This window comes from Panthera onca, assembly GCF_046562875.1.
Source record: "Panthera onca isolate mPanOnc1 chromosome E1 unlocalized genomic scaffold, mPanOnc1 haplotype 2 h2.Chr16_ul_9, whole genome shotgun sequence".
Taxonomy (NCBI): Eukaryota; Metazoa; Chordata; class Mammalia; order Carnivora; family Felidae; genus Panthera; species Panthera onca.
This window is the reverse complement of record NW_027675823.1, coordinates 157,978-301,185: the sequence shown is the minus strand read 5'-3', so window position 1 is coordinate 301,185 and position 143,208 is coordinate 157,978. Positions and strand designations below refer to the sequence as shown.

The window sequence follows — 143,208 nt, the reverse complement described above, 5'->3', positions numbered from 1 at the left end:
GAATACTTTTTTTTGGTCTTATTTAATACTTTCCTCTTTCATTCCCAAATTAATGAATGCTTCTTAATTTGTTGGTCTTATCTAATACTTTCCTCCTTCAAACTCTTTTTTCTCTTTGTTTTGTTGCTATAGCTTTCTTTTGGTTTCTCTCCTACTGTTCGTTCTAGTTACTTCCTGTTACGTCCTTTATAAACTATTCTTTCTCCACCGTTACTTAAATGTTAGCATTTCAATGTCCTTGGCCCTCTTCTTGTTGCACTCTATAAACCATTCCTGAATTCTCTTGTAACTACAAACTGTATGTTGCTGACTCTCAAGTTTCTATTTCTAGGCTAGACCATTGTCTACTGCACATCTTCAACTCCGTGTCCACTCCATGCCCTCAAACACAATATTTCCTTTTTGTGTGATATATTGAATGTGGTTCAATGAATCCAATGTGCGATATATTGAATGTGATTCAATGAATTCAGTGAATTCAAATGAACTGATGATTTTATTTCCATGCAAATAACAACTCTTTGGGACAGATCAGATACATTTTTTTACTTCCATATTGCCAAATTTTAATTTGATCAGTTCTATATTTATCCCCCTGTGGCAGCTGGAGCACTGACAGTAGACGGAAACTTTCCTCATTCCAGTCTATCAAGGAAAATCTGCAGTTAAAAACTTTGATCAGCAGGCATTCAGAGAATGGTAGGTGGCAAATAAAGATCCTAGTGGATTATTCTAATTACATTTTGTTTTACCTTCATAACTTAAGAAGCTGTAAGAAAAGAGAGAGGACAACTTTCTGTGTGTGTGTTTTTTTAATATAATTTATTGTCAAGTTAGCTAACATTCAATGTATACAGTGTACTCTTGGCTTCAGGAGTAGAATCCATGATTCATTGCTTACATACAACAATATACAGTGCTCATCCCAATAAGTGCCCTCCTCAATGCCCATCACCCACTTTCCCCTGATCCCCACCCCCCCATAAATCCTTAGTTTGTTCTGTGTATTTAAGAGTCTCTTATGGTTTGCCTCCCTCTCTGTTTGAAACTATTTTTTCCCTTTCCCTTCCCCTATGATCTCTTGTTAAGTTTCTCAAATTCCACATGAGTGTACACATAGATCTCTCTTTCCTTGACTGACTTATTTCACTTAGCATAATACCCTCCAGTTCCATCCATGTTGTTGCAAATGGCCAGATTTCATTCGTTTTCATTGCCGAGTAGTATTCCACTGTATATATAAACTACATCTTCTTTATCCATTCATCAGTTGATGGACATTTGGGCTATTTCCATAATTTGGTTATTGTTGATAGTGCTGCTATAAACATTGTGGTACATTTGCCCCTATGAATCAGCACTCCTGTATCCTTTGGATAAATTCCTAGTAGTGCTATTGCTGGGTCGTAGGGTATTCTGCTTTTAATTTTTTGAGGAACCTCCACACTGTTTTCCAGAGAGGCTGCACCAGTTTTCATTCCCACCAACAAGTGCAAGAGAGTTCCCATTTCTCCACATCCTCACCCACATCTGTTGTTTCCTGAGTTGTTAATTTTAGCCACTCTGACCTGTGTGAGGTGGTATCTCAGTGTGGTTTTGATTTATATTTCCCTGATAATGAGTGATGTTGAGCATCTTTTCATGTGTCTGTTGGCCATCTGGATGTCTTCTTTGGAAAAGTGTCTGTTTGTGTCTTCTGCCTGTTTCTTCACAGGATTATTTGTTTTTCATGTGTTGAGTTTGGTAACATCTTTATAGATTTTGGATACTAGCCCTTTATCCAGTATGTCATTTGCAAATATCTTCTCCCATTCCATCAGTTGCCTTTCAGTTTTGTTGATTGTTTCCTTTGCTGTACAGAAGCTGTTTATTTTGATGAGGTCCCAATAGTTCATTTTTGCTTTTATTTCCCTCGCTTTTGGAACTCTCATCACTGTTATTTAACAGAGTGTTGGAAGTCCTAGCTTAAGCAATCAGACAACAAAATGAAATAAAAGGCACCCACATTGGCTAAGAAGAAGTCAAACTTTCACTTTTTGCAGATGACATGATACTCTACGTGGAAAACCCGAAAAACTCCACCAAAAAGCTGCTAGAACTGATACATGAATTCAGTAAAGTCACAGGATATAAAATCAATGTACAGAAATTGGTTGCATTTCTATACACCAATAATGAAACAATAGAAAGAGAAAACAAGAAATCAACCCCATTTACAATTGCACCAAGAACCATAAAATACCTAGTAATAAACCTAACCAAAGATGTAAAAGATCTATATGCTGAAAACTATAGAAAACTTGCGAAAGAACTTGAAGAAGACACAAAGAAGCGGAAAAACATTCCACGCTCATGGACTGGAAAAACAAATATTGTTAAAATGTCGATACTACCCAAAGCAATCTACACATTCAAGGCAATCCCAATCAAAATTGCACCAGCATTCTTCTCAGCGCTAGAGCAAACAATGTTTTAATTTGTAGGGAACCACACAAGACCCTGAATAGCCAAAGTAATGTTGAACAGGAAAACCAAAGCAGGAGGCATCACAATCCCAGACTTCAGGCTCTACTACAAAGCTGTAAACATCAAGACAGTATGGTACTGGCACAAAAACAGACACATAGACCAATGGAATAGAATACAGAACCTAGAATTCGGCCCCCAAGTGTATGGCCAACGAATCTTTGACGAAGCAGGAAAGAGTATCCAATAGAAAAAAGACAGTCTCTTTAGCAAATGGTGCTGGGAGAACTGGACAGTAACATGCGGAAGAATGAAACTGGACCACTCTCTCACACCATACACGAAAATAAACCCAAAGCGGGTGAAAGACCTAAATGTGAGCCAGGAAACCATCAAAACCATAGAGGAGAAAACAGGCAACAACCTGTTTAACCTCAGCCGCAGCAACTTCTTACTCGACATGGCTCTGAACTTTCTGTGGTTTTGACAGTTGTATTAACATCCTTCTTTAATGAACACTGTACGAAGTTTTCACAGACTCTAAGTATGAGTCTAGTTTGAAGTGTCTAGTGTCAATTGGCACAATGGATGCAGAGAAAAAAGAACTAGGATAATTGGATGCGCTAGATATATAAAAGTATTGACTAATGTTATTACAAATTATTTTTATGATATTCTCTTACTTATTTTCACCACTTTCTTTCCTGGTGTATTACTTTATATTGAAGACAGAAGAGGTAAACACAAAATTTAAATAAAAGAATGAAAAATTAAGATGAGGCAAAATTAGGTCTAAAGCAAGCAATAACTGGATTAATTTGCATCTTCTTTTTAAAACAAAATCATTTTATTATAAATCAACCCTCCCATCTCAGTTTAAACTGTTATTTTGGGTTTTATAACATATATCTGAAAGGAATTAGTTTTCACATATTAATTGGTTAAAAGAATGAGCATTTCTGAGAAGTCAGTTTTAATGTAAACCAATGACTATTTGTCTAACAATTTCTTACTTTTTAAACAATTGAAAACAAGAAACTTGAAGATTCATCTAGGGGGCAAACTTTAAAAATGACCACCTACCCAGTGGTAGTGTAGTTCCTATTAATTTTTTTATGTTTTTATTTTATTTCTGAGAGAGAGAGAGAGAGAGAGAGAGAGAGAGAGAGAGAGGGAGGGAGGGAGGAAGGGGCAGAGAGATAGGGAGACACAGAATTCAAAGCAGGCTCCAGGCTCTGAGCTGTCAGCACAGAGCCCGACACGGGGCTCGAACTCACAAATGGTGAGATCATGGTCTGAGCTGAAGTCTGATGCTGAGCCTCCCAGGCACCCCTCCTGTTAAATTTTTTTAAGCAATATGTACATATTGTATATTCAGAAATATGCAAGTACTTATATTTTTCCCGTTAGCTGGAAGAACCTGCAAAATAAATGAGATACTGTGATGTAGGTCAAAGTAAGAAGTGGAAACCCAAACAAAAACATATGTTTCTCATTTGATCTTTCTACCTACCTCACATTGTATTATGGCTGTAAATATTTAACCTGTTCTCCCCACAGAATACTTTTAATTTGCTTACAGTTTAAGTATTCATTTTTCATCAGTAACCAAATGCTCAAAATGTATCCTCTCCTCATAATTCTCATGGAAATTTCTCCAAAATAATATCACTTTTCTCAAACAGTTATAAAGCAAAATTGTCTCAATGATGCTAAACATGGCATGTTATTGAAATGTAAAAGGCTTCCACATCTAACTGAATGAATTAAGAAAAGCTTCAAGGAGGTTACATTTTTACTGACTTGGCGGCATATTTGAAGGTTGACAGAAAGACTCATACGGAAAATGTATATAAGTGAGTATGATGCGTTCTGGAAACTATAAGTAGTTTTTTAATTTTGGATTTAGTTTAAATTATTCTATTTGTGTCTAGTAAGTGTCTTGAAACCTTACAAAAATGTGTCAGAAAGTTTGTGGGCAAAGGTTAATCTTAACAGGTCCAGTAACGGGAACTAGATTTAAAAAGGCCTTGTGCATTTTGTGAAGGAATTTAGATTTATCTATTCTCATTTCAATCTCTTCCCTCCATCATGCCCTTCATCAAACACAATATATCCTAAGCTGAATTCATCTTTGCACTAAAGCCTCCTCCTATATTCCCCAGCTTATTAAAATGCATCACTTGGGTGCCTGGATGACTCGGTTAAGTGACCGACTCTTGATCTTGGCTCAGGTCATGATCTAGTGGTTCGTAAGTTTGAGCCCCACATCAGCTCTGCGCTGAGAGGATGGAGCCTGCTTGGGATTCTCTCTTTCCTTCTCTTTCTGCCCCTAGCCAGCTCACACTCTTTCTCTCAAAAATAAATCAATACACTTAAAAAAAAAAAAAAAAAAAAAGACATCACCATGAAATGTCTCCCAAACCAGAAGTCTGTTAATCATTCTCAATTCCTCTCTCTTTTCCTTCCCTAACTTAACCAAACAATGAAGAATTTCTGCCTCCTAGAACTCATATCTGTTCCCTTCTTCCCATCCCTGGAGCCAATGCCTTACATCAACACTCATTACTTTTAACCCGAATTCTTGCATGCCTTCTAAAATGTGTCCTTGCTTCCAATCTTGCCCCCCTCTGCTCTTTCTTAACACTGCTATCATAATGCCCATTACAAAGTGCAAAATTAGTCATGTCACTTTTCAAATTTGACTTCTTCAATGACTCCCTAGAGTCTTCAAGATAAAATTCAAACTCTGTTGCTCAGAGAACAACAAAGATAAAAACAAAGCCCTTCTGGATCTGCTCTTGACTATATGGCCACTTCATTTCTTTCTTTTCCCACTCCTTCCACCACTATGCACCATCAAGTTGATAGTCAAACATCAACCTGAACTGTAAAGCTTGTTAAACACACACACACACACACACGCACGCACGCACGCACGCACACATACACCTTGGCCATGATTCAGATATTCTGGGTTTTTAACAAATTCCTAGGTAGTTCTGATGTAAATCAGTCTGAGATCCAATGCTGTAAGTCCTACTGGACTACTTAGAGTTCCTTGGCTTCTCCATGAGCTTTGTTCTTCTGTACTTTGTACATACTGAACATTCCTTCCTAACTCCTTTCAGCCCCTTTCCCTGCACCTGCAATTCTTGGCTAGTTCCTACTCATATTTCAAAACTCAACTCCAACAGCATCTCCTCCAAACAGCCTCTCTGACTACCTTATCCAACCCTGTGTGGGTTAGGTACCTATTGTATACGTTCCCATAACACTCTGTTTACCTCTGTCGTGGTATTTAACAATTGGAATTCGCGTTGTTTGTCATCTTGACAGACTGTAAGCTCTTTTATCTTTATATACTTAGTGTCTAGCAAGCAACAGTGCTTAATAAACTTTCATTGAATGAATGAAATAGCTCACCTCTGAACTCTCATACAACTCACTATCATCACTTGTGGAGGAAAAAACTCAGTCCTCCTCCTGTGTTTCTTCTTTACTCTCACTCTACGGCCACGCTTACAGCACTCTGACACTAGATATGTGGGGGGTTTTCTCCCACCAAGCAATTCTCTGCAACGCCAACTGAGTGTCATACAATTTAACGCAATTCTGACACTATCTACCTGGAGATGGCATCAGGTCTCACAGGTTAAGGGTTCAGTCCCATGAGACTGCTCCCCCTCCACTGCAGATGCCAATCACAAGTAGTAGGTCCCCAGGTTACCTACAACTTCTGTCCAACTTGGCTACAAATTGGAGGTTCCCATGACTTTCTCTCCCTTGGACTCAATTATTTCCTAAAATAGTTCACAGAACTCAGGGAAATACTTAACATTCATCAGTTTATTAAAGGATATGATAAAATATACAAATGAACAGCCAGATGAAGAGATACATAGGGTCTGGGAGGTCTGGGAGCATCCCAAGCACGGCAGCTCTGTCCCTGTGGAGTTGGGTCAGTTATCTTTCTGGTATGTAGATGTGTTCACCAACGTGGAAACTCCCCAAACCCCATACTATTAGGATTTTATGGAGACCTCCTCACATAGGCATAATCAATGATTCACTCCATTTCCAGACCCTCTCCGTTTTCTGAAGAATGCGGGTGGGGGATAGAGCTGAAAATTCCAAAGTTCCAATCATGGCTTATCCTTATGGTGACAAGTCCCCACCTAGAAACCAGAAGCCTTCCCAGAATCACCTATTAGAACAAAAGATGCCCCTAGAGTTCTCATCACTTAGGGATTTGCCAGTGTTTTAGGAGCTCCGTGCCAGGAATGGGGTTGAAGGGCAAATATATATTTCTTATTATAAATCACAACACATCACATCACTATGTCCCTGGCTATTATTCAAGTACTGCCATATACCATTGTAAATTCACTAAACCTTTATCTCTTATATTGTTATATACCCTTTTGTTGTTTACAGCTTGCCTCACCAACTAGACTGAAAGCTTCCTATGAATATTTTATATTTACTCGATTATCTGACACATTACATGACCCCTTACATATCAAAGACACTCAGGATCAGGTCTGTCCCATAGTCATACAGGCCAGGCACTGCCTAACGCTGAAGGGTGCTGTTTACAAGCACCCATAAGTTGTGCTGTACAGCGGCTCCAGTCAATATGATTAATGAAACAATGCTTAAACCCATTTAATAATGGAATAAAGAAAATACTTTTAGGAACTGAATTTAAATGAATAAAAGAACCACATAATAATTGGCAAAATTTGAAAATTATACCTTGTTTTCTCTGAAACCTCTTAGGATTCAATCAGTCTCCTCCCACAAATGTCTCCTGCAGAGGGGAGAAAGTCCTCCCTCAGTCTCTTCCTGGCTCAGAGCAGTTTCCCTTCAGCACAGCTTTCACAGAGAATGACCTTGCCTTCCCTGAAGATGCTAAAAACATACACACAGATACACTCTGATGGAATCAACACAGGATACTTCATGGGTCATAAAAAATCTTATTAATCTTATTCAAAGATTTTTCTGTCAAGATAAATCTATGATCTCAGTAGACACGCTCTCTTAGAGTACTTTTTCCATTAGGATAATAAAGAAAAAAATTATTGGGGAGTGATGAATGGAGGATAGGGAAGGGGAATGGAAAATTTGCTATCACTTTATTTGGAAAGTCAACGTAGTTATATATACCATCAACATCAAGCGTTTTCACTAACATCTGGTGTTCTTCAGGCTTTACAGAAACATTGAGGTCATCAAAAGCATCTTTCAAGTCACCAATCTGAATTCTGTTGCAGTTCATCAAGTTGACAGTTTGGAGGGCAGTACATAAACCTGAAAACACAGGGGGATTCTATAGGTCATATATTTCAATTAATATTATCATTATGATTCCAAAATTAATAAGCCAAACATCCCTTTATTCCAAGCATATTTCCCTGAGATGTTCAGTTATTTTTGTCTCAAACTAAAAAAACTAAGATGACTCAGTTTTGTTTTTGTTTTTTAACTTAACTGCCTTACCAATGAGTTACACAAATCATCATACACTCAAGGTATCAGCTTCTCAAAAGTTAAAATAGGCCATTGCATCTTTTAGGGAAATGTTTCATTGTATATGCATGAGACAGAATTTGGGGCTTACTTCTGTCTATATGAAATAGCCCAAATTTCAGAGTATAAAAATATTAGTCCTGAATTTTCTTCTGCTTATTTTGCTACTGCTTTCAGTTTTTGCATATTCTTCATAACTTTCACTCTATTATTAGAAGTCCGCCAAGGAGTGTGGGAGTATTAAGGTGCCCCATTCCCAGCTCTTATCTAAAACCTCTAGGGATTTTCCCTTCTAAATGGGGTCCTTAGGATTAGAGCCAAGCCTCTGTCTGCCTTTTCAATGACTCCCACAAATCATGGTACACTCAAGGTCACTGTTTGGATTATAATCTCTAGTTTATCTAAGAGAATATTTAAAAGGAGGCAAAGTACTGGTACTCAAAAGAATTGCAGGAAAGAGTTGTACTATTTAGTAAGACATTATTAGATAAGACATTTTCCAACAAATCCTAATTCATGAGTGCCTTATTTCTCCAATAAATCCCAGCAGGGTTTTTTTGTAGACATTACAAACTGATTCTAAAATCCACATGGCAGTGTAAAAGTCCTAGAATAGTCAAAACAACTTTTTTTTTTACATTTTTTTAATGTTTATTTTTGAGAGAGAGAGAGCGCGAGAGAGCGAGCGAGCAAGCAGGGGAGGGGCAGGGAGAGAGGGAGACACAGAATCCGAAGCAGGCTCCAGGCTCTGAGCTGTCAGCACAGAGCCTGACATGGGGCTCAAACCCACGAACCATGAGATCATGACCTGAGCTGAAGTCGGACGTTCAACTGACTGAACCACCCAGGTGCCCCAGTCAAAACAACTTTTTAAAAGTAGAACAAAGTTAGAGGGCCAATACTACCTGAATGGTTTCAATGTTTATTGCAAAGCAACAGGAGTCAGACAATGTGGTTTGTGTAAAAACTGACAAAGATTAATAGAACAGAAGAGAGAATCCAGGAAATAAATATATATGTATATTTATATGATTTGTTACAAAACTACAAAGGAATTTCCGTATAGAAAGTATAGAGAAAATACAATCTTTTCAACAGTGGTGCTGGAACAAATGAAGGTCCATATGCAAAAACAAAACAAAACAAAAAGGAACTCTGATCCATACTTTATTCCACATATAAAGATTAACTCAAAATAGATCACAGAGCTAAAATACAAAACCAGAGGTGCCAGGGTGGCTCAGTAAGTTAAGCATCCGACTTCAGCTCAGGTCATGATCTCCCCGTGAGTTTGAGCCCGCCTCAGGCTCTGTGCTGATAGCTCAGAGCCTGGAGTCTTGCTTTGGATTCTGTCGCCCTCTCTCTCTGCCCCTCCCCCACTTGTGCTTTTTCTCTCTCTCTCTCTCTCTCTCTCTCTCTCTCTCTCTCAAAAATAAATAAAAATATTAAAAAAATATTTTTTAATGCAAAACCAAAACCCATAATACTTTTAGAAGAAAATATAATAAAACATTTGTAACCTTGGGTGAGGCAAAGATTTCATACATGTGACACCAAAAGCACAATATATAAAAGAAAAAAAAAACTAATTAACTGGACTTCATCAAAATTAAAACTAATGCTCTTGACACTTAAGAAAATGAAGACACTCAGAGAAAAATGTGCTCAGTAGAAGACTCGGAGAAAATATTTGCTAAGTATATATCTCATAAAGGACATGTATCCAGAATACAAACAGAAATACAAAAAAACCCATCCAACTTTATTTTTTTTTATTTTTTTTTAACGTTTATTTATTTTTGAGACAGAGAGAGACAGAGCATGAACAGGGAAGGGTCAGAGAGAGAGAGGGAGACACAGAATCCGAAACAGGCTCCAGGTTCTGAGCTGTCAGCACAGAGCCTGACGCAGGGCTTGAACTCACGAACCGTGAGATCATGACCTGAGCCGAGTCGGACGCTTAACCGACTGAGCCACCCAAGCGCCCCAAAACCCATCCAACTTTTTAATTTTTTTTTAACGTTTATTTATTTTTGAGACAGAGAGAGACAGAGCATGAACGGGGGAGGGGCAGAGAGAGAGGGAGACACAGAACTGGAAGCAGGCTCCAGGCTCCGAGCCATCAGCCCAGAGCCCAACGCAGGGCTCGAACTCACGGACCGTGAGATCATGACCTGAGCTGAAGTCAGACGCTTAATTGACTGAGCCACCCAGGCGCCCCCCCATCCAACATTAAAAAAGATCTGTACAGACACTTTATAAAGATACACAGATGACAAATAAGCACATGAGAAGATGCTCAACATCATTAATCAGTGAGGAAACACAAATTAAAACCACAATGAGATACTACTACACACTTATTAGAATGATTAAAATTAAAAAGACTGACTCCACCAAGCACTCCCAAGGATATGGAGGAATTGGACCTCTTCATACACTGCTGGTGGAAATGTAAAATGGTGTGGCCACTCTGGAAACCAGTTGGCAGTTTCTTAAAAAGTGAAACATACACCTACCATGTGAACCAGCCAATCTTTGGTAACTACTCAAGAGAAAGGAAAGCATATATTCATACGATGAATATTGTTGTACACAACTGTTCATAACAGCTTTATTTATAAGAGCCCCAAACTGGAAATAGCCTAACGAGCCGCACCAGGTAAGTAGACAAACTTCAGTGTATCAGCAAAATGGAGTGCTATGCCAGTAATAAATGACAATGAACTGCTGATACATCCTACGTGGATGAATCTCAAAATAATTATGCTGAATGAAAGCATCTAGCAAAAAAGAATATACCCATTTTATAAAAGTCTGGTAAATGCCAATGGATCTATACTGGCAAAAAGCAGATCAGTCGTTGCCTACGGATGAGGAAGAGGATGGGAAAAAGGCAGGAGAGATTACAAAGGAGCATGAGGCAGCTTTGCAGGTCAGGGATGTGTTCATTACCTTGATTGTGATGACAGATTTATAGGTGTGTGCATATGTCAAACTGTGTACTTTTAATTATAAAAATATACAGCTTTTGAATATCATTTATAGCTCACAATACTGTTTAATAATAACAAAAGGCAATGGGAAATATGACCCACCTTCAAATTCAGGAGCTGGCTTATTTGTGTTCAAAGCCTCCAAAATTTGTTTGAGACTTACTTCACTATTTTCTAAAAAGTAAAGTATAAGGATTATAAAATGGCAAGGTGTCAATATTAATAATCATCATTAAAATAACCATGACAGGGAATGGTGTGTGTGGGGGGGGGGGGGGGTGGGGGGGGGGAGGGGACAAATTTTGTTAATGTCTGAAAATTAGCCAGATAAAAACTAATCAATTTAAAATAATTTTACCACGAATCTATTCCCTTAAAACAAGAAAAAATTCTAACGGTATTATTTGTCTTAATTAAATATTGATGTATACATTTTACAAATGTGATGCCAGACAGAGGGTGACTCTTAAAAATATTTCCAAGAGTAAAAAAATATTAATTTTAATTTGTTCTCAGTATGCCTACATTCTCATTATGTTTCTAAGACCTAGTTTATCTAAAACATACATATATAAAACATATCCCAAGCACACAGTAAAACTAGGACTTCAACAGAGATTGTTCTTTTAAAAAGGACTCACCATCAATAGATGCTTGACCCAGAATTTCCTGGAACGTCTTGTTGCTTAATAGAATTCTAGCCTTCCGGAGTTGGGACCTCAGCTCATTTATAGGCATCTTATCATTTCTGATCTTATCAAGAGTTGTAATCTCTTTAAATAAATCTGTAAACATGTCAAGAATAGAGAAGTGATGAGGAAGTTGAGGCAAAGCCCTTTTTTAGACTTAACACCCTAACCTGCACAGAGTAGATGCATTACAAAAGGAATTCTGAGTTAGAGGGCTTTCAAAACATGTCAGTGGGCTCTGTTTTCAGAAGTCACTTAAACAATAAGCAAAATTTAACATACCCCTAGCCAGCTAAAAGTTGAGTTTCTGCAACATTTTGTAGAAGTTTGCTTTTATTTATTAACTATTTCTCCTCAAAGGTTTTTCTACTACATGCTCCAGTCTTTCATAGACTGTAAAGCATTTCAAGAACAGCTTGATAATAAATAGCTCTTAGAATGAAGTCAAATATCAAAAATAGAACCCAGCTAGTTGGCAAAAGGAAAACTGAAAAATATAAATCTGTTATACTCTGAAAAACAGTCACACCCTCTCCTAGGCATTAGAAAGCCTCTCTTTCTTGCTAGCCTACCTACTAGTATTACATGCAGTAAATCCTTTTTTTTTTTTTTTTTTTTGTACTTTTTTTTAACGTTTCACTATAGGTGAGAAAAAGAAGCATATGGAAATTATTGGAGGTGAGAGAAAATTGTATTAGATTCACCAGGGGAGAAAATGTGTACCTTATACTGGAGCATATACTGAGACAAACTATTTTGCTTTAAGAAAGCATATTCTAGGAATGTAATTCTAAATAATTCATTACAGTCAAAGCACAGATTAAATATGATAAGGAATAAGAAAGCAGATTATAACATCTTGATACAGCAAAGAAAACTTAAGGAATTAAAAATACAGGGGAAAACAAACTATATTTTAGAAAAAGAATACCATTGAATGATCTTAGAAATTTACTTTTAATTTTCATTCTTTTACTATACTTACTATTGAATGGTGTTGATGGTTTAGGTGAATTAATGAAAACATCAATTACATCTTTTAAGATCTTTTTACTTTCTGCAAAGTTAAGAAATAAAATGGAATTTAAATAGATTTTAAGCTCATTAAAGCAGGGATCTGGTATTGTTTCAATTTCATTCAGCTTTCAAACTTCTGTGACCATAATGCATGGTAAGAAATACACTTAGATTATGAGCATGTGCGTGTGCACACACACACACACACACGTACACACACACAAAAAGGGAATGCAAGGAAACACAATCTGGGAATTGCAAGGTACAGTTAGGATTCAGACCTCCCCATCCCCTGCCCCGAGGCAGGTCATAAGACACTCATGTGAGAGATGCCCTTGCTATACCCAGAGGGAGGGTGCATCCTTATCTCTGAAGACTGAGGGTTGGAGGGACACCAAGAGGAATCTGAACGAACAGACCTTACTAAGTTTCCCCTGGTTTACCACCCTCAGCTCATCTCATTTTGTCCTATCACAGTTTTCTACCACTTTCCACACTTCATCAAAGCTAACACCAAAACATTCAGCTTTAACAACTCCTTATGAATATTCCCCTTTCATGTAAAATTTATATTAACTTTGAATGCTTTTCTCTTGTTGATCTGTCTCTTGTTACAGAGCTCCAGCTGGGAACCTAGAAGGGCAGAAGGAAAAGATTGTTTTCCCACTCCTACAGAAGCCTGCTTCAGGGGTCATAGGCTGGTAGCCCACAGACTGAATATAGCTGAGAGTCAGTCATGTCCATTGTCCTAGGGAGTGGTGGGGTTTTCTTTCCATTTGAATTTAACTATCTTCATCTAGGACACATGCTCTCAAGTTACCTTACAGTCCACACCCCTTCCTTTTGTCTTACAGCCAACTCATTTTATTAATTTTGCATTACGTGCCTGGCTACCTCAGGCATTTGAGTTAGCGGACTCTGCAGAGCCTGATTCAAAAGTTACCCTTCTCTATTGAAGTCTATTGTAATTTATCTAAATGGCAAATATTGGAGCTATGGCACTATACCTTTTGAAGTGGCAGGATAATTTGACCCATCTTTCCTATTCGAAGCAGTTAGCTTGGCCTTAAATATTTCCTCACTCCTGAGATTTTTGTAGACTGAGAGTTTTGGTAGGGACTATGTTTGCAAAAATCTAGAATCATTGAAGAAAATATGCCAAATGCCTAAATAGAGAGGAAGAGTTTGTCTGGAGACAGAGACAGAAGGAAAGAGAGGGACAGGGAGGGGTTGAGAGACTAGAGGTTTGATGGGAAAGAGTGAGAATTACCCTGTGGGAGCTTCCCTTCACACAGATGCAGGATTACCACAGGCTCCAACAACAAAGCATCAGTAGAAACACAATGCAAGGAAGTTTTAAAAGCTCTTCCTCTGTCTCCCACATTATGGTGTGACTTTGGAATGGGAGAGGGTGCCAGTAATCAACCACCCTGCCCCCAGGGTCTGATTTAATTTAATTGAAAGAAAAAAATGATTTCAATTTCTGGTATTTAGTAGCCAGATATCTGGATCAGCCCTCCTACTAAAAACAACTAAAAATTCTAAATAAAATTATTGCTATAAAAAAAAAAATCTTGGGGCGCCTGGGTGGCTCAGTCGGTTAAGCGTCCGACTCCAGCTCAGGTCATGATCTCACAGTCCGTGAGTTCGAGCCCCGCGTCGGGCTCTGTGCCGACAGCTTGGAGTCTGGAGCCTGTTTCAGATTCTGTGTCTCCCTCTCTCTTTCTGACCCTCCCCGACTCATGCTCTGTCTCTCTCTGTCTCAAAAATAAATGTTAAAAAAAAAAATTTAAAAAAAATCTTGAATTCATCAATGTGTTGCCAAGAAAGTAAGAAATTCCCAGACCAAACAACTGATGAAAGGCTGTAATCCAGAAACACGGCGACTGTTTTTACCCAAAGAGTGTTTGCCAAAGACAAAACAAAACAAAATTGGATGAATTTTAGTTTGTAGTTTCAAAGGCTCAGACAAAGCCTAAGTTCCTCCCAAAGTGGAGGGGAACGTGGGGTGGTTATCCTCAATTTACAAAAATGTTTCTCTAGATTTCAAGACCCAGAAAAAAATATCAAGAATAAGAAAACGTTCCTCCTTTATAGATAATTTGACTTTTCTCTCTAGCTACCTTTAAGATTTTTCTTTCTCTTTGGTATGTCACAGTTTCATCATGATAACCCTATGTATGGATTTCCTTTCATCCTATGTGGGATTCACTGGAATTCTTGTATTGGTAGGTTTAGGTCTTTCTCATTCTGGAAAATTCTCAGCTATAGTTCTCCAAATATTTTCTCTGCAACCACTCTGTCTCTTCTCTCCTGTGTGGCTATATATCACATCTTTTCATTCTTTCTTTTTCTAGCTTTACTGAGATATAACTGACATGTAACATTATATTAGTTGTAACTAATATATAACGTAATCAGATACACATATATATTTCAAACTGATTGCCACAATAAGTAGACCTCTTCATTCTGCCTTCCTTTTAGCTTCTTCTTCTTCTTTTTTTTAATGTTTATTTATTTGGGGGAGAGAGAGAGAGTAGGAGATGTGCAGAGAGGGAGACAGAGGATCTGAAGAGGGCTCCATGTTTACAGCAGTGAGCCCAATGCAGGGCTCTAACTCACAAACCACAAGATCATGACCTGAGCAGAAATCTGATACTCAATCAACTGAGCCACCCCAGCGCCACTAACCTCTTTCCTATATTCCAACTCTGTCTTTCTATGCTGCATTCTGTATAATTTCTTCAAACTCCTTTGCACTTCATATTTCTCTCTTCACCTATGTTTAATCTGCTAATATTGTTGTCTGCTAATTAATTTTAATTATTATATTTTTAATTTCTTTAAGTCCTGTTTCTTTCTTTTCAAATTTTAGTTTCCCTTACATGTTTTCAAATTTATCTTTTTTTAGAAGAGTACAGAAAGAGTGAAATTAAAAGAATAGAAAATACATATATATCCAAAAATATACTGTATTGCATATTCGCAGGTTGCTCAGAGAGTAAATCTTAAAATTTCTCAACATAAGAAAAAAACCCCTTTTTAACTATGCATGGTGACGTGTTAACTAGATCTATCGTTGTGATCATTTCATTCTATATGTGAAATATATATACAAAATGTCACAAAATCAATGGTAGAGAAGAAAATGATACAGATGAAAACATAAATTGAGGAAACAATAAACACGATAGAGAGGATCAGAAAGCCAGGAATTAGTTAAGAGTTATTAAAATTGACAAACCGCTAGCATAAATGACCTAAAAAGAAAAAAGATGGGGCGCCTGGGTGGCTCAGTAGTCAAGCGTCTGACTTCGGCTCAGGTCATAATCTCGTGGTCCATGAGTTTGAGCCCCGTGTCAGGCTCTGTGCTGACACCTTAGAGCCTGGAGCCTGCTTCAGACTCTGTGTTCCCTCTCTCTGACCCTCCTCCACTCTCTCTCCCTCAAAAATAAATAAAAACATTTTTAAAAATCTTTAAAAAAGAAGTATCTGATTTTATTTATTTTTTAAAATGTTTGAAACATCTTTTTAAACATTTTTAATGGTTATTTATTTATGTTTGGAGGAAGAGAGAGAGGGAGAGAACAGGGGAAGGGCAGAGAGCAGAGAGAGAGAGAATCCCAGGCAGGCTCTGTCCGTCAGTGCAGAGCACTGTGAGATCGTGATCTCAAACCGTGAGATCATGACCTGAGCCAAAATCATGAGTTGGACGCTTAACTGACTGAGCTACCCAGGCACCCCAAGAAGTATCTGATTTTAAAACCTGGATAAAAACAGTACTTGTTTCTACTAGTCTTCTCCAAATAAAGAAGAGTATCCACACACTTTCCAAAAGGGTTACAACAATTCTCAGTAACCAGTTTATAAACATAGCAGTCCCATAACAATCTTCCTAAACCTATGGTATTAGTATTCTTAAAAAAAAAAAAAAAAAAAAAATGAGCCAGCATGAACACGTATAGTCTAAACAGGAAAACTGAGAGGTAACTCAAGAACTCACCATCTGTTTCAGAGTTCAGTAACACCTCAGGTTTTTCTTCATTTAAAGGTTTCTCCAGGCCCTCCAACGCAGATAAAAGGTCTGTAACTTCAACTTTCCTATCAAAGACACTATTAACAACGTTACATGCATCTTCTATTCCTAAACAGAGACATGACAAAATACAAAGATATCTAGTTGGTCAGTCTATCCAGAGAAGCACATAACAACTTGATTTGGGTGAGATGTATTCATTTTCTAGAATACCCAGTCTTGAGAGATTTTGCCTCTCTGAAATATTCTCCAAACTGAAAGCTCTACAACATTTATAGGTTTACAATGCTTATATCAGAAAACAAGACACACTGAAATAGTTTACCTTACTAGTTCAACACAGGAAGGTAAACAAAACAACAAAATACCAAAATTATCTCTAAGAAAATAGTGCCATGATGGGGAAACAAAAGGGGGCACTTGGGTGGCTCAGTCAGTTAAGTGTCTGACTTTGGCTCAGGTCTTGATCTCACGGTTTGTGAGCTCGAGCCCCACATCAGGCTCTGTGCTGTCAGCGCAGAGCCAGCTTCAGATCTTCTGGCACTCTCTCTCTCTGCCCCTTCCCTACTCATGCTCGCTCACTCTCTCTCTCTCAAAAATAAATAAACAAACATTTAAAAAAAGGCAGCCCTTTCTGTCTTTATCTAAACATTTGGAAAGAATGACAGTGTTGTTGATGACATGCCAATAATTTGTTGCTTTACTAACTCAAGTGTTATTCATTTATATCTTTTAATCTCCCTTGTATCCAAGTTACAACTGTCTTCTTTATTATGTCCTCCCTATTTTTTCCCCTTCATCATACTTCCTAAAGAGTTCTTTATTAGTCTTTTGAAAGAACCAACTTTTGGTTATATGGATAAGTGCGTGCGTGTGTGTGTGTGTGTGTGTGTGTGTGTGTGTGTGTTCTATTTCACTAACTTCAACTTTCCACTTTGTTAGCTCCTGACTAGCACTTTTCAGGGGGATTGTACTGTTCTTTTGTTGTTTATGCTGCTGGTTAGCTCTGTAAACTGAACGTTTAAGATAAATTGTTCTGGAGGCGCCTGGGTGTCTCAGTCGGTTAAGCGTCCCACTCTTCATTTTGGCCCAGGTCATGATCATGTCAGCTGCGCTGACAGCAAGGAGCCTGCTTGGGATTCTGTCCTTCTCTCTCTCTGCTCTTCCCCCCCGTCATATGCACTCTCTCTCCAAAAATAAATAAACTTAAAAAAAGATAAATTATTTTTGATATTTCTTGTTTTCTAATAAAAGCATTTAATGCTATAAAATATCCTGTAAGATTGTTTTGGTCACACTCTACACGATTTGATACATAGTGCTTTCACTGTCATCATTTCTAAAATCTTTCAGGTTTCTTTTATTCTTCCACCAAGGAATTACTTACAAGGCAATTTGTTTTTCATCTTAAAAGCAACACTTTTCCTTTCTTTCACAAATAATTTTAATGTCACAACATCATGGTCAGACTATGTGGTCTGAATGACTTCTGATTTTCAGAATTCACTGAAATTTTTATTTGTGGCTTAAATACATCATCTATTTTTGTGGATATTCCATAAGTATTTGAAAAGAATGTGTATGTTTTTAGCATACAGAGTACTCTAATCTGTTTCTGAAGTCAACTTTGTTAATATTGTCACTTCAATCTCAATCTCTTTCTCAATTTCTTTCAATCCGTCTATTTCAATCTTATCTATTTAGAATTCAGTGTTTACCTGGAAATAGATATAAATATGGTTGTGTTTTATGGGCATTAGTAGAAATCCAACTTATATAAAGCATTCTTTGTTATACACGTATTCCATTTTTTCCTTTCTTCATGGAACCGTATTATTACTGAGGTCTCTCTCTGGTGCAAATGTAAATCTAGTTTACTGTTATGACGTGTATGTATGGACCATATTTTATTCAACCATTTCCCAAATCATGGACTCATAGATTGTTTTCATTTCTTCCCTCCCATAATGTTGCAGGGAGCATCCCTGTACATGTCTCTACAAGAAACTTCTCTGGGCTATTTATCTGACAATAGAATTATTGGATCATAAGAAATATGCATACTGAATTTGACAAGTACTGCTAGATTGCAATCTGGAATGCTGTACCATTTTACCTACTCACTAGCAATTTGCGAGTATTGCCAACTCTCTTCATACACATATTTAGCTATGTGGGTTTCTCCTCCTGTATACTAAGTCTTATATCCTTACTTATTTTTCCAATTGATTTCTTTCTTTCTACTGTTGATTTGCAGAATTCCCTTATATTTGAGATATTAATTTTTTGTTAGTTATCTTGTAATTATCTTCTTCCAGTCTGTTACATGTTTTAGAGTCCTTCATTTACCAGAAATCCTTAATTTTGATGTGATCAAATCCTTTTTTACCCCATGGTTGTGCTTTTGGGGAGTAACATCTTTAAGAAGGCATCCATAACCACAAGGCACAATAGTTTTTCTTGCATTTTCTTCCAACAGCTTTATAGTTTAATCTTTGAGATCCATTTTAACATTCATTTGATTCTTTGAAGGTTATTTTTGTATATGGTATGACATAGGGATTCTACTTCATTTTCTCTGCATTGTAAGGCAATTTTCTCAAATCAGAAGCTAAATAATACATCTTTTCCCCCACTAACTGATGATGTCATTTCTATCACATTCCGAGTTCCCATTAATAGAAGTCTCTACTGGGTTCCATATTGTGATGCACTGGTCTATTTTCACAGGTCTATATTAAAACAGCATTATGCTATGTACTAACATGTGACAAAGCAAGATCTTTATCTTTTTTTTTCCCAAAAGGGTCTTAGCTATTCAGAGATCTATAATCTTCTATAATGAATATAGCATTAATTTGTCAAGGTTCCCACCAAACTTATCCTGAGATAGTGAGTGGAACTGCATTCCAAGTACAGATTATTTAGAGAGAATCCACTTATTTCAATACTTCTTTTAAAACCCCAGTTTTAGGACTACAGTTCTCAATCTCAATGTCTGTGGTCCAAGGCTGTTTTAGTGTCCCCATGATAGAACTGTGCTGAAATTTCAAAACAAACCGAAAAAAGTTAAGCATTTAGCCAGTGTTTTTCACAAGGAGATAGAGAGCAAATGTAAAAAAATATATATATGAAGAAATAAACAAGAAAGATAAGAATACAGAGGGGAAAAGTCATTAGATGTGATTTAAAAAAGCAAACCTGTTACTTTGATTATAAGATGGATAACCCCATCAGCATTAGTGAGGACAAAAGAAAGAATATAGCAATAAAACACATGACAAGGAAGAAAGAGAGACAACAGAAATTTTTTTAAATAATTCAAGAATATTACAGTATGGAAAATATGCATCTATGTGTGAAAACCTAGAGTTTACAACATGAACTGAGTTTAAATGAGAAAATGCATAAAAGGGGGGTTTGGTAGAGTATATATAAAGTCTATATACACACATACCTATACATACACCAACCCCCAAAAATGAAGTTTCTGTTCATATGCATTTTGAATTTCATACTTACTGTGGCACTCGATAAATTCATCACTGTTGTTCAATTCTCTGATGAAATCCTTAAAACTCACCACTTCATCTTTTTTTAAAAAAGAAAAAAAGAAAGAATTTAGGTATTATTGTAAAAAGGACCATTTGATGTTATAACACCAGAGCTATAAACACAAAAATAATGGAGAGGACTGGTAATCCTATTGTGACACATGTGATATGCAGAATAGACCTAAAATAAAGCTGTCAGAGATGCACTTTGAACATCAATTCCTCTGATAAAAACCCGTAAATTGATAGACAAGAAACAACTTTTAATTTCTCTTTTAAAAGATATATGGCAGTATATTTCCTTTGGCATTTAGAGTGAAACTTCTGAAATATGCAAAATTTGTTATTTTAAATTGAAATAATTACTCACCGTTAGGATTAGTGTTATCCAAAGTCTCCTTTATTTTATCATCTGTTAGATAGATTCCAATGGCATTTAAATTTTGCTGAAGTACAGGAATGTCTTTAAGTTCATTTTTGTAAATGTTGATGTTGTAAAATTGATTTTTATTTCCTGGGAAGAGATAATCACCTTCAGTTAGAAAGGAATTTTCATGTTTCTCCTTTATATTTTAATTTTTTTTAATGTTTATTTATTTTTGACAGAGAGAGAGAGAAAGACAGAGCATGAGCTGGAGAGGGGCAGAGACAGAGGGAGACACAGAATCTGAAGCAGGCTCCAGGCTCTGAGCTGTCAGCACAGAGCCTGACACGGGGCTCGAACTCACAGACCGCGAGATCATGACCTGAGTTGAAGTCAGACGCTCAACCGACTGAGCCACCCAGACACCCGTCTCCTTTATATTTAAAAAAAAGTGGGGAAAAAAATCTCCCAAGATATAAAATTATACTTAAGAGAAAAGGCAGTATTTGTATTTATTTATGTACCTACAATAATTTAAAATAGGTGACAATAGGTACACAGAAATGTATAAATATAAGTAAGGAAACTGGGGGAAAGAAACAGAAGAGCAGCAAAAATAAGACAAAAGAGAGCAACAGACAAAGTACATTTCATAAGGTCATATACATTAAATTTTGCAACAATATCAAATGTGCATGCATCTAACAAGAGCCTTCCAAATATAGCAAAAACTTGCAGAATTAAAGGGAGGAATGCATGAACCCATAATCAGAACTGCAGATTTGAAAATCTTGCACTTAGTAATTAATAGAACAACTAGAATAAACATCAGGAAGAATTAAGGGCGCCTGGGTGGCTCAGTCAGTTAAGTGTCTGACTTTGGCTTAGGTCACGATCTCACAGTTCATGAGTTAGAGTCCTGTGTTGGGCTCTGTGCTGACAGCTCAGAGCCTGGAGCCTGCTTTGGATTCTGTGTTTCCCTCTCTCTCTGCCCTTCCCCTGCTCGTTCTCTCTCTCTCTCTCTCTCTCTCTCTCTCTCTCTCTCTCTCAAAAATAAATATTAAAACAAAAAAAATTTTAATGTTTAAAAAAAATCAGAAATTAGAATATCCAACAAAACTAGCAAACAATCTAACCAAATGATATTTATAGAACACTACCCAACAACTACAGAATATACATTCTTTCAAGTGCACATGGAATATTCACCTAGGTAGACCACATGCTAGTCTTTGAACCAAATCTTAATGAATTTAAAAGAATTTAAATTGTACGAAATAAATTCTCTGACCAAGGTGTATTACATTAGAAATCAGTAACAAGATCCCTAGCACATGTCCAAATATTTGGAAATTAAATAATATAGTTCTTTAATTTTTTTAATGTTGATTTATTTTTGAGAGACAGAGAGAGGCAGAGCATGGGTGGGAGAGGGGCAGACAGAGAGGGAGACACAGAATCCGAAGCAGCTCCAGGCTCTGAGCTGTCAGCACAGAGCCCGACACGAGGCTCCGACCCAGGAACCATGAGATCATGACCTGAGCCGAAGTCGGACACTTAACCAACTGAGCCACCCAGGTGCCCCTAAATAGTACATTTCTAAATAACTCATGTTTCAAATGAGATATCACAAGGTAAATTAGAAAATATTTTAAATAAGTGATTATCAAATCACAACATATAAAATTTTGTGAGATGCTGTGAAAGTGCTCAGAGGGAAATTTGTAGTTTTAAATGCTGGAAAGGTATAAAATCAGTAGTACAAAAAGTAGTGGTATGAAATTCTTTTTTCTTAATGTTTATTTTTGAAAGAGAGAGAGAGCGCCCGCGAGCATGAGTAGGGGAGGGGCAGAGAGAGATGGAGACACAGAATCCAAGGCAGACTCCAGGCTGGCACGGGGCTTGAACTCACGAGCCGTGAGATCATGACCTGAGCCAAAGTCGGACGCCTAACCGACTAAGTCATGCAGGCACCCCTGAAACTCCTTTTTAAAAAATTCTTTTTTAGAATATAATATATTGTATAATATATTGTATAATACTCTACTGTACATAGAAACTAAAGTTTATTCAACCAACCTTCAATGTTTACACATTAAGTATTTTCATTCTTTTGCCATCTCAAATAATTCTGTAATGAATAATCTTATGTATCTATATTTTCACATTGTTGGAAGGTATCTTCAGGGAAAATTCCTAGAAGCAGGATTGCTGGGTCCAAAGGTAAAGGCATATGTAGTTTTGTTAGACATTGCCAAATTCCCTCCATTAGACTGGTAGCATGTTAAACGCCCACCAGCTATAGGTAAACGTCTTTTTCTCTACAACCTAACAGTTGTGAAGGTTTTCAATTTTTGCCAATCTAATGGGTGAGAAATTGTATGTCCATTTCAATTTGCATATTTCTTATTATGAGTAAAATCAAACATCTCTTAATATGTTCATAAGCCATTTAAGATCTTTTTTATGATTTATATATCCATGACTTTTGCCCATTTTTCTATTTTTCTTCTGTGATATACATTATAGTTTCTACCATATTGTTATTTGTTCTTTGACTTTACCTATGATATTGTATTAATAGATAAAATTGTTTTTTTAAAAAATTTTTTCCAAGATGGATGTCAGAGAGCTTACTGCCTATGTTTTTTCCTAGATTTTTTTTAAACGTTAAAAAAATTTTTTTAACATTTTTCATTTGTTTTTGTGAGACAGAGAGAGAGAGAGAGAGAGAGAGAGCGAGCATGAGCCGGGGAGGGGAGGAGAGAGAGGGAGACACAGAATCCGAAGCAGGCTCCAGGCTCCGAGCTGTCAGCACAGAGCCCGACGCCCACAGACCGCGAGATCATGACCTGAGCCAAGCCAGACACTTACCTGAGTCACCCAGGCGCTCCTCTTCCAGGAGTTTTATGGTTTCAGGTCTTACAAGAGCAAGTATTTAATCATAGTCTAAGATAGGAATCCAGTTTCATTCTTTTGCATGTGGTTGTCTAGTTTTCCCAACACCACTTATTGAAGAATCTGTCCTTTCCCCACTATATATTCTTGCCTCGTTTGTCATAAATGAATTGACCGTATATGCAAGGGTTTATTTCTGAGCTCTCTGTTCTGTTCCACTGATGTCTGTTTTTATGCCAATACCATAGAGTTTTGATTACTATACTTTTGTAATAAAGTTTGGAATCAGAAAGTATGATGGCTCCAGCTTTGTTCTTTCTCAAGATTGCTTTGGCTATCAGGGTTTTCTATGGCTCCATACAAATTTTAGGATTGTTTGTTCTAGGTGTGAAAAATGCCATTGGAATTTTGATAGGGATTGCATTGAGCCCGTATATCGCTTTGGGTAGTATGGACATTTTAACATTATTAATTCTTTGACTCCACAAGCATGGAATATCTTTCCATTCATTTGCATCATCTTCAATTTCTTTCTTCAATGTCTTATAGTTTTCAGTGTACAGGTCTTTCACCTCCTTGGTTAAATTTATTCTTAGGTATTTTATTCTTTTCAATGCAATTGTAATGGGATAGTTTTCTTAATTTCTTTCTGATAGTTTATTAGCAAATAGAAATGCAACTGGTTTTTCTATTTGATTTCATATGGTGCAACTTTACTGAATTTGTTTATTAGTTCTAACAGTTTTTTTTTAATAGGGCCTTTAGGGTTTTCTACATATAATATTGTGTTATCTGCAAATAGTAACAGTTTTATTTCTTTCTTTCCAATTTGGATGACTTTGTTTCCTTTTCTTGCCTAATTGTTCTCGGTAGGACTTCCAATACTATGAACACAAGTTGAGTAAAAGTAGTGAGAAAAATTACGGCATAGGGAATATAGTCAATAACACTGTAATAACATTTTATTGTGACAGATGATAACTACACTTATCATGGTGAGACGTGAGCAATACATAGAATTATTGAATCACTATGTTGTATGCCTGAAACTAATATAACATTTTATGTAAACTATATTTTAGTAAACAAAACAAAACAAAAAAACTGGCAAGAATAGGCATCCTTGTCTTGTTCCTGATCTTAGAAGAAAAGCTTTCAGTTTTTCCCCATTGAGCATATATGTGGCCTTTCGTATATGGCCTTCATTAAGCTGAGGTATGTTTCTTCTGTACACACTTTGTTGAGAGGTTTTTTTTAATCATAAATGGATGTTATCTATCATAAATTGATGTTTGGCAGTTTCTATCAATTTAAATATATATCCCAGCAATCCCATTTCTAGGTATTCAACTAGGAGAAATGAAAATATATGTCCACACAAATACCTGTACATAAATATTTATAGCAGCTTCACTCATAATCACCAAAACCCAGGAAACTTCAATAGTTTATCAATTGGTAAATATACAAACATTACATTCATGTAATGGAATAATACTCATCAATAAAAATAAACACACTGCATGCAAAAAGTTGATGAATGTAAAGTATAATATGCTATGTGAAAGAAGCCAGACTCAAATGAGCTTCATATGTTATGATTCCATTTACATGACAACCTAGAAAAGGCAAAACTTTAGAGTCAAAGAATAGATCAGGGGTCACCAGGAATGAGGGTTAGCGAAATGGATGGACTACAAAAGGACACAAAGAAACTTCTGTGGTGATACAGTCTATGTGCTGTTTAGTAATGGTTACATGACATTATTTTTAAGAATTCAAAAAACAATATACCTAAAAAAAGGTGAATTTTACTACACGCAAGTTATACTGCAATAAATATAAATTTGCTCCTCAAAAATATAGTCAAGAGAGTAGTTGAGAATACATAAAAACAGAAAAGATAGGTATAAAATCCACTTTGCTAGGTTGGTCAAAAGTTTTAAAGTTGTCTTCTTTTTATTTTTCAAATTTTTATTCAAATTCTAGTTAGTCAACATATAGTGTACTATTGGTTTCAGTAGAATTTAGTGATTCATCACTTACATATGACACCCAGTGTTCAACGTAACAAATGCCCTCAATACCCATCATCCTTTTAGCCCATCCCCCGCCCACCTCCTTCCACCAACCCTCAGTTTGTTCACTATAGTTAAGACTCTTCATATGGTTTGCTTCTCTCTTTCCCCCACCTTCCCCTATGTTCATTCGTTTTGTTTCTTAAATTCCACATGTGTGAAATCATAGGTATTTGTCTTTCTCTGCCTGACTTATCTCACTTAGCATAATCCAGTCTGGTTCCATCCACATTGTTGCAAATGGCAAGATTTCATTCTTTTGATGGCTGAGTAATATTCCATTACATATACATATACATGCACCATAACTTCTTTATTCATTCATCAATCCATGGACATTTGGGTTTTTCCCATAATTTGGCAATTGTTGACAATGCTGCTATAAACATCAGGGTGCATGTGGCCCTTCAAATTAGTATTTGTATACCTTTTGTGTAAATACCTAGTAGTGAAATTGCTGGGTCATAGGGTAGTTCTATTTTTAACTTTTTGAGGAAACTCCATTATTGTCTTCCACAGTGGCTGCACCAATTTGCATTCTAAAAATTATTTTCTCATTGTTTATAATATTCTAATAAATTCAGGTCAGATATACCTAGTGAATAATCTCAGAGAACAGTATATAATCTAATATTTTTCTAGCACTATCAAAGTAAAACCACCCATAACTTTGAGTTTGGGGTAAATTTAGCAGTCTTTGCCATATAATTCAAACACAAGTTATATAAACTAATACTGTATTGTTTTATCTTTAAAAAAATTTAATGTTTGTTTATTTTTGAGAAAGAGAGAGACAGGGAAACCGAGAGCGAGTGGGGGAGGAGCAGTGAGGGAGGGAGACACAGAATCCGAAGCAGGCTCCAGGCTCTGAGCTGTCAGCACAGACCCTGATGGGGGGCTCCAACTCACAGACCACAAGATCATGACCTGAGCCGAAGTCTGACGCTTAAACAACTGAGCCACCAAGGTGCCCCTATATTGTTTTATCTTTATATTGTTTCTTACTTACCTGTGCTTTATCTAATCCTGTGTGTTTTTTAAAAGATGTTTTAAAAAACATCTTTTTTTTAAAAACATCTTTGTTTGTTTGTTTGTTTACTATTTTAGGGAGAGAGAGAGCACAAGCTGGGGAGAAGGATGAAGGGAGAGAGGAAATCTTAAGCAGGCTTCATACTCAGCGTGAATGGATGCAGGTTGAGCCCATGACCCTGGAATCATGACCTGAGCCGAAGTCAAGAGTCAGTTGCTCAACCAACTGAGTGACACAGACGCCCCAATCCTGTGTTGTTTTAACATGAAAACCACTGCCTGTCCTTCCACACAGAGCCAGTAGATACATATTAAGTGGAACTCACCTGAGGCTTTAGGCATGTTCAATGTATCACAGAACTTAATAAAAAAATTCTTCAAAGGTAATCTTGCCATTTTCTGTAATGCAAAGTAAAATGTAGATGAAGGAATTACTGCTTCTGAATTAATCTGTCAGCAGTTAATAGTCAAGTTATAACAAAGGTGAAAAGCCCGGGGGTCAGCCTGTACTGTTCCTTCTTCCTTAACTTCTGCATACATATGATTATCAATTTCTATTCAATTATTTCCAAATACTGCTTGAATATATCACTATATTAGTTAATGCCTATGCTATTACAATAGCATTGCTAAAAATCTATCGCATCAGTCTCATTTCTCTCCATTTATTTTAAACAATGCAGCAAGAGAGGTCTTTCTCTTTAAAAAAAATCTGGTTACTCCTCTGAATAAAACCCTTCAGTAGCTCCTACTTGTCCAAAAACTACAAAAGCAAAACAAAACAAACACACGGTGGGCAGGCAAAGAGGCTATAGGCCAATATTCCTTACAAATGTGTTAACATCTAAGTGAAATTCTAGAAAATAGGGTTTAGCAGTATAAGCAGAAACTAAAGTTCTAGATACCTTTAGGACATGCATTTTCACTGAGGGTGATAGGCTTTCAGGAAGGAAAACAGGTTCTTGGAGGGGAAAAAATCTTAGCCATTACAATGGTTTGTGGCCACAGTACATAAGCAAATATTTATTTTTGGCATTAAACATTCATAGCGTGTGGGATGGTGAAAAAGACAAAAATGTCTAAAAAGTCTCCTTAGGGGAGTGATATTTTTTTTTAAAGGTTAAGAAACACCACTTTTAGGATAATGGTAACCACCTAAATTTACTCTGGAGAAATCTAAGAAAAAGGCTTAGAAATCCATAGGACCAAAGATGGCATCTTGATGTGGAACTCAGTGCATAGAATTTGGTGGTGAAGGAAAAGAAAGAAGCAGTTAAAGATGAAGTCCCTACTAAACAGTATCAAAATGTCAGAAGGCTCACTACCCCCACCTCCCACCCTCTGCCCCAAAGGTGCCATTAAAGTAAACGGACTTCATTTACTTCAGTAGAAACTGAAGACAGAGCTCCACACTGAATGTGCCACCCAACACCCTCAACTCTTTCAACAAATCAGGATAGAAATGGACAAAGGAAGATTTGAGATGGGAGCCAACAACTCAGAAAATAGACTGTGTAGAAAGACCAAGTCAGCTCCAAAATAAAGACTCAAGTAAAGTAAAGGTACACAAGGTAGAATGGATATGACAAACTATAGTAAGGGACATAAAGGATAGACATGAAAAGAACCAAAAGGAAAAAAAAAAAAAAAAAGGAGGGGGAGAGAGAAAAGGAAGAAAAAAAAAAAAAAACCCAATGCAAAAAAAAAAAAAAAAAAAAAAAAAAAGTAGAAAAGTTTACAGCAGAAGTGACAGAGCCCAGAAATAAACCCCACATATGCTCAACTAATATTTGACGAGGCAGCCAAGAACATTCAATGGAGAAAGGATGGTCTCTTCAACAAATGGTGTTGGGAAACTGAATAACCACTTGGGATACTCCCCAAAATTACCTCAAAATGAATTAAAGATTTAATTGTAAGATCTGATACTGTAAAGAAAACATAAGGAAACAGCTTTCAGACATTGGTCTTGGCAATGATTTTTTGGACATGACACCAAAAGCACAAACAACAAAAGCAGAAATCAACAAGTAGAACTAGATGCAATTTAAGATTTTTCTTTTTTTTAATGTTTATTTATTTGTGAGAGAGAAAGACACAGAGCATGAGCAGGGAGGGGCAGAGAGAGAGGGAGACACAGAAACTGAAGCAAGCTCCAAGCTGTCAGCACAGAGCCCGACATGGTGCTTGAACTCAAGAATCATGAGATCAAGACCTGATGTCGAAAGCTTAACTGGCTGTAGTCGGACGCTTAACCGACTGAGCCACCCAGGCACCCCAGAACTACATTCAACTTAAAAACTTTTGTACAGCAAAAGAAACAATCGGCAAAATGAAAAGGCAACCTACAGAATGAGAGAAAATATTTGCAAACCATATATCTGATAAAGGATTATTATCCAAAATATATAACAAAGAATTCACACAGCTCAATAACAAACAAGCAAATGAACTATTTTAAAAATGGGCAGAGCAATAGAATAGGCATTTTCCCAAAGAAGACATCCAAATGACCAACAGGTGCATGAAAAGGTGTTCAACATCACTAACCATCAGGGAAATGCAAATCATAACCACAATGAGATATTGCTCAAACCCGTTAGAATGGCTATCATCAAGAAGACCGGAGATAAGGATTTGTGATGATGTGGAGAATGGGAACCCTCATACACTGTTGGTGGCAATGTAGATTGGTGCAGCCACTATGGACAATAGTATAGAAATTCCCCTCAAAATTAAAAATAGAACTACGATATGAACCATCAATTCCCCTTACAAGTGTATATTCAAAGGAAACGAAAACAGGATCTTGAAGACATACTCCTGTGTCTATTTCAGCATTATTCACAATAGCTAAAATATGGAAACAATCTAAGTGCTCATCAACAGATGAATAAACAGAGGTAGTGTGAAAATAGACAACAGAATATTTTTCAGCCATGAGAAAGAGAGAAATCCTGTCATTTGCGACAAGATGGTAGGATCTTGAAGTCCTTATGCTTAGAGGAGATAAGCCAAAGACAAATGTTGTATATATCGCTAATATGTGGAATCTAAAAAAGCCGATCTCACAGAAAGAGAGCAGAATGGTGGTTACCAAGGACTTAGGGGGTGGGGTGATTGGGGAGATACTGTTAAAAAGTACAAATTTGCAGTTAAAATGAATAAATTCTGGAAATCTAATGCTGTGCTGATCTAATACTGTATTACATAATTGAAAGTTGCTAAGAGACTAGATCTTAAATGTTCTCACCACAAAAAAAGAAATTGTGATAATTACGTGATGTGATAGAGGTGTTAGATAACATTACAGTGATAATTATATTGCAATATATAAATGTATCAAATCAACACATTGGACACTCTAAACTTACATAATGTTATTATATGCCCATTATATCTCAATTTTACAAAAAGGAAAAGAAAAACTCTGTGGAGGTGGAGTGGGGGGAAAAAAAAGCTCTAAGTCACTAATATTGAGGATGAAAATGAAGGTATCATTACAGATGAAGCAGAAATCAAAAAAGATAAAAAGCAGATGTCAAGGACAACTTTATCCAATACATTTGAAAAGTCAGATGAAATGGACAAATTCCTATAAAGACACAGCCTGCCAAAATTGACAGGAAAATAGAATATTTTCTTGGTAATACCATACAATTTCAGAAATTAAATCAATAATCCAGAATTTTTCCATAAATAAAACTCTAGGCCCATAAGGCTTCACCTGTGAGTTCTGCTTAACATTTGAGGAAGAAAAAAAATCTCTTACAGAGAATAGGAAAGTAAAGAATATTCCCCAACTCTTTTGAAAACGTAACAAAAATGATATTCAACAATACCAGTCATTAAAATAACGCAGTTATTTTGTACATTTATAAACATCTGCTTCCTTGAGCCAATGCCGCAGGCAACACCCCCTGAGGTATTCCTGGATATCAGCATAGTTTACCTTCCAAAGGGTTAACACGTGGCGAAGGGCCTCACGGACTCTGTTGTACTCTGTGCATGGCATTCTGACTGAATACTGCCCGTGCCAGTCAGTTCACAAAGTGACCTCATCTCCCAAGTACCACCACCCACAGGGATAAAGTAGGCCCAGACTCACCCATCTGTTCAGTTTCACAGAGCTCAGGCTTGGCACACTATGGTGGCACTGGTGCTCACCAGTCATCTCACTGCAGCGCCCCCCCCCCCCCCCCCCGCCCCAGGGTGCCCTCCATTGCTGTATATCCCATCCATACATCTCCCATCCCCACTGGTAGATGATGGCCTTTACAACTAGATGCATTCAGACTACTAACCATGTTCAGGTCCATGTCTTAATACTTCATCAAGTAAAACATTAGCTGCATGAAAGTCATTGTTCATCAATAATGCCTTGAGGCTAGAGACATCAATTAGATCATTCTGGAGAATTTGAATAGTAATGAAGAGTAGCTGTGTAACTGAGAAAAAAAAAAAAGAGCAAAAACGTGCTTCAACAGCAGAAATAAGAGTACATTGTTCACTTTCACTTAATGGGCTTGAGTTGCATAAAAGAACTTTACATGAAATTACTAGTAGTTTTAAAAACCATTGTGTATTGTAACAGCTAGCAGTTACTGAACACTAAGTGCTGGAGACTCTTCTGAGTACTTCTACTTTACCTACTTAAGTCTATTATTACCTATAATAATTCCAAGATAGGCATTATTATCCCCATTTTTCAGATGAAGGAATTGAGGTTAGTGAGATTTAAAAAAAAAATTTAATGTTTATTTATTTTTGAGAGAGACAGACAGACAGACAGACCACGAGCGGGGAAGGGTCAGAGAGAGACAAAGATGCAGAATCTGAAGCAGGCTCCGGGTTCGGAGCTGTCAGCACAGACTCCAACGTGGGGCTCAAACTCACTAACCGCGAAATCATGACCTGAGCTGAAGTTGGGCGCTTAACCAACTGAGCCACCCAGGCGCCCCGAGGTTTGTGAGGTTAAGTGATTTACTAAAGAATACACTGGTATTAAGTGGCAGGGCCAGGATTCAAATCCAGGCACGATATTTCCAAAGCCCATGCTCTTAACTACTGTGCCTTTCAAGTAGACGTATGTAACTGGTCAACCATGATGCCTACAGCTACATAATACTTCATATGTGGACCCTGAAATAATTGTGAAGCATTACAAAGAAGTTTACATCAAAACTTTATTGCCTTATTTCACTTAAAGTTATGTTACAGAGACAAAATAAGAAGAAGAAGAAGGTGCTGTTTCTGTAAGTCGTGCTCTTTATATTTATCTTATAGCCCCACAAATCTTGACAGCCTTGGTCACTTTCCAATGCCTTCAAACAGTTGTGGTTGTTGATGCTGTTTAATTTAATCCACATTTTACTAGCTGTTCTCAGCAGGAGGGTTGGTTTCACATAAGCTACTCCATCATAGTCAGAAGTAGAACCAGGTAACTCAAGCTTTATAGGTAAATTTGATGCCCTGCTCTGGTTGAAAATTACTGTTTAGGTTATTACTTTACTACAAAGCTATAGTGATTAAGACCATGTGGCATAAGAATAAATAAAAATCAATGGAATGGAACTGGGAGTCTAGAAATAAATCCATACATTTCTGATCAATTGATTTTTTACAAGGATGGCAAAACCATTTATTTAAGGGGGAAAAGAATGATCTTGTCAACAAATGATGCTGGGGTAACTGGCTATCTGCATGCCAAAGAATTAAAGTGGACTCCCATCTCACACCACATACAAACATTAACTCAAAATGAATCAAAGATTGAAATTAAAAGGCTAAAACTATAAAATTCTTAGAAGAAAACATTAGTATAAATCTTAATGATCTTGGATTATGTTTAGACATGATATCAAAAGAAGTGACAAAAGAAAATATAAACTGGATTTCACCCAATTTAAAAACGTTTGTGCTTCAAAGGACACCACCAAGAAAGCGAAAAGACCCATAAAATTAGAGAAAAGATTTGCAAATCATCTATCTGATAAAGCTATAGTATCCAGGACATAAGAACCCTAACAACGTGACAAATAACCCAATTTTAAAATAAGCAAAGGGTACATATCTCTAAATGGCCAGTAAACACATGTAAAGATGTTCAAAGTTATTAGCCATCAGAAAAATGCAAAACAAAACCACGGTGAGATACTTGTGAGACTAGGCTAGAATAAAAAAGACAGACAATGTAACAAGTACTGACAAGGATTTAAAAACTTTTTTTTTATTTTTTAATGTTTTTATTTATTTTTGAGACAGAGACAGAGCATGAACGGGGGAGGGGCAGAGAGAGAGAGGGAGACACAGAATCGGAAGCAGGCTCCAGGCTCTGAGCCATCAGCCCAGAGCCTGACGCGGGGCTTGAACTCACGGACCGCGAGATCATGACCTGAGCCGAAGTCGGACGCTTAACAACTGAGCCACCCAGGCACCCCAGTACTGACAAGGATTTAAAGAAATGTACAATGCTGTTGGGAATGTAAAATGGGGCAGCTGCTTTGGAAAATGTTCCAGCAGCTCCTCAAGTTGAATGTAAAGTTACCACGTGACCCAGCAGTTCCATTCCTAGGTAGGTACCTGAGAGAAATGTAAATGTACGTCCACACAAAAACCTGTACTCAAAAAAATGTACACATGTTCATAACAGCATTATTCTTAGTGGCCAAAAAAGGGAAACAACCCAAATGTCTATGAACTGATAAATGGCCAAAGAAAATGTGGTATAACCACAGAATATTATTCTACCACGAAAAGGAATAAAGTACTCATTTATGTTATAATGCAGGTGAACCTTAAAAACAGTATGCTGGGGCGCCTGGGTGGCTCAGTCGGTTGAGCGGCCGACTTCAGCTCAGGTCATGATCTCATGGTTTCGTGGGTTCGAGCCCCATATCGTGCTGACAGCTCAGAGCCTGGAGCCTGCTTCAGATTCTGTGTCTCCCTCTCTCTCTGTCCCTTCCTCGCTCTCTCTCTCTCAAAAATAAACATTAAAAATTAAAAAAAAAAAACAAACAACAGTATGCCAAATGAAAGAAGCCAGACCCAAAAAGCCACAAATTATATGATTCTAGTTATATGATGTTCAAAAATCAACACAGATAGAAAGCAGACTAGTGGTTGTCAGTGGCTGGGGAGAGTGGGGAAATAAGCACTACAGGGTACAGGGGTTTTTTTGACGTGATGAAAATGTCCCAGAATTAGAGTGTGATGGTTGCACAACTTTGTGAATATACCAAAAACCACTGAATTGAACACCTTAAAAGGATGAGATTTGGGGCTCCTGGGTGGCTCAGTCGGTTAAGCAGCCGACTTCGGCTCAGGTCATGATCTCGCGGTCCGTGAGTTCGAGCCCTGCATCAGGCTCTGTGCTGACCGCTCAGAGCCTGGAGCCTGTTTCAGATTCTGTGTCTCCCTCTCTCTCTGACCCTCCCCCGTTCATGCTGTCTCTCCCTGTCTCAAAAATAAACATTAAAAAAAATTTTTTTTTAAAAAAAGGATGAGATTTTATGGTACGTGATTTATATCTCAGTAAAAATGTACATTTGATAAATAATGCCATTGATTATAAAGGTGTTCTAATTTTAGAGATATTCAAACGTGAAGAAAAAAAGACATTTGTTTCCCCAACGCATTTAGAAATACATTGTTGGCAGGGGTGTCTGCATTTGCGGAGAGTTCTTTGGTAGGTGTTCTCTGTAGACATGGGCGTTTAGGGAAAGATGCTGGTGTTGAAATGGTTTCCCTAATTTCAAGGAGCACGAGAGGAACTTTGGGGACAAAGACCAAGCAATTGTCTTTATGCAGCAGGGGCAAAATGATGTGGTTAGGCCACAGAAATGACATGGTAGTAAGAATGATACAGGGATTAATGGCCCAAGCATTTAAAGAAACTAGATAGATGAAGCTAAGATTTCTATAAATGAAATCAATGGCCAGTCCATTTGGGTAAACCTGAAAACTCCAAAGGCCTGTCTTGAGACAGCACAGAAGGTAGTGGTCCTTCACCCAATTTCCACACCTGATTTAATTCATAGATCCAGAACCCCTTGAGTGAAGAAAAATTTATCTCCTCTTGAGGAAGGACTTTATATTAACAGCAAAGGTATTTACTGTGTATCTTCTTCGACCCTGTTTTATTTCTTTTCCCTCCTTTATAACTTTGTCCCATTTTCACTTGTTTTTTTTTTTTTTTTTATATCGCATAAGCTGCTTGAAATCCTTTTTGACACTATAGAGACTACAAATTAAACACTTGAAATCCATTTAGTGATTTTTTTTAAATGTGATTTCATTATCTTTATTTTACAGTCACTTCTTTAAACTGGAAGTATTCACTTACCTACGGACTCTTTGAAAGGTGGACTTCCTTTAATTCTTTCAAAGAAATCTTTTAAATTCACCTCATTATTATCTGGAAATATCAAAATCAAGCATATTGTCATTAAAACCCTGATACTCAGTCAGTACACAAAATAAAGGCTCTGATTAACAATACCTAAAATCTCATTCTACCTTATTTTCTCTCTCAAATGGCTGAAACTATTTCAATGTAATTTTTCATACTTTCAGGAACCACACCTATTGATCAGTTAATGATATTAATAGTTCACTTTTTTTGACTTCTTACTCAAAAGTAAGAACTTAAAATAACTTTTGAGTTCCTTATGTATACTAAGTATCCTTTTATGATGCTTCACATTTATTAACTAAAATATGCACAAGAATTCTATAACATGCTTGATGTGCCTATCCTTAAAAGATGAAAGCAAAGAGAAATTAAATAACTTGTCTAGGTCACAAGAGCCAGAAAGTGCTCGAGGCTGTATTTGAACTAAGGCAGTCTAAGGCCAGAGGTGACAATGTTAACTATTGGGACACACACACACACACACACACACACACACACACACAGGAAATAAAATGCAGTAATGTAACCACAGCAGAAAATATAGGGCTATACCTACAATGAAAAGACTTTAACTTATAACAAAATGGCAAGCTGGGTAGCACAGGAATGATTACAAATTCCTAAAGATGCTGTATGAAATACTTTATTCTATAAATGCATTATCAAGTTGTATGAAAAGGAAATGATAAAACGTTAAGTGGGCACAGAGATCCAGAGGGGAAAACCAAGTGAATACTAAGCCTACAGCTATTTGGGGATACATATTAGATCCAAAAGCAGCAAGGTGCTTGATTTAAATGTTCATGCATATTCATAAAAGAAATCTTGGGTCCTGCTACACGGAGAGTTTGAATTTAGATACCAAATGAAACTGGGATGCTTAAAGAATTTCAATCCAGTGAAAGGGAGATTAAAATATTATATTCACTGGCCCATGTAAACACCAGGGTGACCTAAATCTTCCCAATTTTGAGAGGCAGTGGGTAAAAAAGATCACCTGTGAAAAATCTCCTGCAACTCATGTGGGCTTAGGGTCTAAATTTATACCACTCTCATGATATGAAAAACTCCAGGTCAAAACATAAAAATTGATTGAGGTCAATAATAATCTATGGCAAAAGCAATAACCAATCAATGCTGGGGAGGTACTCTTAAACCTAAGACATGCTCATGGGATTCCCATAGAAAAAACAAGCTGGTTAAGATAAACCCCAAATAAAAAGCCACCTAAAACTGGTAAAACTCACCAGCTTCTAGAAGTATTCCCACACGATTTGACACTTAAGAGTGGATGTAAATAGGAAAGGAGATCAAGTTCACAATACATGAAGTCAAAGATGGAAAACAAAGATAAATATGTGACCACTTGGAAACAATGATCAAGACTAAATAATTATTCTTCTGAGATGTAATGAAACCTTGGGTATTTCCTTTGGTTAAAAAAGCAGAATGGGACAAGCAAAATAAAAGGTGAAATTGGGTCTCCTCTGAAGAAAGACTGCAGATCAAAATGAAGCTGCTGATGTCATGTCTTTGTTTTATTACATAATGGTATTTTCCCACCCATGCTTACAAGAAATGAATGCTAATTATCTAAATAAGCATATGTAGAGTATGAACAGATAGATACGGTCAGTAAATAAATTAGCAGACTATTTTGGCTCTAATTTATATCAACCTAGGCCTCACTGCGACTGCCTTTAGCATTTTACCTCCATATAAAACACTCTAAAACTGGTTCCTATAAACAGGAAAAAATGAGCAGAATCTCAAGCCAAAAAAAATGCTCACCACCGATGTCACAATATTTAAGGGCTTCACTGACGTCCTCCTCAGCTAAATTAACATTCAAACTTTTCAGGGCATGCTCCAAGTTACGTATGCCAATCTTGCCATTATCAACACTTGTCAAGATATAAGCAGCTTCTTTAACTGCTACAAAGATAAATAAATATATATAAGATACTATTATTTTAAAAAATGCAAAATAGTTTGCCCAGAGTCCACTATAGGTGAACTCTCAATTTAACTATATATATTTAACTAAAATCTCTGCAGAAAAAAAGCAAAGTATTTTCTACTTGTAACTGACAACCTATTTATTTCAAGCAGCATTTAAAAAAATTAAGGGCGCCTAGGTGGCTCAGTCGGTTAGGCATCCAACTTCAGCTCAGGTCATGATCTCATGGTTCCTGGGTTTAAGCCCCGCATTGGGCTCTGGGCTGAAAACTCAGAGCCTAGAGCCTGCTTCAGATTCTGTGTCTCTCTTTCTGCCCCTCTTCCACTTGTCCTCTCTCCCTCTCTCTCTCTCTCTCTCTCTCTCTCTCTCTGTCTCTTAAAACTAAACATTTTAAGAAAAGAAAAAATTAAACCAAAAAATTATATGCAGAATATGATGGGTTACCTGAATCCACTCATCCATTAAATACTGAGTAAGCTGTGACCCTTTCTTAAATAATAGTAACATCCTGTACATGTAGATCTAAAGACTTCTATCAACTGATGAAATAAACGAAAAAAAAATGCTAAAATTTGAGATTAAAGCTCTTGATCTCCAGGGCCACTACCAGTCTATATTGTGCTTTTGTGTGAATTGAAAAAAGGCACCCCTCTCTATGTATCAATTACAAAGAGGCATACCTTCCTCTAGGTAGCTGCAATCTAGCATTGGTGGTCCTAGCCTGGAGAGCACAGTGGAATGTAGAATGCATTTCAGTCTCTACTTGTACCCTCTCAACCAGGCATCTTTGTGCAAGCACAACCCATACAACCAAATGTAGTCCTGTTGATACCACACCAATTTAAAATATAAAACATGATCATTACTGGGAGTTTCAATTTTTTGTCAATACCATTTCTCACCCCATTTCTCTCTCAACCCCAAAACGAAGTTGTCATGTATGTTTCCACAGTCCGAAAATCGTTGCATTATACTAACAGATCTAAACCTTCAGTTGGAAAGAATACCATAATACCATTTTAGACCTATATTCATTTTTACTAACATTTATTTTATAGCTACTAAGACCAACAATGAAAATTTCAGCCCTCTTAAAGAGTTTCCTTTAAATTCCTTGAAGACAGGGACTGAATTTGTCATGTCTGTAAATAAAATTATAATACATTATATAGTTGGTACTATGAGAAAAATGTGTGCCAGATATGAGCACTGAGCACTCAGATATAAAGCACTGAGACAGTTCACCTAACCTATAACTCTGAAAAGTCTTATGGGTTGAGGAGTGATGTTTGAGCTGAGTTTGGGGGGAAAATGTGAATTTGTTTGACAGAAAATATACAGAAAGGAAACAGCACATGCAAATATATGGAACCAAAAGCACATGGAAGATATGGAACCAATTTAAATTATAATAAGTAATATGGTTACAGAATAAATACAAATGCAGAAGTGATGAGAGATGAGGCTAATGAGATAAGAAGACAGATTTATTGTCATTCTTTAATTCCATAAATATTCACAATTATATAAGTCAATAATATAAAAGATTTGAAACAATGCCTAGCACAGTAAATATCATCTAATATTAGCTATTAAATTAGCTATTAATAAGGGGCTTCTGAAAGCCAAAATTGTGCTAGGATCTGGAGAAACAATGCTAGGACTTGTAGCAAAATGGAAACATGGTTCTTGGCCCAATGATGCTTCCAGGCACGTAAGAAAAAGAATCATTAACCAAATAATCAAAAATGTGACTAGAAAACAACCAGATTTTAACATGGGCAGAAGACCTAAATAGACATTTTTCTGAAGAAGACATACAGATGGCCAACAGACACACGAAAAGATATTCATCACCAATCTCAGGGAAATGCAAATCAAAATAACAATGAGATATCACCTTACACGTGTCAGAATGACTAAAATCAAAAACATAAGAAGTAACAAGTGCTGGCGAGGACGTGGAGAAAAAGCAGCCCTTGTGCAATGTTGGTGGAATGTAAATTGGTACAGCTGATGTGGAAACAGTATGGAGGTTCCTCAAAAAGTAAAAACAGAAATACTATTTGACCCAATAATTCCACTACTGGGTATTTACCCAAAGAGAACAAAAACACTAACTCAAAAAGGTATATGCACCCCTATATGTTTATTGCCGCATTATTTACAACAGCCATGATATGGAAGTATCTCAACTATCTATCAATAGGTGAATGAATAAAGATGTGGTATATTATGGAATTTGACAAAACCATGGAAAAGAATGAGATTTTTTTTGCCATTTGCAACAACATGGATGGACCTAGAGGGTATTATACTAAGTGAAATATGTCAGACTGAGAAAGACAAACACCATATGATTGCACTCATATGTGGAATCTAAAAAACAAATAAAAAAAAGAAAAGCAAAATCAGACCTATAAATACAGGAACAAACTGATGGTGGCCGGAGAGAAAGGGGGATAATGGGTAAAAGGGGTAAAGGAGAGTAGGAGATACAGGTTTCCAGGAATGTAATGACTATGTCATGGGAATAAAAGGCACAGGAAAGGGAATATAGTCAGTGATATTGTAATATTGTTGTATGGTGACAAATAGCTATGTTTGTGGTGAGCATAGCAAAATGTATAGAGAATCACTACACCTGAAACGAATATAACATTGTGTGTCCACCGTACTCAAATAAAAAAAGTTTAATGAGAAATTATATTATTTTGGTCTTAATGAATTAAGATAATTCAAAGTTCTCTAATATTTTTGCTACTTTTTTCCTAAGTAAGCTCTACACCCAACATGGGGCTTGAACTCATGACCCTGAGGTCAAGAGTTGCATGTTCTACCAACTGAACCAGTCAGATGCTCCTACTTTTGTCACTATATAAGCTAAAATATATTGAGCATTTCTAGTGTCATTTAAAAAAATATTAATGGGTATTTATAGTATGAAGTAAATGCTATGAAAAAGACATAGTTTAATGAAAGCTTATAATAAAAGAAGCTGACCTCGACTAGCAGATAATGACAGGCTCCCTAGAGGAAATTGACATTCATTCAATTTTTTTTTTAATGTCTATTTTTGAGACAGAGAAGGAGACACAGAATCTGAAGCAGGCTCCGTGCTCTGAGCTGTCAGCACAAAGCTCAGCACAGGGCTCAAACTCACAGACTACGACATCATGACCTGAGCCAAAGTGAGACACTTAACCAACTGAGTCACCCAGGCACCCCATCACTCATTTGAAAGATGAGTAAACATTAACTAGGCAAAGAGTGTCAGGGAAAACTATTCCAGGGAACAAAATACGCAAAAGCTTTGTAGTTGGAGTTCTAAGGAAATGAAAGAAAGCCATTGTACTTGAAAATGCAGAAAGCAAGGGTAATGGTACAAAATTATACCAGAGAGCTAGGACATGCAGGATTTTGATCTTTAACAACAATGAAAAATGTTTAAAGAGTTGAAAATAGGGGGACATCACACAATCAGATTACTTTTTTGAAAAAAAAAAAATTACTCTGGCTGGAGTGGGAAGAATGGACTAGGAATCCATTGGCACCTGGCAATGATCCTAAAAAATAACTCCTTCATAGGGAATGCTTTCTTGTATACATATATAAAGTCCTTACCATCTGCTGTTGGTAGTTTCAGATTTGAAGACAAAGCCTCTTTCCTAAAGTCTGCAAATTTAAATAGAGAGATTATGCCATAAGGAACAGCATCCTGATTTTACCCAGTTTGGAAGAAAACCAATGGATAAATTACATACTTCATTTCTCAATAACATTTAGCATTGACCATCCCCTTCTTCTCAAAATCCTCCACTAGCTTCCAGAATAACGTTCTCTACTCATCTTCCTCTTACTTCTTAGACTCCATGGATTCGTCAAGCTCCACCAAGCTTCTTAAATGTGGCTGAGATTCTAATGTTACAAATGCTTCCTTTATCCCTAAGAGAACAGCTTAATCCCCAGGCTCATATATTCAATAACGTGTTTAATTATTAGTCTGAATTGTCCTTTTTTAGTCCTGCCTGCCTACCTATCTATCTAATTCTGGAGCTTTTCCTAAGGACAAGGTGCAGTTATACGCTTCATCCTATACATTTTCTACACAAATGCAAATTGATACAGAGATCTATTTGAGGGACAAGTGATAGAAACAAAATATGTCCATTTGCATAGATGGACCACATCGCAGTTAGAGAGCAGTTTAGAATAACTCACAACTAGTACAGGTATTACCTTGAAGCAAAAGGAGGTTAGAATCAAGATACATTATATTTACATTAATTTTTAAAATGTGATCCAAGCAGGATTAAAAAAATATAACTAACCTATTAAAAAGTACTTTCAAAATAGTAGGTTTGGCAATTTTACAAGATAACTCTAAAACAGAATTTCTCAACCTGAGCAAAATTACATTTGGGGCCAGCTAATTATGTGGGGGAGTGCTGTCCTATACATTATAGGGTGGTTAGTAGCATCCCTCACCTCTACTCACCAGATCCCAGCATTCCTCCCCCATCAGTTTTGACAATCTAAACTGTCTTTGCAGATTGCCAGTTTTCCCTGAGACACAGATCTGATCTCATTTTTTAGCTGAAGTTAAATTTAAAGGCAGGGGATGGCTTTCCAAGTATTGATAAAACCCATCTGGGTATATCCCAGATAAGAATATGGATGGATCAGGTAAATTCTTTGTAAATAGAGCAAATAGCCAGATCAACACTTACACAGAATGTTATATAGACCAATGGTTTAATTGTTCAACAATAACTTGTATTTTTCAAAGAGCCTGTCACCTAAAAGAAAAAGAAAGCTAGACAACTATTAGGACCTCTCTAAAATTCATAAAAGGAAAGGGATTAACTTTGAAATGAAATTACTCTAGAAAGAAACATTTTAAAGCCATATGACAACGTATATAAATACTTTCAGACCAAGTTTACAATGCAGTCCAAGAGATCATCCAGGAATTTGATACTGTAATAACTAAATCTCCGTGAATATAGAATATAAGATATATCTCTAAATCTGATCTGTAGTAAATTGCATTTCAATACATTTACAGTAGTATTTAGGAACTAAGTATTAAGATTTAATTAATTAGTATTTGGTAAAATATTTTAAAACCTTGGATAAAATTTTAGAAGAAATTTTTATTACAAGTTGCTGGTTATCTGCTCAATCAACTCACCGTCGAGCAAGGAATCATCCAACACTTCTTGAAAACTATTATCAGTGAAATAAATTCTATTGGTGTTTCCAAGTACATCTGCATAGTTGTCCTTGCCAGACTGATCACTTTCTTCCATACATTCCAATGTACCGATGATGTCATTCAATACTACAAACACAGAGAATATACATGCAACATGTAATTCAGTCCATGGATCTAAATTTTTGGAACATAACAGTAAAACTGATGGATTCTTCCAGTTTTGCACTGTCCAAAATGGCAGCCACTACCCACATGTGGCCATTTAAAAAGGTAGAGCAATCCGTTCTCCACTATAGTTTTCTATAGCCCCTTATCTTTATTCTTAAAATTATTTTGTTAAAACTCTGGGTTCTGCGTGGGCTATTCCTTTATGAACAAAAAAGTATGCCAAAGTTTCTCTAGTGATTCTATTAACGAGCTCACCATTTCATAAAAAATACCCTCCATTCGTCACACCTGCTCCCAAACTCCAATCCTTCCCTTTCTACTTTCTTTCCCTACACCCCTTGCTCCTGTCAGCTCACTTTACCCAATTTAGAGAATCAGCAAAGCCTATTATGTTTAGCATGATAATATCAAACATCTGAACTAGGAAATCCATGACTGACCACCCCCCCCTTAATTAAAACAAACAAAAACCTCTTCACATTTCTAAAGTACATGTCTAAAAAAATAATCTTTCAGAATTCATTAAGAGAAATATATAATAAATTACTTTAAAATTAGCTAATTTATGTCAAAGTATAATTTAATATATTATGTTGTTCCATGAGTTAGTCATTAGTCATTGGTAAGAAGTTTCAAAAATAGGCCATGTGAGGAATGGTTGAAAGGAAATCTGAGTCCAGAGAAAAGATGATTCAACATAAAAGAAAGAAAATATAAGAGCTCTCCTCCCATCCCTGGAGGGCTACTGACGGGGAAGAGTCCAAATGTTAAGTTTGGGAATGGAATTATAAGGCAGGATTTCCATCAAATATGTGGAACAATTGACTAGTTCTACAGCTGTCCAAAAATTATGGAATGCGCTGCTTCAAAGAGTCATAAGGATTTCCAAGACAAACAGTAGGATGAGTGTCCCTTACGATTAGCCTGTCCCTGAAGCCCACTAATGTGTTTTTTTAATTTTTTTTTAATGTTTATTTCTGAGACAGAGAGAGACAGAGCATGAGTGGGAGAGGGGCAGAGAGAGAGGGAGACCCAGAATCTGAAGCAGACTCCAGGCTCTGAGCTGTCAGCACAGAGCCCGACACGGGGCTCGAACTCACAAACCGCGAGATCATGACCTGAGCCAAAGTCGGACGCTCAACCAACTGAGCCACCCAGGCACCCCTAATGCGGTTTTTAAATAAACATGTAAAAATCGAAAAAACTCCGTATCTAATTAACACAGAAACTATCAAATCCTCTACTATAGACCCCATTCTCTGACCACAGTAAACTAAAAATAAACAACAAAGAGAGGACAATAATGAAATTCAAATTCAAATTTAAAATTTTTAAATTCATTTAAAATTTTTCAAATAATTGCTTTAAAATTTAAGGTTTTTCTCTTAGGCAACTCTTACATCAAGGAGAAAATCAAAATACAACTGAATATGCTTAGAAAAAAACAAGAATAAAGACTTTGATAAACCAAAGTCTTACTGAAATGAAAATTGATAGTCTTAAACATTTATTTCTCAGTAAGAAGAAAAAAGTAAGTTCATAATTTAAACAACTTAGAAAAACTACAAAATGGACAAAAGGGAACAATAGAAAGGACATCCTAAAGATAAAAGCAGAATTTTTTTTTTACTACAAATAGAAACACTAAAGATAAATCTAAGATGTAGAGCTTTAAAAAGAGAGATAATTAAAAGATCTGCTAGGAAATCTAGAAGAAGATATATATATATATATATATGTGTATATATGTGTGTATATATACACACATATACACACACACACACACACACACAAATATATATATACAAATTTAAGAATGAGAAAATAACCAGACACAAAAAAATCAAAAGAATTATCACTGCATAGGATTGTACTAATATTCCCAAAAAACACTTGAATAAAATAAATTTCCTAGGAGAATAAAAATTACCAAAACTGACAAAATAAAACAGAGGATGGCAATAAGCAGTCCACCAAAATCAAAGTCAAAGATGAATAATAAACTAGAAAAAAAATGGCAATAGACAAGACAGAACATTAATGTCCCTTATATATAAAGAGCTATTTAAAAAAAAAAAAGAGCTATTTATAAATTCATATGAAAAAGACAATCTAATTAAAATAAAAGAAAAGCATATTCGACAATCATATGAAAAATGTTTTACTTCACTAGTCATTAAAGACATGCATATTAAAACAATAATAGAATTCTTTTACCAGCAGAATTTTCAATAAATAATATCCATTACTGATAAAAGTGTGAATTTTTACAAACTTTTTGGAGGATAATTAAGCAGTAGCTGTTAACATCTCACATCTGCATATATTTCAGTCTAGCAGTGTGACTTCTGAGGGTTTTATCCCCCAGGAGAACTTTATGCACATATATACATACAACAATGCTCATCAAAATGTTTCAGTGGTGAAAAATTGGCAAATTTTCAGATTTTTAATTGGCAAATATCATCAAAAGTGTTGTGGATAAAATGACAGTACATCCCCCAAATGGAATATTATTGCAGTCTTTAAAAAGAATGAGGTTGCGGGGCGCCTGGGTGGCGCAGTCGGTTAAGCGTCCGACTTCAGCCAGGTCACGATCTCGCGGTCCGTGAGTTCGAGCCCCGCGTCAGGCTCTGGGCTGATGGCTCGGAGCCTGGAGCCTGTTTCCGATTCTGTGTCTCCCTCTCTCTCTGCCCCTCCCCGGTTCATGCTCTGTCTCTCTCTGTCCCAAAAATAAATTAAAAAAAAGTTGAAAAAAAAAAAAAAAAAAAGAATGAGGTTGTTTATGATACAATGGAACATGGAACAATATCTAAGATACACTGTTAATTTCTTTAAACCTGCAAGTCGTGGAATATTATGGACATGGTAATTTTATTTTAAATTTTTTTTTTAACGTTTTATTTATTTTTGAGACAGAGAGAGACAGAGCATGAACGGGGGAGGGGCAGAGAGAGAGGGAGACACAGAATCGGAAGCAGGCTCCAGGCTCTGAGCCATCAGCCCAGAGCCTGACGCGGGGCTCGAACTCACCGACCGCGAGATCGTGACCCGGGCTGAAGTCGGACGCTTGACCGACTGAGCCACCCAGGCGCCCCCATGGTAATTTTATTTTAATTAGTTAATTATTAATTAATTGATTGATTTATTTAGAGAACAAGCAGGGGCAGAGAGAGAAGAAAACAGAGGATCTGAAGTGGGCTCTGTGCTGACAGCAGAGAGCCCAATGTGGGGCTTGAACTCACAAACCATGAGATCATAACCTGAGCCAAAATCAGACATTTAACCAACTGAGCCACCCAAGTGCGTCTAATTTTTAAATAATATCAGAATACACAAATATTCATAGATTCAAATAAAAAAGGCTAAAGGGATATTTACCACACTTTAACAGGGATATTTCCAGAAGGTGACATTACATGAGCCTTGCACTTTATATCTCTTACATTTCTGGTCACTAAATTTTTTTATAACAGTTTCAAAATTACCATTATTATATAATAAAATGTCCTTACTTTAGCTATTGGAAAACATCATAACCTTGTCATTTTCCCAATCTTTTCCATTCAAATACAAATTCTTAAATGAAAAACAAATGTAATCAAGTTTGCCATAACTGGAAGAGTTCAAATGTAGATGAAACAAACATTTGGCACAGATACTACAAAGAAGATCTGAGCACCAAATATAATGTTTGGCTACGTGACCTCTGAATGAGTCCTGTGTTGTTTGCCATTCAACAGTTTTACCATAAAGTTCTTACCAACAAAAGTGGAAAATTTCTGAGTGTCCTTCAAAGCCCTCATACAGTCTTTAACATTCACCACGTTGTCATCTGTAAGAGAGAGAGGGGAGGGGAACAGACAAGAATCCCTGGAAAACGTAATATTAAAAAGCTCATATGAAAATCAAAACCAGCATACAATTTCTTTACTTTACATACAAGATACTTGGGATTCATTTTCACCCACTGTGCCTTGCAATTAACCTTACAAGATTGTAGATACGCTAGTTCTGATTCTACCTGTAAGGCAACTAACCTACTAAGAAAGTTGTAAGTCCAATAACTTTACTTGGTACAAACCAGCAAAGCTAGGTTTTCTATTCACAGAGCTGGAATTTCCAAACTATGTGTTAGTCACTAAATCAAGATCTATCTAAAGAGAGTGGATACCAATGAGCCCACTCCCCCACAAAATTTCTACCTGCTTGCTAAGAGTATTCTCATTAACTGTAAAAAAGGACTTTAAAAGAAAGTCTCCTCTTTAAGGACATTTACAGCAATACAAGCAAATACCTATAGATATTAGCTCAAAGGAGCCCTATTCGCTTGAACAAAAACCTTGCACACTTTCTTCAGTTACTCCTACCCAAAACAAAAAAATGGATAATAATATTTAAATGCTTACCAGAAACAAGATCTGACTGAAGAATTTTCTCTACCTCTTCTTCAGGTGACTTAATCCCAATATTGCCTAGAAAGCTCTCCAAGTTCTTCCCAGATATCATGTCACCTTCAAGCCCATCAAGAGCTAAGACAATGTCTTGTAACTCTAGAAACAGAAAAAAGTGATTCGGTAATTGAACTAACCTCTGACTTAAAAAACAACAGTAGCCATCACTCAAGACTTTTGTCAGTGGTAGTCCATGATTTATGATCACCTCTTGAATAAGAAATCTCAGTGAAGAATCCAGCCCTCAGGAAATTCTAAGTCCAGCAAAACAATATGCTTGGTCTGCCATGTTTCTTTGGTGCTAATATAAAATTGGCACAACCAAAATGGTTGCTATGGCTGAATTTTTCACTGCAATGACACAAAGTAGTTATTTTAAACTAGAGCTCTAATGGTAGCAAACAAAATTAACTCATCCTGGTGGAAGTGAAATAGATTTCAGAATCATGAGAAATGTAAAATTGTAAACACAAGTATCACAAAGACTCACTCACCTTTTCTTTTCAATTCTACCAAGATCCAGTTGTACTCTGGCATCTGGAATTTTGCTTTATTTCCAGCCCTTTCAAAGGAGGCAGTGTTAAGTACATTCAAATCCTGGCTCCAGGATTTGTGACCTGAAACTATCTGACCTTGAGCAAATTATTACTATTTAACCCCTCTATCAAATTCAGTAGTCTTATATCTAAAATAATTTAATAATACTATCTACCTCACACAGTTAATATGGAGATTAAATATATGATGTATGAAAAACACTTAAAACAACATTAGGTATATAGCAAACACTAAGTGTCATATTAATAGCAATAAAGTTACTATTATTATTATTATTATTATTATTATTATTATTAAGCCTTCAGGAATAGCTGCAAACAGTAATCACAGCTTCTTAGTACCTCCGATCCCGCTTCACTTTCTGTCCCCCTAACATCTCAGCGAGGCAACTGCAAATGACAGTCACCTAAAAACCTGTATCAGCTCTGCTTGTTTTACCTAAAGCTTGGTTCCCTTTAAAATATGGTTTCTTTGCACAGACACCTTAAGAGGAGTCTGCTCATCCTCCCATGCTCCACATAGGACCAGGAAGCAGAGAAACACTCCTAAGATTCTGCTGTCTGGCTATTTTAGTTCCACCTTCAATCAAACCTATCCCTCCCCTGAGATTCAGGCCTGTCATTGACCTACACTACCCTCCGGACACCATCATCTACTGACTTTCTGATCACTCTTTCACCTTCTTGGAGGATCTTTGGTCACCCTGCTCATAATCCTCCCTCAGCCCCATTTCCCATTATCATCTGATGACAATAAGAATGACCTTGACCTCTCAACTCCAAAAACTTTCACTTCCTTTCCAAAGTCATCCAGATCAATGGCTATCCTTAATCCTCATCAATACCTAGAACTGCCTGCCCAACCTCTAAAATCTTCAACTACAAGATCAGACACTGACCATAATCCCTTAAAACTGTGTGTATACTGAAGGAAAGCATAGAACTTGATCCACAATATGCCTGTTTTCTCAGCCCCTCCAAGTTTGTCAACAAATAGTCCAGGCACAGTGAACTAACCTTATCAGTCAGTAATGAAGGGAACAGTCTGAGCATATGACAGTCAACCTTGCAAGGAGACTTTTCTAAAAAGAGCAGTTTCAGGCCTGCTATGTTAACACTTTTCTTCCAGGGTGGCCCTTCCTCACTCTTCCCTGTAATTATTGGCCTTTTCTTGCACTGGCTGACAGATTCCAGTGTCAACCCCCAATCATTATGACCAGCTCCCAGATTCAGGTACCTAAACTACACCTTTCTCCTTTTTCACTGTTCTCCTTTCTCAATGGTTTAGTTTCCACTTTTTTTTCCTTCCTCCACATAAAAAGTTATCTGTCCTGAATACCAGTCTTTCTGAACTCTGTTTTCTGATTTCAAAATTAACTACCATTTACCAAGTATATAGTATGTGCCTAATAATTAGATTATGTGCTTTATATGTGTTTTTGCAGTTGATCCTGACAACTCTAGGAGAAACGTGATTTTATTAGCTTCCTTGTTTTAAAGATGAGGAAACCAGAATGACCTACAGAGACTACCCAGCTGGTAAGTCAAAAACCCACAAACCACCATGTATCAAACTCCATAGCCCATGTTCTTTTCTACCTGTATGCATTGTTTCCTATAGCACGGCTAATCTATTTCACTATACTATATTGATGCTAATTATGTTACGTGACCCAGGTAACATATTTATATGTCAACAGGGAATTATTAAGTACTTTTCTTAACCTAAAAGAGAAACAATGATGTTAAAAATTTTATACCAGGGCAGAGTGGTTATGAAAAATCTGAAAAGTATCTATCTACTTCTTTACACCCAGAAATGACTCCGCTTCCGTTTTCCTAAACATATACCTATGTTGTTATTCTTCTCCTGACAGCGCTCATTGACCAAACAGTCATTTGAATGTTATTCAAATAAATTACCAGTGATAATTAAGTTTTAAACTTATTTTCCCAATAGAAAAGTACACAAACTCCATGAGTATGATCTCCATTGGTTTTAGGTCTATGATTTAACTTTTAAGCAAAAATGGAAGTCAAGTGGTAGGAAATAGCCATGGTACCAAAATGCACATGGTCACTCTTGTATGTTAACAAAATCCAAAGAAAGGAACATGAGGAATGTCTACTAAAGGAAGAGGTAGAAGATTTCTGAGAAATTCTATAATATATAAGCCTTTACACAGGGTAGAGTCCTAAGTCTGAGGCTAAAAATGGTATAGAAAATTTTCATATCTGAAAAATTGTAAAGCTAGTATCTGACTTTACATAAAGTCCAGAACAAAACACACACACACACACACACACACACACACACACACACACACACACAAATAACAACAACAAAAAAAGGGATTTAAAATAGGTTACACAGGCCCCATTCCAGAAAAAGGCATTTTTCTTTCATCATGGATGCTGCCAACTTTTAATCAAAATCAAGTTTTGCCTGCCTTAAAACAGATCAATGCCAACATGGTAAGCAGAAATTAACAGAACTAGAAATTCTAAAAAACAAAACACAAAGACATCCATTCAATAAAAGTAAATTTAACAGTCACAAATAATTTACTAGTTACCTTTTAACCTGGAGGCATCACGAATATCCTTTACCACTTGTCCAAATTCTTCTATTTGTACTTCATCATCTTCTGCAAGAAAAACATTTTTTTTCAGTTTATTTATTTATTTTGAGAGGGGGGGGGGAGGGGAAGAGAGAGAGGGAGAGAGAGAATCCCAAGCAGGCTCCATCCTGTCAGCACAGAGCCAGACAAGGGGCTCGAGTCAATCAGATTCTCTATCCCAGCCCCTTGGACTCTGGGGCTGAGACTAGCCAGTCTCCGTGACTGCTCAGAACATTAGCCCGTTAACTTGGGGGCAGCCACAGTCTGTCCTCTGGAATGGGGAGCAGAATATACTGCTCTACAAAGAAAGTAGTGAAGGAAATGCACGAGGAGGCAGAAACTTGTCAGGAAAGCCACACTGACAGTTCCCAGCTCCGCCTCCGTTCTCTTCCAGAGAAGAGACCCCTTGGGTAAGCTCGGTGAGACACCTTGTCCCCTCCGAAGCCATCTCCCTCAGCTAACTCAAGTTCCTTTGCTACTGTGTCCAAAACAGTTTTAATACAACATCAGAGAAAGACCCAGATCCCAAGTCTTGTAAGTCCCAGTTCCAAGCCCGCCGCTCTCCCACATTTTTCTAGATGGTTAGAAGGGGTGGAGTCCTTGCCTCCTGTCCCCTCCTGTCACTACATCCTTCTTGGGGCTCTGCCTGCTGACTTAGTCCCACAGTGACCTCCTCACCAGTTCTTCATTCCCCCTGCTCCAGACACAATCTTTTTCACACAGTTGATGGTTGAGAGAAGATCGGGGCTCAGCAGTTCTGAAGGGGAGACAGAGAATACCTGTGAGAACACAGAGGACAGTCCCAGAGACTGAGGCACACACCGGCTCTCCCCGCCCCCCGGGGGCTGAGTCCTTCCAGATTAGGCAAGGGCTCCCTCCCAGAGGCCCATGGAGATATCCCTACAATGGCTGCTAGAGGTCAAGGGTGGCTAGGGGTGGGGGCAGGAGGGGCAGGAGTAAATGTATGTTTACTACCACACATCCTAGCTAGGGTACATGCTGGTTCGCGCCACGTTTGAGGGTTTCTAGGGAAAGGAAATGTCAAAACAGGCAGCACAGAGGCCGAGGTAAACCTTGCCTAATGAGAGAGGCTCTTCAGGTGAAGAGTGCAGGGATGTTGATCAGAGTACGAAAGAGGGAGTAAGGGGCAAAGTCATGGACCTGTGGAGCCTCCACGAGTGGCTCTGAGGTGGGGAGTTTGCCCTTGGCCTCGAATCAATCAGGCCATTGACCAAAGTCAGGACTTGATGGTTAGAGCTGAGCCTTCAGGGCCACCAGTCTGGCATTCAGCACTGGTTCTATGAGCCTCAGTTTGCTCGTCTGTAAAGCGGGGATCATAATAGTTTCCACCGCATGAGAAGCTGGCATGTGAAGTGCTCAGCATACAACACACTCTCGCTAAATGTTGGCCGCTGCTGTCCTCTGTTACTGGGTGTGCAGAGCCTTTCTGGAGCCTGCACCCCGGAGAATCTCCTAACCGGAGGGGCATCGTAGCCACTAGTGAAATCCTCTGCTCAGCAAAGGCACTCCTGGGTGCATTCCCAGGCTTGGAGTGGGACGAGAAGTCCTGTGAGTAGACCCCACTCATCCTCTCCCCTCTCCCACCCTGAGACCCCGGCCAGACCTTTGCAGTCCTCGTGGCAAATGTTTTCCGAGTGACTCTTGTGATCATTGCACCAATAGTGGCTGTTGATCTGGAAGACGCCATAGTCGAAGCTGCCGTCTGCATTTTCATTTACCTTTGATAGGTTGAAGTTGCTCTCCACAAAAGCCAGGCACAGCCCTTAGAACAGGGAGAAGAAGGTTTTTAGAGGGCTCTGAACTGAGGGACAAAGGACACGGAGGAGAAAGGGAGACGGGGAAGCAGAAGAAAGGAACAAGGCCTAAGAGGCTAGACGGGGCGAGCTGGCCGGAAACACCCATTAGCTTCTCTCCTCGCCCTTCGGTCCATCCACCTGCCCCTCAGTACAACCGCTCATCATCCCGCTGTCCATCCGCATCTCCTGCACTTGATGATCGCCTACTGTGTGCCATGACCCGTGCAAAGCCCAGTGAGGGACATTCAGCTGGGGCAAAGGCAGCTGGTGCCTTCAGCAAGAACGAAGACGCACCCCTTAAAGGACCACAAGACAAGATAAAACGAGAAGGACGGCACAAGACAGGTGTGTGCAAAATCTGGGCAAAAGGAAGCTAGCCCCACCAGGGAGGAGGACGAAGCCTTTGCACTGCCTGCTCCCTCTGCCTGGAATGCTCTTCCCCAGACATTTGGGTGACCCGGTCCTTTGCCTCATTCAGTGCTGCTCAATGTCACCTCCTCAGAGAGGTATTCCTTGACTTCCCCTTCAAGGACAAGGTTACCTCTCACTCCCCTGGCTTTATTCTGCTGCATAACATTTATCACCACCAGGAAGTGCTTCATATGTTTGTGTGTTTGTTTGGGACTCGCCTCTCCCCCTAGAATGCGAACACTGTGAAGGAAGGGGCTTTGTTGATGTCTCTGTCCCCAGCCCCTAAAATAGTTCCCGGTACATAGTAAGTGCTCAGTTAATAATATTCAGTGGAAGGAATATAGAATGTTGGGAGGGGCTTCTCGGGGAGGGCTGCTTTTTGAACTTGGCTTCGAAAGATGAATGATGGAAAGATGGCCACATAGGAGGTGACCAGGAGCAGAAGAGGAATGGGGGGGCGGGAGTGTGAGAAAGCAGCACTCACAGTCACTCAGGGAGTAGCCCTCACACCTATCCAGATCCTCCTTGTGCAGCACTCTGGCCAAGTCACAGCGACTGATGAGCTTGGCCTCATTTATGGCAACGAGGCAGCTGACCAAGGACATGAGTAGCATCCTCATCATCTTCGGAGGGGAGAAGGTGCAGCTGAGGGCCTGTGGTCCCGAGGATCTCCCAGACGTGCTGCTGGTCTCCTCTGAGCACCTGAGGAATCTGGAGACAGCAGCCAAATGTCCCGGCTCACTCACGGCTCCCCGCCTGGCTATTTCTCTTTCCTCTCACCATTTTATACTTTCTTTTACTACAGAAACTTTCAAACATTTACAAAATAAGAGAGAATAATATCATGAATCTCCATGTAGCCACTGCCCAGCGTCAACAGTGAAAAACCGAGGCTGATCTCCTTTCATCTATAGGTTTTCTCCTGTTTTAGCCATTCTCACTCTTGTAAAGGACACCTGGCTATGGGCAGCATTTGGGTACAGGGGTGGGGAGTGAGGCTGGCAAAGGAGACTGATGAGCACTGGACTTTACTGGTACTTGCGTGTGTGGGTTTGAACATGTGCTCTCGTAGGAAGGGCCAGGCCACTGGGTGTTGGTCTGCCCTCAACCCCACGCTCCCAGACGCATGATATGTGACTTTTCCCAAGGGTATACCCTGCCATGTGCAATTCCTGAGAGGCTGTCTTATAAGCTCTACACCTTTGTTTCCACTCAAAACTGGGGTCACTCAAGTAAAAGTGACCTTGTTGAAGAAATAAACTTCACTTTCACACTCTGTGTGTGTGTGTGTGTGTGTGTGTAGGGGGAGGTGCAAGGGGCGGGGACTCTGGATTCACATCGCCTGCTTTCAAAGGTTGGGCTGCAGTGTGACCTTGGGCAATATACTTTACCTCTCCGGGCCTCATTTGTAAAAGGAAGATATGCCAGTACCCACTTACTAGGGTTGTCATGATGATTAAACGAAATGATAAATGCCTAAATCTTGGTTTTGCATTCCCCCCCAAAATAGGAAGCAAGACTTCTGGGACAAAGGTTGATTCCTAGGCTGGAGTTAGGAAAGAGTATAAAATAAGTCTGAATTATCTTGTGCTAGAAAGTAAGAAAGTGCTCAAAATATGGATTGGGGCACGTCAAATGGACATGAGAGCCAGCTCAGAGGGGCACCCACTGGCCAAATCTGGAACACTTTCTTGGTAACAGCTTTATTGAGATAAAATTCACAGTACATAATTCACATACCGCACAATCACTTAATTTAAAGCGTGCAGCTCAATAGTGTGTTTGCAGAGCCGTGCGACTATGATCGCGGTCAATTTTAAAACATTTTCATCAACCCAACAGGAAACCCCATACCCATTAGCTGTCACTAATCCACCCCTCCTCCAACCCCTGCCCACCACAAGCCTACTTTCCATTTCTCTAGATTTACCTAACCTGGACACTGCACACAAATAGTCACACCATAGGTGGCCTTTGAGCCCGGCTTCTTTCGCTTAACGATGTTTTCAAGATTTATTCATGTTGTGGCAGCCACTGGGATCTCATTCCTTGTGATGAATCCTTCTTTTGTCTCTCTATTGATCGTTTTATAGACTTTTGGGCTACTTTGGGGCTATTATGAATGACGGTGCTGTGAACATTCACGCACAAGTGTTTGTGTGGACAAATGTTTTCATTCCTTCGGGCATATACGCCAAGGAATGGAACTGCTGAGCCATAGAGTAACTTCAAGTTTCAACTTTGGAGCAACTGCCTGACTTCAAAGTGGCTGTACCATTTTACATTGCCATCGGCTTTTCCACATCCTTACCAACACTGGTTACTTTAAAAAAAAAAAATTATAAAGTTTATTTAGTTATTTTGAGAGAGAGAGAGAGAGAGAGAGAGAGGGTGCACAAAAGCTAGGGAGGGGCAGAGAGAGAGGGAGAGAGGGAGAATCCCAAGCAGGCTCCTCACTGTCAACGCAGAGCCCAATGCGGGGCTTGAGCCCACAGACTGTGAGATCATGACCTGAGCTGATATCAAGAGGCTCAACTGACTGAGTCACCCAGGTGCCCCAACGCTTGTTTGTTTTTTTAATTCAATTTACTCTTTTTTTTTAAGTAGGTTCTGCCCATGACCCTGATGTTGAGAGTCACCATGCTCTATACCAACTGAGCCCACCAGCACCCCCCCCCCCCACTAACACTTGCTATTAACTGTCTTTCTGATCAAAGCTCTCCTAATGGGTGCCAAGTCGTACACATGATGGTTTGGATCTGCATTTTCCTGGTGGCTAATGACGCTGAGCATCTTTCTATGTGCTCTTTGGCCATTTGCATATCTTTGGGGAAATTCAGTATTCAGATCTTTTGCCCATTTTCTAGTTGGGTTATTTGTCCTTCTTTATTGAGTTGTAAAAATTCTTTATCAGATGGGAATGCAAGCTGGTGCAGCCACTCTGGAAAACAGGATGGGGGTTCCTCAAAAAACTAAAAATAGAACTACCCTACAACCCAGCAATTGCACTACTAGGCATTTATCCACGGGATACAGGTGTGCTGTTTTGAAGGGACACATGCACCCCCATGTTTATAGCAGCACTATCAACAATAGCTGAAGTATGAAAAGAGCCCAAATGCCCATCGATGGATGAATGGATAAAGAAGGTGTGGTATATATATACAATGAAGTGTTACTCGGCAATCAAAAAGAATGAAATCTTGCCATTTGCAACTATGTGGATGGAACTGGAGGGTATTATGCTAAGTGAAATTAGTCAGAGAAAGACAAACATCATATGACTTCACTCATATGAGGACTTTAAGAGACAAAACAGATGAACATAAGGGAAGGGAAACAAAAATAATATAAAAACAGGGAGGGGGACAAAACAGAAGAGACTCATAAATATAGAGAGCAAACAGAGGGTTACTGGAGGGGGTGTGGGAGGGGGGATGGGCTAAATGGGTAAGGGGCACTAAGGAATCTACTCCTGAAATCATTGTTGCACTAGATGCTAACTAATTTGCATGTAACTCTTAACAAATAAAAAATAAAATTAAAAACAATAAATTAAAAAAAATAAAAAATAAAAAATTCTTTATCAGATACATGGCTTGCAAATATTTTCTCGCATTCTGTGGGTTGCCTTTCACTTTCTTGATGGTATTCTTAGAAACAAAAGAATTCAATGATGATGAAGACTGTTTTCTCTATCTTTTGTTGCTTACGCTTTTGGTATCGTAGCTACAGAATTAATACAGAATGGTTTCTAAGGTAGTCTGGGACAGTTTGGCCATCAACACAAATAAAGATAGTGACAGGGGAGCTTGGCCGGCTCAGTTGGTGGAGCGAGCGACTCTTGGTTTCAGGGTCATGAGTTAGCACCCCACCTTGGGCCTAGAGCGTTTTTGAAAAAAATAAGGATAGGGACAGATTATAATCTAGTGAAAGAGATAGGAATCCCTGAGTCCTTAATAGTAATAAATAGACAAACAGATACATAACGGGGATGGGGTTGGAGCTCTTCCTGACAATAAGATGGTGAGTGATAAACGTGGAGGTGGTCATGAGGTTGGAAAATCATCACTCTGCAGCCATCATAGATTAGTTTGGGCAAGAATCATCAATGGATATTAAATCTAAGGTGGTGGGAAGCTTGGTGAAGAACTGGATGGGGCACCTGGGCTGGCTCAGTCGGTTAAGCATCCAACTTCGGCTCAGGTCATGATCTCGTGGTTCATGGGTTCAGGCCCAGCATCGGGCTCTGTGCTGACAGCTTGGAGCCTGGAGCCTGCTTTGGGTTCTGTGTCTCCCTCTCTCTCTCCCCCTCTGCCGCTCACACTCTGTCTCTCTCTCTCTCTCTCAAAAATAAATAAACATTGGAAAAAAAAAACTATCAATGCCATGAAAACACAGAATGGGGCTATTTCTGTCACCGTGTGCATGTGTGTGTGTGTGGTGGGTGTGTGCATGCGTATCTTTCCCCTGAAAGCAGGTGTATGTTCCTGAGAGCAAAGGCCTAGGTTCCTCCACCCACAGGCTGCTGCTTGGGCAAGATGGCTGCCCTAATGGCCTTGTTTCCTCACAGATGTCTTCTAAGCTCACTCCGTACCAGCCCGACTCTTGATTTTGGCTTGGGTCATGATCTCACAGTTCCTGGGATCAAGCTCTGCATCACGCTCTGCACTGACAGCGAGGGGCCTGCTTGGGATTCTCTCTCTCTCCCCCCGCCTCTCTCTCTGCCCTTCCCCCACTCATGCTCGCTTGCTGTCTCTCTCTCTCTCTCTCAAAACAAGTAAATAAACTTGAAAAAAAAGTTTATCATGTTCTACCTATTAGATGAGCAAATATCCAAAAGTTTGATAATACCTTCTTTTTTTTTTTTTTTTTTTTTTTTTTTTTTTTAATTTTTTTTTCAACGTTTTTTATTTATTTTTGGGACAGAGAGAGACAGAGCATGAACGGGAGAGGGGCAGAGAGAGAGGGAGACACAGAATCGGAAACAGGCTCCAGGCTCCGAGCCATCAGCCCAGAGCCTGACGCGGGGCTCGAACTCACAGACCGTGAGATCATGACCTGGCTGAAGTCGGACGCTTAACCGACTGCGCCACCCAGGGGCCCCAATAATACCTTCTGCCTACAAGGCCGAGGGGGCACAGGTACATTCCTGACAGAGTGTAAACAGGCGATTATCTATGAAAATTGTAGATTCATTTATCCTTTGCCTCAGCAATTCTGTTTCTGGGACTTTACTGAACAGAGATAGTTGCATAGAATTCAAAGATCACATACACACGGTTATTTATAGAAAGAGTGAACTCCAGTGTCCAGTAAATACAGGGCTGGTCAAATAAACTAAGGTACATTCATACAATGGAAACACATGCCATAGGGGGGAAAAAAAATTAAGAAACTGATATGAAGCTCCAAAACAAAAATTCTGATCTCTTCTAAGACAAGGTATCAAACAGTATATTTATAATAGCTTTGTGGGGATGGGGCAGAGATAAGAAATATAAAAGACATTTAAAAGTCTATTACAGATCTATTAACAGATATTAACAGTTATTAACAGATCTATTCATATCTGTTAGATGCATTTAGAAACATCAGAAAAAGACATGTAAAGGGGGTGCCTGGGTGGCTCGGTCAGTTAAATGTCTGACTTCAGCCTAGCTCATGATCTCACGGTTCGTGAGTTCGAGCCCCACGTTGGGCTCTCTGCTGTCAGCACAGAATCTGCTTCAGATCCTCTGTCCCCCTTTCTCACTGCCCCTCCCCTGCTCATTCTCTCTCTCAAAAATAAATAAATAAACTTTAAAGAAAAGAAAAAGAAAGATGTAAGGAATTAATAATTATGGTTACAAAGGCGGAGAAGACGTTTCACTGTAGGTAGACTTTTTTTTCTTACCATAAAAATAAATCTATTAAAAAATGAGTGTTTAAAAAGGGCCTGAACGAAGAAGGCTCTGCTGGGGTGAGCATGGTACAACATAGAGAGATGGTGACTCACTACCTTGTACACCTGAGACTAATATAACACCGTGTGTCAACAATACTCAAATAGAAAAAAGTTCTTTTAAAGAGACAGCTCTGCCCAGTGTCCCTTCTCTAGTCAAGTTCATTGCTCCCTGTGCTCTTCCTCCACTCACTCGCTTGGCCCCTTTTGTGCACCACCTCCTCCAGGCCTCATTCAGGGTCTGTGTCCTTCAGAGGCCTTCTGGGAGGTCGCAGCGGAGCACCCAGACGCGCTGGGCTTCACTGCGTCTTTTGGAAGTTGTATATCTAACTCCGAACCGTTGGTTTCCGCCCTAGAGGCAATAATATTTTACACGAAGCCTCAGAGAAATTAGGTAACTGGTCGAAGATCAGCCAGGGGCAGAGCTGGAGCCTGATTCAGCTCTGAGCCCTCCCTGAATCCATTCTCCTCGCTGCCCCATGTTGCCTCCAGTTACAAGTCCCGGCAACTCCAGTCCCTGAGGAAGAGCCACGATCCCCTTTTCCTTTATGCCCTTAGAGAGGTCAATGCTCAGTGACAGGCAATCACATGCTATAGGGAGGGAGAGAAAGAGGAAGAGGAGAAGGAAGGAAGGCAGGGGGAGGAGAGGAGTGGGGGAAGGACACTCACTCTTGCAGAGACGGGTCTGAATCATCGGCATTTGCTGTCCCCAGGTCGGAGTCGTAGGACATGGGCTCCTCGGAACGGTCTGGACTCTTGGAGCCATTCTCTTGGAGTAGGCAGCTATCAGAGTTTAGGCTGCAAGACAGCTGGGATGAACCGGCGGTGTCCAGGCTGAGGGAGGAGGCCGTGAGCTTCCGGTTCCGTCGGATCTTATGGCCTGAGTGCTGGACTTCGATGTCCTCCGAGCCTGAGGAATGGGAAATTGAATCCAGAGACTCTTTCCGCTGTAGTTCTGTCCCAGAGGTGGTGAGGGGGTCGAGCTCAGAGAGCGGGCAAAGCCCAGAGAGAGCCAGCGGGGTGAGCGTCCACTCGTTTAAGATGGCGGACTTGTAGGAGGGCTCGAAGGATAAGGACGTCAGTCCCTGCAGGAAGCTGAGGAGGAACTCGCCCTCCTCGGCGTCTCGAAGCAGGGCTGTGGGCTGATAGTACTCGCACAGGCGGGCGGGCTCCTGGAGGAGCAGCTTCAGGTAGCACTCCATCAGGCCGTCATTGAGGGCCAGCCTCAGCCAGGCCCGGCAGCGGCCCACGTCCGTGCTGACAAAGATCAGGTGCTCCAATTCCGAGACGATGTGCCTGGGGGTGGAGAGGACAGGCTTGTTTCAAGAAGTGAGTTCAGATCACAGAGGATCATTTTATCCACTGGTGAGCAGGAGCCAGTAATAACGACTGCAAGTATATACAGGCTTGGGAAAATATCTCAGATAGCAGTGTTCTACAGGGAATTGAGAAATATTTAGCTACAACTCCCCACTTTTTCAAGGTTACTGTCATGCAGGATAATTGCCATTTTAGTTTCAACTCCCCAGGCGCCCTTGACATCACCTGCTCATCCGGCATACATGTGATGAGCCCCTAAGTGCCAGGTCTTTGGAGCTGTGAAGATACAGGATACAGACATGGTCCTGCCCTCAGTCCAGGTTACTACCTTTCAAGGGCACACGGAAGTGAACCCTGTTGTCAGTAGAGCTGGGGTGGGGGGAAGGCAATCACTTCCAGGTTGCAGTAAGGACAATGCCTTAGGCAAGGCATTGCGGGATTAGGCATAGGGATTAGGCACAGGCAAGGCATTGAGCTGGGCCTTGAGCGATTTCAAGCCGCAAAGATGGAAGGGGAACCTCAGGCACCAAGGACTGACAGAGAAAAGGCACCAAGGGTAGGGAAGCAGCAGCTGTGTAACAGGAGTGGTGAGCACTCCCGTTACAGCACGGGGAGGAGGAGGAGTGGCTGATTGGGTTGCAAAGTCAGGTGATGCAGGGTCTTGAGCATCCAACCGGTGAGGCAAGGTGGGGCAAGGGTCCCCACACCTGGCTGTGCGTCAGAATCACCTGGGAACCTGGTCAGGATACAGATTCCGGGGCCCCAACGAAGTGAATGGAACTCCAGGCTAGCACTGGGGAGCCTGAGAGTTTTTACACCGGGAAATGACTTGACCGCAGTCGCGCAGACTTCTGGGTGGGCTGCTCGGGATAAGATCATGTACCCAACTCAGTTCCCGAACCCTTGGTCTGATGTAAATGCCCTTCCTCTGACCATCACAGTGCCCTGAGCACGTCTCGCCCATAGGAGTGCGTGCTCCACAGGGCTCAGGGAATGAGCTCGGGTTAGCTTAAGCTCAATAAATGTTGACCAGCTGCCTGACCTAAGGACAGACACAATGAGATAAGGGGGACAATCAGAAAGCCACTGCCACCTAGGAGTGAGGTAAGAACCTGAGATAGGGCGGTGGCAGTCAGCATGAAAAGGAAGATACAGACTGACAAGGCACCTTCAGGCTGAAGGTGGCATTTAATAGCCCTTAGAGGCAACGTGCCAGCAGCTGCTTGCTCCAAAGCCCAGGCAGTTAGGGCCAGGGCCGCAGAGGCAAACGTCCCAGGGTGGATATTCAGATGATCTGGATTCCACGTCTTTAAAAAATGCCATAGCCTGTTAGGATATAATACTTAGCATAGAGATGTTCAAACATTCCAAGGCAGGGTCAGCAAACCTCTTCTGTTAAGGGCCACTTAGTAAAGATTTTAGGCTTTGCAGGCCACACATTCTCTGTTCCAACTACCTAACTTTGCCACGGTGTGGCAAAAAGGCGGCTCCTGCTAAAGGCGACCAGCCAGGGGCCTGAGCAGCCCCAGGCCATTGCCTGTGCGCTGAGGGGCTCTTGAGGCTTGGTCTAACAATAACCCCTATCTCACCCATCTCCATTCTAGAACACAGAGCATCTCTGCTGCTTTCCCATATAGCTGTAGAGGGAGAGCCCAGGGTCACCCACACTGAAGCTCCTCCCCAAAGCAAAGCCTCCCCTGCTGATCTCACTTGTGGGTGACAGCTTTCAGGAGGGGCCAGAAGACAGGCTGAGGCAGAGGCTTCTGGTGGGCGCTCTTCTTCCTTTTCCCTCCGGCCTCGGCTCGGATGTGCTTGGCATGCAGGCCGTGGATAAATACGGCCTCCAGGGCACTGCACATGGTGTTGGCATCTCCGTCTTCGCTAGTGACCACTGTGTCCGAGGACATGTACTGCTTCTGCAACGCCTTCACAGATCCCACTAGCTTCTTCTTGATGACCTAGTCGGTGTCAGACATAACACAGGCCTTTAGAAGATCCTGCGGTGACCCCTGGAAGGTAAGTGCTTATCACCAAATACACGCACACCCACACACGTGCTCACGTCTACCTGTGGGTGTGTATACAGCAAAACTAGCACAAGCTAATCATAGAAAACAAAGATGGGCGCCTGGGTGGCTCAGTCGGTTGAGCGTCCGACTTCGGCTCAGGTCGTGATCTCACGGTTCATGGGTTCGAGCCCCACGTCGGGCTCTGTGCTGCCAGCTCAGAGCCTGGAGCCTGCTTTGGATTCTGTGCCTCCCTCTCTCTCTGCCCCTCCCCCACTTGCACACGCACGCACGCTCTCTCTTTCTCTCAAAAATAAATAAACGTTGGAAAAAATTTTAAAAAAAGAAAGAAAACAGAGACAAAGCATAGAGGAGAAAAGGAAAATTACGTACTTATACCACCCAGAGATAGTTATTTTTTTGCAAAGATATTTGTATATTTTTCTTTTGTTTTGCTTTTTAAACCGAACTTCAGTGATTTGATAGCCATAGAAATCTTGTGTTTAAATACCGGCTCCATCATAGTTACAGGTGTGGGAGCCTGGGTGATCCATCTAGGGCAGGGGTGAAGCTTTCCACCTTGTTTAGGGGTCTACGATTCCATGAAGAGGCAACAAGTGCCACTTTAGAACCATAAAAACACCAAGAAAACAGGAGCATGGTCCACATTAAGAAAGATCGTAGGGGGGCGCCTGGGTGGCGCAGTCGGTTAAGCATCCGACTTCAGCCAGGTCACGATCTCGCGGTCTGTGAGTTCGAGCCCCGCGTCGGGCTCTAGGCTGATGCCTCGGAGCCTGGAGCCTGTTTCCGATTCTGTGTCTCCCTCTCTCTCTGCCCCTCCCCCGTTCATGCTCTGTCTCACTCTGTCCCAAAAATAAATAAAAAACGTTGAAAAAAAAAAAAATTCAAAAAAAAAAAAAGATCCTAGGGGCACCTGGGCGGCTCAGTCAGTTAAGCATCTGACTCTTGATTTCAGCTCAGGTCATGATCTCACGGTTTTTGAGTTTGAGCTCCGTATCTGGCTCTGTGCTGACAGTGTGGAGCCTGCTTGAGATTCTCTCTCTCTCTCTCTCTCTCTCTCTCTCTCCCTCTCTCTGCCCCTCCTCTGCTCATGCTCACTCTCCCTTTCAAAATAAATAAAATAAACGTTATTTATTTAAAAATATCTTTTTAATGTTTATTTTTGAGAGAGAGAGAGAGAGAGAGAGAGAGACAAAGTATGAGGAGGGGGGAGGGGCAGAGAGAGAGGAAGACACAGAATCCGAAGCAGGCTCCAGGCTCTGAGCTGTCAGCACAGAGCCTGATGCAGGGCTCAAACCCACGAGCCGTGAGATCATGACCTGAGCTGAAATAGGACGCTTAACTGACTGAGCCACCCAGGCGCCCCTAAAATAAATAAATAAACTTTAAAAAGAAAGAAAGAAAAAAGGAAAGATCCTTGACCTGGCAGTCAGAGGCAGATGTTAGTCTCAGCTCTGTTGGTCAACAGCTGGGTCACTACAGACATTTCACTTAACCTCACTGAGCTTAATTTCCTCATCTGTTAAACGGAACGAATACTTCCTGACCTACAGCACAGGAGTTGGGGGGCGGGGGGATTACTCTGAGGGCAGGACTTGCTTTTTTTTTTCATTCTTGCATCCTCAACACTTGGCTTGGTTCCTGACACATGTAAGTATTCCGTTAAGGTCTGTTACATAAATCAATTATAAAATACATATATGTAAAATCCTTTGGAAAGATAAAGACAGTTCTGTCATAGTATAAGCATGTCAAAATTACCTATGTGTTTTGGAAAAGGATTGGGAGGGAATACAGAAAACCTGGTTTGAACTGTTAGCTGATAGGATTATGGATAAATATTTTACTGTTTTATTTTTATCTTAGCCCAAACAGTTCATGTTAATGTTCTTTGAAAAGTCGAATGTTCTTTTTTTTTTAAAAAAAAAAATTTTTTTTTTTTAATGTTTATGTATTTTTGAGACAGAGAGAGACAGAGCATGAACGGGGGAGGGTCAGAGAGAGAGGGAGACACAGAATCTGAAACAGGCTCCAGGCTCTGAGCGGTCAGCACAGGGCCCGACGCGGGGCTCGAACTCACGGACCGTGAGATCATGACCTGAGCCGAAGTCGGACGCTCCATCAACTGAGCCACCCAGGAGCCCCTGTTTTTTTTTTTTTTTTTTTCTTTATAACAGCTTTAATGAGACACAATTTACATTGCCTAAAATTCACTCATTTAAACTATACAGTTCAGTGATTTTTGGTATGTTCACAGAATAGTGAAACTACAGCCACTACCTAATTTTAGGACATTTTCATTGTCTCAAAAAGGAACACTGTGCCCATGAGCAGTCACTCCTCTCTAGTCCCCTCTCCCTCAACCCCTAGCAACTACTAATCTACTTTCTGTCTTTATGGATTTGCCAATTCTGGACATTTTGTGTAAATGAAGTCATACAGTATGCAGTCTTTTGATGTTAGACATCTTTTCATATGACTTATGGGTCATATACTTCTTTTATTGTTTGCTTATTTGACTGGAGAGAGAGAGAGAGAGAGAGAGAGAGAGGCAAAGAGAGAGGAGGACAGAGGATTCAAAGTGGGCTAGGGAGTGACAGCAGCAAACTCCCAAATCGTGAGATCATGACCTGAGCCAAATGGACGCTCAACCGTCTGAGGCACCCAGGCCACCCTAATGCCCTCTTTTCTTTTTTTTAATGTTTATTTATTTTTGAGAGACAGAGAGAGACAGCATGGGAGGGAGAGGGCAGAGAGAGAGAGGGAGACCCAGAATATGAAGCAGCCTCCAGGCACTGAGCTGGCAGCACAGAGCCCGATGCGGGCCTCCAGCCCATGAGCCGTGAGATCATGACCTGAGCCGAAGTCGGATGCTCAACCGACTGAGCCACCCAGCTGCCCCTTCTTTTAATGTTTACTTATTTTTGAGAGAGAGAGAGAGAGAGAGAGAGAGAGAGGGAGAGAGAGGGAGAGAGAGAGAGAGAATGTGCATACATGTATGTGCCTGTGGGGGAGGGGGCAGAGACAGAGCGGACCGAGGATCCAAAGCAGGCTCTGCTCTGACAGCAGAGAGCCCAATGCAGGGCTTGACCTCACAAACTGCAAGACCATGAGCCGCTTACGATCATGACGCTTAACCGTGTGAGCCACCCAGGCGCCCCATATGTATGACTTCCTTTGAGAAATCCTTGGTCTTCAGGCAGCCCCTATTAAAATCCGTTGTTTTTTATCAATTCCCATTCTATCACCAATAAGATGTTCTAGAAAGGGCAGGGTCTCCTCAGAGCCTGCTTCTGCTATAACTCTTTCTCAGCCCGAAGCCTCGCTTTCCAGACAGTACTCATTCATTTCAAAGTGAGGAAGACCAATGACATGGCTGTCCCGTGCCCCCTTCCCCACCCTTGAGCCTCTCCGACTGCCTACCGGGATGGCAGCCCGGGGGTCCAGTCCATTCTCCACCACCGAGAGCATTTCCGCTCACACTGCAGCTCCCTCGGAGAATCACATGACACCTGCAGAGACAGACGGCGCGGCCAGATGAGCAGGTTCCAGCTCACCACCCCCAGCCAATTCTCCCCCTCCCCCCAGCAGGCAGCGGGTCAGCCCATCTTCCTCAAACTGCAATGCAAAGGCCTCTGAATTCAAAAGTAAAAGCCAAGAGTGGATTTTAAGGAAGGAAACAAGGGAAGAGAAGAAATCTGAGGGCTCGAATCTCAGGAGGTGGGGAATCCTATGTGCCGTGGGTGGGTCCACCCTAATCAGGGCATGGAGAGGCCTCTGTATGCCACACCAAACGCTGGCACAAAAAAGCAGGGAATGAGGGGCCGATTTGGATACAGAACTAAGGGTGCGAGGGGGATGCTGCCGCTGGAGGTGCCAAGAGCCCACGTGGACCAGGAAGCAGGGGCTCACAATTCACATTCGGAGCCTCTGACTCCTGTGCCAGCCCGATGTCTGCCAGCTCGGCAGGGACAAGCACAACTGAAGGAAGTTTCCAAAGGGAGGGCCTCTTGCTACATAGCTGCTTCCCCTCCAGGCACGAGGGTCCAGCTGGAGCAGCACAGGGACACGCCTAAAGGGAAACAACACGGGTTCGAATCTCAATTTGCCACTAACCACTTAGGCATGCTAGGTGGGGCACCACGGCAGACGTCTCAAACGGAGGTTATGAATGTGGAAAACGCCCAGCACAGTGCCTGACGGTACTAAGGATAAATGGTATCTATTACCCCGGTTGGATGTGGCCAAGCCTTATAGGCAAAGGCCACTGTCTGAATGAGTCCGCTCAACTACCTGAAGTCAGTACACAGGTAAATCCCTCAGGGCACTGGCTTCCCCCCCACCCCCCCGGGGGTGGCTTAGGTGGGGGGGGGGGGGGGGGGCTCAACCTGAGCCTCGGGGGGTGGCTGTTGGCTCGCCTGGACCGCCCCAGCCACTTGGACGGACCAGGATTGGGCAGGCACATTCCCATCTAAACAGATCTCTAGTGACCACGCTGCCGAGCATGGAGGGACACCAAAAAATAGGTCATCGCTGTCTCTGTTCTCAAAAACCTATGGCCCAAAGAAGTTATCAAATGGAGGCATGATGAATGGATTTTGTACTGTTTACACACATTGCTTCATTCATTCCTTGTAACCACCCTAGGCGAGCTCTTTTATTATCCAGATAAATCAAAGCTGACCCAGGTCAGGGAACTTCCCAAGATCCCAGGGCTGATCAGTGGCGGGCTCTACCACCTTCGGCCAGGATGACATCCACCCTTCTGGAAGAGGCGGGTGTGAGCTAGGGCTAAGGGGTGGCTGGGGAGGGGGCAGGGAAGTCTTGGGAGGAGGGCTCTCCAGCTGGGGGCCCAGGTGGCGGGATGCAAGGGAGCATCAGGGTTGAGTCTGGCAGGAAAGGTTTACAGGCGAACAGTGAGGCATGGAGAACGGCAGGGTGGCCCTAAATGATGAAAGACGCTCTGATTCAAGCCCTGGCCTCTGGATCCGGCAGAGGGTGAACAGGACCCAGCGCCGACCTTCCTAAGTAAGGACATGCAAAGGCAGATAGGTGTGTGGAGGACGGCCCCCACGAAACCAGCTCTGGTCAGCGCACAACAGACTGACAGGAGGAACACTAGCCCCTGGCCACAGCCCATCAGACTGTCTCTCCCTCCACCACTTTCCCAGCTCCTACCCACTGGGAATCCTCAGGACCCTTCGCTGGAGACCAGCTCCATGCTCTGGCCACCAGGGCACCGGGAGAAGGGGACATACTATAGAGTCGGTCCTGAAACCGTGCCTGATCCTAGAGGCTGGGTTTCTTCAAGGCTACCCTACGCAGCCCTGCAGGCCACGTTCAGGCTCGCTGGCTTTGAGACCCTGGCATCCAATCCCCTCTGGCAATTCCGGGGGCCTGCCCTTCTAGACAGAGCCTCAAGCCCTAAAACTGCCCTTCCCTCAGCCGGCCTCAAGGCTTGGGCCTCAGCAATCTGAAGAGGAAGACCATTGAGGCCTCATCAACTAATTCACTGAATATAATATTCACTGGAGGGAGGGAGGCTTATCATTAAGTGGGTGCTCTGGCCAAGTCAGGGTCTGCTGAAAAAACAAAGTAAACTGACACTGAGGTCAGAGCAGGGCCAGACAAGAGACAACTGTGACCTAAAACAGTGTCGGGAACGTCACAAAAGGACAACAGTGCAGAGAAACCTAGAAGAATTGCCACTTGACAATTCACAAAACAGAACTGAGACGTGGGGGTCAGGCCAAAGTTCCGGGCACATCTTTCCTTGCAGGAAGCCAAAGCTCCCTACATAGGCCTGTCGGTTCTAGAACGCCTCAGGAAGGCAGGAAATGGCTCAGAGGCAGGACCACGACCATCTACGATGTGAGATCTCTGGGCTCTGGGTCTCCTGACTGCTAGGTCAGCACTCCAGCAGGCTCCTTGGGTGAGCCAGACCCCCATCTACCATGCTATGGGACTGGTTTCACTTTCTATCTTCAGAGCTGTCTTCACTGACACCAAGAAGCAAACGAAAGAGGGGTGGGTCTTCAGGAGACCCAGAAGAAAGAGAGCAAGTAGAGAGTTCAAACATCCCTGATACAGTGGAGCAGAAAAGGTGAGTGCCGTGTGCCTTTAGGAAACTCTTAAGTCACCCTTCGTCTACCTCTGCCCCTCTGTATTGGTTCACTCTGGCACAGGATCTCATTCTCTATCCTCATTTAATTCTTAAAACAATCCTGTGAGAGAAGGATGAGTATCCCTCATTCACAGAAGAGAAAACTGAGGCTCAGTAGAAACATGCCTCAGGTGAGGGACAGAATTTTCTCATTCCAAGCTCTGTGCCTTTCGTCAGTTCATACTGTCCCAGGTCCTTGGTTCAAAGAGTTTCAGGCAAACTTATTATTCACAGACTCTTCAGAAGCTCCACCTTATCAAAGAAGGCCTAACACTGACAAGAAACAATCTTGCCCATCAGATCTGTGGCCCCAACTAGCTGACCACAGGTCCTTTCCATGGCAGCCAGGTTTCCGAGCTGTCCCTCCTCAAATGTTCCAACACACAGGAAGGAATCGTTGGGGTTGATTCTCTTCGTGATACTGCCTGGCCTTCTATAAACATCCAATTTCACTTCCTCCAGAGACTAAGGAAGAACGAAAAGAGGAGAAGGACTCAGATGAGACTTACATTAGAAGAAGAAATGGATAACCTGGCTTCACCACTTTCGAAACACTCCGTTCATCAGTAAACAGCAACCTCTTCTTCTTAGAGACTTCCCCGCCATCCGCGACAGCCTCGTCTCTACGGCCTGACTCCGATCCTGCACCTGGCTATGCACGACAACAGGCCGGTGTTTAAGCCCTCCAGCTGCTGTACCAGGTGATGAGTCAGGGTTTTCAGCTGGAAACAAATGACAAAGTTATCTTCTGATTCAGAAAGACAGCTGATACTTCAGACATGTGAGTGCTGAGTAAACAGCACCTCCTTCTACCTGAAGAAAGTTGGATTTCTAGACAAGAGCCCTGTGGGGGGTGGGATGGGTGTGGGGGGGGGGGGTGGGTAGGGCGACAAAGCAACTGAATATCAGCTGGAGGGCAAGCAACTTCTAGCTCGTGATTCCCAGTCCAAAGGCTAGTGGGTGAGGCCAGAAATGTGAGGTCTAGGAACACTGGGTATCTTTCTTTCCTCCCTCCCTCCTTCCATCCAACAACACCCATCTCTCCCATATTCTTGTCCCAGATCCCTTAAGATTCTGGCAAGGACCAAACTCTGAGTGAATGAAAGCAGGACCTTTGCCTGACTCATTCACCATTGTCTTTCTAATGCTTCAAACAGTGCACGGCACACAGTGGTGCTCACAAAATACTTGCTGAATGAACAGATGAGTAAAATAAAAAGGCTCAGACCGTTTCAGACTGTAAGAAGTTGAGGTATACAACTTCTCAGTGGTGGGGTCACTGCAGAACTCCTTCCATTACACCAAGCTGCCAACAGGCTGAAACCCTTCAGAGATCACACCTTAACGGAAGGGGATATTGAAGGTAAAAGGACATCCGATTCTCAAAGGCGTGAGACTATAAATGCAAGCAAAGACAAGGGGTCTTCTTTGGGGTCCTTTACAATGGCTGTCAAGTGGCCAATCCTTTGGAGTTTGGTCACCAGAACTTAGAGGGGATGTGCACCCCCAAATCCCAGGAGATTATAAATGTTAACCATGGAGCCTGGGTGCCTCAAGAATGTCTAGCTACTCTGAGATAACTTGACTCTCTGTGTTCATGGGTAATCAAAATGGTCAAAACTCAATGATCCAGCACCTGCAAAAAGAGGAAGCAATTCAACAGCCTCCACGGAGGCCTCGGCGTCCCCAGGATCCACTCATCTCTACTCTTCACAACATGTAACGTCACCTCTGGCACATTCGGTAGCGGGACTAATCTACAACCAGTTCTGGCCAGGAGGAGCACTGGGTGAGGGTCCTTTCTGAGCGGCAGGGCAATGCACATGGACATGATTCTGTGACCACAGCCAACCCCACACAGTGGAACCGCTTGAGTTTCTCCAGATCGTCACCCAAAAGGAAGTGATAAGCTTCCACTGCCCCAGCTGAATGAGTAGCTCCCTCACCTTCCAGGTATTTGGATGATACCTATCATTCCAGCAGCCAACGCGAGTAATGTAATATGGATGCCAGGAATACAATCCTTAAGGACAGGTACAGGGGGCCTGACATCCAGGAAAAGCACTTGACCCACGGGAGAAGGATCTCTACTCCTCCACACTTACTTACCATCTGAGGCCCTGCCTCAATTGAGGTGTTCGGCAAGTGCCTGGCTCTGAGAAAGCAGGTGGGGTTGGCAGGGGACTGCACTAGGTTCTCAGATCAAATGGGGACCACATCAAGGGAAGAGTGGGCACAGAGCTGGGATGAAGAGTTGAAATGGGGATAGGAAGACGTCAATCTAACAAGATTGGGTAGGGGTGGTGGGAACTAGGGCAGCAAGAGTTGGGGGGTGGTTTAGCAAAGACTCAGGAATGAAGAGTCCTCAGGCTGGCTGGGGATGGAAAGAAAGTATGCGGTGGGCTTGGAAGTTAGGGGTTGAGTGGGTGAGGGCAAGAAGATACATACAAGACTTGAGATAGGGCTGAGATCAGAGTTATCAAGAAGAGGGGGGTAAGCGCAATAGGGCATCTACTGTAGTGGTAGGTATTAAATGAGTGGGGGGAGGTGGGTGTTTTGGCTGAGCAGACCTTGGGGGGCTGAGCAGGGGGGCTGGGATAAGAAAGCTGAGCCTGAAAAGGGGTAAGCCAGAAAGACGGGGAGGGGGAGGGGGGGCTCGAGGAGGTTTGCGTGGAGCACTGGGATTGCCAAAGGGGTTGAGGGGTGAGAAGGAGATGCGTTAGAGGGAGGCGGAGGGAAGTGGCTGTCCTAGGGGTTGGAAGTGGGCTACCGTGGGGTCGAGTGTGGCTGCACTTACGCAAGACCAGTGGTGAAGGGGTGAGGGTAAGGGCTGGGCTCGGGTCACGGGTGGAGAAGAGGAAGGGGACGGGTCAGCACTGGCTGTTTGGGCTGAAGGCTCGGGTCCGAGTGGGGTAGGGTGCGGGGCTCAGGCCGGGCAGGGAAAAGGCTCTGAAGCAGGACAGTTTCAAAGCAACCAAGGGTTTGCGATCACGGACAGGGCTGGTGACCCATCGCCCGTTCTCGTCTCGGCCCCGCCGTCCCCTTCTCACCCTCCTCGCCCTCTGACCCCTAACTCACCAGAGGGAGCGGGGAGGGGGCGCGGGGCACTCCTGGCCACTGCAGCCCCTAAGCCTCCGACCAGGCGCTGCGGCCTCCGGGCCAGGGACAACAGGAAACGGCGCTCGCGGCGCCTGACGCCATCACGTTGGTTCGGCGTCCGGCCCCGCCCCCGGACCGCGGAGCCAAGCGCAGGGCCGGCGGAGCCTCGGGGCGGGGCCAGCGCTCAGGAAAGCCCAAGTTCCCAGCTCCAGAGCAGGTGAGTGATCTGGGAGGCTGGGGACTCTGCGACCCGAGATGCGCACGAAGAGGCGAGGCCACCAGGCTAGCCCACCAGTGTCGGGCGGAACGTGTCCTACTGCCCGCCCCCAGCAGTGTCTGCGTCTCACTAGATCCCGGCCGCCTTCTGGGTTCACGACCTTGCCTGGGCACAGCACTATCTACCGTGCTGTCTACCGAGGCTGTCTGTTGGCCTCCTGCCCGGAAGGTTCCCACTTGTAAAATCGGACCAATAACGTCTACCCTAGTTTTGCCTCCCTGAGGGCATCAGTGCAGTTGGTGCTTCCCGCCTGGTGGTTCTCAGGACAAGCATACAGGTTTTGATCACCCCTATCACCAAGGGAGCACCTTTAGGTACCCGTCAGCCCCCAGGCATGAAGCTTAAGGTTCTGGTTATTCTCATCTAGCCAGGAAGTTGTTTGTTTCCTTTACTTGGTAGAGTTGACATTTCTCTTTCACATGGACCCAGAACAAAAGGTCAAGAGTGTGTGTTGGTGGGGGTGGGGACAGATGTCTTGTGCTTTGGACACTTCATACCTGCAGGCTCAGGTCAAGTGGGATCTTAGGGCCTGAGTGTGGGGTGAGTACTGGGGTGGAGAGGTACTGCTACCTGCAGGTCCAGGGGGACTTTGGGGGTGTCTACAGGGCTGGTCTGGGAACGGGACAGTTCTTGGAAGAAAGCTCCACTGATCTGGGCCAGGCTCTCCATCAGCCTTTCTGGGAAGGGGAGAAGAAGGGGTCCCAGTGCCTGTTTCCATTTATAAAACCAGCTGTTGGAGATGTGGCACCTGAGTGTGTGCGGGCTGCCTCTTCAATAATTCTGTCTCTAGGAGCGAGAACCACCTCTCCTCGATTTTAGACTAGATGAATCTGAGTACATTTAGTATGGTTAACAGTTGAACAGAAAGTTAGAAATAAGGACACGGAGGGACGCCTGGGTGGCTCGGTCGGTTAAGTGTCTGACTTCGGCTCAGGTCACAATCTCACAGTTGTGAGTTCCAGCCCTGCATTGGGCTCTGCGCTGACCGTGCAGAGCCTGCTTGGGATTCTCTCTCTCTCTCTCTCTCTCTCTCTCTCTCTGCCCCTCCCTCGCTTGTGCTCTCCCTCTCCAAAGTAAATAAACGTTAAAGATAAATAAATAAGGACACAGAAGCAAAGCATTATCTTAGCGTTAAACAACTTGGAAAGTAAGGAATTTACTGGGAAATCCAGTTTCCTGGGCAAAAGGATAGTGTTTCTGGTTATAATTATAGCACATCAAGAGCATCAGTGTCTTGATACAAGCATGCCCTCCCCCAGATGGAGCCAGCAACATTCCTCAGTTCTTCCAATGAATTTTTGCGCAGCCGCTGTCTGCAAAAGCTGTGGGAACCCCGCATGGTAATCTCTTATCTATCTTTTCAGGAGCCCCTGTCTCCTGGTCTTCTCTTACTTCTCAGGCCTCTCGGCCCCTCTGCAAAGTCTACGGGCTTGTCCTCCTCTCTCCATCTTACTCTGGCGCACATTTCCACCATTCGTGGGCCACGAGTCCACCAGGTAATCTGAGGCCGGAAAAAAAAATCTCCCATTACCCTGTTATTTGAGCAATAATAAAGGTACGTGCAAAGTGCCATGGTGCCAGGGAAGAGGCCTTGAAGGTTATCCTGGCGGAAGCAACTTTTATCTGAGCCTTCCGGGTGGACACAGGAAAGGGCAATGCCTGCGAAGAGACTGGTAGAGAAACGGCCGGTGGGTAGGAATGCAGACTGAGCTCAGGGGAGGGTGCACGGAGAGGTGGAGAGGAAGCTAGGAAGTAAGGCTAGAGTAAGGGGAGGGGGCTTAGAATGGAAGGGGGAGATAAAGACAGATTGGGCAATGGGGAAAGGGAGGAGGCACAGACAGAGCTGGAGGCCAGTGCAGGAAGGGCTCAGACGCTCACAAAGGCACTGGTCTGTCAGATTTCAAGCACTACGCATAGTCATTCAAAGCCAGGCAGGAGGACTGCAGGCATCTGAATTTCTCGGGGGTCTAAGGTGTAGATTCCTGAACCCCGCCCCTGCCCTGGAGAGTCACTCTGGGATGAGGTCCAAGTATTTAGCCTTGACCCAAACCTTTTCTGTCTCTTGCCCTACCACCCGTGGATCTGAAGGGTGAGAAAATGTGAGAATCTCTCCTTAACCTAGGAGCTGAAGGGCAAGGCATTTAACAGGTGTGGAAAATAGAGGCTCCTATTTGCCAGATAGGAATTTTGATTTATCCTTAGCAACCACCCTGAAGGTAAGCACCATTGTTATCCCCATGGCATAGATGATAAAACAGGCTTAAGAGAGGTTAAGGAACTTGGGGGCCCAAGGCCATACAACTCATAATTACTACAGGTGGGATCCTCACCCAGCTCTGATTCTAGCTGGAGAACTAGCATAATTCAGTGGCCGAGCAAGTGGGCTTTGGAGCCGGGAATGCTTAGGTTTGAATACCGGCTCTACCCCATACTGTTTTCTAGGCCTTCCCTAAGACAGCGCAGGGCCCAGCACAACCCAGCAAGTGTGGGCCTGAGACCACTGCCACAGTCAGTGGTTTTCATAGGCCCCTCGTGATGGCACCAGAGATAGAAACTTCTAAGTTTGATTGGTGGTTAGAAAAGAGAAGTAAATCACAACACGCTGAGGCCCCTCCGCCTCAGGCAGAGGGGCCAGAGTGTGTGACTTCCGGGAAGTTCCCCAAACTATCTGAGCCTCAGTTCCTCATCTGTAAATTGGGGAAAATATCAGTTGCCATGAGGATTAAATAAGATAATATCCTCAGGACGGTTTCTGGTCTGAAGTAAGCACTTGAGGATAACTAGCTATATTATTATTATTATTATTATTATTGTTACAGTTTTGGCTAATTCGTACCTACCCAGTTCAGTCAGATCTCCGTTTTCTAACTGGTCTTTGAGCACTGGAGTGAGAGCCTCTCTTGTTTGAACCCCAGATGTATGCTTACTTGGTCTCTGACCGAAATCATCTAAGCAGAACTAATGCCACCATTTCTTTTGAAACCGGAATAGGTAATGTTCTCATGGCTTCTGTTGCAGGAAGCTGGTTCTTCCCACTCTCTTTAAAAAATGGATTTAAAGGGTTCGTAAAAATTATGTGTCAATTCTATCTCAATAAAGTTGGACACAAATACAGCTTTGAGGTGCCGTTGACAAAAGAATGGACTCTTTAAGCCTCCCAAATGTTATCACACATAGTTTACAGTTCAAATAGTACGAAATGAAGTGGTGAGGAAACAGAATGACCCGCAGCAGCTTCTTGCCTCGACCATCCCCACCCTCCTGGGCCAGCTCGCCAGTCCTCGGTCCTCCTTACCTCTCGCTGGATCTTCTGGTGCTTATCTCCACCTATCTTGTGTTTCTAGCTCTTAATTCTTCCATTTAAAAGAGTTTTTTAATTTTTTTTTTTTTTTTTTGAAAGAGAGAGAAGGAGAGAGAGAATCCCAAGCAGGCTCTGCGCTGTCAACACAAAGTCCGATGCGGGGCTCGAACCCACGAACCGTGAAATCGTGACCTGAGCTGACGTCAGACGCTCAACCGACTGAGCCACCCAGGTGCTCTGATTCACCCATTTTAGACGCTATCTGTGGACTTCCTAGCAACACAGGCAAGGAGTTAGGTCTTTAACACCCCCCACCCATTCCATTCTTGGGGTTTAGTTTTGTCACTCTTGCCCCATGATTGATAGTGGTTGCAGAATTGTGACTAGGTAAGCATTGTTCACCGCAGAGCTTGCTCATGTAGTCCGATGGCACTCGTTTCTGTCCCCTGACCCCCCGGGGTTTAATTTCTTCTCCTTCTCTTTCTGTGCTGCCCGCCACGATCACTCCTCCACTCCGCTCCAGTGCTCTGGCATGACAGTTAGTGCCGTTTCCCTCGGCTACCTCCTTGACCTGTCATACGCTGCTGTCCTGGAACCTTCCTTCGCTGCTTCCTGGGCTGGGGTTTTCCTGGCTCCCTTCTCTTCTTGCTTTCTTTACTCTCTCTCTTAATCTGCAGTTAAGAATCCCTTTCTAATATTAAAAAATAGAATGGTCTTCGGACCTGCTCGTGATCGTAGGGATCCTTTCGATATCTATTAATTGGGACAAAAAATACAGAAAGACCAAAAGTTACTATGAAGGCACTCCTGCTCTTAAGTGAATTTGTGTTTTACTCACAATAGCATCTATGAACGTGTGAAAGCCTGTTCAAAGTTTAGGCTTAGGGTTAGTTCAATCTAGCCTCAATGTCTGGTCTTCCATTTGTCACCTCGCCCCCTCAACTTGCCGTGAGACAACCCCCTCTCTTGACTTTCTATTCAGTTCCTGTGCCCTAGCAGAGACTTAAGTACTGGTTTAAGGCCCACCTTGCAGGTGCACGCTGACCATGGCTGGCCAATCAGGGTCTCCTCCTGCCAGATACAGGGTCCAAGCAGACCAATCAGAGGCTTTTTGAAGACTGGCTTTCCTTTATGAGGCTTGCTCAACCTCAGTGGAGAGTTGGAGTTACTAAGGACTATCTTTGCAGTCTTGGGGCATCCATCCTGTGGCCTGAAGCCGTCATGGAGGAAAGCACAACTGAGGGATAGTTGGGGAGAGAATGACGTTTGAGCGCTAGATGCGGCCAGCTTGAAGATCTTAGGCTTCCCGGTTATGTGAGCCGATACACCGTATGACATTTTTGGCTTAAGCATATTTTAGTTGGATTTCTTTCACTGGGAGCATAAAGAGCGGCGACTGATATCCTGTCTTTGTGAACTTGGGCAGGTTATACAAGCGGTGCGTACAGACTTGGACCGTGACAACGCAGCTCCCACTAGGTCCCCTATGGCTGCCCTGTTATCAGCCTGAGCCTGAGACAGCTTGACATTGAATAGCCCGTTTTAGGGACTGGAGGAAACGACTTACCATGAGTCACTGCCCTAAAATATGCTTTCTACCCACATGCCCGGTGCCTGGAATTCTGTGGTGATGGTGGCATTCGTCAGGGTTAACCATGGCTCTCTTCAAACGGTTCTCCTTTGGAGTGTGAAGTCTGCGATATTTAACTTGTAGAAGTCCTTTCTTCTGGAGGTCCCTCTGGCAGGCAGTGGATCCAGGATGCGGTGTAGACAGACCTAGGTACACATCTCAGTTCCCAATGGCACAGTCCCTTTGCAGCTTTGCGGGCAAACCCCTAGCACTGTGTGCTGACCTTTAGGAGGTCAGTCTGTATCACATAAGGAATCCGACGCAGAGAGTGAAGAAATGGTCTCAGATTCACCCAGTAATCTCCCTGAGTCAGCCCTGAGGGCAGGGCCTGGCCCTAGGCGTTGGGAAGAGGAAGGAGATGTGATTCTTGTCTTGTCAGGGCTCCTGACCTGATAGAGAACTGCGGTTGAGTCTTCACATGGACGGACGCTGTCTTTCACTCTGCGCCATTCGTAGGTGACGCCTAGAAGAGCAGGGCCACCGTGTTGTAGCCTCTGACCCAGGACTCTGTCACATTCTGGGAGAGAGAATTATGGGCCCTCCCCGCATCCCCGCTCCTGCTGTGTCTCCTCGTGGCCACAGTGTACTTTCCCATCCCCTGGCTTGGGGCTGGGGGCTGGTTCCGTGCTTAGGCTCGAAGAGGCCCGATGGCTCTTTTGCTTGCTCTCTTACGCTTCTCTTGGGTAGCCGCTGCCTCTTCAGCCTGGGTCCCGGCAGCAACACAGGGAGAAAAGACCAGCCGTGAGAAGCAGCGCCGATCCAGCCAGCAGGGCATTAAAGTACAGCGGTAACGGCCAACCTGTGAGAATCGGTTTCCCAGCCTCCTCTGAGTTTTGAGGATGGTCTATTAGTTAGCACTGTTGTGGCAAAAGATAACAGATACATGGATTCCCTCCGTTATCAGGTTACGTACAGGTTCAGCTGCTGCAGTAGAGACCCAACACAACAGTGGTTAAGTGATTTTTTTTAATTCTTTTTTTTTAATCCTTTTTTTCGGGGGGCGGGGGGGAGAGTGCAAGCGGGGGAGGGGCAGAGAGAGTGGGGCAGAGGATCCAAAGCGGGCTCTGTGCTGACAGGCTGACAGCACAGAACCCGATGTGGGACTCAAACTCACGAACCCCGAGATCGTGACCTGAGCTGAAGTTGGATGCTTAACCGACTGAGCCACCCAGGCGCCCTTTAATTCCTTTGTTTTTAAATGTTTATTTATTTTTGAGACAGAGACAGAGATTGAGTGGGGGAAGGGCAGAGGGAGACACAGAGTCTGAAGCGGGCTCCAGGCTCCGAGCCGTCAGCACAGAGCCCGATGTGGGGCTTGAACCCACGAACGGTGAGATCCTGACCTGAGCCGAAGTCGGACACCTAACCGACTGAGCCATCCAGGCGCCCCAACAGTGGGTTAAATTAAAAAACAGCTTCTTGGGGGCACCCGGGTGGCTCAGTCGGTCAGGTGTCTGACTTTGGCTCAGGTCACGATCTTGCCGTTCATGGGTTCGAGCCCCATGTCGGGATGTGTGCGGACGGCTCAGAGCCTGGAGCCTGCTTCACGTTCTGTGTCTCCCTCTCTCTCTGCCCCTCCCCTGCTCGTGCTCTGTCTCTGTCTCTCAAAAATAAGTAAACATTGAAAAGAAATTTTTTTAAGAAGCAGCTTCTTGATCTCTCATATGATAATCCGGTTAAGTACTGGATCTGGGGCTGGTTCGGTGGCTCTTATGTCAGGGAGCCAGGCTCCTTCTGTTTTCCTGCTCTACCACCCTGGGGTGTAGCCCTCATCCAGACGAGGCCTTTGTACCGTTGAAATCTTCATTTCCTCCACAGTGTGGCGCCAGACCGCTCTCTGCCGCTGCCCTGGAAACACACGCAGCCTAAGCACCATTCCTGCCTCTGCTCTGGGCCTCGGGACTTTTCTTCTTCTTGAATGAGTGTGCTCCCGCCCCCCAGCTGGTGCTCCACGCCATCCCCCAGGTCTCAACAACATACCCCCACCAGGACCACAGGAGCCAGAGCTGGTCGTGCCTGGTGGTCCTCAGGACTGAGAGGCCCTGACCTCCGTGGGGGCAGGAGCCGGCCAGCATGACCAGTCGGGACTCCCAGGTTAAGAATCCAGTTGAGCCTCCTGGTCATCCTCAATCTGCTCTGCCCTTCGTCTCCCACCCCCAAATCCCTGCCGACCTCCAGCCCTGAAGAAGCCGGAGAACCTCTGCTTCCCCCACCTCCCCGTCCGCCTTGTCCTACTTCAGTCGTTTGGTGAGCATAAAAAGGCCTGTCAAAGTGGTCCCTCTGTTTGGGGGATGGGCTCAGGAGGGGTGGGCATGTGGGTTCGGAGGGTGACAGATTCTTTCTCCAAATGCTCGCCAGGCTCCTCCGAGCCCTCTTCTTGATTCGACCTTGCTTGGCCTGTGAAGGCGAACAAACACGGACGTGGTTGCTGGCAGCTCGTGGCCGCATCCCTAGTAGGACCCTAGCCTCCCTTAAAGTGCCTGCCTGCAAAACTCCCGGCTGTCTAAAGGATTGGCTGCTGAGTCCAGCCAACGCCTGAAGATCGGGCCCCTGTCTCCCAGCTTCTGTGAGAGGGCAGGAGCTTAACTTTGAGAAGTGTCAGCAAAGCCAGATGGGTCTCATATGGGCCAGCGTCCCTTCCTGCTTTTTGTCATCTTTCACTTCTGATTATAGAGCCCCCCACTCATTCCCTTCCCTAGTCCCTCATTCTCCCTGTGAAATACCCCATCACCTCTGTAATAATCCCAGTCGGGTGCCTGCTCACGATGAACCCTTTCCCCTACGGCACTGCAATACTATGTTACTGACTGAAATCTGTCTGGATTACTTTAAGTAGTGTCTGCTTTTGTTTGTTTTCATCAGGGGAGGTGTGCAGGATCAGCCTTTTAATTTTTTTATTTTTAATATTTATTTTTGAGAGAGAGGCAGGGTGCAAGCAGGGGGGTGGGGGAGGGGCAGAGAGCGAGTTAGACACAGACTCCAAAGTGGGCTCCAGGCTCCGCGCTGTCAGCACAGAGCCCGACGTGGGGCTCAAACCCAAGAACCGTGAGATCATGACCTGAGCCGAAGTCGGTCGCTCAACTGACTGAACCACCCAGGTGCCCCAACAGCCTTTGAAATTAAATTATTTTCAGGATCAGCTTTTTAAGTAAGCATCCCAGGGATGTTTGCGTATAGAGGTCCAAAGGCTGTATTTTGAGAAAACATGTTTCCCTGTGGAGATCTTTTCTCTGGCAGCCCTTTTGAATGGGGGCTATGTTTTCTCAGATACTGCATTGCCAATAGTCCATCCAGCTTTAATTCCAGTGAGAACGTTCCAGAGATGAAACTAAGAATCAACTCCAGGCGCTTCTCCAGTCACCTCTGGGGATGAGTGTATGTCGTCAGCATCCAGCGCCTCACCTGCTGCCCAGCTAGAATGACACCTTTCAGGGTTTCCGACTTAGAAACACGACCACCAGGTTACTCCACGTGGACACCACCCCCCTTTTACAAAGCCTTTGAACACCCCCCCATCAGGAGGGGTTTGCTGGATGATGTTGGTTGGCTCTTGACACCCATTTCTAGCCCCTTCTTTGCAGGTCCTGGAAACCCACGAACCATCGTTGACAGATTCCCTCGACAGCAGAATTCTGCCAATAAAGCGTACCTGTGTGAAATTTGGAAGGCGGAGGTGGAAGGAGGTGGAAGCCATGCTTTTCTCCTCTGTAGCAGCAGACATGCGGGCCGAATGTTGGAGTCCATACTCCCCACCAGTCAGGCTTGGGGCCATGGGGCTGTAGTGACCCCAGCAGTGGCTTCCCGAAGTTTCCTGACCGAGTGGCAGCAGCAGCTTTGAATCTATGGAGAGCAACTGTGGTAAAGTAACCTGAGAGCTAGTGGTGCGATTCCCCCCTGGCCCTGACCTTCACCACCGCGAGCCCCACCAGTGGTGAGCACCAATTGCTTGTATGACCTTTGTGTGTGTGTGTGTGTTTGCAATATCTAGAATGGTTTGTTTTCCTGGCTATGGTAGTTTTAAAATATGTTCACAAAACTGACGGTTGATGGGGGGTGGGAGGGAGGGGAGGGTTGGGGATGGGTATTGCGCCTGGGTGGCTCAGTTGGTTGAGCGTCTGACTTTGGCTCAGGTCATGGTCTCACCATTCATGGCTTCGGGCCCCGCATTGGGCTCTGTGCTGACAGCTCAGAGCCTGGAGCCTGCTTCAGATTCTGTGTCTCCCTCTCTCTCTTGTTCTCTCTTCAAAATAAACATTAAAAAAGATGTTTTTTGAGGAATAAATGTTTATTGTTGTTTTTAAAAAATTTTTTTAAATGTTTATTTTGGAGAGAGAAAGAGACAGAGACATAGAGTGCGAGTGGAGGGGTGGCAGAGAGGGTCATAATCTCGTGGTTGGTTCATGGGTTCGAGACCCGCATCGGGCTCTGTGCTGACAGCTCAGAGCCTGGAGCCTGCTTCATATTCTGTGTCTCCCTCTCTCTCTGCCCGCATGCTCTGTCTCTCTCTCTCCCTCTCTCTCAAAAATAAACATTAAAAAAATTAAAAGAAATACGGCAAGGTAGCATTTGAGACTGATAAGTATTGTGCAAATTTGAGGTCGTGTTATAGAAACAACATTTTCTAAGCTTCACTTTATGAACCACATTTGAGCTAATGGAAATATTCCAAAATAGGAGAATGGAGTTGCCTGGAATCCCGGCCCACACTTCGGGAAGCCCAACTATGCACAGATGGGTCTTCTTGGTTTCTCGTCAGCTCTGTCTCTGTGTCCACCTCTCTTCTTCAAAAAGTCACCACCGGCCCCCGCTCCACCCAGCTCATGAAGGAGTTTGAGCTGGCATGAGGAGTTTCTGCCCTTGTGACCTAAGAGTGACTAAAGGGCCTAGTACTGCGCCTGGCTCAAAGCAGGTGCTCAACAAACAGTAGCGGCCACCATCCTCATCGTTATAATTATTGATTCTTTGATGGTAACCATGGCTTAGACGTCTCTGTACCCCTGCACCCTGCAGCAGGGCAGTATAACCGTCAGCAGGCTTTGGAGTTAACAGGCCTGGATTAAACCCCTACCTGGCAGTTTTGGATTTGCGGCCTTGGGCACCTGAACAGGGTACCTACATCCTTTAAGCCCTGTCCCCTTATCTGCCAGATGGGGATAATAAAGTATGTTTTCACGGACTGTTGGGCTAAATTAAGACTGCAAAACACCCAACCCAGGCCTTGACACCAAGTAAGCAAATAGTAAACTAGGTGCTGCTGCCGCTTCCGATTACTGTTACTCTCTAGTCTTGTGCTTTCAACACAGTTATTTGTTGGCTGACGTCACCACACAGAGACAGACACTTGGTGGCCGTTCTCACTAAAACGCTGGGGGAACGGGAGCAGGCACCAGGAGAACAGGTGTCCTTGCCCAGCAGCAGCAAACTAATAAAGCCGAAGAGGCACTGATGGGCCAATCACCCCGCTTGGAACCGTTCCTACCAACCCTGCCAAACCTGCTGGGCTGTGCCCCAGTCCTACTGTCCCCTCGGGGGACTCTGTTGGTGGCCAGCGGTTGGTGCCATATTCCATCACCTATCGCTAAGCCACCAGCATTTATTTGGGGGCATTTAAAGAGATTGTCAGGGGCGCCTGGGCGGCTCAGTCGGTTAAGCATCCGACTCTTGACTTCAGCTCAGGCTGTGATCTCACGGTCGTAAGATCGAGTCCCTCGCATCGGGTTCCACACTGAGCACACAGCACGCTTGGGACTCTTTCTCTCCCTCTCTCTCTGCCCCTCCCCCCTTGCTCTCTTTCAAAATAAACAGACATTAAGAAAAGAGATTATCAAACCTTGTTAATTCAGGATTTCTTTTATTCACTACTGTATTTTGACTCTGACGTCCTTTTTCTAAAACCTGTCATTCATGTACTCAGAAAGCATAGATGACTTCATTATTTTTAATGTTTATCTATTTTTGAGAGACAGTGTGTGAGCTGGGGGGAGGGACAGAGAGAAAGGGAGACAGAGGATCTGAAGTGGGCTCTGTGCTGACAGCAGAGAGCCCAATGCAGGGCTCAAACTCCCACACCATGAGGTCATGACCTGAGCCAAAGTCGGATGCTCACTGGACTGAGCCACCCAGGCACCCCGACTCCTCCCAACATCCTAAATGTGACTGGTTAACGCCCTCCTCTGCAGAAGTGGAGGGATGTTTGCGTCTTCTGCACGTTGTGCTGCATTATCTCTTGGAATCGTGCAGCCCTGATCTGAGCTGGGTAGGAAAGCAGTGGTAGGTGTGGTGCTGGGCTGAACTGGAGAGAGCCCAGCCGCACGCATCCGACCCTCAGTGGGGTCAGCAGAGGCTAGTGGGGTACAGGTGAACAGTAAGTGCCCCCACCAATAAGTGTTCTGAAATAAAGGCCTGAGCAGGGCAGTCCTGGGTAATTACTGCTCTCACACATTCTTTACTCTAACCCTCCAGCATCTCCCTGCTAGCTCTCTGAGGGTGGGGACTTTTTTTTTTTTTTTTTTAAAGAAAACAAACAAAAAAACCCAATGGGAATTATCTACTAGCTTGTAAGGTTGAGGAACACCCTACTTCCAACTACACATTTTGTGTCTGAGTTTGAGCTCTTGGGAAGAAAGACAGGCCTCAGCCCTACAGTGGAGGTCGGCTCAGCGATCCAAATATTCTGGCAACCCCAAAGACCTCACAGAGGGGCCAGAGAGAGATGATCCTCTATGGGCAGGGGGTCAAGCGCGTTGTGAATAACTGGTATTTGGTGAGCCAGGGGAGAGAGCACCAGAATAGGCTGTTAATTAACTTAATAGTCTAAGCCCCTTGAAGATACGTTTTCCAGTTTCCAGAGACTGACCGTATCAGGGAAATGACGGAAAGACGCCCCGTTCACCCTACTTTGCCCATACTGTGTCTTGTGGAAATACTGGCTACCACGAGGGACTCTGGCTTCAGTCCTGCTTCTCTCGCCTGTGGCCCCTGTTGTCTGTAGATAAATATTTAACCGTTTACGTTTTAATTCCTTACCACGTGGCTAGAATTGGTTATGGATTTATACATTTTAATATGAGAAAAAAAGTATTTTACAAGCAATGCTGAGAAGCCAGTATCGGAAAGTAAACTTTGTAGGTGGCCTGAGGCAGGACGGCGTTCACTCTGTGACAATCTCACGTGCTGTCTCACTCTCGTCACCCAGCTCTTCAGTAGTGGAATCTGTGGTCCGAGTCTTCTCTGCTGTGGCTTTGCCAGCCTCCCTGGGAAAAGGAGAAGAATGCCAAGGCTTTGACTCTCGAAAGGAACAATTCAACTCTTCATAATTTCCTCGTTTTAGAGAAAATCTTCCCCAATCACGTACCCTAGTTCCATGTTGAAAATCTCATCTTCATCAGAAGAATCCTTGTCGTGTAGCTTCTGTGCCATGTTTTTCTTGCGTGTGGCATTGAGGGGTCTGTACATGTCCCTAAGCCAAAGTGGCCGCCTTCTCCAGAAAAAGCCCTCCTAGAAAACAGAAAGGACAACGTTAGGTCTGTTTCCCCTGCCTTCTCCAGCCACGGTACTTTATCCTCCTCAGATTTACCTGATTGTCACTTTCCTCTGAGCATCTCTTACGCAGCAGAGATCCAAAGAAGCCCCTTGAAGGAAACACACACACACAGACAATTAGTGATTCGTACCATTTTCCATGCCTCTCACAATGTATTTCTCCAGTCTTATTAGCAAGCAAAATCAACACAGACCTGGGATCTCAGAAATAATTCCATACATGCTGGGCTTTCAGAATTTTCCTGTGTCTGTCCATAATGGCCCCACAGTGTCCCTGGGAGACCTTTGTATGTAACTTGACATGAAGTATAGGCAGGATTTTCACCCTGCTCACCTTCTGGCCCTTGGCCAAGTGCCCTTGTACAGTCAACAAACTGGGTGACCACACGGCAGAAGCACCAACTCTCTCCAGAAGCATTTTACATCAGTCCCCGCCAGGCTTAGCCTCACAGGCATCATTTGCTGGCGGGTGGGGAGGTGTTTCTATTTTCCTAGCTGCTTTACCTTACAAGATGAATCGCACCGAGTGAATGCCTGAGTCCAACCAGCAGTTATCTAGCTCACTGACTTTCACACTGCAGGCAGATGAGTGAGTGAGTCGTGAAATCACCTGAAAACACACGGCTAGCGCTAAAACACAAAATACTCTTTTTGAATACAAATGGAATAGGGGGTACCTGGGTGGCTCAGTCAGGTGAGCAGCCCAAGTCTCGATTTTGCCTCAAGTGATGATCTCACAGATTGTGACATCGAGCCCTGTGTCTGGCTCTGTGCTGATAGTGTAGAACCTGCTTGGGATTCTCTCTCTCTCTCTCTCTCTCTCTGCTCCACCCTCCCCCCCAAATAAATAATAAACTTAAAAAAAACAGAACAGAAAGAATCAGAGTGTATGGTAAGTTTGTTTTAGAAGGTACTTATGTCTATACGGTATGTGTGCACTGAGTTGTGACATAAAATGCAGTTCACAGCCCAAGCACAGTGTAGTCAGAGACGTGCCCAACTGGAAAGGAACCATCTTCTTTCTGGTTCTAGTGGTACTAGTGATACAACCGTCCGGCAAGATATCTTCCTTTTCTCCTTCTCCATCTCATTATTATAAAAGGAAGAGATAAATGATTATCTAAGGTCTCTCCCAGTTCAAATTCTATTGGGTCTGGATAAAGGGAATGGAGAGCGGGGCCTCGAAAACCAGAAGGAGGAAGAAGGAAGTTTTCCCCCTACTTTACGGGAAGGACTCATGTATTCTACCTTCCATCATGCTTGAAGACTAGCCCCTTCACCCCACGACTTTTGGCCCTCCCTATCCCTTCTCCAGAGCCTCTGAGAAGGTCTGTGGCCAGGCCTGATGCCCACCGCCAGCGGGAACGGGTCTGAACATTTCTACCCCCGTCCCCCCACGATCTTTCTTTAAAGGTCTAGTGAGCAGGTGCTCTGTGCCAGTCCCATTCTAACTCGGGTTTGGCTGGGCAGCTAACTTTGCTGGATCCAGGCAAAGCATTAGGCCAAATATGTATTCTTTCTGCCTTTGGTGATTTCCTGGCTGTAAAACAAGGGGATTGAAATAGATGAGTTTGAAAATCTAGTTCTAAAATTCTACTTTAACGATTGCCAGACTAATATTTACCTTGAGCTTCCTTCTTTACCTTCCTTGGCTGCTGTTCTATGAGAATAAATCTGTTTTGGAAGAAAACATGATCACAGTTACCCATCACAATAACCACTCCCTCCACATCTTTATTCATTCCTTTGCGTTTTAGGTCTTATCTACCCAGTGAGATGATAACTTTTCCTAGGACAGGAATTTGTTGAATAGTCCTTTGACTCTTCAATAACACCTAACTCGCGTGCAGCTGGTAATACATTTTACTGACTGCCTCAGATAACATTCAACAGGTAATTCCTAATAAAAATTCTTGGGAGGAGGAAAAGAAAAGTGTCTACCAGAAACCTAAACAGCAGCACTGTTTTAAAATCAAGGACAAGAGTAGGATGTCTGTTATCACTGCTGCTATTCATTGGTGTTGAGGAGGTCCTAACTGATGCACTGGGAAAAAATGGAGTCGTGGAAAGGAAGAACTAAGACGTATTTGCATATGAAATTACAGACAAACTAAAAGGCCCAAGAGAATCAACTAAAATTTTGTTGGAAGAAACATGAGAATTCAGCAAGATGGCTAGATATATATAAAATCAAGAGATCAACATGTAAACCTCAATGACTTTCCTATGTTCCATAAATAATTAATCAAAAGATGGAAGAATTATCCCATTTACAATTATCAATAAAAAGGCATAAAGTACCTAGGAATAAACTTAGCAAAGAATGGGTAAGACCTATGAGATGAAAACACTAAAGCTCTTCTGAAGGACATTAAGAAGAAACGAATACGTGATGTGAGACACTATTTTCCGAGAATAGTGTAAAGATGTCAGTTCCCTTCAAATTAACCTACAAATTCGGGGCAATCCCATTCAAATCCCAAGACAGTTTTTCAAACAAAAACTGGCCAGCTGACATTTGGTAGAGAAAATGTGCAAGCATAGCTACAAAATGGATGAAGAAGAAGATCACAGAGCAGACGTTAAAATACGTTCTTACAGAGCAACTGCAGTTAAGTATGTAGCGTGATACTGATACAGGAAAAGAAAACCAGGTTGATAGAATAGAGTCCAGATAACACTAGTATTTTGGATCCATGAAGAAAGAATGAACCATTCAATAAAAGATTTTAAAGTAACTGGATCTTTATGCAAGGGAAAAAAGTTAGATCCCCTACCTCGACCGTACCAAAACACCAGACAGATTCCATACAGATTAAAAATAAATAAATCACAACAAATATTATAAGAGTACAGAAGAAAATATCAGAGACTATTTTTATACCATGAGGCGAAAAGGCCTTGTTAACGAGGCCCATGTCCCATAAGCCATGAGGCAGATATGGTGACAGACTGTCCACACCCCCTGTTCATCGTAGTCCTTGCCCCCTTGATCCCCTGGATTGTTTGTCCTCTTCCTGTTGATTTATAAAACTCTCTTCATATGAAATATATTAATCCTTTCAAAGGCTTTCACTGAATTTCAATGTTTCAAATATTTGTCAGTGTTTTTATCGTGAAGGAGACGGAACAGTGGGATAGGAGCACAGGCTGACTGCAGGCACAGCTGGGTTCTGCTTTGGGTTTTGCCACAGGGGCCTTAAGCTGATCCCCTTCTATGTAGGAAAGAAGGATGGTGATATCATCCTCACAGGACTGTGGGGATTAAATCAGATGTCTGGTTTATTCCAAGCAGAAATCAGACAAGACGATCAAATCTATCAAATGTTTCTGCATGTGGTATCAGGTCACAAAGCTTTTTCTCACCACAAGATTATAAAAGTATTGATTCTGTTTTCTTCTAGCACTTTGATGGGTTCCTGTTTCTCTTTTGTTACATGTACTGAAATATGTTTTTTTAAGGTGAGAAATAGGGATCTGTTGTTATTTTCCTCCCAAATAATTAAGCAGTTGTTCTATTACCATTTATTTATTTTCTTCCACTGATTTGAATACTAAAAGGTAACATTTCAATGTTTATTTATTTATTTTTGAGAGCGACAGAGAGAGAGAGTAAGAGTGAGAGAGGGGCAAAGAGAGAGAGACACACACACAGAATCCAGAGCAGGCTCCAGGTTCTGAGCTGTCAGCACAGAGCCCAACACAGGGCTCAAACTCCTGAACCATGAAATTATGACCTGAGCCAAAGTAGGACGCTTAACCAACTGAGCCACCCAGGCGCCTCTAAAAGGTAACATTTTAAAAGTCCTCGTCACCCACGGATCTGTCTATTGCTGGACTCTGTAGGCTACTTCACATAAATATTACGTTGCATTATTCCTCATTGTGAAATTGACACAATGCCTCATCTCTTCCTTTGAACATCATTATTGTCCACTACAGGAAAAAAACTGCATGGTCTCTGACCTCAAAAAGTGTATCATCTAAGTAGGGAGAGGAAATAATGAAACCACATAAAAAAATATAAACACAAGGTTAAACCACATAGGAATTTAAAACAGCAATAGGAGTTTATAGAACTTCCCAAAAGCAAAAGGCTGCAGGCCACCTCAAGATGCAGAGTACTGACTGGACAATGGCCAATGATTTCTCTTCCCAGAGGTCATGGTAAGTTGACCCCACGCTAGTTCCTAGGCTCTTAGGCTGAGAAATCAGACTCTGATCTCATCAAGAGAGAACGCACTTCTTTCTGCATGGAGGCAATATCACCTTACCAATGTCACAGGATTGATCAAAATCAGAATGTCAGGCCATGACTTGACAATAAGGAAAACATCCATTCCACCCATTCCACAGATAGGGCATCTGTGTCCACATGATTGGGACTCCTGTCTCCTGTGGAGACAGGCCTCTGTGGCACACTGAAGTATAATCAGAAGGCTATTTGGTGAGAAGAGAAGTGGAAGAAAAGTAATTAGCTGAATCCAGTGTTTCATGGAAAGGACGGAGGTAGCTAGATCCATCCATCTGCCCCGCGGGCACAGCCCGGCTGGTGGGCCTGACTCTCATCTGCTGCCTGAGGTGCCATCTCTACTCTTAGGCAAGGCTAGGTGGGCACTGCCCATGTTGGTCTCTTCCTCACCATTTCTATGCTTTTACTACTGACCAACCCTCCAGAAGACAGACATGTTTCTCCTTAGCAGTTAATACATCCAGTCAGGTTTTACTCAAGTCTGATAGACCAGGAAGCCTTACATATCTCTGCTCTGATCCATGACCCTGATATTTCTCTCTTGAGGAGCTGCCTTTTAACAAACTGTTTAGCATATTTTTGTTATCAGGGGAGGGGAATGCGTCACTGCAGACCCTAAGAAATGGTGACCATCTCACAGAAGGACTAGGTCCAGGAGTATTACAGTATTCGGGGAAGGCTTTGTGAAGAAAGATGAACTCGAGTTGGCTTTTGAAGGCTCACGGGACTTCCACCAGCAGAGTGAAATAAAGGAATTTCAAGTGGGCAAAGTCACCAACAAAAGTAGGAATGGGCATGGTCTGACTAGGGGATGGTGAGGGGCTGCTTTGGCTGAAATGGAGGGTTGCCATGACAGATGGCAATATAGATATAGATATAGATATAGATATATATAGATAGATAGATATAGATATAGATATATAATAAGCATATGTATATTTGAATAAATATATTGAATATATATTCAATTCATACATGATTGAATAAAAGGTAAACAGGCAAGCTCCAGGAATAGGCAACTGTAATTATGACACGCTCTGAGTAGCCTGATGCAGGATTTTAGCTGCAGGGTTTTAACTGAACCTGTTTACACAATGCCTTGCGAAGTGGAGGAGAGAGCTGTAGGCACATCTAATTAATCAACAAGATGACACTTTTATCTCTAAGCCATGCCCTTTCTTCCAAGATGACTGATAGCTCCATGAAGGTGAAGACTATTTCTCTCTCATCATTTTAGCCAACGAGGAAAGAAATCAGTGGTAGTAGGAGGATGACTGGTGAGTGCATCGAATCGACATCATTTTTTTGAGTTGAAGAAATTTTACTATCATGTCAACTGTGGCCTTCTTAGACCTAATGTCTCAGAACAAGCTAATGGCTTGTTATCTTGGTTACAATCCACAGATGTCTCCCGGCAGTGGGGTTCCTTTTAAAATCCCTGGAATATACTTTGCAATAAAAGGACAAAGCATATCTCAGTCCTCCAGACTGAAGAGGGATATCACGTCGTGATAGGTGGGAAAGTGGCTTTGATTTTCAGTTTGTGGGTTCTGAATCTACTGTAAAGAAGGAATATAGTCTGGGAATCTGAATTAATTGTTGTCCTTACCTCAATGAGACAGAACACTATGATCAAAATCATCACTACTACAGTCACAGATATTGCCAAGATGAGTTTGTTGTTATAGCCATAGCCTGGAACTTCTTTTGTGAGCTAAAAAAAAGGGAAAGAACAATTTTTTTAGAAAACAGAGATAGGATGAAAGTTAACTATTCTTTAATGACTCTAAAACCCCATTCTTTCCGATGAATCGCTTATAGGTTCTTAAGGAATATACCAAATCTAATGTGATATGTAATCTTAATCATTAGCATTTTCTTCAAGACTTGATGTATCTTGTATGTTAGGTCCTCTTTTTGTCTCCTCTGGGAACAGCGGCACTGTTTCCTAAATGAGCAAAGTGGCAGATCACTGCCTTAGCCAAAATTATGTGGCCAAGACAAGACCCGGACTAGGAGCCCCCGGTCCTTGTGCTTGGGTCCATGTCCTAAACCACCTAAATGTCGAGACCCCACATTTGGGGATTTATCCTCACCTCCCTTGACTCCTGCTCTCTCTGTTCACTCTGGACTTCTGTGCTCTCATTGATATAATTCTCATTTTTCCATTGGTCCGTATCCCACTCTGCCTTGGACACCTTTACTTCTTGCTGCTCGCTGAGAAGCTTCATCAGGAGGCCTGTTCTGGAGATGAGCTTGGCACAGGCCAGCTGCACCTGGGTCTCAGAGCAGTCCATTTTCAAAGTCCGGATAACATGAGAAATGAGCCTTCTCACATCATTGCTGGGGATGAGGGACTGTAGCTGCTGGTTTAACTGAATTTCAAACAGATCACCTGAGGACGAGAGCTTTGACACAGTGAAGCCTGTGGCTTTTGGGGGCAAGCCAGTGCCCGCATTGTGGTATTCCCGTTGTGTATCATTGGTTTGTTTAACTGTCGGCATAGAGTTGTCTGCAGTAACAGTAGAATTAGCAGTGGAAAGATTCTTACGGTCTGTGAATTCAGGGAGGGTTTGTTCTGGCATAGTAGTGTTTCCTGTAGAAATATTTTCTTCAGAAACATGTTGAGCAGTAGTGTTCTCTACAGTAGTGTTTTCTCTGTAAGTTCCTGAAGGAGCAAATAATTCTGGAAAAGGATTTTTCTGAGGACTCAGTTCTCCCGGAGATGAAAAATCCTCTCGTGAAGGGGAATTTATGAGGCTCCTGACTGCAGAGGATGGAGGCCTCTTTGCAAGCAGCTGTCTATTACTGAGTGAACTTTCCTTTCTGGACTTTCGATTCAGTTTGGCCTTGGGTGTTCTGTGGACCACACGGGAGCGACTTTTATGAAAGCGGTGTGTCTTTCTGGGGAGTGAGGCTGGTCTGAAAGCCTTCATATTTCTAACTCTAGCATTTGCATCTTCTAAAACAAAAATGGTGTACGTTAAGTCTTTTGATTCTTTTTTCACGTCAGGTGGGGATTTTGGAGCGGGGGTGGCAGAAGGCCTGCCCAAAGAGTATTGCTTCAGGAAAGAAGAGACCGCTGCCTTGTGCTCATCTACGAACGAAGGCTCTGTATTGAAGGAGCTTCCCACTAATTTGCTGGGCCTGTGCGCCACGGGAAGCTCCCCTGGGGATGGTCTCCTGAGCCTTCTTTCCTTGGGAGCGGGGGTGGCAGAAGGCCTGTCCAAAAAGTATTGCTTCATGAGAGAAGAGACCGCTGCCTTGTGCTCATCTATGAACGAAGGCTCTGTATTGAAGGAGCTTCCCACTAATTTGCTGGGCCTGTGCGCCACGGGAAGCTCCCCTGGGGATGGTGTCCTGAGCCTTCTTTCCTTGGGAGCGGGGGTGGCAGAAGGCCTGTCCAAAAAGTATTGCTTCATGAGAGAAGAGACCGCTGCCTTGTGCTCATCTATGAACGAAGGCTCTGTATTGAAGGAGCTTCCCACTGATTTGCTGGGCCTGTGCGCCACGGGAAGCTCCCCTGGGGATGGTGTCCTGAGCCTTCTTTCCTTGGCCATGTTCTCCACAGATGGCTGGGCGCTCTGTTTCCTCTGGATGTTCTGACGTCTCAGTTCTTTTAAGTGCCTTTTCCGTATGCCCTTTGGGCCCTTGATGACCTTTTTCACTCTCAGGAACTTTTTCCCCACACTCTCAACCTCGTCTAGGCTCTTCTCCTGCGGTTGGGCAGTTTCCAATTTCTTTGGAAAGATTTGACGTTTAAACTTGGGACCTAAAAGGCTGGAATGTATAAGCATGGCCATTTTTTCTTTCTTTTTCACGTCATCAATTTTTTCCTGAATTTCTGCATCTACCAAATTTTCCAGAAAGTAGAGTTTTCTCAGTTTATTCTTGTAAGTTGAATTGTTGGATCCAGGTTTAAGAGAAGGGTCCCCTGTGTCGTTCATCGAGTGACCCACGGGCTTGTCTCCCTCTTGCACATTTGAAAACAGAAGTTTAATGAACGGTAACAGCGTCGATTCTACGTCTTCTAGATTGCCCTCCGAGAAATAAGGCAATATGTAATTCAGTGCACTAATGACATCACTTTCGTCATTGAAGTCTAGCTGCTCGTTCATAAAGGCTGACAAACTGACACGATCTATGTCTGAGGACGCCTTCTCTGGCTCAATAGTCAGCTCCGTGCTGGCGCTCTTCTTTCGAGCTGTCAATACCTTCATGAATGATCCTTCTGCCTTCCTTAGGTATACTTCCTGATCTGTCGAAGAAGAAGAAGAGATGAGTTTTGATAATGAAAGACTGACAGCACAGCTCTTTGTCAATGCACAGTCATACGTCCCAGTCAAGCAAATTAAGAATCAGCAAATACTCGAGCGCCATTTAGAGAGGAGACGAACTCAAACTTGGACCCACGATTGGCAACAACAAAAGGACAAAAAGATGTGTTTTGAAAAAGTAGCTATTTCCTCAGAACATTCCACAGTGTGAATAAGTATATTTAGAGTTATTCCATTGGTCCCTAAGGGCCGATTGCCCAGGCCTCAAGAAAAGCCAAGGCCGGAAGATACTCGGCTAAACTGTGTGCAGCTCTAGTGCGACTCCTGGCATTCACATACCCCACCCTGTCCTGCTTCGGGGGCAGAGGGAGCGCGAGTCTTCCTCCTTCTACGTCTTCAGTGGGCTTGAGTTCTTGCTACCATCACATATGCCCGGGACAACACCCGTCACCAGCAGGTCCTCATCTGGACACGCCCTCTCCGCCCACCCACCAATTCCTTCGCTTGGTCCCTGCTCCCATATATCGCACCTCCCGTAACATAAGCTCTAGACAGAAAAAACTAAACACAAGACCCGCTAAGTCCACCCTGGTTCTTTGCTTAAATTTGGGCAGAGATGTGGGGTATAGGTTAAGAGATTTTCCAGGTATGAGAGAGATGCCACTGTGGGGCGTTCAAAAAAAATCAACGGAATGATACTTGAGGTTTTAAAATGCAGAAGGGATAAAGAAACTTTGGTCAAATGCCTACTTTGCTTTCATTTCCTTTCATTTCCAGATTTCTAGCTTTACTGAGAGAACCATCCAGAGCTTCCAACTACATGAAGGTCAAGCGTACAGCTTGTGTCCACTGAACAGCACTGTGCAGCTGGGTTTTTCCAGAAGAATTAAAAGTATTTTTAGTGGTGCTGGTGAGAGTCGGAGGAGGAGGTGATAAAGGTCACGAGAGAGGAGGAGCAGTGGGCTGGCGGAGCGCCCAAAACGGGAGAGGAGACTCGAGTGCTAGGCTAAGGCACCTCTGATCTCATTTTTCCTCGCCTGTCAAAGGAGATAAAAAAAAAAAATGCCTATTCTGCCCACCTCTAAGGGAGACGGGAGTAAGATAATTGGTAAAACATTGTTTTGGAAAATAAGCAACACCACTTATAGAAGTAGCAAAGTGTAATTTATGCTGTGCCCTAGACCATTGACAGGGACCCATATTCAAGCTATCCAGGTGCAAAAGCACATTTTGGAAGTCACCAAGTTAGTGCCAATAAAACCTAAGAACAGAAAAATACCTAAAAGCACCCGTGTTTTGGATAGAAAAGCTTAAGATTCAGAACAAGAGTTGGACAGCCCAAGGATAGAAGAGCCCTCTCATCCGTTAGAACGGTTGGGTAGCAGCTTCTGGTTAGGGCACAGAAACACAGAGGCTCCAAATAAAACTTTTTCAGAAATCAGCATCACTTGTACTCTTACACACTTATAAAAACAACAAAATAAACAAAAAGGTATCTCCACCTGTCCTATAAGACAAAGGGCACCTGAGACCTAACGCACGTAAAATCAGCTTATAAGCTGTGATGCACTATGTGAACAGGTTTTCATTTGGGGGTGGGTAGTTGACTTAATAATGTAACTGAGAATCTGACTTTTAACAAAGGAATAGTTCTTAGAAATTTAGGGATCTGAACTCTGAATGAGTAAAAATAATGCAATGACATCATTAGTTTAAAAATTTACCATTGTTAGGGTGCCTGGGTGGCCCAGTCAGTTAAGCATCCCTTTGGCTCAGGTCATGATATCACAGTTCAGCCCCGCATGGGGCTTGCTGCTGTCAGTGTAGAGCTTGCTTCGGATTCTCTGTCCCCCTCACTCACTCTCTGCCCCTTCCCAGCTCACGCACGTGAATGCTCTCTCTCTCAAAAATGAATAAACATTAAAAAAAATTATCATTGTTGATTAAAAATAAAAGTTAAACCACAAATAAAATAAAAATTTACAAATTTATCATCAGGCAATTAGGACTTACCACAACGTGTGCCATTTGTCAGACATGCACTGTCACAACGTAGCTTGACTGTCTTACAGACAACCTCAATAGTATTTTTAAATTGGCAGAGACAGCAGGCCATACGGCTAGGTAAAATCCTATAAATGGAAACACAGACAATTAAATTAGTGGTAAAGGAGTTACTTGAGTAGGTAGAAGAGGCGGGCCAAAGTCATCACAGGGCTTTGCAAAAAGGAATTCTTGAGGCACATGGCCTGGATGGTTGGGTAGGGACCAGTTGGCCAACTGCTGCTCTTGAATATTATAAATACACAGATAGAAGGACAGAGGTGCCCAACGGAAAGGTAAGGATGACATGGGGTATGGTACCCTTAGAATGAGATAGAGATTAGAACTGGGTGACACTGATCAGTAGTTTAATACACAGGTAACTCCTTCCAAGCCAAAAGTCTCACTTCGGGTTGAGAGCACACAGAAAGAGGGTAGACTTCTAAGAGTTTGAATAAATCTGAAATATGGCCCATACTGAGGATAAAAAGCAATCAACTTTGGCTCAGGTCATAATCTCGTGGTTCATGGGTTTGAGCCCCACATCAGGCTCTGTGCTGAGAGCTCGGAGCCTGGAACCTGCTTCAGATTTAACTTCCTCTCTCTCTACCCCTTCCCTGATCACTCTCTGTGTCTTAAAAATAAATAAATGTTAATTTTTTTTTTTAAAAAGCAATCAATCAAAAACTAATCCATAATCTACACAAATGCTACAATTAGCAGACAAGGACATTTAAAAAAGTTATTATAACAGTATTTCATATATGGAAAAAACCCCATGCCTCTCCTTAACTCAATGAATTGTGCAACAACTTCAAGTGGCCTAATATATGTATACTTAGAGTCCACGAAGGAGAGGAGATATAAAAAAAATTTGAAAAACTAATAGCCCCCACATTTCCAAATAAGTAAACCCTATAACCTCACAAATCCAGCAAGGTCAATGAAATCTGAGCACAACATGGATTAAACTACATGTTTAGTTTAATCCATTAAACACGGATAAAACTACACCACGGCACATGATAATCAAACTGGTCAAAGCCAGTGATAAAGAGCAAATCTTAAAAGCAGCCAAAGGAACAAAACCACACATGACACACAGAGCAACAAAGATATAACAATGACAACATATTTCTTGTTGGAAATAATGTAAGCCAGAACTCGGTGGGGCAACATCTTTCAGGCAGTGAAAAGGAGAGGGGGACCAAATAGCCATCAAGCTAGAATTCTATACCCAAATCTTTCAAAAATAAAAGCAAGATAGACTATCTGAGACATACAAGAGCTGGAAGAATTCATCATTAGCAGGCTTACACTGTAGAAATGCCAAAGGAAGTATTTTTTTAAATGTTTATTTGAGAGACAGAGAGAGAGGGCACGTGCAGTATGCGTGTACAAGGGGGAAAGAGCACTGAGGAGACAGAGAATCCCAAGCAAAGCCCAACGCGGGACTTGAGCTCACAAACTGTGAGATTATGACCTGAGCCAAAATCAAGAGTTGGATGCTTAACTGACTGAGCCACCCAGGTGCCCCTAAAGAAAATATTTTTAAGCAGAAGGAAAAGGATAGCAGACGGAAATGTGGATCCACACAAAGGAATGAAGAACATTAGAACTGGTAACTATATAGGTTATGATTTCACTTCACTATATGTATGTATATCATTTCACTATATGATTTCACTTATATGTAGAATCTCAGAAAAAAACAAACAAACAAGGGGTGCCTGGATGGGCTAAGTCAATGAAGCATCCTACTCTTGATTTCGGCTCAGGATCTCAGGGTCGTGAGATCGAGCCCTGTGTCAGGCTCCACGCTCAGCATGGATTAGCTTAAGATTCTCTTAAGATATTCTCTCTCTCCCTCTCTCTCTCTCTCTCTCTCTCCTCTGCCCCTTTTCCCAACTTGTACACTCTGTCTCTAAGATTTAAAAAAAAAAACAAACACCAAAAACCATAAGATACCTAGGAATAAACCTAATCAAAGAGGTAAAAGATCTGTATGCTGAAAACAATAGAACGCTTATGAAAATAAATTGAAGAAGACGAAAGAAATGGAAAAACATCCCATGCTCAAGGATTGGAAGAACAAATATTGTTAAAATGTCTATACTACTCAAAGCAAACTACACATTCAATTCAATCCCTATCAAACACCAGTATTTTTCACAGAGCGAGAACAAACAATTCTAAAAGTTGTATGGAACAAGAAAAGACCCCGAATTATAATGTTGGGAAAAAACAAACAAACAAAGCTGGAGGCATCATGATTCTGGACTTCAAACTGTATTACAAAGCTGGAATCATCAAGACAGTGTGGTACTGCACAAAAACAGACACATAGATCAATAGAATAGAATAGAGAACCGAGAAATGGAGCCACAAATATATGGTCAACTAATCTTCGATAAAGCAGAATATCCAATGGAAAAAAGATAGTCTTCGCAATAAATGGTGTTGGGAAAACTGGACCGTAACATGCAGAAGAATGAAACTAAACCACTTTTTTACACCATACACAAAAATAAATTCAAAATGGATGAAAGACCTAAATGTGAGACAGGAAACCATCAAAATCCTAGAGGAGAACACAGGCAGAAACCTCTTTGATCTCAGCTAAAGCAACTTCTTACTAGAGACACGTCTCCAGAGGCAAGGGAAACAAAAGTACAAATGAACTACTGAGGAGTGCCTGGGTGGCTTAGCGGGTTGAATGCCTGACTCTTGGTGTTGGCTCAGGTCGTGATCTCAGGGTCGTGGATTGAACCCCGCATCAGGATTCTCTCTCCACTTGAGATTCTCTCTCTCCCTCTCTCTCTGCTCCCCCCCATGCATACATGTATGTGTGTGTCCATGTTCTTAATTAATTAATTAATTAATAGGGGCACCTGGGTGGCTCAGTTGGTTAAGTATCTGACTTGGCTCAGATCATGATCTTACAGTTCGTGAGTCTGAGCCCCGTGTCAGGCTCTGTGCTGACAGCTTGGAGCCTGGAGCCTGTTTCAGATGCTGTGTCTCCCTCTCTCTCTCTGCCCCTCCCCTGCTTGCACTCTGTCTCTCTCTCTCAAAAATAAACGTAAACAAACAAACAAACAAACAAACATTTTTTTAAATGAATTATTGGGACCTCATCAAGATAAAAACCTTCTGGGGCACCTGGGTGTCTCAGTCGGTTAAGCTTCTGACTTCAGCTCAGGTCATAATCTCACGGTTTGTGAGTTCGAGTTCTGCATCGACTCTCTGTTGACAGTGCGGAGCCTGCTCAGATCCTCTGTCTCCCTCACTCTCTGCCCCTACCCCACTCTTGTGCTCTCTCTCTCAAAAACAAACATCCATGAAAAAAAGATAAAAAGCTGTACAGCAAAGGAAACAATCAACAAAATTAAAAGGCAACTGATGAAATGGGAGAACATATTTGCAAATGACATAATCTGATAAAGGGCTAGTATCCAAAATATATAAAGGACTCAACACCCAAAAAATCAAATACATAATCCAGTTAAGAAAAGGGCAGAAGACATGAATAGACAGTTTTTCAAAGAAGACATCCGGAAGGCTAACAGACACATGAAAAGATGCTCAATATCACTCATCATCAAGGAAATACAAATCAAAATCACAATGAGATACCACCTCACATGTGTCAGAATGGCTAAAATTAATAACTCAGGAAACAACAGATGTGGAGAAAGGGGAACCCTTCTGCACTGCTGGTGGGAATGCAAACTGCTGTAGCCACTCTGGAAAACAGTATGGAGGTTTTTAAAAAGAAGAATAGAACTACCCTACAACCCAGCAATTGTACTACTAGGCATTTAACCAAAGGGTACAAAAATGCTGATTTGAAGGGGCATGTGCACCCAATGTTTATAGCAGCACTATCAACAATAGCCAAAGTATGGAAAGAGCCCAAATGTCCATTGATGGATGAATGGATGAAAGATGCGGTGTATATATATACAATGGAGTATTACTTGGCAATCAAAAAGAATGAAATCTTGCCGTTTGCAACTACATGGATGGAACTGGAGGGTATTACGCTAAGTGAAATTAGTCAGTGAAAGACAAAAATCCTATCACTTCACTCATATGAGGACTTTAAGAGACAAAACAGATGAACATAGGGAAGGGAAACAAAAATAATATAAGAACAGGGAGGGGGACAAAACAGAAGAGACTCATAAATATGGAAAACAAACTGAGGGTTACTGGAGGGGTTGTGGGAGGGGGGATGGGCTAAATGGGTAAGGGGCACTAAGGACTCTACTCCTGAAATCATTGTTGCACTATATGCTAACTAATTTGGATGCAAATTTTAAAAAATAAAAAATAAAACAAGGTAAAAAATAAACAAAAAATAAACAAAAAACCAAATGAATGAATAAACAACAACAAAAAAGAGAAAACACTTGTAAATACGGAGAACAAACTGGGGATATGGACAAAATGAGTGAAAAGGGTTAAGAGGTACCAACTTGCAGTTATAAAATAAATAAGTCACCAGATGAAAAGTACAGCATAGGGAATATAGTCAATAATACTGTAATATACTTATTGTGGTGAGCATTTCATAATGTATATAATTGATCACTGTGTTGTGAGCATTTCATAATGTATATAAAAGATCACTGTGTTGTACACCTGAAACTAATTTAATATTACATGATCTATATATACTTCAATAAAAGAGATAATTGAGGGGCACCCAGGTGGCTCAGTCAGTTAAGCATCTGACTTCAGCTCAGGTCATGATCTCATAGTCTGTGATTTCAGGCCCCACATCAGGCTCTGTGTCTACAGCTCAGAGCCTGGAGCCTGCTTCAGATTCTGTGTCTCCCTCTCTCTCTGCCCCTCCCCCACTTGCACTCTGTCTCTCTCAAAAATACAAAAATAAAAAAAGATAACTGACTATTTAAACAAAAAAAATAATATGGTGTGCTAAAAGTAAAATGTATGAAAACAATAGCACAAAGGTCAGGAGGGGAACAATGGAAGTACACTATTTATTGTAAGGTTCTTATACTATTCATGAAATCATATAATATCATTTGAAGATAGACTGTGATAAGTTAAACATGAACACTACAAACCATTAAACAGCTACTAAAATAACAAAACCTGAGTTGTAACTATTTATCCCCCCACCAAAAAATAATAAAACGTACTAAATCAACCCAAGAGCAGGAAGAAGAAGAAAAAGAAAAAGAAAAGAAACAAAGAACAGATGGGATACATAGAAAAGAGTAGACAGTAGCTTTAAATGTAAGCATATAAATAATTACATTAAATATAAATGGTATAATCACCTAATTAAAAGATAGAGTTGTCATACTGGATAAAAAAGCAAAAGCCAACTATATGCTGTCTATAAGATTCATCTTCAATACAAAGATATAAGTAGGTTAAAAATATGGAAGAAATTATGCTTTGCTAACACTAATCAAACGAAACCTTGAGTGGCTATATTTACTATAGGACAAAGTCAATTTCAAAGCAAAGATATTACCAGGGATAAATGAGGTTATTCCATTGTGATAGAAATGTCAACTATTAGAAAAGACATAACTTAAGAATTTATGTATCTGATAATAGAACTTCCAAATATATTAAGGAGAATAGGAAAGAGAGACACATAAGCACTCACTTATAGTTGGAGATTTCAATATCCCTCTCTCAATAATTGACAGAAAAAATATATAGAAAATGAGAAATGATACATCAGACTTGAAAAATACTACCAACCTACTTGACCTAGTTGACATTTATAGAATACTCCACACCAAATCAGCAGACTACATATTTTCTTTCAAGTGGACACATAATATTTATCAAAATAGGCCATATTCTCATCTATTACCAGAATTCATTGGCTATAAAACAAGCCTCAATAAATTTAAAAGGATTTCAGTCATCCAACATATTGTTCTGTGACCACAATGGAATTAAATAACAAATTAACAGATCTGTAAAATCTCCAAATATTTAGAAACTAACCAACACACTCCTAAGTAACCCTATTGGTCAAATAAGTCAAAATGGATATTAGAAACTATTTTGTACCAACTGAAACTGAAAACACAACATGTCAACATGTGGGATGTTGCTCATATAGTATTCATCTTCCCCAGTGTCCACTTTTAAGAAACTAGAAAAAGAAAAGGAAATTCATCACTGAGTAAGGAGAGAAAATGGAATGATAAAGATCAAAGCAGAAATTTTTGAAAAGGAAAACAAAAATAGAGAAGTCAGTGTAATGAAAAGGCACTTTTTAGAGAAGATAAGTAAAACTGATAAACTTCTGGCCAGATTTATCAAGAAAAGACAAGAGAAGACACAAATTATCAATATAAAAAATGAGAGGAATGACATCACTACAATTCTACAGATACTAAAAGGATAATAAGGGATTATTATAAAATACTTTATGTCAATAACTTCAAGATGAAATAGATTCCCTGAAAGACATGAACTACTCAAAAAAATAAAGTATGTAATTTAAGTAGCACTATTACAAAAATAAAATCTGTAGTTTAACACTTTCTCACAAAGAAAGCTTCAAGCCCACATGGCTTCACTGGTGAATTCTAGCAAACATTTAAGGAAAAAATAATGCCAATTCTGCACAAACTGTACTAGAGAATTGAAGAGAGGGGAATACTTCCCAACTCAATTTTAAGGCCAACATTCACCTTATGAAAAATAGATAAAGACATTAGAAGAAAGGATAGATAGAAGATCTCATATACTGCTGGCTGGAATGCAAAATGGTACATCCACTTTAGAAAACAGGTAAGCAGTTTCTTAAAAAGTTAAATATACACTCAGCATATGATGTAGCAATCCTGCCATTAGGTATTTTACCACCTGCCCCCCTCCCCCAATGAAAACATATGCTCACACGAAGACCTGCATGTAAGTGTTTTAAGCAACTTTATTCATAAAGGCCAAAAAGCTAGAAACAACTCAAATGCCCATTAACTGATGAATGCATAAACAAACTGGTATATCCTCATAACTGCAATACTACTCGGCAATAAAAAGGAAATGAACTACTGACATGTGCAAAAACATGGATGAGTCTCTGGGGTGCCTGGGTGGCTCAGTCAGATAAGTGACCGACTTTGGCTCAGGCCATGATCTCATGTTCCGCAGGTTCATGCCCTGTATTGGGCTCTGTGCTGACAGAGCCTGGAGCCTGCTTCGGGTTCTGTGTCTCTCTCTCTCTCTCTGCCCCTCTCCTGCTTATGCTCTCTGTTTCTCAAAAATAAATAAACGTTAAAAAAGTTAAAAAAAAAAACAAACATGGATGAATCTCAAAAGGATTATGCTGAAAGGAACCAATCACAGAAGACTGCATACTGTATGATTTCATTTATTTATTTTTTTTAATGTTCATTTATTTTTGAGAGAGAGAGAGAGATGGAGTGCAAATGGGGAAGGGGTAGAGAGACAGGGAGACACAGAATCCGAAGCAGGCTCCAGGCTCTGAGCTGTCAGGACAGAGTCCGATGCAGGGCTTGAACTCACAGACCGCGAGATCATGACCTGAGCTGAAGTCGGACGCTTAACTGCCTGAGCCACCCAGGTGCCCCTTGTATGATTTCATTTATAAGACACTGTAGAAAAGGCAAAACTATAGGGACAAAAATTAGGTTGGTGGTTGCCAGGGCTGGTGGTGAGAAAAGGGGATTGGCTGCAAAGGCACATAGGGGCCTTTTGGGGTGACAGAAACATTCTACGTCTCAAATGTGGTGGTGGTTACATAACTACACGTTTGTCAAAACTCATCAAACTGTATGCTTAAAAAGAGTAAATTTTATACCTCAATAAATCTGACTTAAGAAAACAATAAAACAAATCTAAGTAAACAACTAAGTGAAAATACACATAAGAAAAATCAACTTACAGTGTTTCCAATTCAACGGTCATCATGAGGATGCTCTCAACTGTTGTAAGTGACACCTGTGTTGATCCCATGTCTCTGAAGGAGAAAGCCCAAACATGCGTGATTTGAACCCAAGGATAAAAATTCTGTACCTAAAAAGATACTTAGCAACATGTGATTACTTCAATTCTGGCTTCTTTGTCAAGTCAGCTCAAGAGTTTTCTTGCTATGGACAATAATTTCAGAAAGCTCCCAATGAAGACATTTTATGTGCATCATCAAATTAATCACCTTGGTGCTCAACAGTACAATCCTTTTTACTCTTATCCTCATTTTCATTCTCAATTGCATCCACCTCTCTTGATTAGTCTTTTTTTCTTTTAATATACACCTTACTCCACTTTCCACTTTGAGATAAATGGTATTTCTACCTACATCTACAAGTCCCATGTCTGTTATGTGTTCTTCAATACTACTCCTTCCTCTGCAGGCTATCTTGCCCATATACGTTTTTTCTTTGCTAATAATGCTTATTTCAATAACCCAGTTAAAATTTAAATTACGACTTTTTAACCAAAACGCAAAATACTTAATCTTTTGATGACAACAAAAAAGATCAGAAATCATCTCATGAGCCATGAGATTGTTGCAATACTTACAAATATTTTAATGCTGGCAACTTAAAAAGATAGGAATCTTCAACAGTTGACAGAGGGTTACGACTGATAATTCTGAAAAATGCAATGGAATTAAAATTATCTGCATTTCCAGTAATGACTACCATGAAAGTTTATGTTCATTTTGGGGGTATGGAACTGGAAGGTGAAAACTAATCATTTTCTGCCTTTGCCTATAAATCACCCTTAGATTCTGTAAAGCACTCTTCCTTTGGGAACTACCCAGCTCTCTGGACGATAAAGTGGAGAACAGAAAGAGGAAAAAAAAAAAATTTTTTTTTTTACGTGGACAGCAAAGCAAAGATATGCCAAAGAACTTTTTGGGCTGAAAATCCTAGAAGTGACTATGCTGGTAGGAAGCCCAGGCTCTGTAGGAAATACTGTTTCTAGTGTCCTCTGTAATTCTAGGTGCTTTTCCTTTATCTCTAGAAATGTAAAAAATTCCACAGTTTAAAACACCCGGTTAAAGACAAAAATAGGACCAATTCCTCAGTTTGGGGGCCAAAGACAAAGGGATTAATCTAAGAGGAAATGGTGAAAGCTATACCCCCACCATGTGTATTCTCCTATGACAGCCTTTGTTAGGTGGCATATGATCCCGTTTCCTTATCCATCTCCTGGACTGCCAGCTCCTTGAGGGCAGGGACCATACTCTATTGTCATTTTTGTCCCTGTGCCTGACAGAGTGCTTGTTATTTACTAGTTACTTAGTGAAGGCTTGTTGAATAAATAACTTTTTGTCACTGCTTGACACAAGTTTTTATTCCAAAATGCCGAGTAGATTTTCTTCTCAGTTCTTTACAGCAAAAATAAAGTGAAGGAAACAGGAAGAAAGAAAAGAAAATCTGCCTTTAGGTTGACTCTGCTCAAGAATCATCACTGTACTTTTGCAAAATTATAAGGATAATCATCACAACCAATACTATTGAGCCATAGGGCATCTGTGATCAGCATTTCACATTTAAACCTCACAATAACCTTATGTGATAGATACATCATTACCCCATTTTACAAGTGAGGAAACTGAAGTACAGAGAGGTTGTATAATTTGTCCCAGTTTGTCAAGCCAGTCAAGAAGCAGAGCTGGAATCTGAACTCAGTTCTGACTCCAAAGCCTGTATTTAACTTGTATGAAAAAAAAAGGGGGTTTAAAATAGCCGTTACCTTAAACTTAACTTTGAGAGCATTAAATATAGAAACACTTTGCTGAACTTCATCTCTCCATCTGGGAGAGCTTCTCTAAGAATTACATTTTCTATTTTTATTCCTTTCCTCTAATCATCTCTCATGATTAAGTATTTAATTAGCCTGTGATCATTGAGACTTTAGAGATTTCATTTTTTATTTTTGTATTCTATTTTTTGAGAGAGAGAGTACAAGAGTGTGAGTGAAGGAGAGGCAGAGGAAGAGAGAGAGAGAGAATCCCAAGCAGGCTCCATGCCCAGTGCAGAGCCTGACATGGGGCTTGATCCCATGACCGCAAGATCATGACCTGAGCCGAAATCAAGAGTCAGGCAGTTAACTGAGCCACCCAGGTGCCCTGAGACTTTAGACATTTTAAAGCCCTGTTACAGGTGAATCAGTGAAAATGAGAAAGGAAGGACGTCTGAAAATTCATCCTTCCGTAAAAGCAACAACAACAACAAAAAACTAGCAAAAATGGTCAAAATCAACTTTCTCAGAACTTTGGAAATTTTAACCAATGGGCTTGCAGCAACCCGGAGAGCATTTATTAAAGAAAAAATTACTAATTTCTATGAGAACAGTGAGCTCTGTTGTTTTAACTTGTCCTCAACCTCTGCTCTCCATCGTGATGGTAGCCTTAAAAATTGCCCACATCCCAGGGGAACAGAATGGAGCTCAAGTTCCTTAAAGCCTCATTCCCAAGGAACAAACTGTCATTGTTTTACCTGTCTAGTGGGGTCCCTAAAAAACTTCACTTGAAAGCCTTGCCCTTGACCTCACTGAGAACTGCACAGTGCTAAAATAGCCTCTTCCCAAGGGGCATTTTTTGAAAACAATTATAGATAAATGTTTTAATCTGGCAGCTATGTGAGGCAATTGATAACAAGACAAAAAATAGCCTAAACAAAAAGCCTAAAAGGAAAAAGCTGAGAAATGAGATGTCCATAGGGACTTTGAAATGCTCCAACATCTTCCTGGGTAACTAGAAGACCACAAGACATATTCCTGGGAATGTAGAAAAAAAACCTTAGCACTAATAAATGAGTTCAGCAAGGTTACAGGACACAAGATCAATATGTAAAAATTAGCTTTATTTCTATACATCAGCAATGACTATTCCAAAAATAAAATTAGAAAAACAATTCCATGTATAACAGTACTCAAAAGAACAAAATACTTAGGAAAACATTTAACCAAAGAAGTGCAAGAATCACACTAAAAACCACAAAACGTTGTTGAAAGAAATTAAAGAAGATTGAAATAAGTGTAAAGATATGCCATGTTCACGGATCAGAAGAAAATATTGTTAAAATGGCACTATACCCCAAATTGAACTGTGGTTTCAGTATAATCCCTATCCAAACCCCAACTGACTTCTTTCCAAAAATTGGCAAGCTAATTCTAAAATCTGTATGTCAATTCAAGGGACCGAGAATAGCCAAAATGATCTTTTTAAAAAAAAAAAAAAGTTTATCTATTCATTTTGAGAGACAGCGAGCATACACACCCGTGCAGAAGAGCAAACATGAGCGAGTGTGAGTGGGGAAAAGTGTGAGCAGGGGAGGGGCAGAGGGAGAAGGAGAGGGAGCATCCCAAGCAGGCTCCATGCTGTCAGTGCAGATTGCAACACGGGGTTCCATCTCACAAACCATGAGGTCATGACCTGAGCTGAAATCAAGAGCCGGCCACTTAACCAACTGAGCTACCCGGGTGCTCCAAAACGATTTTGACACAGAACAACAAAATGGGAAGACTCACACGCCCTGGTTTCAAAACCTACTTCAAAACTACAGTAATCACGGTGTGGTACTGGCAAAAGAACAGACATGTAAGTTGATGGAACAGAACTGACAGTCCAGGAACAAATCCTCACATTTATGGCCCACTGATTTTCAACAAGGGTGCCAACACCATTCAACGTGGGAAGACTAGTCTTTTCAAATGATGCTGGGACAACCGTATATCCCCATACAAAATAATGTAGTTGGATTCCTACACTTCACACCATATATAAATATTAACTCAAAATGAGTCAAAGACCTAGAAGGAAGAGCTCAAGCTATAAAACTCTCAGGAGAGAAATCTTTATGACCTTGGATTTAGGCGACGGTTTCTTAGACATGACACAAAAAGCACAACAAACCAAAGGAAAAATAGATAAACTGGACTTTATTTAAAAATAAAAAAACAACCCAAAACTATCATATGTCTGATACAAGTCTAGTATCCAGAACATCCAGAATATATAAAGAACTCTTAAAACTCAGTGAAAAGACAAATAATCAAATGTTTAAATGGGTAAAGGATTTGAAGAGACATTTCGCCAAAGAAAATACATGAATGGCCAATAAGCACATGAAAAGATGCTCAATGTCTTAGGTCATTAGGGAAATATAAATCAAAGCTACAATGAGATAGTACTCTACACTCACTAAGATGGCTATGATCGAACAGAGAGACAATGATAAGTGGTAGCAAGATTTGGGGAAACCAGAATCTTCATACATTGGTGGGAATGTAAAATGGTGTAGTCACTGTGGAAAACAGTTCGGCAGTTCCTCAAAAGGGTTAAATATAGAGTTACTACATGACCCAGCAATTCCACTCTTAGGTATGTACCCAAGAGAATTAAAAACATATGACCACACAAAAACTTGTACATGAATACTCATAGCAGCATTATTCACAATAGCCAAAAAGTCAAAATAATCCAAATGTCCAATAACTCACGAATGGATGAACAAAATGTGACTGGAGCACCTGGGTGGCTCAGTCGGTTAAGCATCTGACTTTGGCTCAGGTCGTCATCTCACAGTTCATGAGTTCGAGCTCTACATCAGGCTCTGTGGTTTTGGATCCTCTGTCCCCCTCTCTCTCTGCCGCTTCCCCGCTTGTGTGTGCGCTCTCTTTCAAAAATAAATAAACATTAAAAAAAGGAATGAAGTACTGAAACATGCTACAACCGGATAAATCTTGAAGCCAACAAGCCATGTGAAAGAAACTAGACACACATTTCTATGAAATGTCCAGAATAGGCAAATCCATAGGGGCAGAAGGTAAATTAGTTGTTGCCAGGGGCCTGGGAGGAGGGGGGAATGGGGAGTAAAGGCTGATGGGTATGGTATTTCTTTCGAGGGGGGCAATGACAATGTTCTGGAATTAGCAGTGATTATTGTCTATCAAAGTATACCATTGGACTATATACTTTATAATGTTGCATATTCTATTATGCGGACTATATCTCAATTTGAAGAAAAAAAAAAAAAGAACCATGTTGTGATAAATAGAGAACCAGTTGCCAGAAGATCAAACATGTTAGTAGGTGGAGAAAAGGGGAGCGAAGATTCAAACTCTTCCACAACGGAGGTCAGAGGGAGTTAGCGGTGCGGCTGGGAGCCATGCATTTTTGTTCTTGCCTTGGAAACTCCCCTATTCTTCCTATTCCAGCCCCTTCTTCTACGTTTTTTCAGGCCCATTAACATGTCGGGTTTGTGTAACACTAGTTAATATCCAGTCAGACGATGTTATGAAGAGAAAGAACGTGAGTGTCACATGTCTGGTTAAACACAGTTCCTCAACCTTGAGGCTCCGAATGTCCTTTGGCTTTGAAAAAATAAAAATGGCATTAATACCTACAAGCTTACTGGCGGGCTCTGTGCAAGTAACCTCTTCCACGTGTGTGTCTTCCCCTGCCCACTTCTCCCCCCCCCCCGCCCCGCCCCCCTGGCTCCCTATTAAGAAAGACTATGAAGAATTATGCAGCCAAAACAATTTAGTAGTTTGTTATCCTTCCCCCAACTATCTCAGTGCTCTACCCCCACTGTCCCCCCCTCTTTCCTGGTAGCTCACCCATGGCCTTATACCCATCGGCTCGGTGCTTCCTCTTACCCAGGCAGCCCTCCTGCTGAGATGAATGCCCTGTGTTTATCTGTAGTGAAAACAAAATACAGGCCACTCCAAGTTATCCTATCTCCTCCTGTCTTTAGTGCCGCCTTCTCTTCATGGAGCTATTGTGCCCGAGCCAAGGGGAGAATGAGAACTGACCCGACAGGTTACATCTGCTGGACCGACAGCAATTGTCTTTCCACAGACTGCGATACGAACGAACGGTGGACGCTGCACTAGACATCATCTCCATTTCCGTTCAATTCCCTCATTTTACAGATAAAACGTGTGCTGACTCAGTCTATTGGCTTTTGGATATTCGTGGGCTTATCTTTATGGGAGTAAAACATAACAACAGTTATCCTCAAAGACTGTCTCATAATCAAAGTTGAAGAAATACTGTTCTAGATATTTTTTTGTTTTTTAAAAAACTCTATCTTATTTGAAGAGGAAAACTCAAGTATTTTTGCAAAAGCTTTCCGTTGCAGAGCAACGGGACAGACTAAAGGTAGCTCACAAAATAAGGGAACATTTCTTACGTGTTATTTTTTTTTTCTCCAAATTCTTCTACAGAGGTCCAGACAGATGGGCTACGTTTCCTTTCTATTAACTGAGGAGACAGAGAAGACTTGAGGACTGAAGCTTGTCACCACTGTCCTGAATGTACTGAAATCCTAACAGCTTTAGCTGAAAAAATGTCCAAAGCAGGCAGTGAAAATACATTTCAAATAGGACAGACTCCAAACTCTCTATGCTGGAATCCCAAGGCATGGAGGGAAAACTGGCTCCTTGGAGGAAAGCAGTTGAAGAAATAAGTAGAGTGATCTAGACCCTATTCCAGTATGTTTGAAGTACTTGGGGATAGAATAACCCCTTTCCTTTATTCATCTACATAGGTTCATGAGCCATGAGAACATGACTCCCCATGCGAAGCTCCTCAATACAAGACATCTAACGGCATCACGTAGATCCTCTCTCAGGGGTTGGGCGGGGGGAGGGGCGAAGCCTAAAGAATCTGAAATGGTGAGCCCATGTTTTAATTCAAGTTCTGAGAACAGCCTTGAAGAGGAGTTTCTGGCAGTGAGGAACAGCCCAAGAAGCAAGGGCCCCGGAATCAGGCAGACCTAGGTCTGAATTCTGGCTGTCACTTCCTGGTGAAGGGACTTAAGTAACGAACGTCTCCGAGTCTTTTTAGCAGCATTTACCTCATAAGGCAATTTGAGGATTAAAGGAAAGAGCATGTGCAAAGCACCTAGCATAAGGCTGGGCACAGAGTGGGTGCCTAGCAGTGACGATGTGATATTTGCACCAGGCGGTGAGCAGGAAGCCTGGGGATGCCCATAGGTGGCATGGCCAGGAGCTCCCGAAGCATAGGGAAAAGGAGCTCCCTGCTCGAAAGGTCCTATTCCAGTGAGAAGCTGACTCCAAGGGACGACGCCCAAAAGGCCGGTTGTCATTCAGGTCCTACCTAGTGCCAGGGAATGCGGAATTGTATTACTCGCGAAGCTTCTTAAGTGGTTCTGTCACTTATTGACAGTGTGAACCTAGGCAAGTCACCCGATGTCTCTGAGTTTCAACTTCCTCATCCCCGAAATGAGGATGATACTACCTGTATCACAAGAGTTGCTGGAAAAACGAAAATGAAGTGGCGTGTGAGGGGCCACATCCGGAGCATTTCCCACGTGCCAAGCTCTATTCTAAGAGTTTAAGACACACTGTCTTACTTGCAGCACAAGCGAAAGGTCTCAGCGTAGTGCCGGAGCGCAGTAAATACCTAACAGAGGTAGGTATTAAAGAAATGATATGGGGCAGAGGAGCAACTACCATGCTTCCCAGAGAAAGAAGATGCCTTGGCATATACGTGGGAAGAATCAGATGCAGCTGGGAGAAGAAAAGTAACAGTTGGGTATGACTATCGCAAAGCTTCTGAACTACCACACACGGAAAACAATAAAAGTTACCCTAAATCACCCCAAAAGGACAGCCCTGAGTTGTCATCTTCATCCTTAACGTTGATGCCTTTCTGAATCTGAGAAGAAGCTGTCAGGATTTCCAGTACATACCAAAAAGCGATGACAATATCCTGAAGTGTGTCAACTTGTGTGGGCACGCAGCCGTCTAAAAGGAAGCAGATGGCGGTTGACTGGGGGAGCGTTAGGGCGTCTCTGTGACTGCGGCTCGACTTTGCCTTCAGAGGGTGGCCACACCTACCTCAACGATATTCTCAACAATAATTCAAAAGGGGTAAGGCTTAGATTTTCCTTATTCTCCCTTAGAGCTTATGTTCTTGGCACAATACTGATGCACCACAGACGAGCCAGCATGTGAATGTGCTCTATCCCGATAAGGTACAGCCTTTCTACATCGTAGAGTCCTTCGGCTTCTAAACTCATGGAGCTCGTACTGTTAGAAGCAATGAAGTGAATTTTTTAAAATAAGCCATCGGTCTGCACCTGTGTAGGTGAATGAAGGAGAAGCACTTTAAAGTCAGGAAAAAAAAAGTATACTTAACATTTAGGATTATCAACCACTGTTGGTTTTCCATAATATATTTCATTCCTGATTTCATCTGAAAGAAATAGGATTATTACTACCATTCAAAAAGTGGTACCTTATTAATAAACTCTTGGCATGGCTTTGAGGTGGATTTCAGATTCAAAATAGACTTTACCACACCGCTAACGTGTTCACTCAGTGTTTATCAATAACTTAAGAGGCTTCATTCAAAAAACTCACTGAGATAGAATTACCTGAAACCCAGGGGTGAATCGAGGCCTTGTAGGGTCTGGACCTCATCTACTTTGGGAAATCCTGCCTCATCAAAACATGCAAAATTATGCGTACAGGAACTGCGAGGGTCCCTCCCAAGACTTTGGAAGGGGCCTATGTAAGTGAGAAGACCTGAAGTTTAAGCTTCAGTCAGTTCAAGATAAATCCACCTCAGCTGGGGCCCAAAAGGTTTACAAACTTATTTAATGCTGGAGAAAATATTGTTTCAACTTATAAACACCCCAGTAATTAAGTCACATAGGTAATAACGTGACTGAATTCACGGGATGGCATCTCCCTTGCGCATGCTCTCTTTCTCTCAGAATAAATAAATAAACGTTAAAAAGAAAAAAGAAAAGAAAAGTTTGGCCCCAAACAAGGAGCCCAACCTCCAATACACACTTACTGTACTGTGATAATTTTTTGGAAGTTAACTGTGAATTCGTTTTAGTAGTACAGCTCTATTCAAACCACATTGAAAGGGCGGGCCTACGCCGGCTGACTCCATCTTGTTCTGTGTCCTTCACCTTGACCACACCTCCTCCCCTTGAGTAACCCCCCCCCCCACCTGCCTAACAGCACTCTTCCCCAGGACCCTTCCCCAGCCAATCAGCTGAGGCCACAGCCATTACCTCACCAACTGCCCCTAGGCCCCCATAAAACCTTTGTCCTTTTGAAACTGGCTCTCTCTCCCCGGTATCTCACCTCTGCATCAGTGCAGGTAGGGGATTGAGCTCGAGCTAGCTCGAATAAAGGCTCTTTTGCTTTTACATCGGACTCGGCTCCCTGGCGGTATTTGGGGATCACGAATTCTGGGCATAACACACATGACATGAGTATTAATTTATTCTCAATACCAGCTAGCTCTGGTTCTTTAATTACCTTTTTCTGTCATGTAAGATCGATGAGGGAGCATGAGGCAAGTTGAGGGCAAAATACAAGTTAGCACATGCCCCCGCCCCAGGTGGGATATGTGTGATTCTGGCTGCTCGAGGACAAAGGAAAGGAAAGAAAACAAATGGTTAACTGATAAGAGATCTCAGTCGGGCAAGATAGGAGTTTCCATCAGTTTACAAATATCTTAGTAAATTACAAGAAAAAGGCAATCTTATCAATAGCCTAATCGCCAGAAACCTACAGAATCAGCTTCCTGGAGCCCCAACATCACCCCTCCATAGTGATATGGGGAACAAAGGCAAGAAGGAAATCTCAGGTAAAATTAAATTTCCTTATAACCTGCAGCCTATTGACAGATACTTGAGGCAGGCAAATAAAATATTTCTCCAGGAACTCCCTATTGTCTTAATGCTTTGCTAGACGGAAAAACAACCTTAGCTTGACAATAGCAAGGCCTCTGGTATCTTAGGAGTCCTCTTTCACATATCACAGTCCCTCTGGAGACTTCCCTTTTGACTTGACCTCCCAATTCCATAGCATATAACCTGTCACTCTTCACAACCCCAGTGCAGTTCTTTCTGCCCACGGTCCTGTCCCTGTGCTTTCATAAAATCGCCTTTTTGCACCAAAGACATGTTCAAGAATTCTTTCTTGGCCGTCGGCTCCCGACTCCCCACCATCTCCCCAAAACTTCATCAAGATGAACGTGAAAACTCAACACAAGCAAGTTGTTGCCTTGTCCACGACAAATCTTTTCTATTCCACAACCATCCCCTACTTTGTCACCCCCCAGCTCGTTACCCTGCTGCACTGATGCCAGCATGACTCACATACGTTTTCCCATCAACGGCCATCTTTTTCTCCTTCCAGTATGAAAGATTCTTGGGGACAGTCCCTGTGTATTCTTTGTACCCCCAGTACTTAGTACACTGTCGACACAGAGTGCGCGTGGCACTGAGTGTTTTTCAATGAATTCATTCATTGTTATCAACGGATTCCACCCTATTTTGTCCTGTATTGCCTACCTAACTATGAAATTCAGATTCTTAGAAGAGACTCTCGGTGTTATAAGATGCTTAGTAGAGGTGGTGAGTTTTAAGACATTATATTGACACCACTAAAACCTCTTGGTGGAGAAACTCAATGAGCCCGTTCTCTGGCATGCCGGCAAAACAAAAAACTGACCCTCAGTATTCTTTCCCCAAGTTAGGCATCAGCAAATTAATGAGAGGAGAGAGGAGGCCCCTGCTCTTGGGCACCCGCAGGAACTTACTCCAGCTCCGGACACACCGTAAACACTTTCATCTAATGGAAGATAAGTTGTGAAATCGGATTTCTGAACCACAAGACAGTAAGACAGTCTTTTCCAGCGTCTGCTTTAGAGGAGGGTCTTCAACCTTGAGTCTAAAAATCCCCCTCAGGCCACTGAACACGTCCAGTATGATTTGCTTTTTTACAGAGAAATCACAGAATTTTCCGGCTGAAAGGGAATAACACACTTCTTAATTGAAGAGTGGTCAGGAAAGAAAACACATGGAGAGCAGTGCCCTGTGGCAGGCATTCAGGAGTTCTTTCTGCTTTCCTGATGGCTCAAGAAGCACCCACACCTTTTGCTGCCTGGAGAACTCTGTGCTAAACTTAGTTCTTTGAAGTTCTCTTTTGCATAGGAAACTTGCACATGAGCAGGAATCAAAGTTAAATTCAAAAGTGGATTTCAAGGACCATGCACACCTTGGGGAAGCATCACTGTCACGAATTCCCATGATAATACTGACTTGGGTGTTACTTGCTTGGGGCTTTCATTGCCCACAGAAAGCTGGTTACGAGGGAGGGCAGAGAGTGCCATTTAGGAGTTAAGACAAGTCTCTTGGTCTCTTTGTACCTTAGTTTCCTCATTTGAAAAAAAAAAATGGATTTTAAGACCTACTTTCCAGAATTCATACTGGGTTTATTAACACACACCTAACCAATCACTGTATGATATTTTTACATGTAGTTTTTTTTTGTTTTTTTTTTTACATGTATTCATTTTCTATTTCACTTACAGCTTGTGTAAAAACGGCATTCCATGCCAGGCCTGAAATGTTCCAAAGCTCAGTTCGGTGAGTAAATTGCAACGAAGATTTCTACACACACACACACACACAAAAAAAAAACAAGACACAAACAAAGAGAAAAAAAAGATATTCTTTCAGAATATTTATCCTTTGGCAGTGATTCTAATTTATAGATAATGAAACATAACCACAATACTCTCTCCATACACTAAAGAAATCTCACTATGAAAGATACTTGCCTTTTTAAAAAAATATTTGCAAGAAAGATTTATACTTTCATGTTTATACATGTGGTGCATTAGATACAAATCAGTAAATGCTCAATAAATAACTTGTGTTAAGTAAGTATTTTTTTCTAGAGAAGTAAGTTTATTTCTCTAGAAAAACGTTTCACAACTTTAGCACTGTTGAGATTTATGGTTGGATAATCTTTGTTATGGGGGGGGGGGGTGCTGCCCTGTGAACTGTAGGGTGTGACAGCAGCCCTGGCCTCCACCCACTAGATGCCAGGAGCACATCTACAGTCTGACAATCAAAAATGTCTCCAGACACTACCAAGTGTCACCTGGATGCAAAATCACCCTGGCAGAGAACTGCTGCTCTAGAACGATTCACTCTGATCTCTATAATAACTCTCACACCAAACTTTGCCACAGACAAAAAAGATTTGCTACATAATTTTAGTAGCTTTCGACTAATAAAGTTTCATTCATTCCAAATGAATAACAAAGAGGTTTACAATTAAGTTTAATACAAATTCCAAATATAATGAATTTATATTTGTAACTTACATAAACTTCAAAAAAGGTAGTGATTCAAATGTACGTCTTTCAATAGATTGTATTTTATTGCAGGATAAATCTCTAGGAAAAGGAAAAGGAAAATATTGCCTCAATTAGCTATAAGATATCTAATTAGTAGGATGGTAGTATTGAATAAGTAGCTTTTGGCTAAACTCTGAGTATTAGGAATTGTTATTTGAACCTTCCAGAGCCCCTAACCCTGTCCTCACCTTTCTTAAGAGTCTCACCTTTGTGATCTTCATACATAAAATATACAACTATAGATCTTGATAGATCTTGGAAGTAATCTTTCCTGAGAGCAGAAGAATTGATTAAATGACTGTTTGTGGCCTCATCAATTTCTAAATTATGAGCTCAAAGTTGTGATCGCCACATATAATTTCTAATATTAAAAGGGATATTCTCACATTAGCACACCTTCCTGGTTTAGTTCTATTTCTTGACACCAAGTCAATACCAGAAGAGGTAAAAGATACCTTTTCATTTAACTTGAAAAGAAGTTACTCCTCTAATCAATACCTAACTTTGAACGAACTCAGAATTATATTATCATATTAATAGAAATTTATTTTTGGTTGTACGTTGCCTAAACGGTCTATGAATTTATCAATTGCTTCAGCTGCAAGTGGGGCCAACAAAAAAACAACATGGTCCTGGATTTTTATTTGGAAACACCCATTCTTGATTATGGTTGACCCTCTTATTTCCATGGATTTCAGCCGAGTCCCTCACTTTCCACCTACATGGGTACCACCATCTTCTGACTGGCATTTTCATCTCTGGTCTCTCCCATTCTAATCTATACTGCACACAGTCACCAGATTAATTCTCCAGGAGTGGTTCTCAAATATCAGAGTCACTTGGGAACTTACTCAAGATGCAAATTCTCAGCTCTACTCTGGACTGAGTGAATCAGGAACTGTGGAGGTGGAACCTGTGTTCTGACAAGGCCTCCCGGTGACCCTGGTGCAGTCTAAAGTTTGTCCTAGAGCACTGCTGTGATAACACGGTAGCGTGGCATATCATCCAAGGCCTTCAAAATCCTAAATCCGGCTCTAGTTTCCTACTCTACAGATACCAAAGAAATTTCTCCTGCATTTTGCCTTTCACTCACTCTATCTTGCAAGCATATTCTTCCCAAGATGTCTATCTGATGATACGTCATAGCCATTCAAGGTTCTGTTCAAACAGTATTTCTCTAGTAACTTCCCTGATCCAACTTGAAGTCTTCCCCCCCTCTTCTGTGTTCCAAAAACAACTTATACTTCTCATTGCCCAAATCCATTTCTTCCCCTCCCCCTCTCCTCCTCCTCCTTCTTCTCCTTCTTTTAATTTTTTAAAGTAGACTCCACGCCCAACCTGGGGCTTGAACTCACGACCCTGAGATCAAGAGTCGCATGCTCTACTGACTCAGCCGGTCAGGTGCCCCAATTTCTTCTTAATATAGTTATTCTGGCATTCCATTTCCTCTGGGCATAAACTCCATGAAAGTATGGACTAGTCTTGCTCATCTGCGTTGTCTACTGTGTTTAAAACTGATGCATGGACAAAGAACAAACTCAAATATTTATAAAATAAATTAACAGCTGGGTAGTGAGTAGAAGGAGCAAAACGACTGAAAAGAAATGTGGTTTTACGACTTTGTGGCTCCCTCTTCTGCACTTTGTCAGTGCTTCATCATCCATTTAGTGCTTAGGCATTATGGTTTAAGCTTCTGTTTATTTTCCCTGTGAAATCATGAGTTCCTACAAGGGTGGGAAGCCTGTCTTAACCATCTGCGTGCCTATGGTACTGGGCATAGGGCCTGTCACATTCTTTTTTAGGTTTTGATTCACATTTTTTTTGAATGAATGAATGAGAACACTTCACCTGACATGAAATAATTGGCTTACAAAGTACCTCATAGTAGAAATAATGAAAGGCCCTATCCATTGCGCAGTTTGTCTCTTTTGGTTTTCTCCAAACTGTGTTTGTAACGTTTGGAGCCCAGATGGCAGAGGTAGCCAAGAAGACCAATACAAAGTGGTTGTCCCCTAAGACTTGGAAGGTTTGATAATTTGAAGGGCTATTTTTAGTGTCATATGAGATTCTTTTTACTCACTACCCTTAAGCCTTCCACATTTGCAAGAAGAATCTATTTTCTAAAGCACATCATTAATAAGGATTAATGAGGGGTGCCTGGATGGCTTAGTCGATTGAGCATCTGACTTCGTTCGGTTCAGGTCATGATCTCACTGCTCATGAATTCGAGCCCCGCATCAGGCTCTGGGCCAACAGCTCAGAGACTGAAGCCCGCTTCGGATTCTGTGTCTCCCTCTCTCTCTGTGCCTACCCTGCTCATACTCTGTCTCTCTCTCTCTCAAAAATAAATAAACATTAAAAAAATTTTTTAAAAAGGATTAATGAAACACACAGCTTTGCATGGCATGGACAAAGAATAAACACTGAACCTCCATAGCAAAGAACATTAGTATCTCTGTATGTCTAATGTACAGAGATATATGCAAACATTTCTTCCTTGACAATGAGGCTGGAGAGATGTTTATTCTGTAATTAGCGAAGTTAGAGGCATTTCTGATGTTTGTTTAGTGTAAACATTTCTAACTATACCACTTAACCATCATTATATTTTTAAAGATTTCATTTTTTTTAAGTAATCTCTATACCTAACATGGGGCTCTAACCTACAACCTCGAGATCAAGAGTTGCAGACTCTAATGACTGAGACAGCCACGTGCCCCTTAGCCATCATTTTTTTAATGTTTATTTATTTTTGAGAGAGACAGAGCATGAGTGGGGGAGGGGCAGAGAGAGAGGGAGACAGAATCTGAAACAGGCTCCGGGCTCTGAGCTGTCAGCACAGAGCCCGACACGGGGCTCGAACCCACAAACTGTGAGATCACGACCTGAGTCAAAGTCGGACGCCCAACCAACTGAGCCACCCAGGAGCCCCAACCCCTTAACCATCATTTTAAACATCTATTTTTATGGTGGCATAAGAATTTCCACACTGATCACAGGAATCTACTCCTGAAGCCAAGTGCACATTGTATGTTAGCTAACTTAACAATAAATGACATAAAAAATAATAATAAAAAAATAAACTAATAAAATTTCCCACACTGAAATCCTTAATCTCTTAATAATTTAATATGTACTTGGTAATACTGCTTACATAATTCACCTGCTTAGTTAAATATTTAATATTTAAATATTTAATTTAGATTAAATTATTTAAAAATTCTGGGTTAATGGCATTCAAATTAATGTAAGTGTTCTATATTTTCTTGTCTTGTAGGTGACAATTTGAGGTTAACTTCAATTCCTCTCATTTTACTAAGCCAACTTTTTCAAACCTTTTCTGTAAAGGCCAGACAGTAAATATTTTAGGCTTTGCAGGCCATATACGGTCTCTGTCACATATTCTCTGTTTCTTTCTCTTCTTTTCTCTTTTACAGCCCTTTAAGAACATGAAAATCATTCTGAACTCATAGGTTGTATCAAGACAGACCATACACAGGATTTGATCCATGGGCCACAAATAATAAATATAAATAAAAGCAGATGGTATATGAACACTTACATAACAAGGTTCATATGGGTGTCCATAATTGCTCAGACTTCATTACCCCTTTTCCTCTACAACTGAAGGGCTTTTTCCTATATCTTGTCTATAAAATTAAAAAGTTGAAAATGCATAGGAGGTATTTAATGCTAGAGATGGGCTGGGTCCCCACAGACTTACAGAGTTATAGAATTTAATAGAGAGAATTATAGAATTCCACTATAGAGAATTATAGAATTCTACTGTTAGAAGAAATTGTTGCAATTATCCAATTTGAACCCTGTATTTTTTAATAAATAATATAACTAAAAACTCATAATAAATGATGAACTGATTAACTTACAAATACTGGAGGGATAGCAGGTCTTCAAATGTGTCTTTATGTAATTCGGTCAGATAATTGTCCCTGAGAATTCTGCAAAATGAAAAGGTCATTTCTGGGTCAAAATGCAAAAATAACTACAACTATTTGCTACACAGGACCGCTAGATGTGAGAGAAACCTGGGTAATGGTGCCACCAAATACACTAATTCTTATTTAATGTAGGGATGGTGATCTCTGCTGTTTGATTCAAATCTTTTCTTCTCACATACTCCTTTGTCTCTCCCTCTCTCTCTCTCTCTCTCTCTCTCTCTCACACACACACACACACACACACACACACACACACCCCTATCCACTCTTCACACCAAAATGTACATTTAATGCCTACTCTCTGGATCACAAAATCTCTGTTAGAACCCAGCCCTGAGTGGCAAAAACATGGACAGAACTGCCACTTCCTCCTCTCTTTTCCCAAATTTTATTGTGGAAGCCCTATTTATAACCATATCAGTGCTACAAGTAAAGCCATCTAATTTTTTTCCCCATCTAAAAAATATCTGTGAGAACTAAAAATGTGCATAAAATGCACATAACATAAATGCTCAGTTTAATAAGTATAGAGTAAATACCCGTGTAACACTATTTGTTCATTCTACTGTTGGTGGATACTAGATTTTTCTAATTTTTAGTTATTATAAACAGTGCTGCTTTGGACATTTTTCTGTTTATATCCTAGTACACATTTGCCTAAGTTTCTCCAGGATTTAACAGGGGTACAAAATTGTCTTCCTAAGAGGTTGTGCTATTTCAAGCTGGCAGATTGAAACATGCCAAGTCTCTACCAAACTCCAAACTCCACCAAAGTCCCTAAGGATGATTAGAAAAGATACAATTAGAAAATCCACAACCTTAGCTCAAAGCCAAGGGAGTAGCTCTACAAACACTCCCCACCAGAAATGCCTTGGAGCCACCTACAGGGTGATTAGCTGGGATACTGCAGTAGGACCAAGGACAGCACATCAACCCCACATCCTTCCTCCTTGGATCTGGCAGCAAAGGGTGTTTTCTTCCAGGCAGGAGCCATTGGTGTTAGAAGGGGGCAGGGTCCCAGAACCCTGGAGGAAGGGTATACACTCTGACTAGCCATTAGAAGTCACCTCCCACCTCTTCTTTAACTCTCAGGGGGACCTGTCACCAATAACAAGCCCCGTGGTTCATTTCACCTCTTCCTTAGGACCAGAAAACAGAAGCAAGTCAAATCTCAACTACAAAGATAAATTGCACTCAGGAATGACCAAATGGAGTGAGAAAGCCAATTCTATTCAGGACAGAAAATAAAAAACAAATATAACAGCTTATAGTCAATGACACAGTTAACAGAGAAAACACAAAAGGATTTGAGAATACCAACATTAATGGGGCACCTGCGTGGCTCAGTCGGTTAAGCATCCGACTTCGGCTCAGGTTGCAGTCCATGGGTTCAAGCCCTGCACTGGGCTCTGTGCTGAAGCTCAGAGCCTGGAGCCTGCTTCCGATTCTGTGTCTCCCTCTCTCTCTGCCCCTCCCCAACTTGCACTCTGTCTCTCACTCTCTCTCTCTCTCAAAACTAAACAGTATACAAAATTTAGAATGGCATCATTAATATATCCTCAGACAGAGGTAAACAGTACATCTAATAAAAAGAACCAACTCAAGATTATATGAATGAAAAGTATTATCATTAGTAAAAAACTCAGTCTATGAGCAGCAGAAACGGTCGTTGAATAAATTAGAAAACTTGAGAGATCTGGCCACTGATTTCTTACCAATACTTGAAATTCTATGTATTTATTATATTTACATATTTGTTTTTATATTATATATTTGTAAACCCCTTGACAAGTGGGATATTTGGTCAGTTTTGTTCTTGGGCTTATATCCCTGGCATGTAAAACAGTTCCTGGGACATAGGAGATGCTCCATAAATATTTGTTGAATGAATTCAGAAAGTGACAGGTATCAATTTGCAAATATACTACTTTTAATTAAAACAAATCATTCATTTATCATCATTTATGAGAATAAGTACAACTTCACAGGAAAACAAATGTCTTTCTCCACCTCCGCCCCAATTTGTGACTCAATCTTTTGAGACAAGAACCTTTTGAGAATTTCATAAAAGCTATGGAATGGACCCTTTCCCTAGAAAACTGCACTTTCTTGAATACGTGCAAAGGTGTGCATGCGATTTCAATTTGCAGACCATCCCTTTAGGGCTCAGGTCCGTGAATAGAATGGACTGAATTTGTGGGTGCCAAACTTGGATGGGAAATAGAATCACATCTCTATTTTCACAAACCTCTAACTAGAATTAGCATTTCCTTCCATTATGAATGTAGGCAACAAACCACAGATTAGTGTAGTTAATTTGGTCCCCAGCAGAAATCAGATATTTTCATATCACATATTTGGCATGGATATCTCAAAATATCATTTATTCTCATCAGTACCTTGAAGTTATAATAGTTAGTAGGCGTACCATTATATTTTGTTATTTAATATTCTAACAGAAGCAGATTTATTGCTATATCACTAATCTTTTTAAAAATTTTTTGAAAACTCTATTTCCACATAATTTCCTTTTCCTATATATTTTAACTTATTATACATTTGAAAACATCATCCCAAGAACATAAGCTTCTGCAGATCATCAATACATATATAGAAGGGTGCCTGGGTGGCTCAGTCTGTTAAGTGTCCAACTTCAGCTCAGGTCATGATCTCACGGTTCGTGGGTTCGAGCCCCACATTGGGCTCTCTGCTGACAGATCAGAGCCTGGAGCCTGCTTCCAATTCTGTGTCTCCCTCTCTTTCTGCCCCTCCCTTGTTCATGCTCTGTCTCTCAGCAATAAATAAATGTTAAAAAAAATTTTTTTAAAAATTTGATATATAGAAAAAAAGGTTAAAAATCCTGCCCCAGGGGACTATTGACCCATAGTTAAAAACTTCTGTCTTACAAGGCATAACCCTCAAGCTGAATTAGAAATCATCAAATCTTGGGGCACCTGGGTGGCTCAGTTGCTTAAGTGTCTGACTTCGGCTCAAGTCATCATTTCACAGTTTGTGGGGTCGAGCCCCACATCAGGCTCTGTGCTGACAGCTCGGAGCCTAGAGCCTGCTTAGGACTCTGTGTCTCCCTCTCTCTCTGCCCCTTCCCTGCTCACTCACTCTCACTCTCTCTCTCTCTCTCTCAAAAATAAATAAACATTTAAAAATTTTTTAAGAATCATCAAATCTTACCAGATTCATCTTCTAGTATATAAACTACCAAATACACGCTTTTCAAAAAATATTTTTTTAATTTCAGTTTATTTTTTTTAATAGGTAATATATATTTGCATGGCTCAGAATTCCAAAGGTATATAATACACAATTCAAAGTTTTTCTCCTACCCCTGTCCCTCAGCCTACCCACTCTCTCCACTCTCTCTTGTTCCTTGTGCCAAATTACTTTCATTTTTCTTACAAGTTTGGGAAATAAGATCTCCAAGTTAGATACTATCATGAGAAAATATAAACTATATATAGTATTTAAGAAATTCATAAAATTCATAAGAAAACAACTACCTTGTTCTACCATTTGTCCCTTACCAGTAAGGTTATCAGACTAAGGGGCAGGGGGGAATCTACTTTAGGGGGATCATAATCCCTACATTTAGATTACTATGACTGTTATGTCTTTTATTATTAATTCAGAAGTCATTTATGACTTATCTACCCAAGTTGAACTAATGATATGACACACAATCTGTCATGAAAAATGTCAGTCAGTTACTTTGAGTATAATATTGTTTCCAAAATTACTTGTGTCTACACTGACTTTTTCTACAAATCAATTTAAAAAAAAGATAACAACAAAATTGGCAAAGGACAGAAAATTCAGACAAGAAACACAAATGCCCAGGAAACATACAGAGATATTTAAATGTATACGTAATCAGAAAAATTCAAATTCAGAAGGGACCCATTTTATTCACCCACCAGATCAGCCAAGAAATGGAGAATATCCAAGAGTGGGAGGGTAGGAGGAAATGAATGCTGTCATGGTGTATGGATTGGTGTGTAAATTGGCACACCTTTTTTGAGGGCAATTAAAATTGTATATATCGACATCGTCTTCATCCCAACAGTTCCATTTCCAGGGATCTATTCTACAGAAATACCCACCCACGTACACAAAGATGCATGTATGAGGTGGTCCATGCAGCAATGCATGTAATAAGAAAACTGGACACAGCCTAAACATCCATCAGGAGGGGAATTACTAAATCGTAATACACTCATACTATGGAATATTATGCAGCAGCTTGCATGGATGGGGTAACCCTCTATGTACTGGAAGAAAAAAAGTCTAAGACATACCACGAAGCAAAAGAATCGAGTTGTAGGATGTTACAATTTATGTAAAAAAAAGATAAGAAAATCACACAACAAACCTATTTTGCTGTAAATATGTATGTAGGCAAATGCATGGAAAAAGGTCTGGAAGGATATATACTAAATCCAGAGTAGTGGCTATCCCAGCAGTGGGGGGATTAGAACATAAGGCAGGTGTTCACTAGATCTGTTATTTCATCAAAAAAAATTTTTTTAATGTTTATTTATTTTTGAGACAGAGAGAGAGAGGGAATGAATGAGCAGGAGAGGGGCAGAGAGAGAGGGAGACAGAATCCGAAGCAGGCTCCAGGCTCTGAGCTGTCAACACAGAGCCCAACGTGGGGCTTGAACCCACGAACCGTTGAGATTATGACCTGAGCCGAAGTTGGACACTTAACCGAATAAGCCCCCCAGGCCCCCCTGTTATTTCATTTTTATATATTGAGACTATAATCACGTATTCCTTGTATAATGGAAAATAAGTTGAAATTGATTCTAATTTTAAAGGGAACCTGCCAAATTTAATTTTTAAAATAAACACAGATGGGGCGCCTGGGTGGCTCAGTCGGTTAAGCGGCCGACTTCAGCTCAGGTCATGATCTCGCGGTCCGTGAGTTCGAGCCCTGCGTCGGGCTCTGTGCTGACAGCTCAGAGCCTGGAGCCTGTTTCAGATTCTCTGTCTCCCTCTCTCTGACCCTCCCCCGTTCATGCTCTGTCTCTCTCTGTTTCAAAAATAAATAAACGTTAAAAAAAAAATTAACACAGAATTGCAATCGGTAGAGGTCGAGTTGGGATATGGAAGGGGAAACACCTTTCCTCAGAGCTACTGACTTCAAAGTTCTGGACCAAGAAGGACCTTAGAATGCAGTTAGGTTTTTTTTTTGGTTTTTTTTTTGTATTCGTATTTGGAGAGAATATACTCACAGTTTCTCAGCCCAACGGTATCCCTTCCATACATTTTCATCAATGTGAGAAATAGAGTTTCCTTGGAAATTTCTGTGAAGAAACACAGTTCAGATCCTTGAATAGGTAGGAAAGGAATGAACAGAATAAATAAAAGAATCACTGGCAACCTTGTGGGGAATATTCCAATGCAGTAAATGCCAACTTTCTAATTTCCGCGGCTATCAGCATCCCAGGTGGTGCAATTAATAAAGAGATAGCATGGGGCCACTGGCACAAACAAGCCAGCTCCTTAGAACCTGAACTTCCTATTTGTTCCATTCCTTGGGTAGATAACGCCTGTTAATTACTCTGGAGATAAGTATTTTTTTTCCCCAAATCACTTATGTGTCTAAAATGGTTCCTTCCACAAATCAATGAGAAAATAATAATTCAACGAAAAAAATGGTAAAAAATTTACCATTATCAGCAAACAAATGTAAAGAAGCCCTCTACTGAAACCTCTCTAGGTGTTAGAAGGATAAGGGAAGTTAGAAATTAGAATAACTAACATGGAAAGATTTCTTAGACATATTGTATAGGGAAAAGCAACAAATCACTGGGCAAGGAATTAAAAAGTATCCCCTCATTAGGAAATTAGGAAAAAATGCAAAGGAAAGAGATGGGAAGGAAGGACACACACCAAAAAGGTGACAGGAGTTATCTTATGAGTGGTAGGGAGGGTGGGGTGGGATTTTCACGTTTTATCCTCTATACCTGTGACATTAAAAACAAAAAAAAGTATCCATGATAATTCATGTATCCATGAATTACACATGTTTAAGAGAAGCTATTAAATGCCTGAGGTTCAGTTTCAACCGCTAACTCTGCGTATGACTTTGAATCTTTACCTTTAGTTTTGTCCTCTTCCCTCAGCAACAGCTTACCTGGTCAGTTTATATACACATTTTTTTCAGGGGAGTCAGGAATAAATTCAAAACAGATACCCATCTGCCCATGTGCCTGGTGGACATTTCCAGTCAACCTGAAGCCTTCTGGTTGCTCTGTGTTCCCTGGTAAAAGATGCCTCAACTTCCATCATTCTTATCTGGGACAGAAGTTTCAGAGTAATATCTGAGTTTTCTCTTTCCCGTGCACACCCCACCCGCGACTGTCATCAGTTAGTCTATCTTGTCACTTCCTCCTTTGCAGTGCTCTCAAGGCTTTTCTTTCTACTCTTTTCAGCCACTCTGAGTCGGCCCCTTGTTACTTTATTCCCAGGTTTTGTTAGAACATTCTATCTGGTCTCGCTGGATCAAGCTCTCCTCTCCAGATCGGCCTATATGGGGAACTGAAAATAATCCTGTTTCAGCGGTCTGTATATCTCATGCTTGAAAACTTTCAATGGCTCTCTATAACTCAGAATCTAACGTTCAAACCTCTCTAGCTGATAGTCAAGGTTTCTCGTAATTGGATCTTTAACTGCTTAACCTAATTCTTAATTCCTGATCATTCCTGCAGCCGTGCCTTTGCCTAGACTTATACCCATTTTTTCTCTATTTAACACATCAGAGCCACTCTTTAAGTCTCAGCTAAAGTGTTAGCTTATCCATGCAGCTCTCCCTGACCTCCATACTCCGCTGATTACAGAGTCTGCTGAATTCCAACACCCATGGTACCTCTTTTAGTACTTAATTACATGCCACCTCCCTTTTTATGACCATTTCCTTTCTTCCCACCTGTCATTTCATGTTCTGAAGACGATTTCATCCTAGTGTGGCGCCCATAGTACTTACTCTTGGGTTGGGCCCAAACTGAGTACTGTATGTGGAAGGCCGGGCGTCAAAGATGAGGTCTGGGGAATCAAAATAATAACAGCTAACACTCATATTTCGCCAGGCACTGATCCAAGTGCTTCATATGTATTACCTCATCTAGATCTCACCATAATCCCATGAGATGGTAACTATCATAATTTCCATTTCACAGAAAAGGAAACTGAGTCACAAAGCTAATAGATGACAGACCTCGGCCCAAACGCAGGCAATCTAGTTCCAGAATCTCTACTCTTCACTACTCTGTTGTATCCTATTATAGAGGATGGAGCAAAAATGGGAGAGTAGAGGTTAAGGAATGAAATAATGGGGCTAAAAATTGGATAAGGAAAAAGAATAAGGACAATTACAAGTAAAAGATTGCAGAAGGGCGAACAGTAGTAAAAAGGAAAATGAAGATAAGGGATAGTTGACAAAGAAAAGGTAAAAACAGAAAGTCAGTCAACGTGGTTGGGGAGATGAGGAAGGCCCAGGGCGACATTGAGGAAGAGACTGCCATGTCAAGCAGGAGGCAGAGAACAAACAAGTAAAGGCGATTCTTACAAGATGGTGAAGGTGCCGTTGTAGGTGTCGGGCTCCAGCACGGGCACTCTGCGGAGCCTCTGCTGTGGGCTGAGACCAACACACGACAGTGTCTCCTCTTTGCAGGTACAGCGCTCACATATTTTGAGGTCTGTGGTGGCATTCTGTTCTGGTTGCCAAGTTAAAGTTGTGTATGCCTTTTCTGAGGTATACTTTACAAAATGCACCACAGGATGTTCAGTTGTTGGAGGAAAACCTGTCTCAAATGACTCTGGTTGCTGACTTACAGGAATTTCTAGGTCCATAGGTGGAACCGTGACTTCAGTCAGGTTTCGATGTTGACTCTGAACCTGTTTTGGATGTGCAAGTGTCACCTCAAGGTCCTTTGGGGGAGGAGTTGTAGTCTTCTTCAGGGTTGTCGAATGTTCAGCCTCTGTAATAGGTTCTGGAGTTATAGTAAGCTCCACATGACGAAATGGGATGATGGGTGATGCTGGATGCTGACCTTGATCCTTACTTGGAGTTGGAACTGTCACTTCCTGCTGGAATGGATATTGAACTACAACCTCCTTAGGTGGCTCTGGAGGCTGAGTTGGGGTGTCTCGCATGGTTGGAGAAGGTTCAGTCTCCACACTGGATCCTGCAGTTACAGTAAGTTCCAGGTCCATAGGTGGAACTGTGACTTCAGTCAGGTTTGGATGCTGACTCTGAACCTGCTCTGGATGTGCAAGTGTCACCTCAAGGTCCTTTGGAGGAGGAGCTGTAGTCTCCTTCACGGGTGTAGAATGTTCAGCCTCTGTAGTAGGTTCTGGAGTTATGGTAAGCCCCAAGTCCACACGATGAGCTGTGACACTGGGCAATGTTGGTTGCTGACCTTGATCCTTACTTGGAGTAGGAACTGTCACTTCCTGTTGGGACGGATACTGAACAACCTCCTTAGGTGGCTCTGGAGGCTGGGTTGGGGTCTCTTGCATGGTTAGAGAAGGTTCAGTCTCTGTAGTGGATTCTGGAGTTACGGTAAGCCCTGGGTCCAAAGGTTTAACTGTGACTTTAGTTAAGGTTGGATGCTGAATGTGCTCTGAATGTGGAAATGTCACCTCAAGGTCCTTTGGAGGAGCGGTAGTCTGCTGCAGGGCTGAGGAATGTTTAACATCCGTAGTGGGTTCTGTAGTTACAGTAAGCACCAAGTCCAAAGGCTGAACTGTTACATTCGGCAACCACAGACGCTGAGCTTGATCCTGATCTGGGGTTGGAACTGCTGCCTCTTGATATACTGGAGGTTGAGCTACAAGTTCCTTAGGCGGCTCTGGAGGCTGATCTGGGGTCTCTTGCATGGCTGGAGAAGGTTCAACCTCTGTAGTGGATTCTGGAGTTATGGTAAGCTCCAAGTCCAAAGGCTGAACTGTGACCTCAGTCAAGGTCGGATGGTGAGACTCAACCTGCTCTAGATGTGGAAATGTCACCTCAAGGTCCTTCGGAGGAGCTGTAGTTTTCTTCAGGACTGTAGAAGTTTTAACCTCCACAGTGGGCTCTGGAGTTATGGTAAGCTCCAGGTCCAAAGGTCGAACTGTTATATTGGGGAGTGATGAATGCTGAGCTTGATTCTGACCTGGTGTCAGAACAGTCTGCTCCTGATATACTGGAGGTTGAGCTCCAATAACCTCCTCAGGTGGCTTTGGAGGCTGAATTGGAGTCTCCTGCATAGGTAGAGGAAGTTCAATCTCCTTATTGAATTCTGGAGTTATAGTAAGCCCCAGGTCCAAATGTTGAGTTGTGGCCTTATTCAAGGTTGAATGCTGAACCTGAACCTGCTCTAGATGTGCAAATGTTACCTCAAGGTCCTTTGGAGGAGCTGTAGTTTTCTTCAGGGCTGTAGAAGCTTTAACCTCCATAGGGGGTTCTGGAGTTATGGTAAGCTCTAGGTCCAAAGGCTGAACTGTTACATTAGGTGACGATGGATGACGAGCTTGATCCAGACCTGGAGTTGGAACTGTCACCTCCTGAAACAGTGGAGGCTGAACTACAACCTCCTTAGGTGGCTCTGAAGGGTGACCTGGGATCTCTTGCGTGGTTGAAGTTTCAACCTCTGTAGTGGGTTCTGGAGTTATGGTCAGTTCCAGGTCTAAAGGCTGAACTCTGACTTCAGTCAAATTTGGATGCTGAGCCTGGACCTGCTCTGGATGTGGAGGTGTCGCCTCAGTGTCCTCTGGAGGAGCTAGAGTCTGCTGCATGATTGTAGACTGCTCAGCCTCCACAGTAGGTTCTGGAGTTACAGTAAGCTCCAGGTCAGCAGGCTGAACAGTAACATTGGGCAAGTTTGGATGCTGAGCTTGCTCTTGTCCTAGAGGTGGAACTGTCACCTCATTATGGACTGGAGGTTGTGCTACAACCTCCTCAGGTGGCTCTGGAGGCTGAACTGGGGCCTCCTGCTGGGCTGGAGGAGTTTCTGCCTCCTTAGAGGGCTCCGGAGGTTGAGTTGGAGACTGCTGCAGAATTGGAGATGGTTCTACCTTCTCAGGGGCCTCTGAAGGCTGAGCTTGTACCTCCTGTTGTGTTAGAGAAGGTTCTATCTCCTTAAGTGGCTCGAGAGGTAGAGATAGGGTTTCCTGCTGGACTGGAGATGGTTCCACCTTCTCAGGAGGGTCTGAAGGCTGAGGTGGGGCCTCCTGCTGTGTGGAAGGTTCTACCTCCTTAGGGGGCTCAGGGGATACAACTGGGGCTCCCTGCTGAGTTGGAAAAGATTCTGCCTCATTACCGGGCTCTGAAGGCTGAGCTGGGGGCTCCTGAGGTGTGGGAGAAGGTTCCACCTCCTTAGGGGGCTCAGGGGATATAGCTGGGGACTCCTGGAGGACTGGAAACTGAGCTGGGGCCACCTGCTGGGTTGGGGACTCTGCCTCATTAGGGGGCTCTGAAGGCTGAGCTGGGGCCTCCTGCAGTGTGGGAGAAGGTTCTACCTCCTTAGGGGGCTCAGGAGATACAGCTGGGGCCTGCTGGGGGACAGGAGACTGAACCAGGGCCTCCTGCGGGGTTGGAGAAGATTCTGCCTCATTAGGGGGCTCTGAAGGCTGAGCTGGGACTTCCTGCTGAACTGGAGATGGTTCTACCTTCTCAGGAGGCTCTGAAGGCTGAGCTGGGGCCAGCTGGGGGACTACAGACTGAGCTGGGGCCTCCTGTTGGCCTGAAGCAGGGTCCACAGCCTTAGGGGGGTCTGGAGTCTGAGCTAGGACCTCTTGTTGGCCTGGAGAAGACTCATCTTCAGGGGACTCTGGAGACTGGGAAAGATGCTTGGACTGAGCTGGAGCAAATTCAACTTTCTCAGGGGGAATAGGAGATTGAGCAGGGACATCCTGCTGCACTGGAAGATGTTTAACCTCCTTAGTTGCCTGGGGACTTAGGAAAATCCTCAGATCCACAGGTTTACCTGTGATATTAGGCAACACTGGATGCTGATCTTCACCTGGACCTGGAGGTGAGAATGTCACCTCATGCTGTACTGGAGACTGAGCTACAACATCTGTAGAGGACCCTGGAGGCTGAGCTGGATGCTCATACTGAACTGGAAAAGACTCGACCCCCTCATTGGGCTTTGGTTGCTGAGCTGGGACCTCTTGCTGGATTGGAGAAGGTTCTATACTTGCAACAGGCACTTGAGGCAGAGCTGAGCTCTCCTGCTGGCTTGGAGAAAGTTCAATTTCCTCAGGAAAATCTTCGGGTGGAGTTGAGACTTCATGCTGGACTGGAGAAGATTCCACATTTTCAGGGGCAGCTGGATGCTGATGTGGGACCTCCTGCTGGATTGGAGAAGGTTCCAACTGCTCAGGGGACACTGCAGACTGAGCTGAGGCCTCTTCTCGGAGTGGAGAAGCTTCAACCTCATTAGTGGATTCTGAGGTCATGGTAACTGAGGAATCCACAGGTTTAACAGTGACATTAGGCAACAGCAGGAGCTGAGCTTGATTCTGACCTTGAGGAAAAACTGTTACCACCTGATGCTCTGGAGAGTGAGCTGGGGCCTCCTGTTGGGTTGGAGAAGGTTCAACCTCACCAGAAGGCTCTGGATGTTGAGCTGTGGCTTCCTGTTGAGTGGCAGAAGGGTTAATTTCCTCAGAGGTCTGTGGATGCTGACTTGGGGCCTCCTGATAGGTTGCAGGTTTAACTTCCCCAAGGGGATTTGGATGCTGAGTTGTGGCCTTTGACTGGGCTGGAGAAGGCTCAGTCCCCTCAAGGGGCTCTGGATACTGAGTTGGGGTCTCTGGTTGGGTTGGAAAAGGCTCACCCTCCTCTGATGCCTGAGGATACTGAGCTGGAGCCTCCTGCTGGGTTGAAGATTCAACCTCCTCAGGGGTCTGTGGATGCTGAGCTGGGGACTCCTCCTGGGTTGTAGGTGGTTCACTCCCCTCGGAGGCCTGTGGGTGCTGACCCTGGCCCTCCTCCTGGAGAGGGGAAGGTTCACCCTCTTCCTGGGCCTCTGGAAGCTGAGTCGGGGCCTCCTCCTGGGTTGAGGATGATTCACCCTCCTCAGGGGCCTGTGATTGCTGAGCTAGGGCCTCCTGATGGGTTGTAGAAGGTTCAACTTCTCCAGGATATTCTGGATACTGAACTGGGGTCTCCTGCTGTGTTGGAAGTTTCTCCTGTGTGGTAGATTCTGGAGATTGCGTTGGAGTCTCCTGTTGGACTGGCAAAGATTCAACCTCAGGGGACTGTGGAGGCAGAGTTGGGGCTTCATGCTGGGTTTCAAAAGGTTCCACATTAAGAGGCACTGAGGGCTGAGCTATAGTCTCGTGCCGAACTGCAGAAGGTCCCACCTCTGTAGTGGGTTCTGCAGTCATGGTAAGCTGCACATCTGGAGGTTTCACACTGACATTGGGCAGGTTTAAATGTTGATCATGGTAGTGACCTGGAGGTGAAACTGTCATCTTATGATGCCATAGAGGTTGAGCTGGGTGCTCCTGCTGGGTTGGAGAAGGTTCCACCTCCCTGGAAGGCAGCTCTGGAGGCTGAGCTGGTTGCTCTTGCAGGGTTGCAGAAGATTCTATCTCCCCTGGAGACTGAGCTGGAGTCTCCTGCTGGGTTGAAGATTCTGCCTCATTAAGGAGCTCTGCAAGCTGAGCTAAGGCCTCCTCCTGGGTTGGAGAAAGTTCAGCTTCTCCAAAACGGTCTGGAAGCTGAGCTGGGGGTTCCTGTTTGCTTAGAGAAGGCTTACCTTCCTCAGGAGGCACTGAAGGCTGAGCTGGGGTCTCCTGCTGCCTTAGAGAAGGATCAATCACCCCAGGAGGCTCGGAAGGCTGACCTGGGGTCTCCTGCTCACTTGAAGGCTCAACCTCCTCTGGAGGCTTACCCGAGGTCTCTTGCTGGGTTAGAGAAAGTTCTGCTTCCTCAGTATGTTCAAGAGGCTGAGGTGGGGCCTCTTGCTGGGCTATAGAAGATTCAACACCTTTATCAGGCCCTGGAGTTGTGGTAAATTCCACATCTAAAGGCTTACCTATAACCCTGGGAAACATTAAATAATCTGGATACTGACCTAGAGGTAGAGATGTCACCTCATCACTTACTGCAAGTTGAGTTAAATACTCGATAGGGAACTCTGGAACTAGAGTTGGGGCCTCCTGCTGGACTGGGGTAGGTTCAACCTCCTCGAGGCGCTCTGCAGGCTGAGGAGGGGCCTCCTGCTGGACTGGGGTAGGTTCAACCTCCTCGAGGCGCTCTGCAGGCTGAGCAGGGGCCTCCTGCTGGACTGGGGTAGGTCCAGCCTCCTCAGGGTGCTCCGCAGGCTGAGTTAGAGTTATGGTAAGATCCAGAGGTTTAACAGTGACATTGGGGAAGCTTGGCTTCTGAGCTTCACTCTGACTTGGAGATAGCACATTTACTTCATGATGTGCTAACAGTTGAGATATGATGTCCTTAGATGGCTCTGGAGGCTGAGCAGGGGCCTCCTGGGGGGTTGGAGAAGGTTCCACTTCCTCGGGGGCCTCTGTAGGGTGAGCTGAGGCTTCCTGCTGGACTGAAGAAGGTTCGACCTCTTCAGGGGTACTTGAAGGCTCAGCTGGGGCCTCTTGTGGGTTTGCTGAATTTCCATCCTTAAGGGACTCTGGACGCTGAGATGGAGCCTCCTGCTCAAGTAGAGATGGTTCTGTCTCTTCAGAGGGCTCTGGATGCTGAGCCTGAGCCTCCCCTTGGGGCAAAAAAGATTCAGCTTCCTCAGGGGACTCTAGATGATTTGGGGTCGTCTGTAAGGGTGGAGGAATTTCAGCCTCCTCAGAGAAGTTTGGAAGTTGATCTGGTCCTGTTATGCCCAGAATTCGTGATCCCCAAAGACCACTAGGGAGCCGAGTCCAATGCAAAAGCAAAAGAACCTTTATTCGAGCTAGCTCGAGCTCAATTCCCTACCTGCACCGACGCAGCGGTGAGATACCAGGGAGAGAGAGCGAGTTTCAAAACCACAAAGGTTTTATAGGGGTCTAGGGGCAGTTGGTGAGGTAATGGCTGTGGCCTCAGCCGATTGGCTGGGGAAGGGTCGTGGCCTCAGCCGATTGGTTGGGGAAGGGTCGGAGTCCTGTTACGCAGGTCGCTGGGCGTGTTTTGATCAGAAAGTTTGAACGGGTGAGCGGGAGGTTACTCAAGGGGAGGAGGCGCAGTCTGAGGTTTCTGTGAATTTCCCGGAAAAGGGGTCATGTCGGGGACATAGTCACTCAAGGTGGAGAACACAGAACAAGATGGAGTCAGCCGGCGTAGGCCCGCCCTTTCAGTCCCCCTGGGAAACCCATAGGTAGGTTCTCCTCAGGATACAGGAGACCCATATTGGAATCTAAATAATCATCCTGCAGCTGTTGTTGTAGGTGCTCTTTATTTGCAAAATGGTTTGGAGTTCTAACAACTTTGGCAAGCCTTCGATGCTGAGCTAGATCTTTCTTCAGGTTTAGGGGTGAAACAATAAACTTTGTTGGCTTTGAACTCTGACTATCCAGAGATGGAACAAGTATTTCAAATGACTGGTGATCTTCAGCCTGATCTAAACCTACAGTTTAGAGAGAGCCAAAGCATAAGAGACTGTTAAAAACCGAGAACAAACTGAGGGTTGATGGGGGGTGGGAGGGAGGGCAGGGTGGGTGATGGGTATTGAGGAGGGCACCTTTTGGGATGAGCACTGGGTGTTGTATGGAAACCAATTTGACAGTAAATTTCATATATTAAAAAATAAAAAAATAAATAAAAAAAAAAATAAACCTACAGTTTTAGTCTTACTTTTGAGTTGAGGAGGCGGAGCTATGGTCTGATTCTGATCCCAACCTGGCACTGGAACCACCTCTGGGAGCCTTTGATGCTGGGTTAGCTGGTCATTCAGATCCTCATCTGGCCCTGGGGGTAGTTCTCCAAACGAATCCGTGTCCAGGAATGGAACCAAAGTCTCGGTCAACTCCTTAGGCGGGGCCAACATCTGGGCTGGAGCAGAGGACCCCGGGTAATTAAAGCCCCCCGGCTCAGCTGGGCGTGTAAGTGCCTGGGGCGATTCGGGCGGGGGATCAGAGGAGCGAGAAGACCAGGGCTCAGCCGCCTCCAGGGGGTCGGAAGTCAGCTGGGCAGGGTCCAGGGCCCACTCCGGAGGCTGAGCTGCCTGGACCAGCAGCCACAACGGTTGCCACATAAAGAGAAGCAGTGGGGCCAACAGGCGCAGCCGGGACATGACACGCGGAGGCTCCGGGGTGCAGCGACCCAGGCGAGTGGGGTACTGGCGCTGGGCCCTGAGCGGGAGCCAAACCATTATGGCAGCCCCGTGATGCGCACGCGCAGTTAGCAACTGTGCGCCCTCCCCGCCCACGTCCCACCCTTAATGACGTCTTTAATTACGCCACCTTTATTAGCTCCCTGGAGATGGGCTCCGCACCAGCAGAGCGGGCCCTTTTCCCAGAATCACTTGGGGCCCAGGCCTCCCTCCACCCTGCAAAGGCCACCACTCCCCCCCACTCCCCCCCTCCCCCCTCCCCCCCCCCTCCCCGGCCCGGGGCTGCTCACAGCAAGGTAGTACTTGGACTCAGATCTGGGTGGCCCCGCACTCCCGCAGCTCTGAGGGGTGGAAGGGTGGGGGAGTGGAGCAGAGCTTCCAAGGAAGCCACAGGACCTGGCATCCTGGGAAATTAAAAAATGCTAGTCCAGCTCTAGCAATTTGAACTCTTGCTCTTCAAAGCTTAAATCCGAGAGACGTTCTTCCTCCCCCTGGCCATACTGCTTCCAAGAAAAGTAGCTGACCTGCAAAATAAGCACCAGTTAGGGCGATGGGGAGGAGAACACACTTCACAGTCAGATATTCTAAAATGTTGCCATTTCCTCTAAATTCTCAGTACCCATGGCTGATTATTAATTCACCACTCTGTTAGATGGGGGCCTACCACTGAATCTGCGATGGCCCCTAAATGTCTGTAGGAGGAGTTTGGGGGGAGTGCTAAGCAATTCATTCTGGGAAAGAGGGCCGGAAACCAATTCTAGCCCTTTATTTACACTGGGTGGGAAAACTTCCCCCATCTCATCTTGACTGGACATAGCCATTGATCTAGAAAAAGTAACAAGGCCACTTTTCAGAGGTCCACTCTGTGCGCCCACATGGAGAAGGCACTTAGGATGTTATAGTCAGCGTGTTAAACAATTTTCTTGAAATACTGCAACTAGCACTCAGTTTACTTCCTTCACAGCCCCTTTTCTAATGTATTTTTAGTCCTTGCTTATGGTCTGGCACAACCTCTAGCATGTAAAATGCAAGAGAGAGGGGGTTTTTATCTTAATCCCAATGTCTAGCACACAGGAATAGTTTTTATATGGAACTGATTCCAAGACTGGCCTCATGCAGGAATGGATCTGTTGCTATAATCAGGTTTCTGAAATCTTTAGCATCAATGCTGAATCTTTTTCTCATCTTTTCACCTTTTTCAGGAAGCTAGACTTTTTTTTTTTAATTTTTTTTTTTCCTGAGAGAGAGAAAGCGTGAGCGGAGGAGAGGGACAGAGGGAGAGACAGAGAGAATCCCAAGTAGGCTCCATGCTCAGCACAGAGCCCGACGTGGGGCTGACCCCACAAACTCTGGGATCGTGACCTGAGCCAAAATCAAGAGTCGGATGCTCAACCTATGGAGCCACCCAGGCACCCCAGGAAGCGAGACTTCTCAAAGCCTAAACTTGGAAACGTCTGAAGTTTCCTCGACTGGTTTGATTTAGATTCAATTAACATTATTATTTTGCACGAAAAATCTTCCAGTGCTTTTTCAGAAAGTAACCATCTTCTCTTTCTCCACTCTCTTCCCTTCAAAACAAACTTTGCAACTGTGGGGTGAGTTAAATATTCAGAAATCGAGGGGCGGCTGGGTGGCTCAGCTGGCTGAGTGCCTGATTTCGGCTCAGGTCATGATCTCGCAGTCTGTGAGTTCGAGCCCCGCGCCGGGCTCTGTGCTGACAGCTCCGAGCCTGGAGCCTGCTTCAGATTCTGCATCTCCCTCTCTCTCTGCCCCTCCCCAGCTCACGCTCTTTCTCACTCTCAAAAATAAATAAACATTAAAAAAAAAAAATCGAAAAAAAAAAATTCACAAATCTAGCCCCAAATTAATCTCTCAATGACTTGAAACACATTTTTGCTTTTTTTTTTTTTTTTTTTTTTTTAACATTCTGTATGTGGCACATTACTATTTTCTTTTAGAAATTATTTTGGCGGGGCGCCTGGGTGGCTCAGTCGGTTGGGCGGCTGACTCCGGCTCAGGTCATGATCTCGTGGTCCGTGAGTTCGAGCCCCGCGTCGGGCTCTGTGCTGACAGCTCAGAGCCTGGAGCCTGTTTCAGATTCTGTGTCTCCCTCTCTCTCTGACCCTCCCCCGTTCATGCTCTGTCTCTCTCTGTCTCAAAAATAAATAAATGTAAAAAAAAAATTTTTTTTAGAAATTATTTCGGCAACTTCATCCCTAATTCAGGACATCCATGTGAGTGATTTACAGAAAAGTTCTTCAGCAAGATATTCACGCAAGATATATATGAGATGCCGACATCTGGGTGATACATCCTATTTGAATGGCATAATGGTTTCAAACGCTGTAGTATAATCACATTTAAGGCCATAGTTACTCTGTTCCCAAATCCTTGAGATTCTGTTTGAGGGGAGCTCTAAAAGGCTTGTGTCCTCTCCTATGTCCACAACTGTGGGAGTGCTCTGATGAAATTTGCTCTCCAAATTTCAAATAAGGGGTCAGAGCCAAGGGTCAGGACTTCAGGAAAAGCCCCAGAAATCCCCTGCAGTCAAAAGCAGTTTTTGAGTTTCACATTTCCCAAAGGATGATAGAGCTAATGCCAAAGTCTTCCAAATTCTGCTGGTTGCTTTACATTATGGCTACAGTGGCTATGTCACCCTTGAACTTTAATCTCCACATACTTGAATTAAATCCTGCAGCTCGTCTTCAGTACTGGCATCTGTGATCTCTTCACAGGGTCTGTATTCCACAGCTATTTTACCACTTTCTGAAATAAAGTGAATAAGGATTGGAAAAAAAAAAAAAAAAAAAGAGGGCGCCTGGATGGCTCAGTCAGTTAAGCGTCTGACTTCAGCTTAGGTCATGATCTCATGGTTCATGAGTTCAAGCCCCATACTGGGGTCTCTGCTGTAAGCACTAGAGCCCACTTCAGATCCTCTGTCCCCCTCTCTCCGCCTCTCCCCTGCTTACTCTCTCAAAAATCAACATTTAAAAAATAAAGTTAACAAGATCAATTCAGAATTTTTCTTGTTCTAAAACTAGCTGTATACAATGATAGCACCCAATAACTACACATTCTTTTTATTTATAAAAGCAGAAAATAAAAGCATTTCCCTAGAAGTTTTCTCATCTCACACTTCAGTTTTTAATCATAACTATGTGTGAAAAAATACACATGAAGTTAACAACTGTGTGGTTCAAAAACGCTATCATCTTAAGAGATAGGAACTAAGGAATAATGACACAGGAAGTTAAAACTATGGAAACAACAATGTTCAAAATCAGATGACTAGACAGTAAGGCATTAGGTAGAGGTCAGTGTGAGTTCTGGAATACAGACCATGGACTATAGCTGATACTTCATGTTAGAAACAAGGCAAGTGTCTACTCCCCGGAAACAAAATCCCACCAGATACGATGAACAATGCTTTGGAGGGAGGGGGAGGTGGAGGGGGAGGGGGAGGGAGAGAATGCGCTTGGACAGTTTATTGGCAGAAATGGCCCATGTCCCTTATAGACAATACAATTCCCCTTAAGGCAAAGTACAGCTACAACATTTTGATCGTGTACAAGGGATACCATAGCATGTTAGGGAGAGGTCAGCAACCCAAAGGTTTAGTTTGGTTCTTAAAGGTTGTTACTCAGAATTGACAGCTAATGGAGATTCTACCTGATGACCAGGGAAGTCAACTTTCACTGCAAGAGCTGTCCAGGCTGGAAGCCTGAGACCAATCCAGGGTCAACTCTTATGGGCAAATAAGGCCTCTGAAACTTAGCTAGGATTTCTCAGTCTCTAAGCCTGCAAGACTGTGAAGCGGCGAGGGCGGGGTGGGGGGGGCAATTGTTTGGGGACTCGTTACTAATTATAAAATTCCCTTGGAGCACAGCCTGTAACATTCACACCATTGTAGAACTCAATAGAGAACACAATCGATGCTATTCAATAGCCTGACCACTTTCAAGGTTCACAAAAATATAGCTGACCCTAATATAAGAATCATATTCATGGCACAAAAACAGACACATAGACCAATGGAATAGAATAGAAACCCCAGAACTAGACCCACAAACGTATGGCCAACTCATCTTTGACAAAGCAGGAAAGAACATCCAATGGAAAAAAGACAGTCTCTTTAACAAATGGTGCTGGGAGAACTGGACAGCAACATGCAGAAGGTTGAAACTAGACCACTTTCTCACACCATTCACAAAAATAAACTCAAAATGGATAAAGGACCTGAATGTGAGACAGGAAACCACCAAAACCCTAGAGGAGAAAGCAGGAAAAGACCTCTCTGACCTCAGCCGTAGCAATCTCTTACTCGACACATCCCCAAAGGCAAGGGAATTAAAAGCAAAAGTGAACTACTGGGGCCTTATGAAGATAAAAAGCTTCTGCACAGCAAAGGAAACAACCAACAAAACTAAAAGGCAACCAACGGAATGGGAAAAGATATGTGCAAATGACATATCGGACAAAGAGCTAGTATCCAAAATCTATAAAGAGCTCACCAAACTCCACACCCGAAAAACAAATAACCCAGTGAAGAAATGGGCAGAAAACATGAATAGACACTTCTCTAAAGAAGACATCCTGATGGCCAACAGGCACATGAAAAGATGTTCAACGTCGCTCCTTATCAGGGAAATACAAATCAAAACCACACTGAGATACCACCTCACGCCAGTCAGACTGGCCAAAATGAAGAAATCAGGAGACTATAGATGCTGGAGAGGATGTGGAGAAACGGGAACCCTCTTGCACTGTTGGTGGGAATGCAAATTGGTGCAGCCGCTCTGGAAAGCAGTGTGGAGGTTCCTCAGAAAATTAAAAATAGACCTACCCTATGACCCAGCACTAGCACTGCTAGGAATTTACCCAAGGGATACAGGAGTACTGATGCATAGGGGCACTTGTACCCCAATGTTGATAGCAGCACTCTCAACAATAGCCAAATTATGGAAAGAGCCTAAATGTCCATCAACTGATGAATGGAGAAAGAAATTGTGGTTTATATACACAATGGAATACTACGTGGCAATGAGAAAGAATGAAATATGGCCCTTTGTAGCAACGTGGATGGAACTGGAGAGTGTGATGCTAAGTGAAATAAGCCATACAGAGAAAGACAGATACCATATGGTTTCACTCTTATGTGGATCCTGAGAGACTTAACAGAAACCCATCGGGGAGGGGAAGGAAAAAAAAAAAAAAAGAGGTTAGAGTGGGAGAGAGCCAAAGCATAAGAGACTGTTAAAAACTGAGAACAAACTGAGGGTTGATGGGGGGTGGGAGGGAGGGTAGGGTGGGTGATGGGTATTGAGGAGGGCACCTTTTGGGATGAGCACTGGGTGTTGTATGGAAACCAATTTGACAATAAATTTCATATTAATTTTTTTTTTAATTTTTAAAGTTGTATTTATTTATTTTTAAGATTTTAAGTTGATTTATTTATTTTGAGAGAGAGAGAGAATGAATGGAGGAAGGGCAGAGAGAGAGGGGGACAGAGGATCCAAAGTGGGCTCTGTGCTGACAGCAGAGAGTCTGATGTGGGGCTCGAACTCACAAACTGTGAGATCATGACCTTAGTTGAAGTCAGATGCCGTATGAACTGAGCCATCCAGGTGCCCCTTAATTTTTAAAAAAACTTTATTTAAATCCAAGTTAGTTAACATATAATGTAATAATGGTTTCAGGAGTGGAATTTAGTGATTCATCACTTACATATTACTCTCAGTGCTCATCCCAACAAGTGCCCTCCTTAATGCCCATCACCCATTTAGCCCATCCCCTGCCCACCTCCCTCCATCAACCCTCATTTTGTTTTCTGCCATTAAGAGTCTTTTATGCTTTGCTTCCCGCTCTCTTAAGAATCTTTTATGGGGGCACCTGGGTGGTGGTTAAGTGTCTGACTTCAGCTCAGGTCATGATCTCAAGGTCCATGGGTTCACCCATGTCCGGCTCTGTGCTGACAGCTCAGAGCCTGGAGTCTGCTTCAGATTCTGTGTCTCCCTCTCTTTCTGCCCCTCCCCTGCTCACATTCTGTCTTTCTCTCTCTCAAAAATAAATAAACAATAAAAACTTTTTTTAAAAGAATCTTTTTATGATTTGCCTCCCTCTCTGTTTCTATCTTATTTTTTCCTTCCCTTCCCCTATGTTCACATGCTTTGTGTCTTAGATTCCACATATGAGTGAAATCCTATGATATTTATCTTTCTCTGACTTATTTTCCTTAGTATAATACACTGTATCTCCATCCACGTTGTTGCAACTGGCAGAATATCATTCTTTTTGATTGCTGAATAGTATTCCATTGTATATATATTTTGCATTTTCTTTATCTATTCATCAGTCGGTGGACCTTTGGGCTCTTTCCATAATTTGGCTATTGTTGACAGTACTGCTAAAAACATTGGGGTGCACGTGCCCCTTTGAATCAGCATTTTTGTATCCTTTTGGTAAATACCTAGTAGTGCAGTTGTATCATAGGGTAGTTCTATTTTTAATTTTTTGAGCAAACTCTACACTGTTTTCCAAAGTGGCTGCACAAGTTTGCATTCCCACCGACAGCACAAAAGTGTTCCCCTTTCTCTGCAATGTCACTAACATCTGTTGTTTCCTGAATTGTTAATGTTAGCCATTCTGACAGGCGTGAGGTGGTATCTCAGTGTGATTTTGATTTGTATTTCTGTGATGATAAGTGATGTTGAGCATCTTTTCATGTGTCTGTTAGCCATCTTCATTGGAAGCCATGTCTTCATTGGGTAAGTATCTGTTCATGTCTTTTGCCCATTTCTTCACTGAGTTGATAAGTTGAGTTTGATAAGTTCTTTATAGATTTTTAGGAGCTGGTTCTTTTAAAAGATCAGCAAAATTGATAAACTAGCCAGACTCATCATCAAAAGAGAGAGAGAGAGAGAGAGAGAGAGAGAGAGAGAGAGAGAGAGAGAGAAAGGACTCAAACAAACAAAATCACCAGTGAAAGAAGAGAAATAACAAACACCACCACATAAATACAATTATAAGAGAATATTAGAAAAAACTATACACCGACAAATTAGACAACTGAAAAGAAATGGATAAATTCCTAGAAATATATAACCTACCAAAATGGAAGCAGGAGGAAATAGAAAATTTGAAGTGAATGATTACCAGCAAGGAGATTAAATCAGTAACTAAAAAACTCTCAACAAACAAGAGACCAGGATCAGATGGCTTCACAGGTGAATCTTATCAAACATTTAAAGAATAGTTAATGCCTATTCTACTCCAACTATTCCAAAAATAGAAGAAGGAAAAATTCCAAATTCATTTTATTAGGTGAGTATCACCTTGATACTAAAACCGGATAAAGACACCACTGCCAATATTTCTGATAAACATAGATGCAAAAATCTTGAACAAAATACTAGCAAACAGAACCCAACAATACTTTTAAAAAATCATTCACCATGATCAAGTGGGATTTATTCCTAGGATGTAAGGGTGGTTCAGTATTCGCAAATCAATCAACGTCATACATCACATCAACAAACGAAAGGATAAAAACCATATGATCATCTCACTAGATGCAGAAAAAGAATTTGATAAAGTACAACATCCATTCATGACACAAGCCCTCAACAAAGTAGTTTTAGAGGGAACACACCTCAACATAATAAAGGTCACATATGAAAAATCCATGGCTAACAAAGACAAGGATGTCCATTCTCACCACTTTTATTCAACATAGTACTGGAAGTCATAGCCACAGCAATTAGACAACATAAAGAAATAAAAGGCATCCAAATTGGTAAGGAAGAAGTAAAACTCACTATTTGCAAATGACATGATACTCTATATAGAAAACCCCGGAGCCTTGTAGTTTTTCATTGCTGAGGAGACCCCAGGAAAGACAGTGTGCAAGCTAATTTTGAGCTGCCTCTTTTTGTAGTCTTAAGAGAGCAGAGCACCTGTTGTCTGACTATTACCCTCTATGTTTCTGTAGACAAGTCTTATCTATACTCCTCACCATGGCTCAGCTCCAGACACGCTTCTTCATGCTTGTCTGGATTTGTTCAAAATCTCCAGACACTCTTTTGAACAACTTTTTTTTTTTTTTTTTTTTTTTTGGATGGGGGTGGCCAGGGTCTGCAGTCTTTTCATTACTAGCAGATATTGTTCTTGATTCAGAGATATCCACATAGCATTTGCCACAGGTGCTTATCTTTACTTCATCTGTTGATGTACAGAGATTCTTTTTTTTTTAAAGTTATTTATTTTGAGAGAGAGAAAGAGCAAGTGGGAAATGGGCAGAGAGAGAGGGAGAGAGAATCCCAGGCAGGCTCTGCACCATCAGCACGGAGCCTGAGATGGGGCTTGAACTCCTGAATCCTGAGATCATGACCTGAGCCAAAATCAAGGGTCAGACGCTTAGCCCGCTGAGCCAGCCAGGTGCCCAAGAGACTATGATACATAGTTACTTCTAAATTACAAGATTGTCATATAGTCTTCTTGTTGAAAAAGTCTTTGAACTAGAATAGGAATTATTCTTGTAATAAGAGCTTTGCAATACCAGTATATGGATGTTTGTTGTTACCCAAACAGTTGTATATTTTTCTAAATTTGTAGACTGAACATTGATTTCTTTTTGTATAAATCTAATAATTAAGTCATTGTTCTTAAGTTGAAGATGTAAGTGATTCAGATTTCAGATTTTTAAAAAGTAAAAATCCAAATAACTAGTGAGAGAATTCTTTCAGAAGTATTTTAGTTAATAAATGCAGGAAGAATGAAGAATTTTTACCATTTTGCAACTCCAAGTGAAATAATGGGTTTAAGTAGTGATTATCAATAGCTGCTAAAAACTATTAATTAGGTAAAAGGCTGACAGAGAATATTATGATGGATGGGATCAGAATGACATCATCAGAGTCCAGATGTAGATTTTCACATCATATAGAAAGAGATACAAAAAAAAAAAAAAAACAAAACAAAAAAACAAACAAAAACAAAAAACAAAAAAAAAAGAAAGAGATATAAGCTAATGCACTTCCTCATGTGATGCAATATGAAGCACATGATACTAGGTGTAAATATTCTTTCTGGGGAAAAAAAGCAAACCTGAAATCTAATCAAGTGTTTAGGTCTGCCTAGTGTACAGAATGTGTAGGTGGTAGAGGAACATTTAAAGAACTCCCTGGAGGGCTGCCTGTGTGGCTCAGTTGATTGAGTGTCTGACTTTGGATCAGGTCATGATCTCACAGTTCATGGGTTCAAGCCCCACATCAGGCTCTGTGCTCACAGCTTGGAGCCTGGAGCCTGGAGCCTGCTTCGGAGCCTGTGTCTCCCACTCTCTCTGCTCCTGCCCCACTTGTGCTGTCTCTCTCTCTCTCTCTCTCTCTCTCTCTCTCTCTCTCAACAATAAATAAAACACTTAAAAAAATTTGAGGAACACCCTGGAGATATAATCAATGAAATCTAGAATGTAAGAAATATTAGAACAGATGACCCAGTTTCTTTAATAAATGAATGGCAAGAAAAAAGGGAGGGGGAACTGTTAAAGTTTAAATAAAACATACTAATAAAAAAGAAAACCCTAAAGACTTCACCAAAAACTACTACAACTGATAAATGAATTCAGTA

The 143,208-nt window shown here is 42.1% G+C and overlaps 5 protein-coding genes and 2 long non-coding RNA genes across 12 annotated transcripts in view; 2 read left to right on the top strand and 5 right to left on the bottom strand.

Moving 5' to 3' along the window:
• Window positions 1-18,905, bottom strand: part of LOC144615174 (EF-hand calcium-binding domain-containing protein 13-like) — a 19,444-nt gene extending 539 nt beyond the window's left edge. Inside the window, exons 1-6 of the mRNA XM_078442032.2 lie at window positions 18,863-18,905; window positions 16,710-16,850; window positions 12,672-12,743; window positions 11,639-11,782; window positions 11,100-11,171; window positions 7,639-7,782 (exon numbers count right to left, since the gene is read on the bottom strand). Coding sequence (XP_078298158.2) covers window positions 7,639-7,782; window positions 11,100-11,171; window positions 11,639-11,782; window positions 12,672-12,743; window positions 16,710-16,850; window positions 18,863-18,905 — 616 coding nt within the window. The remainder of the gene's footprint in view (window positions 1-7,638; window positions 7,783-11,099; window positions 11,172-11,638; window positions 11,783-12,671; window positions 12,744-16,709; window positions 16,851-18,862) is intronic.
• Window positions 18,906-26,990: 8,085 nt separating this feature from the next.
• Window positions 26,991-50,504, bottom strand: LOC145715200 (EF-hand calcium-binding domain-containing protein 13-like). Its single transcript, XM_081794900.1, has 10 exons — window positions 50,384-50,504; window positions 50,012-50,083; window positions 46,834-46,977; window positions 46,188-46,259; window positions 42,233-42,382; window positions 40,663-40,713; window positions 36,870-37,013; window positions 35,010-35,081; window positions 30,970-31,113; window positions 26,991-27,064 (listed from the first exon to the last, which is right to left on the bottom strand). The coding sequence occupies exons 1-10, from the start codon at window positions 50,502-50,504 to the stop codon at window positions 27,027-27,029; spliced, it is 1,008 nt and encodes a 335-aa protein (XP_081651026.1). The 3' UTR covers window positions 26,991-27,026.
• On the bottom strand, window positions 50,224-71,206 carry LOC144615271 (pleckstrin homology domain-containing family M member 1-like). Of its 4 annotated transcripts, XM_081794906.1 has the most exons (8): window positions 68,248-68,338; window positions 65,488-65,647; window positions 64,999-65,087; window positions 61,259-61,506; window positions 58,898-59,524; window positions 52,769-52,995; window positions 51,681-51,839; window positions 50,224-50,835 (listed from the first exon to the last, which is right to left on the bottom strand). In XM_081794906.1, the coding sequence occupies exons 3-8, from the start codon at window positions 65,044-65,046 to the stop codon at window positions 50,711-50,713; spliced, it is 1,434 nt and encodes a 477-aa protein (XP_081651032.1). In that variant the 5' UTR covers window positions 65,047-65,087; window positions 65,488-65,647; window positions 68,248-68,338; the 3' UTR covers window positions 50,224-50,710. The 4 variants fall into 4 exon arrangements, with proteins under 4 accessions (XP_081651032.1, XP_081651033.1, XP_081651031.1 ...); XM_081794907.1 differs by lacking the exons at window positions 65,488-65,647; window positions 68,248-68,338 and adding an exon at window positions 70,817-71,206; XM_081794905.1 differs by lacking the exon at window positions 65,488-65,647 and having other exon boundaries at window positions 68,248-68,336.
• On the top strand, window positions 68,354-80,724 carry LOC144615278 (uncharacterized). Of its 2 annotated transcripts, none has more exons than XR_014137215.1 (4): window positions 68,354-68,439; window positions 74,515-74,647; window positions 77,864-78,292; window positions 79,627-80,724. It is a non-coding gene; the product is annotated as an uncharacterized LOC144615278 (long non-coding RNA). The 2 variants fall into 2 exon arrangements; XR_014137216.1 differs by lacking the exon at window positions 79,627-80,724 and adding an exon at window positions 78,404-78,987.
• Window positions 80,725-81,876: 1,152 nt separating this feature from the next.
• LOC144615268 (uncharacterized) lies at window positions 81,877-132,242 on the bottom strand. Its single transcript, XM_081794904.1, has 14 exons — window positions 125,886-132,242; window positions 123,550-123,621; window positions 118,229-118,300; window positions 114,309-114,380; window positions 113,506-113,586; window positions 102,707-102,778; window positions 102,069-102,143; window positions 94,130-94,248; window positions 89,936-92,097; window positions 89,449-89,553; window positions 85,212-85,261; window positions 83,622-83,676; window positions 83,400-83,542; window positions 81,877-83,298 (listed from the first exon to the last, which is right to left on the bottom strand). Exons 1-14 carry the CDS (start codon window positions 131,363-131,365, stop codon window positions 83,196-83,198), a joined length of 8,661 nt encoding a protein of 2,886 aa, XP_081651030.1. The 5' UTR covers window positions 131,366-132,242; the 3' UTR covers window positions 81,877-83,195.
• On the top strand, window positions 124,252-125,712 carry LOC145715205 (uncharacterized). The gene is made up of 2 exons (XR_014137217.1): window positions 124,252-124,583; window positions 124,789-125,712. It is a non-coding gene; the product is annotated as an uncharacterized LOC145715205 (long non-coding RNA).
• Window positions 132,243-132,310: 68 nt separating the features above from the next.
• Window positions 132,311-136,550, bottom strand: LOC145715204 (leucine-rich repeat-containing protein 37B-like). 2 transcript variants are annotated; one of them, XM_081794909.1, is made up of 3 exons: window positions 136,265-136,546; window positions 133,089-133,603; window positions 132,311-132,879 (listed from the first exon to the last, which is right to left on the bottom strand). In XM_081794909.1, exons 2-3 carry the CDS (start codon window positions 133,543-133,545, stop codon window positions 132,584-132,586), a joined length of 753 nt encoding a protein of 250 aa, XP_081651035.1. In that variant the 5' UTR covers window positions 133,546-133,603; window positions 136,265-136,546; the 3' UTR covers window positions 132,311-132,583. The 2 variants fall into 2 exon arrangements, 1 of the variants encoding a protein (XP_081651035.1); XR_014137214.1 differs by lacking the exons at window positions 132,311-132,879; window positions 133,089-133,603 and adding an exon at window positions 133,852-134,108 and having other exon boundaries at window positions 136,265-136,550.
• Between the last annotated feature and the right edge of the window lie 6,658 nt (window positions 136,551-143,208).

Excerpts from the sequence above, each read along its gene's own strand:
- LOC144615268 (XM_081794904.1), bottom strand. The coding sequence starts at position 131,365 with ATGTTTCCCAGGGTTATAGGTAAGCCTTTAGATGTGGAATTTACCACA. Across the intron at positions 94,249-102,068 it reads ACCGTTGAATTGGAAACACT|GATTTTACCTAGCCGTATGG; the intron begins GTAAGTTGATTT and ends TTCCATTTATAG. Across the intron at positions 92,098-94,129 it reads GACAAATGGCACACGTTGTG|ATCAGGAAGTATACCTAAGG; the intron begins GTAAGTCCTAAT and ends CTTCTTCGACAG.
- LOC145715200 (XM_081794900.1), bottom strand. The coding sequence starts at position 50,504 with ATGGCTTCGGAGGGGACAAGGTGTCTCACCGAGCTTACCCAAGGGGTC. Across the intron at positions 50,084-50,383 it reads TGACAAGTTTCTGCCTCCTC|AAGATGATGAAGTACAAATA; the intron begins GTGCATTTCCTT and ends TTTTTCTTGCAG. Across the intron at positions 31,114-35,009 it reads ACCTTTCAAAGAGTCCGTAG|TTACACAGCTACTCTTCATT; the intron begins GTAAGTGAATAC and ends TTTTTTTCTCAG.
- LOC144615271 (XM_081794907.1), bottom strand. The coding sequence starts at position 65,046 with ATGCTCTCGGTGGTGGAGAATGGACTGGACCCCCGGGCTGCCATCCCG. Across the intron at positions 52,996-58,897 it reads TCAGACCCGTCTCTGCAAGA|ATTCCTCAGGTGCTCAGAGG; the intron begins GTGAGTGTCCTT and ends TGCTGTCTCCAG. Across the intron at positions 51,840-52,768 it reads GGGCTACTCCCTGAGTGACT|GGCTGTGCCTGGCTTTTGTG; the intron begins GTGAGTGCTGCT and ends CCCTGTTCTAAG.
- LOC145715204 (XM_081794909.1), bottom strand. The coding sequence starts at position 133,545 with ATGTCCCGGCTGCGCCTGTTGGCCCCACTGCTTCTCTTTATGTGGCAA. Across the intron at positions 132,880-133,088 it reads AAGTAAGACTAAAACTGTAG|GTTTAGATCAGGCTGAAGAT; the intron begins GTTTATTTTTTT and ends TCTAAACTGTAG.